Source organism: Diceros bicornis, chromosome 5 (genome assembly GCF_020826845.1).
Source record: "Diceros bicornis minor isolate mBicDic1 chromosome 5, mDicBic1.mat.cur, whole genome shotgun sequence".
NCBI lineage: Eukaryota > Metazoa > Chordata > Mammalia > Perissodactyla > Rhinocerotidae > Diceros > Diceros bicornis.
Window position 1 is genome coordinate 70,811,604 of NC_080744.1, and position 114,374 is coordinate 70,925,977.

At 46.8% G+C, this 114,374-nt stretch overlaps 2 protein-coding genes across 4 annotated transcripts; one reads left to right on the forward strand and one right to left on the reverse strand.

Annotated features, from left to right (window-relative positions):
• Window positions 1-20,891: 20,891 nt before the first annotated feature.
• ACSBG1 (acyl-CoA synthetase bubblegum family member 1) lies at window positions 20,892-78,120 on the forward strand. 3 transcript variants are annotated; one of them, XM_058542183.1, is made up of 16 exons: window positions 36,795-37,358; window positions 38,105-38,281; window positions 41,249-41,347; window positions 42,360-42,460; window positions 55,683-55,903; window positions 56,382-56,470; window positions 56,775-56,895; window positions 64,684-64,764; window positions 64,855-65,004; window positions 65,341-65,517; window positions 66,312-66,493; window positions 67,436-67,666; window positions 68,394-68,611; window positions 74,751-74,890; window positions 75,446-75,692; window positions 77,432-78,120. In XM_058542183.1, exons 2-16 carry the CDS (start codon window positions 38,232-38,234, stop codon window positions 77,515-77,517), a joined length of 2,193 nt encoding a protein of 730 aa, XP_058398166.1. In that variant the 5' UTR covers window positions 36,795-37,358; window positions 38,105-38,231; the 3' UTR covers window positions 77,518-78,120. The 3 variants fall into 3 exon arrangements, with proteins under 3 accessions (XP_058398165.1, XP_058398167.1, XP_058398166.1); XM_058542182.1 differs by lacking the exons at window positions 36,795-37,358; window positions 38,105-38,281 and adding an exon at window positions 20,892-21,129; XM_058542184.1 differs by lacking the exons at window positions 36,795-37,358; window positions 38,105-38,281; window positions 41,249-41,347 and adding an exon at window positions 20,892-21,129.
• A 281-nt stretch (window positions 78,121-78,401) lies between these two features.
• On the reverse strand, window positions 78,402-97,065 carry IDH3A (isocitrate dehydrogenase (NAD(+)) 3 catalytic subunit alpha). The gene is made up of 11 exons (XM_058542185.1): window positions 97,021-97,065; window positions 91,910-91,972; window positions 89,711-89,794; window positions 87,744-87,858; window positions 86,279-86,466; window positions 85,643-85,776; window positions 84,431-84,533; window positions 84,264-84,328; window positions 83,195-83,279; window positions 82,302-82,454; window positions 78,402-79,934 (listed from the first exon to the last, which is right to left on the reverse strand). Exons 1-11 carry the CDS (start codon window positions 97,045-97,047, stop codon window positions 79,851-79,853), a joined length of 1,101 nt encoding a protein of 366 aa, XP_058398168.1. The 5' UTR covers window positions 97,048-97,065; the 3' UTR covers window positions 78,402-79,850.
• Window positions 97,066-114,374: the final 17,309 nt, after the last annotated feature.

Genomic DNA, 114,374 nt, shown 5'->3' on the forward strand with positions numbered 1-114,374 from the left:
TTTTGGGCATTAGGACATGGGCATCACATCTTCAGGGTCCATGATTCTGCCTACCACAAGCTCCAAACCCATGGCCGGGCAGCCAGGGCCTTGAACCTATGAACCTATGAACCTTCCAGTCAGTCCACACCCACACCCACCTCTCCCGGCCCACATGCTCCTCCTCAGTCACTCTACACGCCTGGCACTCTTCTACCTCCCACATCTTTGTTCCTAGAATTCTCCTCCCTCAAAATTCAGTGCCTCCGATCCAATCTTTCCTTCGAGGCCCCACTAAAGTCACCTTCACCAGGAAGCCACCCCTGACCCCCAGATGAGAGTGGCCTCCTCTCCTGAGTTGCACACACAGATGACAGCTCTGACAGGCGGCGTTGCTCGGGCTCACAGCCTGGCTCTGTCATCTGCTGCTTGTGTGACCTCCTGCAAGTTAACGTCTATGTATCTTAGTCTAAAAAATCTCATCTACAAAACAATAATAATGATAATCAAAATGAAAAATAAGAAGAATGGTGGTTTTATAAGGTTGTGTGAGGATTAAATGAGAACATGTGCATAAAACGCTCTAGCACAGAGCCTGGTATACAATAAAAGCTTGATTTAAAACACGGTCCTGTTTCCACTGTTACTGGTGTCCAAGACTCCCCTCTTAGCTGGGCTGTAACTCCTTATACGTAGACCAGTGTTACCCTCATGCCCCCAAAGGGTGCACCCGGCACAGTCACAGGTTCTCGCTGATCTGCGAGGGATGGAGGAATGAACACACAGCTACATTTATTTGCAATCATCTATCTAGCTGAATGTATGATCAGATCCTTGGAACCAGCAGGAAAAGCAGGCTCCCATGGCCCCTGGCTGAGCAGAAGTGGCAGTTTAGCTGTCAGTGGCAAGGAGGAATTCTCCCTAAAATATAGCAAGGAAACTTGGAAAATGTAGGGGTATCTGGGAAGGCTTCCCAGAGGAGGTATATGAGAAGCATGGAGTGAGGAGAGGCAGGGGGATGTCCGGCCTCTCTACCTGGGCTCCCCACCCCTCTGCCCCTTTACATCACCTTCTTCAGCCTCAGGCCCTGCAGTGTGAATGTGATTCGGAACGGTGGTAAAGCCCTAAGAGAAGTCAGTTATAGATGCTGAAAAGGTCCCTGGGGATGAGATGGCTCTTCTGTGATGCAGGGGTCCTCAAAAAACGCTGATCAAGGCAGACCCCAGCCGTTCCCAATCAGCCAGGGTCGGGGGCTCTTTCCTCCAGGCCTTCTTGGAGGGGAGGTTTCAAGTTCTGTCTGGGTTCTGTCCCAGGGAGACCTCCATAAAGAATGGAGCTCCTCAAGTCCTGCCAGGCAAGGATGGTCTATTGGGGTGACCAGATTCTGGTTTGGGAAAAGAAAAATAGTTTTGTCTCTTGGGAAACATTACAGAAACGAGCGCCAATTCATTCAGCTGTGACTGTGCCCTGCACTGTGAGTTCTGCTGAGCTCCTGAGAACGAGCAGGGAAGACTCCATTCCCCAGGTCAGTGCAGCCTCCACACCCCCTCATCCTACGGCTGCAGAGGCCTCCTCTGAGCTCCCACCCAGTTTGGAGGCCCTCGGCCCTGGAGACGGAGGCCTGGGTCGGGGGTCAGACAAGCTGGGTTCTGGTCCCACGTCTGTAATGGCTGGCTGTGGGACCTCAGCGTGTCCCAGCCCTCTCAGAGAGTCCCTATCTGTACGATGGAGGTTATAACGCCTCCTGGCAGGGCTGTCCTGAGGCACACGTGAACCTGGGATGTGGATGCCTGGCACGGCTCTGGGCACATGTGGCACCAATGTAACCTCCTCTCCTCCCGTGTTTTGGAAGGCCAGGCTCCTAACACCGTTAGGCCAGGAAGCAGCCACTCACACCTGAGTGTGAGCTTATCTGGGCACTTCATTTCTTCCCAGCTAGTGCCCTCTGGACATCAAGGAGCCGGGGCTGGCAGAGGAAAGGGTCAGCTAGAACCTGAGAGGGCCCCAGCCCGGCTCTGCTAAAGATGCTCCCTCTTTGCCCCTCACAGCCTGGCCTTAGAGGGTTGTCATTAAGTAGGACATGGGGTTTGAGCAGGCAGCAGATTCTCCATGCTTGAATGTTCAGCCCCCAGGATGAGCAGCGTTGACCTGCCCCAGCCTGCCTTGGCCCTGGCTTCTGGTTGTCTGGGCCACTCGTCAGGACTCTGAGGCCCTTGCTGGTTGTCCTCACTCCCCATTACCAGCCATCCCCTGGGGATGTCACAGACGCAAGGGCCCAGGCAGAAGTTGGAGAGGTCCCCAGACTCAGAGCAGACCCCCACCCTGGGATCCTTGATGCTGGGGGTCTGTGCCAGAGGAAGGTATTCCCCGGCCAGCTCCTAGGCTCGGAGAGAGAGACTTGTGTACCCCTCCCCCCAGTTCACCTCTCTGTCCATGCCCAAAGCCACAAGCCCTTTCCCTCACATCGGCCAGGCTATTTCCTCTCTCGGGGCCTGTTTCCTCCTCTGTGCAACAGAGGCAGAGGGCTGGAGGAAGTGGTCTCCAGGCCCATTAGATCTGACATTCACTGACTTTACCCGAGGTAAGTGCTCGCAGGGCTTTTGAATGATTAAACTTTTGCAGCGCCCTTGGCCCTTGCCCAGGTGAGGCCCCTGAGAGACAGGTGTGCATGTCAATGTAGTCACTTTACAGGTGAGGAAACTGAGGCTCTGAGAAGCGAAGGCCGCACACGGGGTCATGCAGGCTGAAACCAAGTTGTGCTGACTCTCAGTCCAGTGCTCCTTCCCCAGCCTCAGCCCACTCCCCAACTTCAGGGACAGCCAGCCCGAGGAGGGTGCAGCCTGGGCAGCAACAAGCATCCTCAGCCCCGAGGCTCTGTCGCTGAGGAGAGCCCTGGGGAAAGTCATCCAAACCTCCATTCTTCCCATGATGATCTGCCACTGTCCCAATTTAGAGAGCTTTCTCAGGCCCCAGGGCAACAAAAATTATAAACACTAACTCATTGAAAGCTTCCACACTGCTCTAAGTGCTTTCTGTGTATTTAACTCACTATAACCCTGTGAGCTAGGAATTATTATGACTCCGTTTAACAGATGAGAACATTGAAGCACAGAGAGGTTAAGTAGGGTATTCAAGGTCACACTGCTTGTAAGCAGCTATCTTATCCTAGGTTTCCCTAAGAAACAGAGCCCATGGCAGTGCTTATGCCCTAAGGCTTTGATCGGAGTGCATCCTGGGACACAAAAGTGAGGGGGAAAAGGAGATAAGGCAGAAAATGGAGGAGCGCAAATACCAGGTTGAGAGCGTTTCTGAGCAGTCCACCATTCCACAAGAGCAGAGCTCTTTGCTCCTGGCAGAGGACATCTCGACAGCCCCTGTGCCCTGCACTTTGGACCATCCCGCTGAGGGAGAAGGGAGGGAACTTCCTGCTGTCTTGTTCCCATCTCCTGTGTCTCCACAGGAGGGAGCCAGTGCAGAGTGAGGAAGGCAAGACAGGGAAGGAGCATGGACGAGGACGTGGGAGGTGTGAGTCCTGCAGGTGGCAGACCAGATCCAGTCTCTGTCTGCACCCCTCGCCCTCCCGTATTGACCTGTTAACCTGTCTTGGATTGTGTGAGTCATTTTCTTTTCCTTTTTGCCTAAGCCGATTTCAGTTAGGGTTTCTGCCCCTGGCAACCAGTAGGCCCCATTCTACAGATGAGGAAACAGACTCAGAGAGGTGAGGTGACTTGGTCTGGGGCACGTAGCTAATCCAAAAACCAGTGTGCTCAGCCTCTGTCCTGTACCATCCAGATCCTGAGAAGGCTGGTCACGCAGCCCTCGATCCAGGTCTCTCCAGGTGAGGGAGGAAGGTGGCTCCTCTGCAGAGGCTGGGCGGGCCTCGGGGTTTGCGCCCTTCCTTCTCTTCTGCCGTAATTGCCTGCCCTAAAGGGCTTGGTCCTAAGCGGTCCCGTCACCAACTCCCAGCTCAGTCCCCACTCCTTAGAATCCTTTACACGCCCACATTCTTTGGCCCCGGTTCACAGGAAAGCTCCGCTCTGGTGGCCTAAGTCTCTGAGAACGAGCCCCTGAGAGGAGTGTGAGCCTCAGAAATCCCTGGAGGCACCTCAGCTCTTATCCTGGGACCCAAAGCCTTCCCATTCAGTATAGAAAGGGACCCAAGAGGACACGGATGCAGCCCCGGGCCTCAGAGGGGTCTCGTACCTGGGCCCTGGGACCCCATGTCCAGGGCACGCTGTGGTGGCTGACAGAGGTGTCCAGGGGGCAGATGAAGGAAGGCAGTTTCTGGGGGTGGAGGTGGTGATGGCAAGATCTGTGCTTCTTGGAAAACTTGGCAGGTGGGAGGCGTTGCGGCCAGCAGGGGCCAGCAGAGGCTGGTAGTTCTCCTGCCCCTCCCAAGCCCTGCACCTGGACCAAGAGGGCTCAAACTGGAGCCCCAGGGTGCAGCATTTCAAAAATTTAAAAAAAAAGTATCCTCTAATACATATATGTGGTAACAAAAGAGTAGCCCCAAAGAGCTGATACTGAACATACACAGCAACGCTCCCCCTGCCCAAGCCCCAGAGGTAACTTTTTTAACCATTTCTGTTCTTAACACCTCTTTGAGAGGGTTGCCTGGGTTTAAAGCACGTGCTTATCTCTCTAGGTCTTGACTTATGAACTACAGATGAACACGTATGTGCTAGGATTGACCTCGTTACACCCAGCTCCCCTCCCTGTCTCCTGCCAACACGTGACCTTCGTCCTTGAACTTTCGGTTTTCTTATTTGCTTCTGTACCTTTAAACAGCATGTGTACATGCCTCTACTTCTTGTTCCATCCACTTTTCACAGGATCTGAGAGCCCTCAGTGCAAGACGAGGATCTGAGCGACCCCTACTCCCACTTACCTCCTGTCTCCTGTCAGCCATTCTTTTTAATTTTGGCATTGTTGAGATGAATACCACATTCTTGAATGAAAACAAAATTAAAATTGCCCAGCTTTTCCTATAGGAGATTCCAAAAACGTCCTGTGATCAAATATTATAGGTGGTACGTGGATAAACATTTAAAAGATAGTTTCATATTAATTTTAATATGCATTAGGAAATATATGTGTGTGTATATGTATATAATGAATCCTTCGATTTGTGATTTCACAAATCTAACTGCTTGGAATGAAGCTAGAGTCAAATTTTAAATTTCAAAAGTGAGTCAAGGTGAAGAAAGACAGGAAATTGTCACCGACTAGTGCCCTGGGGAACTCAAGGGTGGGTTTGGAAGCATTTAACTGCTGTTATGTTAAGGAGACAACCAGTAGCCACCCTGAAGCTAACCAGCCTCCCTACAAGAGCTATGCCCATGACTTTGCCTTATTTTTAATGCAAAGATCTCTTCAAGAGGAGATTAAGCATCATAACCATAATCTGCAGTGTACCCGCCTCTCCCTTTTGAATATTCATTCCCTAACCAAAGTTCCTCCTTCCCTTTGTTCAGGGACACCATGACTTTGGAAATGATTCCTCATGGCCCCCTATTTGCTGCAAATACACTTTACTTTGTGAGACAACTTCCACTGGTGTAGAGTCTTATTTAACTCACGAGGAGGCGAGCCCACTTGGTTTGGTAACAAAATGATATACAATTCCAGAGGTATGCAGATATAGCAAAATCATGAAGGTAGTTAGGAGATTGATTGGAAAACTGGTCTTGATTTTCAAAGCTGAAAACCAGTGAGAACAGCAACCGCTTTGCTATGACAGCACGTATCATCCACGGCCAAGGCAAGCGGCCCTCTGAGGTGATGTTGCTGATGGGGTTCAGGGCAAGTGGCCCCAAGGTGTGCCACTCTGGTGTGCGGATTATTTTGAGCTGAAGGCAATAAAGGCTCAGAAGAATCATGAAGGACATTTGACTTACCCCCAAGCTACCTCAAAGAATTTAAGATAAGAGGCCTGTCCTCAGGATAAACCATCACCATAGATAAATCTGGGTATTGATAGACTGGGAGGGTGCTTGCTAAGCCCATTCTTATCAGTATTGTTTACCAAACATTTACATTTGTAAGGGAAATCTCCATTTGTAAAGGTATCTCCCTTTCTGTACTGGAAGGGGGGTGGATGACCTCATCTCTAGAAATTTGTCAATGAGGAAAGCGAGGCCTTAAATCTTCATATAATACCCTTACTCTTATTTACTGTGCTTTTCTGGTAATCTCCCATAGCTGACTCCCCCTGCCCACAACATCCTCTTTTGTCTTTACCTGAATCTATTTAAGAGGACAATCTCCCCCATTTTGTTGAGAAACCCAGTTTTTCCAGGTCTCTCCCATGTATACATGTTATAAAGCTCTGTTTGATTTTCTCCTGTTATTCTATCTCATGTCACTTTAATTTGTAGCCCAGCCAGAAGGACCCAGAGTGGGTAGAGGGTAGTCTTCCTCCCTTTCACTGCCTTCTCCATAGGCCAGTGCCACAGACCCTGGGCTATGCAAGAAACAACGTGCCTAGCATCAAGGACATGGAGACACCATTTTCTTCCAATTGATTGTTTACAATTGAAGGGGAGGAAGACTATCCTCTAGCCACTCTGGGTCCTTTCTGGCTGGGCTACAAATTAAATTGACATGAGACTGAATAGTAGGAGAAAATCAAACAAAGCTTTATAACATGTATACATGGGAGAGACCCACTGGGTAACTTGACAAGATAGCAGAGGTTCTCTCCTTAAATAGATTTAGGTAAAGACAAAGGAGGATGTTGGAGGTGGGGGAGGTCAGTTATGGGAGATTACCAGAAAAGCACAGTAAGGTTATGATGCAGCCTCACCTTCCCCATTGATAAGTTTCTAGAGATGAGGTCATCACCCCTTCTTCCCAGTACAGACAGGGAGATACCTTTACAAATGGAGATTTCCCTTACAAATGTAAATGTTCAGTAAACAAAACTGATAAGAATGGGCTTAGCAAGGACCCTCCCAATCTATGATACCCAGAGTTATCTATGGTGATGGCCTGTCCTGGGGACAGGCCTTCTATCTTAAATTCTTTTAGGCAGTTAGTAGGGGGGAGGTCAAAGTTTCTTCCTGAGTCATCTGAGCCTTTGTCTTCAGCTCAAAATAATCCACATACCAGAGTGGCACATCTGGGAGCAGCCTGCCCTGAATCCCATCAGTTCCCTCCTCTGAAACTTCCCTGGAAGTTTCACAGTCCTTTTGAAACTTAAAGAAGTTTCATAGTCCAGAAGCTGAGTGGTAGATTGTCCCATCTCGCACATTTCTTAGTCCTGATAATAGATCAGTCTAGTTAACTTCATTTTATTTTTTTATTTTATTTTATTTTTTGGGGTTTTTTTGTGTGTGTGTGAGGAAGATCAGCCCTGAGCTAACATCTATTGCCAATCCTCCTCCTTTTTTTCCCCTTTTTCTCCCCAAAGCCACAGTAGATAGTTGTATGTCATAGTTGCATGTCCTTCTAGTTGCTGTATGTGGGACACCGCCTCAGCATGGCCTGACAAGCAGTGCCTTGGTGCGTGCCCGGGATCTGAACCCCGGCCACCAGTAGCAGAGCATGCGCACTTAACTGCTAAGCCACGGGCTGGCCCCCAGTTAAGTTCATTTTAGAAGGCAGCGACGCAAGTGGGCTCCCAAAGTTAGGCCTATATTGTGGAAGCAAGCAATCAGGTATTTAATAAGAAGCATTTCTAAGGAAACAAAAGAAAAACAAGATTAGTAGTTAGAGCAAATTATAAACCAGTTTTTGAGCTCAGAGGACAGCCAGTTAAGATTTCTAGATGTCAGTGTCAAAGCATCTTTTGTAGCTTACTTTTGAGTGGATTACATAGCAACAGACATGAATCTCTCTTAAGTTTATATAAAGTCCTCTAGCTTCAGTTTGCAAGGCTTCAGTAAAAAGCATAGGTTCAGTTCTCAATGATTCCAAATAAAAATGAGGGGAAAATTGAAAACATTAGTTCAGAGATTGGTAGCCAGATATCTCGCGAAACCAGAAGAATTCAGGATCCTGTCCACTTTATAGGTAGAAAACAAAAAACCTCAAAGACAATTAACAGAACTAGGATCTAATATCCACAAATGTGTACTAGAGTTTCCACAGAAATAATTTTTCTCTCTAAAATCACCCTCATTTTTACCAAAGGTAGCTAAATTAAGACCAACTAGTTTGTAAAATAAGCCTAGTTTCAATAAATTTGGCCCAATTATTTATATAAGTACAGCAAGAATAGCAATTGATCACATATAGGCTTTTTTAAATCTGCTTTGCTGGAACTTTTTATAAGGAATCTCAGATTGAACTTCAAAGGCCTCTTGAGGCCAGGAAAGCCAATCCAAGGATTTTGTCATCAGACTTTGCCTGCAATACCTACAGATTTGGGTGTATCCCTCTCTTCTTGAGGTCCCCCAAAATATTGAGGTTCCTTGCACCTGCCAGATAAGTGACATTCCTTACATACCCAGTAAGCGTTGCTTGGAACACTGTACATAAGGCACCAGGCCAATATTTTCACGTGGCTTTATTCCATAAAGTCCAATCTTTGTCTCTCAAAAGCTGTCTTGTCATATTTGAGTCTGTATGTTTTTCTCAAAATATGATATTCCAGTCAAAGCCTTGGTAATATAACCAGTGTTTCCAATTGTGTCCTGTTATAGAGAGAACAGATTCTTATTGAACTTATGCAAATAACTATATTGCCATGAAATAAGAATATTCACTTACTAAGAGTTTCCACATTCTAGACGGATCAGGTAGAGAGAAAAAGATAAATATTTCAATCCTGCTTACAAAGGTATAGTTTACCAAATTGCTGTAAGTCATAGTTAGCTTAAGAGAAAAGAGTTCTCTTTAAATCTGAAAAAACAAATCGTTTTTAAAAATCAGCAATATTTCAAACAAAAGTCATAAAAATCATAATCATCCTCATCAGTTCATTCAGTCCTGTATAATTGATTCTTTTCTTTTTTTTTTTAAAGATTTTATTTATTTATTTTCCCCCCAAAGCCCCAGTAGACAGCTGTATGTCATAGCTGCACATCCTTCCAGTTGCTGTACGTGGGACACGGCCTCAGCATGGCCGGAGAAGCGGTGCGTCAGTGCGCGCCCGGGATCCGAACCCGGGTCGCCAGCAGCTCAGTGCACGCTCTTAACAGCTAAGCCACGGGGCTGGCCCCCTGTATAATTGATTCTTGATCTTAATCTTCTGTTAGCAGTTTTATGAGGCCATTAGTTTCTCCATTAGAGTTTTGTAATTTCTTACCCAGTTCAGTTTTATAACCTGAAAGTTTTTCAGAAACTTGTATTCTAGAGGAAGCACTAGAGTAAGAGTCCTCTCTGAATCTCTCTGAAGATGAAAACATTTGCAAAAGCAGAATAAAACAATAACTGTCTGTAAACAACAAGACCCTAAAGTGGCAATTGAAAAGAAATTTGGTTAATTTCTGTGACATACAACACTATAAGATAATAACTAGAATTATTACTGATAACCAGGAAAGATCAGAATTCTAGGAATGTTGTATAATTTTTAAGACACTTTGATCAATAACATTTACCTACATAATACCACCTAAGAAGGTTTATCATCACTTATTTGACAATGCTTCTCACGTAATTTAACATACCAAACAAGCCTAATAAGTTTAGTATCTTTCTCCTTGTAGGAAGAGAGCAAATTTCTTTGAGAAGTTCCAAGGCCCCTCTGAAAATTCTCAAGGGAAAAAAAATTTTTTCTTCTTCTTCCAGGTCAAAAGAAAGACTTCATTCAGGATTTGAATAATTTTTTTGTGTGAGGGGGGAAGCTTGTGAAAAATATCAAAAGGGGTCGGCCCCGTGGCTTAGCGGTTAAGTGCACGCGCTCCGCTGCTGGCGGCACGGGTTCGGATCCCAGGCGCACCGACGCACCACTTCTCCCGCCATGCTGAGGCCGAGTCCCACATACAGCAACTAGAAGGATGTGCAACTATGACATACAACTATCTACTGGGGATTTGGGGGAAAAAAATAAATAAATAAAAATTATAAAAAAATATATCAAAAGGTTTTAAAACACTTGATCAAACAGGAAACAACACTCACTGTGAAACAATGCTCAGTTATCCATTCAATCAAAGTGACAATAGAAACAGTCAAGGGCAAGTAGAGAGTTAAAATAGTCAAAAAAACCTTAATAGAGAGACCTCCGTCCTTTTGAACATAGGAAATTATTTTAACAAAACATAGATTTTCTGTCTTTTAGGCAGACTTACTCAAAGGTAAAGAAAAACCTTTTATAGCCCCTCAGACTAAAAGTTCAAGAAAAATTATCCTTTTAAGAGAAAGAAGACCAAAGTTTAATTTTGAACCAGCTTACTTTTGACGTTAAAATTCATTTACTTAATTGGATTTAGTTTAATCTTAGCCAACTTGACCAAGCCTAAAACTCCTCAGGGTTTTACTTTCACAAACTTTCTGTCACTTACTTTTTACATTTAGAATTTGCTCCATGCCTTCCTTTCTTCCCTTCTAGTACTGTAGGACAAATTTACCTTTCTTAAACAAAAATATTTCCATTTTTCATACCTTCTTTACTAAAAACATATATTCTTACTTTCCTTGAATACAAACATGTATTCCTTATTAATTTCTAGTAGACTTAATCATATATTAGAATTTTTAACCCTTAGAAATCTTAATTTTTAAGTAAAAACTAAGAAGTAAGCAATTATAAACTTTCTTTTACATTAGCATTCTGTAGCTTGGCAAATTTATAAACACTTTTCATAATTCTTGAAACATGTTATAGTACAATCTTTTAATAAAACACAAACCATGTTTACCAACAGACCCAAAATACCTTTTAGTTTTTCTGTAATAAGAAGCCAAAAGTCGATAAACTTATATTTAGTAATTAATATCTAACATCCTATCTTATTTGAAAATGATCTAAATACTCAATGATTTTTTTATCATTTAATTTAATTTAGCAAAACTCCAAAGTTTTAGGTTACCAAAAAAACTTTGGAAGCTGTTCTTTCAAGTATACAGATCATAAAACATAATTATTGTACCCAAAAACTCCTACTCATTTTCATCTACCTAAATCATTTCTTCCCAACAATTATATTCAATTACCCACAAAAACTTCACGAGACATTAGATAAAGTCAGCTATCATTTAAAGCTATTATTTTGCTGACGAATTTGTAGCAGGGATAACATGAGCTTATTTGACTAGCAAACCCAGGCTGCACATTGGCATCATATCCAAATACTGGCAACTCTGAGGACGTGCCTATTTCAATCAAACCAACAAAATTAAACCAGCTTTCATTTACCAAAGATTATTTCATATCACGTTAACTTGAACGACATATAAGCACTTTCTTTAAGCCAATTAAACAGAGCTCATAGTGTAAGTGAGCATAAGTGAGGTCATCTTGTTACACTAAATGGCCCCAGCCCCTCCTCCATGTGACTACTCACTGTGCTGCACGTACTCCAAAAAGTTCACATGCTCTCCTGATTTATGGCCTCCACTTACCTACGCACTCCCCAGTAGCTTGATAAATTAAAAACTTTGTTCTATGAGTTTCTCTCCAAGAACAGGCTGACCACAGGCGGGAAACACACCTACAACGTATTCATCACAGCTGACAGAAGAATGGAACACCTGGAGCCTGTCACACCTGGAGACCAGCATCCCTGGACCCACTTTCTTCCTGCCCATCTTCCCTATGTAACTGCCTCAAGATTCTGTGATCTTTGAAGATGGGTCTTTGAGACATTAGTCACCTGTCTTCCGATTTGCTGGTTAATCTAATTAAACTTCGTTTCTTGATCTCTAACTCATTGTGATTAATTGGCTAAGATTGCAGTGAGCAGAGTGAGCCCACTGCTCGGTATCAATGGTTTTGGCTATACCATCCAGAGGTAAAATATCACACACACGTAACATACATAGAAACACACACACAAAAAACAGACAGATGCAACAAAGGTTTTGTAGCCTCTGTTAAAAATTTTAGCAGTTTGCATCTGCAACAGCTTCTTTTCCCATTTTTTCTTTCTTTCTTTCAGTCTTAGGAATCTGGGATGGGCTAGATATTCCTTTTGTTAAGCACTTGCGCAAGTCTCCGGAGTTCAGAATTCGGAGTTCAGAGGGGAGGATATGGGATTGGCAAATGAACTTTGAACTGCTTTCTTGAGTCATACCTCAGGCCTTGCAGAGATTTGCAAGACAAAGACGGGTGTTCCAGGTCCCCAAAGAACTGGATTACAGTTTGAATGACAAAGATGTTGATCCACCCTTCCAGCTACATTTTTTTTCCAGTTGGTTTTTTATATATATATATATATCAGGGAAAATTTTAACTTATGTGGTGAGTCAAAAGATTTGTATGTGCTAAAACTTTCAGGACAATGTATCACACCTTTAAAAGTCTGCACCTTTCTAAGTGTACAATTTAATCCTAGGCCAATTTACCTTGGTGAGGGAGATTTTATTGTCCTGATATTAGCCTCTAGTTTTTATCTCATACAGTGTGGGCTCAGGCAACCGTATTGACTCCCCCTTTTGTAAATTTAATTACCACTGTCTGAAGGGCAGATTTATATGCTGTTTTACAATCAGGCAGGGGAAACATTCTCCAGTGAGTCACAATGTTTATCCCCACAATACAATTTATAATATAATCAGGCAAAAAAAAAGATACGTCACATAAACCGCATAAATATATCAATTTTTCTGCAAAATTTCATCTGAATTCCATCAACTCTTATACCTCTAATCATAGTTTTCATTAGGACTTTATCAATAGATCTTGGTCTTATAATTTTGGACAGGGGAAGCATTCCCAGTCAGACATTTTAAAACATACTCAGGCAAAGTTGATATAACCTCTTTGTATAAAATTAATTCAAACGTTCCAACCTTTATAATCTTAACAACACTTACACTTTTACATTTTCTCAATTTAGTTGTAACCTGAGTCAGAGTCTTAAGCCTAGTCATTGTTTTTTCTTTTTCTAATGTGGCCTTTTCATAGGTATCAATAAAACAATTATGATGAGAGCTCTCACAAAATTTTTTTCCCCCGATTTAGAAGTTTTCCCAATTTAAACAATCCATCATCTGGCCACATTGATGAGTAGGATCTTAACAGCATCTCATACCAAAGCTTTAACGATGGATGCAAGTGGTGTTCCCAAAAGAGATCCAGAGAATTCACTCCCCCAAAGAAGAAAGCACAACAAGCAATGAAGGTTGAGACGACAAAGGCCCCTTATGAAAGCAAATGGGACCCCTTATGACAAACCCCTGAGAGCAAACACAGCCGGACAAAGGCAACATCTGGCCGCGAAGATGCCTGCCGGTATGTACATCCTCTGGATGGCACAGACCAGAAAGGTCACAAAGCCAAGCCCTCAAGACATAGAACAGACAAAAGGAAAAAACCTCATCTGATATGCACATTAACAGCTTTAGCTAAGCCTTGGGTCTCTTGGACCCAGAAAAATACCTAGCAGGGAGATGCCATGGGGTTGAGGATGGTGTGTGCTTTACAGAGTACCTCATTGTTGCACGGACATTTTCTTGAACTTGGCAGGGGACCTGTGTCATCTACCCCGTTCCGTGACCAACTTTTCTTTTCACAGGAGACTTCTTGTGCTGGCAAGTGCCCTAATGGCTCTTAACTGCTCGACTCACACCCACCAAATTTGCGGCCTTTTGGGCTTCCAAGACGCCCTTAGCTTTTCACTTCGTTTGCATATTCTCAGACAACAGCCTTATAGAGATGCCTGTGTCTTATGACAAATGCCAAAAAAGACAGAAACAAGGAGCAATAGTGACTATTTCTGGGAGGAGAAGGATCTACAACCAATGAGTACTCAACCAAATTTCCTAGAGTCACTGAGTCTGAGAAGCTAGCTTCACCAATGTTTTCTCTTGCTAACCTAAATTTAGAAAAGGAAAAAAACTCACCACTTGCATTTCCACTGGACCCTGCAGGCAGAGATCTGGGAGACTGACATGGTAAGAACTTTTTACCTCATATCAGCTCTTGTCAGGGGCCCAGGAACTCTCAGCAGCAGTAGTCTAGGAGCGAAGAGCCTCCAGCCAGTGAAATTTCTATCCGGTCCAAGTCGCCAAACTGACGAGGAGGAAGACTATCCTCTAGCCCACTCTCGGTCCTTTCTGGCTGGGCTACAAATTAAATTGACATGAGACCCACTAGCAGGAGAAAATCAAACAGAGCTTTCTAACATGTATACATGGGAGAGACCCACTGGGTAACTTGACAAGATGGCAGAGGTTCTCTTAAATAGATTTAGGCAAAGACAAAGGAGGATGTTGGGGGTAGGGGGAGTCAGTTATGGGAGATTACCAGAAAAGCACAGTAAGATTATGATGCAGCTTCCCCTCCCCCATTGATAAGTTTCTAGAGATGAGGTCATCCCCACTTCTTCCCAGTACAGAGAGGGAGATACCTTTACAAATGGAGATTTCCCTTACAAATGTAAATGTTTGGTAAATAAAACTTTGATAAGAATGGGCTTAGCAAGGACCCTCCCAATCTATGATACTCAGTTATCTATGGTGATAACTAAGGACAGACAGTTCTTAAATCCTTTTAGGCAGTTAGTGGGGGGGAAGGTCAAAATTTCTGTCTGAGTCTTCTGAGCCTTTATTGTCTTCAGCTCAAAATAATCCACATACCCGAGTGGCACATCTTGGAGTAGCCTGCCCTGAACCCCATGACAATCATGCCATATTCATACTTGTACCATGGTTTATTTTTGCAAGTTCTTTTCCTTGGTATTCCTAATCATCTTTTTTTCCTTATTAACCAGAGGGCATATCTTTAGGTTGAATCATCGTCTCAGTCAGATCACCTGTTACATGGAATCCCTCTCTTTGCCTGGAGACACCCAGGAACTGTTTCCAAAAGGACCAGTTTATTATACCCCAGTGGCTGAGGTCCATGGCTGTACCATGAGCACACCAATGGGTCACAGGTCATTCATTTGATGAGTGTTTCTTGAGCACCTGTTCTGTGCCCGGCACTGTTCTGGATACTGTAGGTAGAGAAGGAACTGAAGAGACAGAAATCCCTGCCTTCTAGAAGCAGGCATTCTGGTGGACAGATGGTAAAACACACAGTACACGAGAGTCAGATGATGGTAAGGGCAGAGGAACACAAACAGAAAGTGGGTGGGGAGTGCTGTTGGGGTGTGGGTCTAGATGGGAGGGTCAGGGAATGCCTCGCTGAGAAGAGATATGAGTAAACACTGAGGAAGGTGAGGGAGACAGTCAGCCATACATAGGACAGTGTGTTCCAGGAGGAAGGAACAGCCCATACAAAGGCCCTGAGGCAGGAAGAACAGCAAGGAGGCCACTGTGATGGGTAGGGGACAGGGAGATGTAGAAGGTGAGGTCAGAGAGATGGTGGAGACTGGATCATAAGGGGCCTTGTGGCCCAACGTAAGGACTTGACAAGAGATTCTCCCATATTGAGGTATATGGGGTAACTATTCGGGTTCAAAACTGATTGGCTTGAACTAAAAAGCCTGACTTATGGCCCATCAAACATACATTGTACATCTGCTTAACCATTAAAGTAAAGAATGCACTCTCTTAAGATAAGAATCCATACTTCCCCTCCTACACCCTATTGGAACACCCTATTGGTAACACCCAGATTAGTCCCTTTCCCAACATCAGGGTCATGCTGACCTGCTAATTTGCAACTGAATACCTCTTTGAAATTTTGATGAAAATGTATCCTGGGTGTGTTTAATGTATGTTCTTTATTCTAAAAAGATATAAGATTTACTGAAAACCGTGCTTCTCTAGAACACTTTCCAAGGCCTCCCTGGGTTAAGATCCTCATTCTGGCTCAAGCGAACTCACCTTATTTCTCTTATCTATAGAATGGTTCTTGGTTATTTTGCCTCCACAAGCTTCAGCCTTTGTTCTGAGAAGGGAAGCTTTTGGACTATTCCGGCAGAGGAGCAATGTGCTCTCGGACTTCAGTTATAACAAGGCCTTCATGGCCTCAGCCCTATGCAAGGGGTCCAAGACCCCACTCTGCTCAAGGCAGCTCACTCAGGTCCAAGACTGGGAAGGCCGTTCGCCCACAGCTGATGGAGGGCAGAGGCTCCACCCTCAGCATACGCTGTTCTCTGTGTCCCTTCCGGTCCCCTCCCATGTCCAGGACTCCTCTTTCTACCTTTTCTCTCCTCTGCCCAGCCAGCTCAGCTTTATCTAATCCCTGGCAGGGGAAGAACTGGCTCTGCGTGCGCATTTGCGTTATCTGGTTCTAGGTCAGCAGCTTCTTGGAATCTTTGTCTCTGCTTTAGAGTGGACCAGCAGAGGAAACTTGGCCCCCACAGGGCACCAACGGAGGGAAGGAGGCAGAGAAGTATGCAGAAGACCAGGTTATTACCAGGAGACACAGCGGCGCCGCAAGGAAGCTCTTACTGGCGACCAGCTCTGTACTGGGCGTCTGCCTCGTCTCCCAGTTCATTCCTGTCGAGGCAGATAACCAGGAACCATTCCATAGATAAGGCGGGTAAGGTGACTTTTACTTGAGTCAGAGTGAGGACCATAATTCAGGAAGCACTTTTCCACAAAGGAAGAAAGCGTTCTGGAGAAGCATGGTTTTCAGTACAGTCTTATACGTTTTTAGAACAAAGAACATACATGAAACATGCCCAGGATACATATTCATCAGTTTCAAAGAGGTATTCAGTTGCAAATTAGCAGGTCAACATGCCCCTGATGTGGGAGAGGGAACTTATCTCCAGGACTACTGATACAGGCCTGGGGAGGGGGGCGGTACTGATACTGGCAGGCGTGGGAGGGGAAGTATGCACTCTTATCTTAAAAGAGTGCGTTCTTTTACTTTGAAATAATGGTTAAAGCAGACGTAGAATGTATGTTTGATAGGCCGTAAGTGAGTTTTGAACCAGAATAGCTACCCCGTATACCTCAGTAAGTGAAAATCTCCTGTCACCCCTACCCACAGCTCCAAGAAGCAATGATCACTAACCCACCCCTGCTACAATGACGCTCACGCTCAGAAGGGTGGAGTCGTTTGCCCAGGGTCACCCAGTTGATAAGCAGAAGAGGCAGGAGTTGAACCCAGGGCTGTGTAACTCCAAGGCTTGGGGTTTTCCACTTCCTGTGGTTCCTCACTGTCAGGTAGGGACCTCCCCGAGGATCTTCACAGAGCTAGGAGCCCTCTCCCTAGGAAAATGCAAACACACACACATACACACAAGTTGCCTTTGACTTCAGGGGGGTCCGACTCCAGGTAAGAACACCTGTCCCATCCATGGCCTGTCTCTCTGGAGAACGTTACCGTGGGCTGGGCTCTGCCTTCCCACATGGCACTGGCCCCAGAGAGTCCTGGAGACACCCTGTTCCCAGCCGGCAACCCCTCCCGCTCCACCCTGCCCCACACACAGCAGGTACCGACTTCCACAGTCCACAAACTCAGGTGGGCAAAACTGCAGCTTCATTTTTGTGTAACTCGATGAAATGTTTTTTCTTCACTTCTCTCCCCTCTTCCTCCTAATAGCAGAACAATTTCATCAGTCAATTTCCCACAAAACTCTATCATTTTCAAGTTTAAACTTAGTCAAGTTCCAGAAGTCCCAGTTCTAGGAATTTATCCTCAAACAAGACTAGCTCAAGTACAGGGATGTGGTTGTTGGTTGCAGCATTGTCTGTAACAGCGAAAGAATGAACACAACCTAAATGTGCATCGTACGGGACTGGTTGAATGCAGCCGACCAGCCCTTCTGTGGAATGCTGTACATCCCCAGAAAGGAACTGAGAAGCTCTCAATACAACAGTATGAAAAGTTCTCCAGGGAATATTGTCAAGTGTAAGAAGCAAGGTACCAACTTGTGTATACCGTGTGTTACCGTTTGTATATGTCCAGAGCATCTCTAGAATGATGCAAAAGAAACTTCACAGTGCTGCCCCTGGGAGAGCAATGGGTGAGGGAAGGAGGAAGAATGGGAGGAAATTTTACTCTTCACTGTGAAGCCCTCTGGGCCTTAAAAAAAAGTTTTTGAGGTGAAATTCACATAATATAAAATTAACCATATTAAAGTGCACAGTTCAGTGGCATTTAGTACAGTCACAATGTGCAACCACCAGCTCTATTTACTTGCAATACATTTCATCACTCTGGAAGGAAACCCTGTCCCCATTGAACAATCAGCCCCTTTCGTACATTTTACATGTCCTGCTGTATCAGTCGGAGTCCCAGCAGGAAAGAGATGGGACGATGGAAGAGTTTAATAAAGGGACAGGCAGAGATGTGAGGACAGGGTTAAGGGAGCCACAAGGGATGGCAAAGCGATGGCACGGAGCTAGACCACTCCTGTGGCTCAAAGGAGCTGGGAGGGACAGTCCTTCCCCAAGCCACCTGGGAGGGGCTGCTGGATGGAGCTGCAGCTGTAAGGACAAGGCTACAGCTGCTGACAAAGGTGGAGCCAGCAGGGAGGCAGCGAGAGGAATGCAACTCCCAACCTTTCCTCTATCTCCCTCTGTTCTGCTCCAGCGAGCATTGGTCTAACTCAACCAGAGGGCCGGAGCCCGCATGGTGCTCGCGCAGGTCGGCTCCGCGGGACAGAGCCAGCGGAGAGGGAATGTGGGGGACAAAGGCAGAACCAGCACGTGGTTATAGTTACTTTTCCAAATGAAATTAGGTAACCATTTTTAAAGCTCAACTAAATCAGACTCAGCCACTTCCTGTCCCTCCTTCAGCACCTTGTCCCAGCATCAACCTTCTATATGAGATGTACCTTTGGTCCTCGTCCTCAGGTGGGGTCAACCCTCCAGGCAGGGACTGCCAAGTGTCTGTATTCCCATCAGCCTCTGTTGCCAGCCCACTGACTCTGCCCTGTCTTCATGTGGACCCTTGGTTCACTGCCTGCTCTGAGGAGGGGGGCTGCCCAGGCCCTCTTGCCCCTGGTGCCCTGGAACCATCTCCTTCTCTGTGGCCTGCACGGGGCACTCTAGGGCCTTGTCAGTTTCTTGGATGTTCTAGGGCCCCCACTACCCTCTTCCCTCCACACTGCTCAGGAAATGTGCCCAAGGGAGCTCCTCTCCAAGCCCCTCCCCAGGATCTTGCTTCCATAAGAATCTGAGGGATGGGGGCGGGGGGGACGACCACAACACACAACTTGCTGTGCCTCGTCACACATCTTTCCAAACCTTTCCAGGCTTTCATCTTAACCAAGACTTTTGAACATAGAAGCCAAGAATTCGACATCTCTTTTTTCTGATTCAGTTTCCCCTTGGGTGGGGGGGTCACTGACCTATCACCTACAATGACATCCTGCATGGCACATCCAATGGGCCCCTGGGCACAGCTCTCCCCATCACCTTCTCATGCCCAGTTGGTGCTGGCAGCCACTTTGGCCAGCCTCCAAGTCATCACCCCCATGACCTAAACAGTTAAACCGAGGCCCAGAGATGGGCAGGAATCTGCCCAAGGTCACGGGGGCAGGGAGGTCAGTGTAAGATTCAGGCCTCAAGCCAGACCTCAGCCTCCTGTCCAGTGTACCTTCAACAGTACTGGGGAGGCAGCATCCTGGGGCCTGAGGTCCAGGCCCTGAATTGCTTGGAGACAGCCAGCTCTTTTTCAGCCACCTGCCTTCAACAGTTAAGACAGCATTGCCTGTGACCCAGCTGGACCCACTGAGCCCTTTTGGGAACATCTTATGGGAATCTCCACCAATGCCTCTTGTATACAATTTATACTGGGTTGAATCACGTTTCCCCCAAACTCCTATCCACCCAAATCGACCTTATTTGGAAACTGGTTCTTTACAGACGTAATTAGTTAAGATGATATCATAATGGATCAAGGTGGGCTCTAGTCCAATGAATGGCATCTTTATAAGAAGAGAAAACAGGGACATAGACCCAAAAAGGGAAGAGAGCCATGTGAAGACGAGGCAGAAATTGAAGTGACGCATCTACAAGCCAAGGAACAGGAAGGATTGCTGGCAACCACTAGAAGCTAGAAGAGACAAAGAAAGACTCTTCCCTCGTGCCTTCAGAGGGAGCATGGCCCTGATGACGCCTTGGGTTCAGACTTCTGGCCTCCAGAACTGTGAGAGAATAAATTTCTATTGTTTTAAGCCACCCAATTTGTGGTACTTTGTTCCGGCAGCTCTAGGGAACGAATACAGTTAGTCTTAGAGGGGAGATTTCTGGTATTCAGGGAAAGCCCTCTGTTCTCCCTGCCCTACAAGCATTTCCCACAGCTGTTTATAGATGCCTGAAAACCCACTGTAACACTCTTCCTTCCTTCAGCTGAGGGATAGATCCATGCTTATATTTAGGTGCCCCTGGAGGGTCAGCTTTCCTAGGTCCCCCCTACCATGTCTGCTTCAGTGCAAAGGCTTCTATCAACTATAGAACAGTCCTCAGTGTGGGAAATGTCTCTTTCCTTCCCCCAGACTAGGACTCCTTAAGGGCAGGAGCCACGGGTCCTCCTCGCGTCTCCAGCCTCCAGTGCTGGGCCTGGGGGAGGTGGGCTGCGTGGGTGAAATCCCTTCCCAAGGCTCGGCCAGCTGACGGCGAGGCGGGGTTGCAGAGTGTGGGCCGTCGGGGTTAGCAGCCACCGCAGGATCTGGGTCCAGATTGGTGCTGAGAAGCCCTTGTGCTCCCGTGTGGCCTTTTAAAGCCAGTGAAGAGGTTTTCTGGGGGCCCAGAAGCCCTGAGCCCATTGGCCAAACTTCCTGGGAGAACCGGAGCAGATTTGCATCAAAAAGAACACTGGCTTCATTGAAATTCTCCTCGTCTTGAGTGAAACAAAACTACGAAGAAAAGGCAAGTTTCAATCCTGAACAACTTCACCGCTGAGGAGTGTTTTGAGCTTCTAAAAATAGAGAGGAAATGGGCCTCTGTGGTCCACTCCAGTCGCCGCCTCCCCCCGCCCATGCCCGCCCCCACTGCCCACTCAAGGCCAACCTCTTGCACAGTGCGAGACTGAGCTCTCTGCGGCAGATGCCTGTGGCAGATGCTACGCCGTCCTGGAGCTGGACGCAGCTGCCCACGCGAGGACCCCAGCATGCCGGGCAGCAGAGAGGCCCCACGGGAGAGTCGGTGGGACGCGAACTCGGGGACCACCCAAGAAAACTTGGGAACCAGGTAAGTTGGCGGTTGGGTCTCTGTCTGCTGAGCCTGTGGGCCAAGGTCTGGACTTGACTCTGCTGTGTGAAGCTGGGCAAGCTGCTTCCCTCTCTGAGCCTGGGAAGTGAAGGGAAGGGTCTGGATGATCTCTAAATGGAATAGGCACTGAACTGGGACGTGTGTCGTTTGGAGATGTTACTTAGCCTCTACCTCCCCGTGTGGCCAAGAGGGCTCACCGCGGAATGAGTCACATCCCAGGGACAGGAGTAGGGGGCTGCAGTTAGATGGAGGAAGAGTTTTTCAGTCAATAAGAATGTTTCTCTGGGGGCCGGCCCGGTGGTGTAGTGGTTAAGGTCAGCATGCTCTGCTTTGGCGGCCCGAGTTTGCGGGTTCACAGGTTCGGATCCCAGGCGCAGACCTGCACCACTCATAGGCAGCCACGGTGCGGCAGCAACCCACATACAAAATAGAGGAAGATTGGCACAGATGTTAGCTCCAGGCCAATCTTCCTCACCAAGAGAAAAAAAAAAAGAATGTTTCTCCGTCTCCTCAAGGGGGCCTTTGGCGTGTGGAGTCAGTGACAGACAAGGACGGGGGACAGCCAGAGCGTCTAGCTCCAGCTTCTGTGTGACCTTGGCAGGCCCCTGCCCCTCTCTGGGCTGCAGCTTCCTTGTCCATACATGAGTGCACTGGTTGAAGTTTCCCAAAACCCTGCCGCTGCGTATATCCCACTAACCTGTGATTCAGAAGAAGTGGATTCGATTCGTCAGACATTCACCAGTGCCTGCACTGGCCCCGGCCCCGGCCCTCTGAGAAGTGGGGCCAGATGTAGAGGGGGGATAGGCCCCTTGAGGTAGGCTAGCCTGGACTCCCAGGGGTAGATGCTGGATCTGCTCTGGGCACCGGCTGGCCTGCCACATCCCCTCCTCCCTGGGGTCCAAGAGCTCAGGGAGCAGGGCATCGAGGCACTCCGCCCCACGAGGCCCTTGTAGGCATGCTTCAGAAACTCAGCCCTTGAAAACAAGAAACAAGGTGAGCCAGTTCTCAAGATTCCCTGCCCCCAGAATGAAGGGCCAAGGTGGGGGTCAGGAGCCCAGTGCCGCAGGCCCATGCGATAAGGGGGGGCAGAAGGTCCTGTGTGCCCAGCCAGGGCCTGGCCACTCTGGAGGAGGCTGAGCACCTGGGCTCACAGACACCTGGGCCTGCTCTGCAGATACCATGAAAGGGAGGGGCCAAACCGGGGCTGAGCCCCAGCCTAGCGCAGGGGAGGGTAAGGTGAGGTGCCCGTGGGGGAAGAGACGGCTGAAAACCCAGAGCTGGAGGGCCAGCCCCTCTGCTTTCTTGCTTGGTGACTTTGGGTAAGTCATTTAGCTTCTCTGAGCCTCAATATCACCCTCTATGCAAATGAAGACAAAACGCTTGACTCCTATCGACCTTGCAGAAACGTTGGGCAGATTCTCTCAGCTGGTGTGGATGAAACCTTCCAAAAGCACAAGGGCTGCCACTCCCACAGGCACAGTAACCCTCCCAGCAACACCCAGCGGCTCTCTTAGCAGCAGGCCGGGGAGCTCAGGCCTTGGGTTCCCATCCAGCCTACTCCGGACCTACTCTGACCCTGGGCAAGACACCCTCTCTAAGCCTCAGTTTCCCCATCTGTCAAATGGAGAGGATAATGCCTGCTCTCTCAGCCTTGCAGAGTAGCTGTGAGGACAGGACTTTGAACCCTTGTTCAGTGTTGTTCTAAAGTCAGAGACGGTTACTGCTGCAGCAGCCCCTGGCCATTTCTCTGCCCCTCCAGCAGCAAAGGGCTCCATCTCGGGCTTGCCCATTTGGCCTGGCCTGGTAGGCACAGGCAGGCCACTGCTCCTGGGGGAGGGTGGGCCTGCAATTCTCCAAGAGCCTGAGACGCCCTCCCCCTCCCCCCTCCCCTTCCCACTGTTGCAGAGAGGGAGGCTGGAGGTGGGGGAGGTGGAGACCAAGAGCTAGAGTAGCGTTGCACACCAGCCTGACCCACGTGAAGTCCCTTTGTGCCACACCGGTTAAGGGCTGGAGCAGAGTGGTACGGGCAGTGTCTGGGGGGAAGGAGCCAGGCCGGGGCCAGGAGAGGCAGAAACTGCTGGGCTGGAGCTGGGACCCGTCTGGCACTGATCTGGCAGCTTGTGCTCTGTGCCCTTTGAGGCTGCAGCCTTAGACCACGCCATCCATTAGAGGCAGCCATCCCCGTCGAGTACTGCCAGAGCCCCTGTTAAACTATCTGTCCGGTAGAGACACCAGGCTCCCTAAGCCTGAAGAAGTCCAGGCTGGAGAAAGGGCTTTGAAGGGACCAGAGAAGGGGGCAGTTCATCTGGGGTTTGAAAGGTTGTGGATGCCCGGGTGACAGGCAGGGGCACCGTGGGGATGAAGCTGTGGTGGTGGAGGGGTTACAGGTGGCAGACCAGTCAGGTTGGAGGCAGGCTAACTCCTGGGTCTGAATAGTATGGCCAGACTAGGAGTGGCCAGGACAGAGGAGGAGGCAGAGAGGAGCCCCAGGAGGCACGGAAGCAGCAGCAGCAGCAGCAGGAGAGCCTAGTGTTGGGGAGGGAAATCCGGCAGCGGTGAATACAGGCTGGAAGGGGGGGTGGGCTGGAGGCGGGGGCCGGGAGACAGGAGCCTGCAGGCTCAAGTCTGGCCCAGGGAAGGATGGTGAGCTCTGAAATGACCACACTCACCTGGGCTCCCAGCTGCCTCTCCCAGCACTGCCTGCCCAAAGGCTGGTGCAGAGAGGAGCCCCCTCAGAGCCAGGGGTGTGGGGCAGGTGCAGGAGGCTGCTGCAAGCCCAGGGGAGAAGGCTGTTCTCACTGATAATGCTTTCCAAGGATGACGGGGAGTGAGCTCCCCATCTCTGGAGTGTGCAAGCCTAGGAGGAACAAACAATTATAATGCAAATGCTACTGAAAGGATACAGGCATTCTTAAGAATATGGAATATCTAGAGCCTTCTAGGTCTTCCCAACTTCCTCCCCCCACCCCCCACTTCCTCATTATATGAAACTTGGTTGTTGCAAGTTGTTGTTTTTTTCATTTTTTGGTGTCTTTATTGTTTTTCTCTGTTTTCATAAGTATACATTCATCTATTCAAAATTATTTACTGTTGAATATGTCAGGCACTGTGCTAAGCACTGAGGGATATCATAGAAAACAGGACAAGTCCTTGACTTAAGGAGTTTATGTACTTGCGGCAAAGACAGACAAACAAATAATTCTACAATTACCTGGTAAACTATAATTGTGATAGGTACCATGAAGGAATTAAGAAAAAAAAGGAGGGAGTTTGATCAATGCCACAGAATTGTATACTTAAAAATGGTTAATACGGCAAATTTTATGTTATATATATTTTATCACAATAAAAAATGCCTTTAAAATGTTGGTAATTTTTTTAAAAATTATGGACAAAATGTAACAGAGGTCTGACTTAGTCTTGGAGTCAGGGAAGGCTTCCTTGGGAAAGTAACATTTAAGCTGAGACCTGAAAGATGAGTAGGAGGTGGTTAGGAGAAGAGATTGCTAGGAAAAGGATGTAGTGTGTGCAAAGGCCCTGAGGTGGGAAGGAGCTTGTAGTGTTTGAGAAACTAAAAGGCTAGTGAGCATAGGGCAAAGGACTTGGGAGTAAGTGCCACAGGAAGGCAAGATACTGGTGTCAAGAGTTCCAGGACAAAGGGCAGGGCACATCTGGGAAGTCAGAGTCCCTGGGGCAAATAACCCTAGCCCTGGTCCCAGACATCTGAATGCAGATCTGGATGCCTTCAGGATGCAGGTCAGCCCAGGCCAGCCCTGGGTCCTTGTACGGGTTGCAGAGTCGTTAGCTGGGGAGAGCAGAACCCAAGCTGGCCTGGAGTTAGGATGCTGGGCCCAAAGCTGCCTTACTCTGTCCCCAGGCAAGCCCCTGAATGGCAGACTCTCAGGCCAGTGGAGTTTTTTTAGGTCACTGAGTCTAACCCACTTTGTTACAACATTCATGTATGATCAACCTACACTCACCTGAATACCTCCAGGGCTGAGGACCTCACTTCTTATCTCTTTGTCTCTGCAAAAGACACAGTTTCATCTAGAGACAGAGGAGGCAGGAGAGAGTCCTATTTCACAGTGGGTCCTATGAGTGACCTCTGCGTCCTGGCTTTAGTCCCTCCTCCCCAGGCAGCCCCAGCTCCTTGCAGGGGAGCCTGTGAGGAACACGTGAGGTCAGGGCTGGGAAGGTGTTTTGGAAACTGTAAAGGTCATGACCACGTGAAGGACATTTAGGCCGTAGTTCAGACTCTAGTCCCAAGAAGCTGTAAAATAAGAATTTATATTTGCAGGATTTAACAGGTTGTGTGTTTTTTATTAATGGAAGCGAAACTTTCATGTGGTGAAATGTACAGATATGAGTATAATCTGATGACTTTTGACAAAAAGTATACACCCATGTAATCAACAACCCAGTAGAAATATAGAACCGTTTTCATCACCCAGAATGTTCTCTGTGCTGCCTTCCAGTCAAGTCTCACCCCTACTCTTCCCTAATCAACCAGTTTTGAATAGCCACTGTTCTGGCTATCTTTGAACATCATAAAATGGAATCATACAGTATCTGTTTTTTTGTGTCTAGCTCCTTCCACTCATGTTATGTTTGTGAGATTCATCCACATTGTTAAGTGTTTCAGGGATTCATTCTTTTGTGCTGTTGAGTAGAATTCCCTTGTGTGTCTCTACCACAATTTGTTTATTCATTCTCCTGTTGAGGCCACTTGTGTTGTTTCCAGTTTGGGGATTTTATGAATAAAGCTGTTACACATTGTGGCAGGACTTTTGTATAAGTTTTTTGTGGACATATGTACTCATTTTCTTTGGATAAATCTCTAGGAATACAGTTGCTGGATCAAAAGATAGGCAGGTGTTTAAAGAAGCAGCCAGTAGTTCCCCCCGTGGTTGTACTGTCCCCACGAGCAGTTTCTGTTGCTCCACGTCTTTCTCAACACTGGGTATTTTCTAATTTTTCTAAATCTTTCTAATTTTAGCCATTCTGGTGGGCAAATGGTGGTATCTCATAAGGGCTTTAATTCTAATTTCCCTGATAATGATGTTGAGCATATTTTCATGTGCTTATTGGCCATTTCTATATCTTTTCTTTTATGAAGTGTCTATTCAAATCTTTAGCCCCTTTTGTAATTGGGTGCTTAATCCTTTTATTATTGATTTGTAGGTTTGTTTTTTTTTTTTTTGCTGAGGAAGATTCACCCTGAGCTAACATCTGTCACCAATATTCCTCCTTTTTTGCTTGAGGAAGATTAGCACTGAGCTAACATGTGTGCCAATCTTCCTCTATTTTGTATGTGGATCACCACCACAGCATGGCTGACGAGTGGTGTAGGTCTATGCCCAGGAACCAAACTTGAGAACATGGGCTGCCGAAGCATAGCACACCTAACTTAACCACTACACCCCGGGGCTGGCCCTGTAGAGATTCTTCATATATTCTGGATATCAGTTCCTCATTAAATATATGTATTGCAAATGATTTCTCCCAGTTTGTGGCTTATCTTCATTTTCCTAATGGTGTCTTTTGATGAGCAAACATTTTTTATTTGATAAAATCCAATTTATCTAAATTTTTTTTTATGGTTAGTGCTATTGTGTTCTCTTTAAGAAATCTTTGCCTATACCAAGGTCATAAAGATAATTTTCTATGTGTTCTACTAGAAGCTTTATAGTTTTAGCTTTTACGTTTAGGTCTATGATTCATCTCAAATTAATATCTTCTTTCTTCCACATATTTATCCAGTTATTTAAGTGCCATTTGTTGAGAATAATTTTTTTCAGTATTAAATTGCCCTGGCTTCTCTGTAAAAATGTCAGTTGACCATATATATATGGGCCTGTTTCTGGATTTTCTTCCACTGAACTATTTTCCTATCTTTATGTCAATACTGTACTATCTTCATTCCTACAGCTTTATATTAAGTCTTGAAATCAGGTAGTGCTGGTCTCTAACTTGGTTCTTTTTTTATTTTCAAGATTGTTTTGGCTATCCTAGGTGTGGCAGGCAGCCTCTAAGATGCTCCTCCGTGATTCCTGCCCTCTGGATTCTTGTGTAATCCCATACCCTAGAATGCAGGCTGACTTAATAACTCACTTCTAACAAGTAGAACATGGCAAAGTGACGGGACTTCACTTCAGAGATTTGGTTGCAAAAGACCATGCTTTCATTCTGACTGCTGTCCTTCATTTTCCTCCTTGCTTGCTCTGAGGGAGGGGGCTATGTGGCAAGGACTTGAGGAAGACCTCTGGCCAACAGCCAGCGGGGAATCAAGGCCTTCAGCCCAACAGCCTGCAAGGAACTGAATCCCGCCAACAACCACATGAACGAGCTTAGGAGCAGATCCTCCCCCGCTTGAACCTTCAGATGAGACTGCATCCCTGGTTCACAGTTTGATTGTATCCTCATGAGAGGCTTTGAATCAGAGGCACTCAGCTAAGCCACACCTAGATTCTTAATCCAGAGAAAATGGGAGATGATAAATGCTTGTTTTTTTAAGTCTCTACATCTTGGGATGCTTGTTATGTAACAATAGATTACCAATACACTAGCTCCTTTGTATTTCCATGCAAAATTTGGAATCATCTTGTCAGTTTCTACGGAAAAGACTGTTAAAATTCTGATTGTGAATGAACTGACTCTATATTTCAAAGTGGGGAGAATCTTCTGATCCACGTACATGGTATGTATTTCTATTTACTGAATTCTTTGATTTCTCTCAATTATGTTGTGTAGTTTCCAGTGTAGATGTCATGCACATTTTTTTCTTAAATTTTTTTCTAAGAATTATACGGGTTTTGTTGCTATGTAAATTGTATTTTAAATTTAATTTTCTAATCATTTGTTGTTGGTATATAGAAATACAACTGATTTTTAAAAATATTGACCTTGTATCCTGTGATCTTACTAAATTCGCTTATTAGTTCCAGTACTTTTGTTTTAGATCCTCTAGGATTTTTTAATATAGACAATTTTGTTATCTATTAATAAAGATAGTTTTACTTCTTCCTTTCCAATCATTTTGCCTTTTAATTCCTCTTGCCTTATTGCACTGGCTAAGACCTCCAATATAATGCTGAATAGAGGTAGTAAGAGTGGACATCCTTGCCTTGTTGCTAATATTTTTAGCATTTCTAGTGATCTTTATTCCTTCCTGTAGATTCATGTTTCCATCTGGTACAATTTCCGTCAGCCTGAGAGAATTCCTATAGCATTTCTTATAGTGAAAGCGTTCTAGTTATCTCTTGCTGCTTAACAAATTACTCAGAAATGTGATGTCTCAAATCAACAACATCATTTATTGTCTCTCATGGTTTCTATGGGTCAGTAATTCAGGAGCAACTTAGCTGAGTGGCTCTGGCTCAGGGTCTCATGAGACTGTACTCTAGAAGTCAGCCAGGGTGGCAGTCATCTGGAATTGGAGGCCCTGCTTTCGACCTCACTTATAAGGTTGTTGGCAGCCCTCTGTTCCTCACTGGCTGTGTTAGTTTCCTACTGCCACTGTAACAAATTACCACAAGCTTCGTGGCTTAAGACAGCAGAAATGTATTCTTTCACCGTTCTGGAGGCCGGAAATCTGAAATCAGCTAAAATCAAGATGTCAGCAGAGCTGTCAGCAGAGTCTCCAGAGACTCTAGGGGAGAATCCATTCCTTGGCCCTTCCATCTTCTGATGGCTACCAGCATCCACCCTTGGCTCGTGGTTGCATCATTCCAATCTCTTCCTCTGTGGTCACGTTGTCTTCTCCTCTTCTGCGTGTGTGTCAAATCTCCCTCTGCCTCCCTCTTGTAAGGATACATGTGGTTGCATTTAGGGCCCACTTAGATAATCCAGAGTAGTCTCCCTGTTTCAAGATCCTTAATTTAATCACATCTGCAAAATCCTTTTTGGGCAGGGGGAGGGAGCATATAAGGTAATATTCAAAAATTCCAGAGGTTAGGAGATGGATATTTTGGGGGGACATTTTTCAACTTACCACACTGGCTGTTGGCCAGAGACCTTAGTTTTGCCAGTGGACCTCTCTATAATCTGCTTGAATGTCCTTTTGATGTGGTGGCTGGTGGCTGGGTCTGTGGCCATCTCAAAGTCTTCTTTTTTTTTTTTTTTTATAATTATTTATTTATTTATTTATTTTTCCCTCAAAGCCCCAGTAGATAGTTGTACGTCATAGTTGCACATCCTTCTAGTTGCTGTATGTGGGACTCAGCCTCAGCATGGCCGGAGAAGTGGTGCATCGGTGTGCACCCGGGATCCGAACCCGGGCCGCCAGCAGCGGAGCGCGAGCACTTAACCGCTAAGCCACGGGGCCGGCCCTCAAAGTCTTCTTTACTCATATATCTGGTGCCTAAGGTGGGAAGACTCAATAAACTGGGATTTGGAACAGCTGGGGCTCCTCAGTGTCTCCCTCTATTTCTATGTGGCTTCTTCACATGATCTCCTTCATGATGGCTTCAAGGTAGCCAGACTTCTGACACAGAGGGTCAGGGATCCAAAAAGCATGAGTCCTGAGAGATTGGGGAAAACTGTATCATCTTTTATGATCTAGCCTTGGAAATCACATAATGTCACTTCTACTACACTGTATTTATTAGAAGCCAGTCATTAAGGCCATCTCATATTCAAGGAGAGGAGAATTAGACTCAACTTATTGATGGGAGGAATGTTAAAGAATTTGCGGGCATGGTTTCACACCATCACAGAAGTGTACTGGTGAAAAATCCTCTCATCTTTCATTTAAATGAAAAATGTCATTATTTCACCTTTGTTTTGAAAGATATTTTCACTGGAAAGAGAATGCTAGGGTGATCATTTATTTATTTTAGCACTTTAAAATATATTACATTGTCTTTTGGTCTCCTTTGTTTCTTATGAAAAGTTAGCCACCATTTCTATCGTTGTTTCCTTTTATGTAATATGTTTTCTCCTCCACTTCTGCCTTGGTTGCTTTTAAAACGTTATCCATATCTTTGATATTCAGCAGTTTCACTATGATAAATTTAACTGTGGGTTTCTTTTGTTTCAATGCAGCTTAGGTTCACTGATTTTCATCTATAATTTCTAGGTTTTCATCTGTAATTTTTAGGTTGTTGTTTTTGACCAAATTTGAAAAAAAAATTAGATGTTATTATTATTAATTTTATTTTGTGAGGAAGATCAGCCCTGAGCTAACATCCATGCCAATCCTCCTCTTTTTTTTTTTTTTTTTGCTGAGGAAGACTGGCCCTGGGCTAACATCTGTGCCCATCTTCCTCCACTGTATATGGGACACCACCACAGCATGGCCTGACAAGTGGTGCGTTGGTGCGCACCCAGGATCCAAACCTGCGCCACCAGCTGCAGAGCGCGCACACTTAACTGCTACCCCATGGGGCCGGCCCCTAGACATTATTTTTTTTAATATTTTTTCTGCCACATTCTCTCTTTCCCCTTCTCAGAGACTCCAATTAAGTGTATGTTAGACCACTTGATAGCATCTCACAGGTCACTGAGGTTCTGTTCATTTTTTTTAATATAATGGCTTTATTGAGATATCATTTACAGACTGTACAATTCACCCATTTAAAGTGAAAAATTCAATGGTTTTTAGTATATTCACAGAGTTGTGCAGCCATCGCCACCATCGATTTTAGAGCATTTTAATTGTCGCCAAAAGAAACCCTAAACCCATTAGCAGTCACTTCCCATTTCCCCTCAAGCCCCCAGCACTAGGCAACCACTAATCTACTTTTTCATCTCTGTAGATGTGCTTATTCTGGACATTTTACTTAAATAGACTAATATATCATCTATTGTGAATAACTTCTTTCACTTAACATAATGTTTTCAAGATTCACCCGTGTTGTATCATGTATCAGTATTTCATTCCTTTCATGGCCAAATAATATTCCAGTGAATGGATATGCCACATTTTGTTTCCCCATTCATCAGTTGATGGACATTTGGGTTGTTTTCACTTTTTGGTTATTATGAATAATGCTGCTATGAACATTTATGTTCAAGTTTTTGTGTGGACCTGTCTTAATTTCTCTTGGGTAGATACGTAGGAGTGGAATTACTGGGTCATATGATAACTCTATGCATAACTGTTTGAGGAACCACCAGACTGTTTTCCAAAGCAGCTGCATTACCACCGGGAGTGTATGAGAGTTCCAATTGCTCCACATCCTCAACAACACTGTTAGTATCTGTCTTTTATGTACAGCCATCCTAGTGGGTGTGAACTGTTGTCTCTTTGTGATTTTTTTTGTTAATAATTTTATTTATTTTTTCCCCCAAAGCCCCAGTAGATAGTTGTATGTCATAGCTGCACATCCTTCTAGTTGCTGTATGTGGGACGCGGCCTCAGCATGGCTGGAGAAGCAGTGCGTCAGTGCGCGCCCGGGATCCGAACCCAGGCCGCCAGCAGCGCAGTGCGCGCACTTAACCGCTAAGCCACGGGGCTGGCCCTCTCTTTGTGATTTTGACTTGCATTTCCTGATAGCTAATGATGTTGAGCATCTTTTAATGTGCTTGTTGTCCATTTATATATCTTCTTTGGAGGAATGTCTCTTTGAATCCTTTGCTCAGTTTTAATCAGGTTATTTCTCTTTTTATTATTGAATTGTAAGGGTTCTTTATATATTCTGCTACAATTCTCTTATCAGGTATATGATTTGCAAATATTTTCTCTCATTCTGTGGGTTATCTTTTTACTTTCTTGATGGTGTTCTTTGAAGCACAAAAAGGTTTAATTTTGATGTAGTCAAATTTGTTTATCTGTTTTTCTTGTGTTGATTGTGCTTTTGGTGTCATAACTAAGAAGGCTTTGCCTAACTCAAGGCCACAGAGATTTACTCTTATATTTTCTTTTAATATTTTTACAGTTTTAGCTCTTATATTTAGGTCTTTGATACATTTTGAGTTAATTTTTTGTGTACGGTGTGAGGAAGTGGTCCAACTTTCTTCTTTTGCATGTGGATATTCAGTTGTCCCAACACCATTTGTTGAAAAGACTATCTTTCCCCATTGAATTTCTTGGAAACTTTGTTGAAAATCAATTGACTATAAATGTGAAGGTTGATTTCTGGATTCTATATTCTATTCCATTCTTCCATATGTCTATCCTTATGCCAGTACCACATTGTCTTGATTACCCTAGGTTTGTATTACGTTTTGAAATCAAGAAATGTGAATCCTCCAACTTCGTTCTTTTTCCAGATTGTTTTGGCTATTCTGCGTCTTTTGAATTTTCGTATGAATTTTAGACCAGCTTGTTAATTTATGCAAAAAATCCAGCTGAGATTTTGACAGAGATTGTGTTGACCTGTAGATCAATTTGAGGAGTATTGCCATCTTAACAATATTAAGTGTCTTGAACTTGAGATGCCTTTCCGTTTGTTTAGATCTTCATTAGTTTCTTTCAACAATGTTTTGTTCTGTTCAATTAAAAAATATCTTTTCTCTCTACTCTTTGGATTGAATAATTTCTATTATTCTGTCTTCAAGTTCATGAACTTTTTTTGATAGTTTCCAATATGCTGTTGAGCTCATCTGGTGAATTTTTCATTTCTGAGATTCTGCTTTTCTTGTACTTTCTATTTTTATGTTGAGATTCTCCATCTGTTCATCAATTATGTTTATTTTTTCTTTAAATTATCAAGCATGTGTTAGTAGCTGTTTTAAAGTCCTTGTGTGCTTATTCCAACATCTATGTCATATCTGAGTTTGCTTCTATTGGCAGCCTTTTTTCCTGATTTTCGCTCACATTTCTCTCTTTTTCAGATGTGCAGTCATTTTTTGTTCTATGTTGGATATTGTGATGATATGTCAGGAGTATGTTGAGTATAAGAATTTAAAAAGACGTGCTTTCAACTAGTATCTCAGCCACAGGGCTCTACCTTTATGAGCCAAATGTTCCACGTTGCTGAGGTGTGTGGAGAGGCGTCAGGATCCTCATCTGACTTTAGGCAGTGCATATAGTGGTTAAGAACATAAAATCTGGAGTCAGATTGCCTGGATTTGAATCCCAGCTATTTTAATTTCTAGCTGTATAATCTTCAGTAAGTTACTTTCTGTGCTTCCATTTCCCCACAAAATGGGGATTATTATTCAGTGCCTACTTTGTAGGATTGTTGAGATAATTATATGAGTTAATACATGTAAAACAATTGGAACAGTGCCTGGCACATACCAAGGGCTCAGTAAACACTAGTTCTCACTTTTAAGAAAGTGAAATGATGTTCCCCTGAAAGACCAATCTCCTGCTCCTCTGGGCTCCCACTGCATGACCCCCTTGCCTGCCATGTTCACAGATGCCTCTCATGTGCACAGACCATGTAGGTGCCTCTCTCCTTCACTTTCCTCTTTAGACTATGGGCTCCTCCAGGGCAGGGACCAAGTCTGGGAGCCAGCATCCTCACATTGCAGGGGCGTGATGCCCCTATTTGTGGAAGTCTGACCGACAGCTTTGCCTCCTCCCATACACCATGAATTCCTCTAGCTGAGAACTGGTCCTGAGCCTGAAGAATAGGCAGTATTCTTCCTTTTTCTCATCTCCCTAGAAGAAACACGGAAAACCACCTATCATGAGAGCTGGGACTTAGAGACCATCCCATCCACGCCTTCATTTTACAGATGGGGTAGCAGAAACCCTGACAGGAGAAGGAGTGTGCCCAAAGCCACACTTGTGGTACTTCAAATAAAACAGCAAGTGATGGGAGATGGCAATTTTCTAGGAGTCATTTCAGCTCTGCCCTCCCAATGATGATAAAAAGTGCCATTTGGCAGTTACCTGTGTCTGTCATCAATACAACATAAGAAAATGGTTTAATTATGATTTAATACATACACCTTGCTTATAGGCGATATTTTCAAAACATTAGTTGGAGGAGGGGTATACTAAAAGGGTCTGATGATGAAAGACTGGAAGCAGGGGTTTAGAGGACCGTGGGATGCCCACTTTTCTACATCTCCCCTCTTTTTTCCCCTGCCCCGCCCACCTCAGTCACCCAGTAGGCCTGAGACCATTGGGTGCAGCCTGTTGGTTAAGAGCATAAACTCCGAAACTCACCTGCCTGAATTTATATCCTGACTCTGCTAACCAAAAGACCCTGGACAAGTTATATAATCTCTCTGTACCTCAATTTTCTCATCTGTAAAGTGGGGCTAGTGATAGGAACTACCTCACTGGGCTGTTGTGAGGATTGAGTGTGTTGATATATGTGTAAGGTGCAGGGAACATTCCCTGGCACACAGTAAGTGCTGCATACACGTTAGCTACTAGCTATTACTATGATTATTCCTGTTTTCCCCCTGCCCCCTGAGGCCTGGGAGCCTGGCAACACCCAGCCTTGTAGCCTTCTCCTTGCCTGGTGAAGCAGAATTCCAGCCCAGGCACTCAAATCACCAGTCACAGACAGAAAATTGGAAGGCCCTTTGTCTGGGATGTATCCAAGGAAACTGAGTCCCAGAGAAGACCAGAGACCTGCCCAAGATCACCCAACTGTGGCAGAGCCTGGGCTAGAATCCAGTTGTCCTGGAGCCCAGAGAACTCTGTCTTGGGCATGACCAGCCCGCCTGCCGACTCTTTCCGGACTTTGTAGTGCAACTTGACGATTGAAGCATTTATTTCTATGCAGGCTGTGTGATTTGGCTTGACAGGGTTGGACACTCTGGGCGCTGCCAATTGGGTGAGAAGTGAGCTGGCTGGCTGGACTGCCCCCACCCACCACAGCAGGAGCCAAAGTGAAGCTGGGACGAGCCTTCGGAGCTGAGGCCTCTCAACAAGCCCACTCCTGTTGGGGCCTTGGACCGGGGGCTCGGTCACAGTCAAGAGTCCCAGGGTGCCTGCTCCAAGTACATTCCTTCTGGTGGATATCGGGGGAAATGTCTTAGACAGCCCTGCCCTGTCCTTACCGTTCCCAGAGACTGTGGGTCCCCAGAAGATCTCTGCTGTGGCCAGGGACCCCTGTGAGCTGGGAGACCAAGGCTGGAGGAGGTCCACAGCCCAGGTCTGTCACAGGGGCCTTTGATCCCTTCCTTTCTGCGCCAGCCTTCCACACCATGCCATTGCCTAGGACGCTTGCCCTCTGCCTCACATGAAATAATCAAACCTTTACCCCTTGCCAACTTTCTCCCTTTAATTTTGTTGTACCCCCTACCCCAACCTGGGTCTGGTGACCCCACAGTGACCTTGAATGCGTTTTTGTTTATTGACGGTCAAGCCCATCATCTCTAAGCCTTCGAGGCAGGGACCAGGCTCACTTTGCTCACCCTGTCCCCTTGCCCCCTGCAATGTCTGCACAGAGGTGATGCTAAGTCAATAATCGTGGTAGGAAGGAGGATCCTCATGGAGCTGTCAGTCAAGGGCCAGAGAGAGATCATTTCTGACTCTGGGAATATGGACTCAATTAAGATTTTTATTTCATGGTAGATAATTATGTTTAAAAAAGCAACACCCAGCCTTTAAATCCTAAGTACTCTGGGAGGGGCTCAGTCAGGGCTGCCCCAGGAAGAAGCAAGAGAGCTGCGGGCCCCTCCCAGAAGACTTCCTGGAGGAGGACGGGTCTGAAAAACAGTAAGAGGCTTCTGCCAGGGCAGGCCAGCTTATGGCTTTGGAAGGAGATGGGAAGGAAGATTACACATTTTGCAAGCTTCCTGATCCTGGAATAAGCCCATTTGCCTGGCCTCCTCATCAATTTGGAAACTCTACATCCAAAGTGATCATCAAGCCTCCCACTAGGCGCTGAGAGATCTGGGAGTGGAGTTCCTGCTAGGCCTCGAAGTGAGGATATTTCCACCACCACCCTCACCCACATCAACCCCCAGTGCCAACTCCTATCATTAACATCACTGCTCTGTCCTCACCAGGAGAGTGGGAAGAGGAGCAGGGAGCAATCCACGTCCTCTTCAGGACAGAGGCGGGATCTGCTTTCCTTTCTGAGCTTCACTGTGGCTGCTTGTTAATACGGTGTGGGCTTCCAAAGCCCCCTAGGAGCCCCGAAACAGCAAGAGAGCGTCTGGGTGCATTGATGGGGGGTGAGGGGAGGGCTTCCAGCAAGTTCTCAAAGGTGCTCATAACCCTTGGGAGGCTCAGGACCAGCAGTCCAGACCTGAATTGTCAAGGCATCCCAAGGTGGCAGTGGGCAAGGATTACTGGGAAAAGAGGCCTTTAAGGAGCTAGAATTTGATGAAGGGCAGAATTTTCTTGAAGCTGGTGCACTGGCATCGACCTACCAGCTTAGTGTAGCGATCTAGAAATTGTCTGCCATCTGACTGGGTTGAAGGCCTTGGAACAAGCTCTGACCCCATCCCTGCTGCTTTGCCCTGCGCCTTGGCCTTCAAATTAGGGCTTAGAATTTCCCCCTAACACCCAGTGAGGCTGCCTCCATTTTTTCATCTTATCCAACGCCACAAACCTGTGAGTCTCTAAAGTGAGGGAGGAAGCGGAGGGGGCATTAGAGGGCGAAGGGCAAGTTGCAGAGACATTTGTTACCATGGGATAGAGGCTATCCAGAGGCAAGGGTGAGAGGGAGTGGTTGGCTGAGTTTTATGATGCAAACAATGGGCAAATCTAGTGTACGTGGTGTCCTAGCTTCAGAGCTCGTCGTGGAGCCCTGGTTCTCAGGTGCCGACTCTGCCTCTTGCTGGGCATGTGACACGGAACGAGTCTACAGCTCTCTGGGCCTCTGTTGTCTCATCTGGAAAAGGGGACTATTAATAAGTTACAGGGCTGTTGAGAGGATGCCAAGAGCCAAGACACGTAAAGCACTTGGCACGTTACGTGTATTTAGTAAAGAAAAGTAAAAGAAAGCAAAAAAAAAAGGTCAAGCTTCCCACCCAGCCCCAGGGCTGGCTCCAGGTGGAGGGCCCAGTGGCAGAGCAGTGTCTTTCTGTGCCTCTACCAGGGACAACAGCCAACAAACTTCCTCTCCTTCCTTTACTGGCAGGTGCCTCTCCCGCCTCCCGCCTTTCTTACGTAAGACTCACAGGTGGGCAGCTGGGGCCTGTGCCAGATGGGTCAGAGGTACCTGGAGCCACACCTCACGTGCAGCCGCAGGGCAGGCTGGGGTGGGTCCCCACTCACACCCAGCCTCACTGCCTCATCACCTGGAAGCCAGGGCACTGGCAGGGCTGGCTCCCATACTCACGATGCCTTGGCTGAGGGAGCACAGGGGATGCTGAGCCCGCGCCTGCCAGCCGCAGGAAGGAGGAAGGTGAGCACCCTGCAGCAGCCACTGTCCTGGGCTCTCCCTCTGCTGTGAGTCCTCTGGGGGGGTCTTTGGGCCGGGAATTGGGAGTCGAGAGTGGTGAGGAGCTGCCAGCGGACTTGATCTTTGAGGTGAGACAGGCCACGCAGACTAAAGAGAAGGAAGGGGTCTGGGGCCCGCCGCGCAGGACAATGGAGAGGCCAGTGTGGACGCAGCAGGGAAGATGAGGCTGTGCAGTTGAGGACTCCAGTGTGTGCAGAGGGACTGGCCTGGGTGGCCAGGACTGTGGGACTTGGAGGAGGCACTGCTCTTCTCCCTGCTTGGGGTTTTTAGGACTTGGGGAAGCACCTGGGCAACGTCCTCCATTGAAGACACTCTCCAGCCTTCTGGGAGACAGTTTCCCACTTCCACTGCCCCTGAGTAGAGAGAGGAGAGAACTAGAAAGAATAACAGGGAGGGCAACCAGTGATAGTCAAGATCCTTTGCAAAGGAAGTGTCCTGGGAGGCTGATTTATTTGCCCATCCTGCTAAGGATTGGCCCTGGGAAATAGACCCGAGTCCGAAGGCAGCCACCTGATGCAAGGCTGCATTGTTCTCAATGCGATCGATCAGAGAGTGTGGGCTTAGAAGGCAGTAAATGACAGTCAGGTGCCTAGCCCTGGGAGCCGGTGAGTCATGCCCAGGAAGGAGGGCAACTGCCCTCTGGCCCAGCCAGGCCTCGGGCTGTGACTCACACTGTGTCTCTGTTGCAGGGCGATTTGGTGGAGCTGGGCCTCCCTGGGGCTGATGCGGCTCTCCCGGGGGATGCTGGGACATGTTCTCTGAGGTTCTTGCTCTCTCCCGGGTGAGCTCGCGGGGTGCGGCCGCACCACGGGGACCATGCCAGAGGTGCTCCTGCTCAGGTCTGCCAGCTCCATCCTGAGGACCGTGTAAGAACAAGGATCCCACCCTCCTCCCACCTCCAGGCCCCCACGCTGCCTCCCAGGGAGAGTACCCGGGCTTGGCGCGGCACCTGGACCCCTAGACTCAGTCACCCTCCTAACCTCACCAAAGAATTTTCCTCTACCTACTGCCCACAGGACCCGTGAAAGTCCACCAGTAATGATGACAAGAGCTGACTATGTTCTAAGCACTTGTAACATCTGATCCTCGCAATAGCCACAGGATTTAGGCAGAAAACTAAGGCTCAGAGAGGTACAGTGACTTGCCCATGGTCAAACAGCTAGTCAAGTAGGTTGAACCCAAGCAGGCCAACTCTGGAGAACCTCAATTCTATGTTGTTTCAAGAAAGTATTTATTGAGCACCTACTGCATACAGAGCAGTGGCCTGGCTGCTGAGGGCTGAATGGGAAGAAAGGGCAACAGAAATAAATAAGAGATGGATCCCCACCCAGGAGGGATTCACATGGAAAATGAGGGCTCCCCTCAACTTATTTGTCACACACATAGTGACAACTTGAGAAGGATAAGATCCAACCAACATTTGCTGAGCTCCAACTGTGTGCCTCAGCGCGTACTCAGGGCCAGAGTTGAATCAGATGTGACCTCTGCTCTAAAAGAACTTCCCAAGCCACGTGTGACCTTCAAAGCCCAAACTTGAGTGTCCAAGGGCCACGAGGGTGAGACAGTGTTGGGGATAAGCCAGGAGGGCTTCCTGAAGAAGGAGCTGTAGGAGGCTTGGCAGGCTCTGTCTTCAAATGGTTCCCTGTCAGCTCCTCCAGCAAGGTAGGAGGAGAAAAGAGAGAGCAATCAACCAGAGCTGGTTAAGAAAAAGGGAGAGTGCGGGCTTTCCCAGACTCCTCTGCCTCCCCCACAAGTCTCACAATATATTTGCTCATACATGCCCTTCGAGTGTTTGCCTGCTCCTCGTGCTACTGGGCAGGTGCTCAAGACGTTTGTGTTTCTGTGAAAGGAGAGTAAAGGCAAAGTGCTTATGGTGTGTGCATGAGCTGAGGGGAGAACAGACTCCTGTCCTCATCAAGGTGGTCCTTTTGAGAGCTTGCTCTCCCTCCTAGGAATGAGAAAAGTAGATAGAGGCAAGTCAGCCTCCTCGGGCCGTTCTCCCTTTTAGAACTTCTGTCCCTGGGACTGTAGCCAACTTCTGGAGTACTACACTCCAGGAAGAGTCTAATTTTCCAGAATGACAGGAGTACTGTGTTCGCCACCTTTGACAGGCTCATTGTGCTCACGACGACAGTGGTCGCACCTCACCTATTGGGGTCATTTGCTGGCCACCTGTGCCTTCCGGAGTAACAGCAAGAATCAGGAGGGCCCACAATGCTTTTCAGGAGTCCAAACAGTAGGGATTGCTCCCCAAATCTCTGGGGCTTTTCTTTGAGGAAAGCATAAATTCCACTTTGGAAGCCGTCTTCTCTGATAAGTGACAATTCTAACAAGCTTGGCTGTCTAGTTTAGTTGTCTGATTTCCTAGCCTGCTACAAAGAGAACCTGCTAAGTCGGAGGGAGATGAATTGCTGGAGGCCAGCACACTGCCTGTGGCAAGAAGTGCCCGCCAGTAACACAGGCAAGGATTAAAAACCAAAAACCACAACCACCACCACCAACGACGTGCGAGGCAGCGGCCACATTGGGAAAGGGCAGACGGCCCTAGACGTGATGCCGTGTGGCTCACTTCTGTGTTAGGAGCCAGGCCAGTAAAGTCTGTTACTAGTTACGATCCTGAGTGAGCAGGAAAAAGTGACAGGGAGGTTTGGCAAATTCTGTTGCAGGTGATAAGCAAGGGTGACATCCCCTTAAAGGGACTAAATCTTGAAGGTTCTAGCAAGAGAAAAGGCACATTTGACTCCTTTGGACAATCAGGTTTTGACATTCTCTTAATCAGGCATCCAATATTCTTCAGGCACAGGGCATGGAGGGTTGAATAAGACCCTCCGTGGGCCGTCCTCAAGGGTAAGTGAGGTGTTCCTGTCACACCAAGTACAAGCAGAGGCCAGGTCCACCCTGTCATTGAGGGAGGAAAAGGACAGAACAGGGGAGGGGACAACAACAGTGTCTGAGCCACAAGAGACTTGCTACTGCAATGGGCTGCCAGACGGTTGGGAAAAGGCCGCCACCAGAAGAAGGGGGGGTCCCGTGAACAGAAGCTTCTACTTATGATGAGTATGCCTTGCCCTCGGCTTCCTTACGTGGCTGTCTTTTCATTTAGTTTTTGTTTAGCTATTCTAAAACCAGAACCAGTTTACACAAATTTTATTAGCTGCCTGTGCCTTTTGATGGTGAGGATTTAAGAACAGACTTGTTTGTGAGGAAGGAGTTAAGATGGTGGGAGATTACAGCCAGTGATGGCCTTGGCAGTTTGGGGGTGGCTGCCCAGCTGGTGGTTCAAGCACCGGGTTTGACCTGTGGCCGGCCCTGTCTTTTGAGGACACGAGCCAAGAGAGAGCATGGACATTACACCAAGCTCACAGTCTTCCCCTGGACGCTCACAGTATAGGGCCCTCAGCCTAGTTTTGTGTCCCCCTCATTCACCCTGTAACCATCTGAGCCCAGAGCTCAGGGACCGTTTGGTAACATTACAGTCTTCTTTGTCCCAAAGTGGAGGTAGTTTCTACTGGACAACCCAAGATAGTAGTGACAGTCACCGATGACCCAAAGTCAGCTGGACAAGTTCCACAGCATTCGGAACGCTCTGTTTCCCTCTGCCTGGCACAGGAGGCCTCACCTCAGAAGCATGCTCTGTCATCTTTTCAGTCCTTCCAGCAGCCTCCCTGGAGAAGGTCACCATAGCAAGAGAAGGGCCACTCCAGCCCCGTGGCCCAGGCCTTGCTCACAAAGTTTCCAAGAAGGGGACCAGCTTGGCCCCCCACTCATCCCTCTTCCCCCCATCCCCTCCCTTCCTAACCTCCTGATGTCTTTTGCTTTAAAACTTATCTCAGGTTCTTAAGCAGACTGCTGCCAGGTGGGCCTGGGTGTGTTCGCAAACTTAGTTTGAACCTGCAGTACCAGCAAGACGTAAGGCGGAATGTGAGAAGCAGGTAACTGTCCCAGCTGCCTGGGAACTGGACAGGGAGAGGACTAGCCCCACCCTGACAGATAGACAGGACTTCCTGGAGCCAGGGTCCTGCCCTCAGGGCTGCCATGACCAGCTGCATAGGTTCCACACTACACAACTCCAGGAGGATCTGTTTACATAGCTGATGACTGTGAAATGTGTCCCTGGAGTTGTATAATGTTGCAGGCTTGCTCAATCCTGAGGTGTGTACTGCACTCATCCAGCCAGGAGGTTGAGGTCAGGCCAGTTGAACCCTGAGGAGGAATGGTGCTGAGGAGCAGTGAGGCTGAGTTGAAAACAGAGGCCCAGTAACCCCTTGGGCTGTGTTGGCTGGAAGAAGAGACCCATTGTCCACGGCCACCAAGCCTGGGAGGCAAGGGGGATCTGGGGCAGGGGTGAAGGCAGATGGCATGAGCCCCAGGTCTCCCTGGTCCCATGCTGTTCCTCTGTGGGCGAACAGACATAGGGCATACCCATAGGCACCACTGAGGAGGAGAGGTCCTCATTTGGGGGCTTGCTCAGGACCCATGAAAGCCCAGGCAGGTCCTCAGCTCCCCTCTGACTGTTCTCAATGCCTGAGGACTGGTGGGTGTGCAGAGTGGGGGGTGACACTCCTCCCAACCTGGAAAGCCTGCATTCCATGGAGCAGTGCTCAGAATCCTCCAGCACTGGACCCCAAGCCTTTCCTTGCCCAGATGGGGCCACTCAGCCCAGAGAGAGACATGCACTTGCCCGGAGTCACACAGCAAATTAGAGCAGAGCGGGACCTGATTTTTCTTTCTACTGAGTCCTGAGAACCTGCATGGAGAGGTTGGGGTGGCGGTGGGGGTGAGGTTGGCCCCTGCAACTACTGAGGTTTTGTCCCCTGACCCCCACTGGGAGGCAGAGATGCCAGTGTCACCCCCGGAGGTGCCAAGATGTGTGCTGAGCCAGTGTCCGGGAACCCAGGCCAGCCCTCCACATTCTAACAATTGTTTTCTCCCCTCCGCCGCCAGCTCCCTGACTAATGTGCAGACGCTCTCCGAAGAGTCCCTCAACCGTGCTCCCCAGCTCTCATCCCCAGTGAAGGTGAAGGATGCCCAGGTGGAGTCTCCAGGTGAGCCACTGGGGGGCTGCTGGGCAGGGCGGAGTGGGGCAAGATGGGAGTGGAGAACTGAGCTGTCCTGGGTGTGCTGGAGGGGGCTGAGGGGAGACTGAGTCCAGGCAGAGGCGAGCTGGGGGGGCCACAGGATGGAATTTTAGGAGACAGAGCAGACAGAAATCCTGCTGATCTCCATGCCCCCAGGGACCCCACCATGCCCCTTCCCTCATGGCCACCATCGCCACCATCAGGGCCAAGCATGGCAGGAAGTAGTGGGGGCAACATTTCTTTTTCAAGGAGGTTGGGAAGGAGAGAGGCCAGAGATGGGGAGACAGCTGGGGCCTCATCACAGGCCAGGCTGTGGGTACCTGGGAGTTCAGCTCAGGATTGTTGGAGGATGGGAGGAGGCCCAGGTAACCAGGGCCTTGGAGTCTCCAGCCTGGTTAACTGGGGCAAGGAGCAGGCCGCTGGGTGGAGGCTGGCAGGGTCTGTTTCGGAGGCTTGGAAGCCCACATGCTCTTTTAATGACTGTCACCCTCAGATAATTGCACCTTAAGGGAGGCTGACTTATCATTTCCCCTGAAGAGTCATCAAAACTATAATAATAACAGAGCTTTTATTCATTTTTATTGGCTGTACAACAATATTGTAGCAACAACAGAAGTTAAAACAAACGTGAACAATAGGTGCCTGGCACAGAGGGTCACCGCCTCCTGAGTTCTGCACTGTCCTTGGGACGGTACATTGTTGCCATCTCGTGCTGGCCTCTGTCACCTCTTGGGGATGCAAGCTTCCCCCGAGGTGCTGCCCTGCTCGGTTGTGGATTTTCCCAGCTGCAGGCTCCTCAGAGCAGCCAGGCTGCTGGGCTCTCGTGGGACCTCAAGACACTTGCTTGGGTGCTTGTGTGGGAGCTGTGTCGCGGGGGATGGCAAGCTGACTGTCAGGTGGTGGTGTCTGAGCTGGTCGCGATTTTGCATGATATCCCTCAGTTTGGGTATGCCTGGTGCCTTCCTCATGTTAGACAGGGGTTATGGATTTGGGGGAGCGAGTGGTAGTGTTTGAAGTGAGACTAGCTTGGCGGGAAGGGGCTAGAGGAAGCCAGTTCCAAGGTTCCCTGAAGGCGGCAGTGATGAGGCCAAGACCAGGGACGGGGGCAGAGGAGGAGGCCCAGGGCCTTTGTTCTGGGGCCTCTTCTCTCAGAGTTTCTTCTGACCTGGCTTTCCTTGTCAGAGGGCAGGCCTGGTGTGAGGAGAGGGACAGAGCCAGGACTTCTCTACCCTGTCAAAAGCCTTGTCGTGGGCTAGAGGGTGGAAGGCAGGGCAGAGGTCACCACGCCCATAGTCAGTGAGGAAACTGAGGCATAAAGAGGAGTAATGAGGGGAGACTCCTGGCCTGGGCCCTGGGTGCCCCGTCCCCCAGGCCGCCTGGCTCCTTGGAGACCAAATGCCAATCCCCTCACCCCAGCAGGGCTTGCCACTGCCATCAGACCAGCTGCCCCTCTTCCAGGCTGAGTGTCTCAGGGTGGCCTTTGCAGGGATCTGGCCTGAGGGGTGGGGGTGCACTTTCCAGGAGTGAATGCTGCCTCTCAGGCCCCTCCTCAGAGAGAAAGGGCCCAGGCCAAGGAGAGGACCGACTGGTTTCAGAGGAGAAGGTTTGAAAGGCACCAGAGAGACCAGGAAGGCAGCCGGCTTGGCCCAGGCAGTCTCCCACGTTCTCCTCCCAGGAGCCAGGGCGCCTCACTGGCCTGTTATGCTGCTGCGTCACCTCGGGCGGGTCCCGTCAGCTTGCTCAGGCTCCGTTTCCTGACACTGGGTAATTCCTTCTCTGCAGTGCTCCGAGAGCTGCTATCAGCATCAGGGGCTTGTGCACAGCTAAGCTCTGGAGCTCAGGAGGTCCTGACGTGGCCAATGGCACTGATGTGCTTGCAATTCGAGGGGCAGGAAGGGAGCCAGTGGGGGGAAAGCTCAGAGGAATGAGTAGTCCCCAGCCCTGAGGGCTTCAGTTGCTCAATCTGGCTGCTCCACAGCGGTGGGGCACACAGAATAGACACGTTTTCAACAAATGAGTAGGGAATCCCAGAGAGGGTCCCATCAGAGGGGGCTGGAGCGGGGCCATCTGAGCAGGCAGGCCCGGCGGGGGGCAACGGGAGCATTGGATTTAAAGGGGAGGGGGGACGGATAGGCAAGCACAGGGGAGGCAGCAAGGCCATTCTGGTTTATCAGGACTTTGGGTAGCTGGTGGGGACAGCCAGGCTGGGCGTGTGCCAGGACCCTCCATCTCATGTGAGAGCCAGGTTGCTGGGGATACTGAGATGGACAAGCCACATTTCCTGCCCTCAAAGACCTCCTAGTCTGAGGGCAGACAGGCCCTGTGTGAAGGCACAGATAGGCTGAGGAAGGAAGGCCTGCTACCTGGGAACTGGGTGATCAAGGTGGGCTTCCTGGATGAGGAGGACCTCTAGCTGGCCTCAGATCTCAAGCCTGCCCTGGGCCTGGGCCTGGGCCTGAGCTGAGAGGTCTGCCCTTGGGAGCTCAGCATCTGGGGCTGGTTATAAGAAGGAAGGGACAGTCTGGGAGGGCTAAAGGCGCTCCTGGCACCATTGCTCTCAGCAGGCACCCAGAACAGATGCCCTAAGGGACCCAGGGACTGCCCAGAGCAGAGCCAAACAGGCCTCATTGGCTTCCACAGGCCTGGAGTGGGGGTCATGCTCTGCCCAGCCCCCTCTCATGTGCCCCTCAGGGTCCCTGGGGGTGGAGTGGCAGGCTATGGGATGCAGCCGCAGTGAGATCTAGATTCAGCAGGCATCGAGTGCCCACCGCATGCCAGCCTCCACGGCTCCCCGGCAGGTCCTGCAGCGCGGGCTCCAGACTCCACGTCGGGGAGGAGGCTGGAGCGACCGCAGCTGGGAGGGAGTCTTGAAGCTGCCCTTTCACAAAGCACTTTCCATAAGATTGAGAAAAGGCAACTATCTCTATTGAAGACTGTTGGGAAGGGAGAAACTTGGGGATTATGAGAGGTGTTAAATCCTTCTTCCCCACACAGCTGCCCCCTTAATAACAAGAGCAAACTGTTATTGAAGATTCACCATGTGCTAGGCTCTGTGCTAAGGGATTGACTTGTATTCTTTCATTTCTCTTCATAGCGGCAGTGGGGTAGGTACTTTTATCACGCCCATGTGATAGAGGAAACCAAGCTCAGAGAGGTTCAGCGATTTTTCTCAGAGTCACATGGCTAGTAAGCACTTAAATGGCCACACTGCCTGTCTGGAGCCAAGATAGCAGTGCGGTCCACTCCAGGCCTGGCCAGCCCCTGCCTCCCCTCCAGGTGACTGTCAAGCTGGCAGCCCCTCTGGGAAGCTCTTGCAGTCTTACCTTCAGGGAACACAGTTCACCTGGGTCTCCTTGAGATCCCAAGAAGCTTGAGGGTCCTCGAGCTCTGGTCCCCAGGCTGGGTTCCAAGCTGCCCAGATGGCTGTACCCCCAGGGAGGAGCCCCACTGAGCTGGGCCACAGAGCTGCCGGATCTGACCTCCACACAAAGGCAGCCTTGTGCCCGGCCCTGGAGACACTTTCCTTTCTAGCCCTTTCTAGGTTAAGCATGAACCCCAGCTAGAGCAGGGCAACATCAAGACCGCAGGGAAGGGGAGGGGATCCAGCAGGAGCAGCTGCTGGGGATGGGGCTGGTGGAGGGGCTGGCCTGGGCTAGGAAACCTGCACACCCACTGGGGAGCTTTGAGGATGCTGGGAGGCTGAGCACTCAGGCCAGCTTGGTCTCCAGCCCCGTGAGGCCCTTGACGCATCAAGCGATGCACTGGGCCTCCTTCTGTCCCTCACTCCCACCCTTCCCAAATGTTTCAAGGGCATGGGTGGTGTTTCAGCTGGAGCCGTGACCTGGGGAGCCAGAAAGGAGACAGATATGACTCTTGTCCTCAGGGAGCTCGCAGCCTGAGGCTGGGGAGTAGGGAGAGGCCCTAGAACAGTGGGAGGCAGAGGACCCGCTGTCACTTCAGCCTTCGATGGGAGCAGGGGGAGGGGAAGGCAAGAAAGTCTTGCCAGAGGTCAGAGGAAATTAGAGTAGGTGGCTCCTCATCTGAGAAATGGGAACAGGTGGTGACCCTGGCCCCACTGGCCAAAAAAAGTGGAGCTTCTGGGGACCCTTGTAGAAAGATTTTCCTTATCAAAATGTCCAGTTCTGTCATGTCACAAGTGTGTATTAGGTGCTACGTCCAGGCCCAGAGTTGCCCAGGTCTGTCCCCAGGGTGCTGACCAGGTATATGTGCAAGGGAGGGGTCAGAGGCTGGGCAAATGCCCAAAATAACATGGAAACAGCCTCAGGCAGCTGGGAAGGAAGTGCAAGCAGTGGGATGCAGAGGTCAGACGGCACCCCCATCAAGGCCGGTAGTGACTACAGGCATTGCTGGGTCTCAGGCAGGGGCCACAGGGGCCAAGGCACCCACGCAGCCCCTGCCTGGAACATTCTTCCTGCTTGGGTGTCTGCTGCCCAGCTGTCGCCTCCAGGGCTCATTCATAATTCAGATGGGGAAACCAAGGCCTGGGGAGGGCAGGTGTCTGCCCAGGGTTACTCTGTTTAGTGGCCAGAACGCAGACCTCCTGACCCTTGGACGAGAAGGCTGGTGAGTGGCCGATAGCAGCAGGGGCTCCTCCCTGGCCTGCCAGGAGGCCTCGGGCACAGTGGAGCTGCAATCACCAGCCTTCTAGCAGTTACATTCTGTACTGCTTTGCCAAGGTCTTGACAAACTGTTCCCGAGCAGGTCTTGTCCTTATCTTTCATCGTGTCCTGAGGCATCATCCTCTTACATACTTCCCACGAGTGCCTGGCATGGGCTGAGCAAGTACCCGAGGCCCTCAGCAAAGTGTCCCTCTATGAAGAGAGGGACCCTCGTGGGGCTAGTCTCAGGCTGGTCTTTGCGGCAGGGGCTGCGGGGTCCAGTGGCCTGAAGGAGCGTTCTTGGCAAGGGACCTGTCCCAGGCCTGAGAACCACCTTTGCCCCAGGACCAGTGTGTCCTCCATCTGCATAATCAGCTTCGTTACTAGGCCGTTCCCACAAACTGCAGAAAACACTCCGGGGCCTCGGCTCTCGTGTCTTTCTCCTTCCCTAATTGAGAGTGACTTCCTCTGCTGTTTAGATGCCTTTATTCCAGAGACCCAGAGAACACAGCTCCCTGCCTACCCAGCCACCCCCAGCATAATGGGCAATTGATAAGACACAGGCCAGGGTCAGGCCAAGACGAGCAGCAACGTGAGAGAGAGGAGGAGGCGTCAGAAAGTGCAAGCAGGGCCTTGGGAAAGCCCACCCCCGGAGCTCAGCTGACGTTCTCTTGGCCGTGTGTGTGTGCACGCGCGCGCGCGCGCGCGCGCACACACGTTGGCTGCAGGCCGCTTGCTGGCTGGGTTCTCCATAGATCTAATCGTAGATCTAATCATGGGTTGCCTTTTGGAGTCATGTCTGGCTGGGATCTTGGGTGCCTTACTGGGTGACAGGGACCTTGACTGGGTCCTGGCTGTGTTCTTGGCTGTTCCTGCAGCAGCAGGCTTGGTCAGGCGTGGGATGGATCTGTGTCTCTGTTGAGCTTTGAGGTGGGGATTGGGGACAACTTGAAGAGGCTTGCAACTCATCCTGATTTCTCACGTCTCTGCTCTCCCTCAGGGAACCACCCCCAGGGCAGCAGGCTGAGAGGTGCCCACAGCAGACCTGGGCCCGTTCATGATCCCTCCCTCCTGCTTGGTTCTAAGCAGCCCGCCGTGTGGTAGAAGGTCAGGGCCCTCAGGCACCACTCTCCTCCAAACTTAACACCATCCCCAGGGGAACAGACTGTGGACCCCCGAGCCTGCACCTCATTCACTGACCAGGCCCGGAGCCACTGGGTGCAATGCAGCTGCCAGGACTAACAGGTCTTGTCCCAACTCTGCCCCTAACTTGCTGTGATCTTGGCCATCCCTGCCCCCCTGGGACTCAGCTTCCTCATGTGTAAAGGGGCCCTCTCCCTCTGACGCACTATGCGTGGGAATTCCCTGCTCCCAGTTCTCAAGGATGCCCCTCTGGCTGGGGCCTCAGTCTGTACCCGTGATGGGCAGCACGTGCTTAGTTTTGTTTATTCTTTTGGCAAACATTTCTTGCAAGTCCAATGCTTGCACCAGAAGCTCAGAGTCTAGTCAGAAAGGATGAAGAGAGATTTCCTGAGCACCCACAATGTGCTAAGCCTTTTAACAATACTCTGTTCACGAACATCTTTTCAGTTCTGTCTATGCATTTAATGTGCACTTTCACTTGCTCCTTTTTTCACTTGATGTTATACTGTGAGCATTTCCTAGTGTCATTAAACCTTCTTTAAATACTTTAATGACTGCCTAGGAATCCCTGATCTGGCTATACCCTAATGAATGTGACCTATTGGACATTGAGTTGTTTCCAGTGACTTTGCCAATAGAAGCAGAGCTGTAAAGTCATCTGTCTCCGTGTTCTCGCTCTGTGTGTCTGATTGCTTTCCTCAAAGTGTGATTGCTGGGTCAAAGGTTGCTCCTTTTTTAAGCCCTTTGATATCTATTGCTAAATTGCCCCAGGGAAGGTTGTACCAGTCCACACTCCCGCATTACACAGCACTTTTGCCAAGAGGATGTTGTCTGTTTATCTGGTTACATCTTTGCTGCTCCACTTGTTCTCATTTTAGGAGAAACCCAGGTAGGTAGGAAGGTAGGCTGGTAGGTGAGTCCAGAAGGCTTCTGTCAATGGGGGTTACCGTGAGGACAGGCAGGGAAGAAGAGAAGCTTAGAAAGTGGCCAGTGGGAATGGAAATAGACCTACCTCCATGGTTCCCTACCCTGGTGACAACTGCCATCGCTCAAACTCAGCCCCTGCCGCTGCCACCTGCTTCTCTCCACTCCCCGCACTATGCTGCGCCTTCTACCACCGTGTTATCTCAGTGTGTCTGTCCTGATCGCTGCAAGTCGCCTTCAAACTCTGCAAGAGAGAGGCTCAAAGTGTATCAGTCACCACCCACAAGGAGCGCTCCTACCGGACAGTGTCCTGCGCCGTGACCTCATGGCCCCTGTCCGACAGTGTCCTGCACCGTGATCTCATGGCCCCTGTCCGGGGCTTGGAGATCTGGTCTCTTGTGGCCCGGGGAGCAAAGCCAAAGTCCAAGGCCAAGTCTTCGTGAGCACGGGAGCCCTTCTGACTGCTCTGCCCACCTTGCTGATAGCTAAAACTGGAGCCAGGTCTTCTAACTCGTAGTCCAGAGTCTCCCACTCTGACAGAGATGAAATTGGGACAGGGAACAGTGTGAGCAAAGGACCAGAGGTGGGAATACCTGGACAGGAGACGAGAGAGAGGATGAGGCGCCCATACTGGATGTGTCTCTCCTCCCTTCTCTCAGCCCCCAAGCACAAGGGTGGGCTTGGCAGCTGGCACCAGAGCCTGAGGCCACCGAGCTGTAGTGGACTCAGGCCAGAAGGACACTGAGCAGGGCAGGGCCTCGCCATTCCCTCCCTGGGGCTCTCAGGCATGCAGTGGGGGGTTAGCCTGGCATGGCTTGCTTGGGCAGGCACCTGCTCTGTGGGCCAGTCTCTCTCCATACTTGGACCACAACATGTCCTGTATCATCATCAAGCCATCTTGGGGACCAAAGAGGAGGGGAGAGAGGCAAAGTCCTGGGGCCCCTAAACACACAGTCATTCAGTCCAGCCCTCCTGGGATTGGAATGGGACAGAGGCTAACTCATTCTTCCCCAAAGGCCCCCTGACCTCTGCTCCAGGCCAGGCTTTTGCACTCAGGACCCAGGGAGGAGGCAGGCCTGCCTTCAAGAGCCTCCAGCCTCATGGGAGAGGCAGACCCAACCATGGCTCGACCCGCGGTGAGGCTTGGGCACCAAAGTCTTCTGTGAGGGGGTGGCACTTGGGCTTGAAGTGCGGGGGAGTGGGATGTTTGATGGAGGGAAGGGCATTCTAGGCAGAGTCACAGCTTGGGTGAAGACACAGAGGTAGGGAAAGAAGGGAACCAGGAACAGGTCAGGTTGGCTGGAAGGAAGGGTGTGGATTGAGGTTGGGGGAGGTTGGGGAGGGCCTTCCTCAGAGGCCACAATGTGAACATCACCCTGTGGTCAGTGGGAGTCATGGGAGGCTTTTGAACAGGGCAGATCTGAGTTCAGAAGGGTTGCTCTGAGAGCCACTGGAATGTGGGAAGAGGCAGTGGCCGGAGGTCACAGCTGCCCAAGCTCACTCAGTCTGAGCCCCAGCATAGGACTCGGGCTGGAGGCATGATGGTCCTCTCCCAGAGGAGCTGTGGGTGCTGGAGTCCGCCTAGAGCCCCACTGTGAGAGGCAGCATGGCCGACTGGAACAGTGCGGATTTGGGAGTCAGGCTATGGGTTGGAATCGCAGCTCTGCCCGCCGTTACTTAGCCTTTTTCACTCTTATAGGGTTAGCTATGATGTAATGCAGAAGGTTGTGGGCATAACATGAGATGGCATATAGCCCACTTGGCACAAGGCGGGTCATCAGTAAACAGGAGCTGTGACCATTTCAATTCCTTCATGGGGAGGAGAATGATTGGGCCTCTGGCAGGGCAGCGGGCAGGCCGCTTTCCCAGCAGAGTCTTCTCTTCTGGCTGGTCTAGGGGCTCATACAGGTCCAGCTGGCCCAGCTGAGCCTGTGGAGGGAATGTAAAGGGCCCGACCAGGGCCGTGCTGCTGGCCAGTGGGCCTCGTCACCCTTCCCAAAGGGTGTGGGGTCCTCCAGGGGCCAGGCTCTCATCCCTGTCACAAAACGGCTGGGCTGAGAGGAGAATAAACTCACAGACCAACTGCCTGTCCTTCTCTTTTCCATTCCCTCTTTCCTCCTTCGAAGAAGGATATGAGATGACTTAACATAAAAGCATAGGCACCATGAGATAAAAGATGAACACCGGAAAAAGTCAGAACCATGTAGCTAATTGGGAGAGAAGAAATTAGATGAAGGAACTGTGTCCAAAATGTCCATCAAATTTTTAAATGCTTTTTTCTTCTGATCCAGTAAACCCACTTCTGGAAATCTACCCTTTGGAAAGACTAGGACAAAAGCAGAAAGCTGGAAATCATCTGAACATCTTTCAACGGGCAACTGGTTGAGTAAATTATGATACGGTCAAACAGCAGAGTTTTATGCAGCCACACACACAATAAGAGAGACATATTAATGTCACAAAAGTTAAAGATGGATAGTTTGGCTAATGGCTATGTTTGATTTGGTCCACATAATTTTTTTAAGCGTGAGCCAACATTTAAAAGCCAAGTGATTATAAATTTGCTTACAAACATTTAAAAATCAGGTAATTATACATAAACACCCAGTTTTCAGGTGACTCTTGGTCTCCATTCCTACTGCACACCAAAGCCTAGAGCTAAGGAGCGGCCACCCCCTTTATAGGAGGCATGTGCTCTCCAGCCCTCACCGTCCCCCTACTCCCTGTTGCCTCCCTGACGCTGAGGCTGGGTCAGCACAGTTATCACTGTTCTTGTAGTGTAGTTTTCCTTAGGGAAATATTGCACTGTTCCTTGTCTTTATCAAAAGCAGAGGAACAAAAGGTGGACTAGAAGAGCCATGTGCCCCAAGGAAAATGAGAGGGAGTCTATTTCTTTGTAGAAATGAAGACTGTGCCTCCATGTTTCACAGGCAAACCCTGAGGCACTTTACTCATTTATTATTTATTATTATGCATTATTTATTATGATGCTGATACGTTACCCACCTGGCTCCTATGGGCATTTTGCGTTTGCTACCCTTGATTAATATAATAGTAACAGGATCCTTTGTTTTTTCCCTTGGATAAAAAGCAACAGCAGCAACACCAACAAAATAAAACTTAACTCCTTGTATGTATATCTGTATAAGCATGACACAGACACACTAGATTTACCTAAAAAGGTAGAATGAAAGAGGGCCTGTGACTTTTTATATCATATCCTTCTAACTTGTCTTGTATTTCTCAGAACAAGTGTGTATTGTTTTGTGATTTTAAAAGAAGATTGTAAATGTTAAAGTGAAAACTTTTGGCTGAGGGAAGCTTTAGCAACAGATCGTAAGACTTATCTCTGATTCTCTTGGCGACCCAGGTGAACAGGTAAATGCAGGGGAGCATGAGCCTCTAGAAGCACCCACAGGAAAAGCCCACCTTTTCTGGTCTGAGCACCAGAAGCCTGTGCCAGGGAAGGGAAGAGAGCTACCAGCTGCCGAGCTGTGTCTCTTGGCTGGGCTGTCTCACGGAATCCTCACACCTGTTTGGGAGGTCAGCGTCCGTCCTCCCATTTTTTTTTTTTTTTAGCAGTTTTATTGAGGTATAATTTATATGCCATCAAATTTACCCATTTTAAGTGTATGATTCAATGATTTTTAGCAAATTTATAGTTGCACATACGTCACCACAATGCAATTTTAGAACATTTCCGTCACCCCATAAAGATCCTTAGTGCCCATCTGTGGGCACTCTCCATTCCCACCCCAGGCCCAGGCAACCACTAATCTGCTTTCTATCGTTCTTGCCTTTTCTGGGCATTGCTTATAAATGGAATCAGACAATAGGTGGTCCTTTGCTTCTGGCTTCTTTCACGGACCGTGTTTTTGAGTTTCATCCATGTTGTAGCGTGTATCAGCACTTGGTTCCTTTTTAGAGCTGCAGAGTATTCCAGCATATGGATATACCACATTTTGTTTTTCATTCCCCATTTGATGGATATTTGGTTGTGTCTACTTTTTGGCTATGATAAATAATGCCACCATGAGCATTCGTGAGCAACTCTGTGTTGGGATGTGCATTTTCATTTCTCTTGGGTAGATACCTCAGAGTGGAATTGCTGGGCCGTACAGTAGATTTATGTTTAACTTTTTGGGAAACTGCTAAACTGTTTTCCAAAGTGGCTGTGCCATTTTGCATTCCCACCAACACCGTATGCAGGCTGCAGTCTCTCCACATCCTTGCCAACCCGTCGCACTTTAAGATGGTTAAAACGGAGCTGGGAGGAGGGTGACTTGCCAGGTCACACAGCGGAGTGTGGCAGAACAGGATTTGAACCCAGGTTGACCTGACTGCACAGGCTGTCATCTTTGCCCTGTCTACTCGTGCACATGGACTTTCACAAAGTGCAGAGGTTGGAGACTCTGAAGAGGCTGATGACTAGGGTCTGCCAGGCTGGGGTCCCAGGATACAGGGACAGGGCTTGGAGAAGTCTGAGGAATGATTGGAGGGGGGCCCTCAGCGGCCCTTGGCTCATGCTTCTACCTGAGGGCACTGGGCTCTAGCAGTGGCTGTTGGCGGGGCCTCAGTCTGGGGAGGTGGCAGGGGATGTGGTGGATGCAGCCAGCATGGTCTTGACCTCTGCCAATACACAGGGCCTGTGCTGAGTGACCTTCTCTCTGCCCCAGCCTGCATTCCCAAAGGCTGCCACGCCCCTGCCTCACATATTCCCTTCTCCTGTTAGGGCCTGAGTATGATCCCTCGTTCCTCATTCCCGGCCCCCACGGGAGGAAGGCCATCTCTCTTGTCTCAGCCCCAGGATCTTTACCTCTTTCTGCCAACCTTGGGGTCCACACTTACCCTAAGAGTGTTGACAGGGAAGGACAAGGTCATCCAGTCCATCTGCCTGCCTCAGGGAAGGGCCAGACACAGGGCACCCTGTTGCTGTCACCTCAAGATGGACATCCGACGAGATGGGGCCTCTCCATCTCAGTGTGGGTCCGGCCAGCAGGCGGCAGAGCAGCCCCAGTCATCCTAGTCAGCCCTCACTCCCGCTTCCACTCATCTTCTTAGAATGACCACCCTGGCCCCAGGGAAAGGAGGCCCCGAGGACAAAAGATCTGGACAGCCCATCCAAGCCTCCTTTGCAAAGAATTTGGAGAACTTGGATTCTCCAGTTCCTCCAGGAGGAAGAACAAAAGTATGCATTTATTGAGCACCAACTATATGCCAAGACTCTTGCACATACACCATTTTTTTGACCATCATATCATCTCTGAGAACTGAATCCTCACCTTTCCCCTGAGAAAACAGACTCAGAGGTTAAATGGCTTGCCAAAAATCTCACACACTAAGATGGTAAATCTCTGTTCCTGCCTACCACACACACAAAGTAAGCTTAAAGGGTGAGCGATGCCCCGGGACAGTGTCTCAAGAGTGAGCAGTGGCATCAGGCAAACCTTTCCTGCTATGTGACCTCGGGGGAATGATTGCATCTTTCTGAGCTGCAGCTGCGCCATCTGTAAAATGGGGCTACCAGACCCAAGTTGCGAAGATAGATGAGACCCCTGTGTGAGGGATTCAGCATGGGGCCTGACACTCGGCAGGAATGAGCAAAGACTGCTTTACTGTCTCCTGGGACAGGGAAACTTTTCAGGCTGGTGATCAGAGCTTGCTGGTTTTCCGTCTCCTCTAGCCCCTTGGGAGGGTTGCTATCCTTGATGCTTTGACTTTCTGTCCAGTTGGGTCTGTCCCCAACCCATTCTTAGGAGGCAGAGGAACAGTGGCAAACCCGAGGGCACCTTGAGATCTGACAACCCTGCTCTTCTTTTTTTTTTTTTTGTGAGGAAGATCAGCCCTGAGCTAACATCCATGCCAATCCTCCTCTTTTTGCTGAGGAAGACTGGCCCTGAGCTAACATCTATTGCCAATCCTCCTCCTTTTTTTTCCCCTTTTCCTCCCCAAAGCCCCAGTAGATAGTTGTATGTCATAGCTGCACATCCTTCTAGTTGCTGTATGTGGGACGCGGCCTCAGCACGGCCAGAGAAGCGGTGCGTCGGTGCGCACCCGGGATCCGAACCCTGGCCGCCAGCAGCGGAACACGCGCACTTAACCGCTAAGCCGCTGGGCCAGCCCCAATCCTGCTCTTCTGAGGCAGCCCAAACTCCACTACCCACTGCCCAGCCTCAGGGGGCAAATTCCAGCTGTTATGAAGGCAGCAAAAGGTCCAGGCTCCTCATTGTCCCCAAGGCCTCCATCTCTCCTCCAACTATTCGCACTCCTCTTCCTTGTTGCATCCCTAAAGCCTTGCCCATCCTTCAAGGCCATCAGACCTCCTCCTCCATGCGGCCTCCTGCCTACCCCAGGCCCCGGCTTGTCCACCAGCCCCCGTGGCCCAGTGCCTAAGGCATCTTTGGGACCGGGGGGCTGGGAGCTCTGCCAAGGGGAGGACCAGGGGTTCCCTAGGGACAACTCAGGCCGGCATGATCCAAGCTGTGGTCTCCCCTACCCTGCAGAGGAGACACTGTGGACGACTCGGGCTGACGGGCGGGTGCGCCTGCGCATGGACCCCAGCTTCGCACAGCCTCCCTACACCGTGCATCAGATGTTCTACAATGCCCTGGACAAGTACAGGGACCTCAGCGCTCTGGGCTTCAAGCGCCAGGGCACGTGGGAGTACATCTCCTATTTCCAGTACTACCTGCTTGCCCGCAAAGCTGCCAAGGGCTTCCTGAAGGTGAGGGACCCCTCACGGCGCGGCCTTTCTCCCCCCCAGGCCTGCCTTCCAGCTCTGGGCCCTCACAGGCCTCCTCCCTGACCCCCACACCCACCCCAGGCCAGCCCTTAGAAATGACAACTGTAAAAACCACTACCATTTATCGTGCTAACGGTGTGTGCTGGGCCCTGGTTTTACATTGACTGAGCCCTTACCACGTGCAGGCACTTGATACGAGCTTTTCACCTGTGATCACATTTTAGGTGGCCCGGGAAGGCTGGTGTGCTGGGCAGAGAGACTCCCTGGGAAGGCCCTGGGAGGGGCAGCAAGGGCTGTTGAGTGACTGATCCCCTGGGGCATTCTCTGACTGGGCGGACCCCTGGAGGGTGGTCCCTGAGATGGGCCTGCAGGGTCCCCTGCGGTCTGGAAGGGGGCTTGATGGGAATGAGAGGCCCCCTTCCCTGCCCGGCTGACCTGCCTGTCTGCCTTTGGCCTGGAGCTCGGCCTGGAGCGGGCCCACAGCGTGGCCATCCTCGGCTTCAACTCCCCGGAGTGGTTCTTCTCGGCGGTGGGCACAGTATTTGCAGGGTGAGTGGCTGGGGTAGGGGCAGAGTCTCCAGTGGGTTGGAGGTGGGCAGAGAGTGGAGAGAGGGTCATTATCGCTTTTTAGAGCCCCGCCCCCAACATCCCACCTCTTCGCTGGGGCCCTCTTCAGACCCAACTTTGGCCCATTCTCTGCCTGCGAAGGCTGTGCTAAGCTGGTGTGGGAGCCCTGCCTGTCCAGGTCTGGGAGCTTTCTGGGGCTGGCTGTGGGTGGATCAGGCAGGGGACTGGGCTGAGGGGGAGGCCCTCTGCACCTGCCCAGACGAGAATCCTCCCGGGTCTTCTGCAGTGGCATTGTCACCGGTATCTACACAACCAGCTCCCCTGAGGCCTGCCAGTACATCGCTCATGACTGCTGTGCCAACGTCATCATGGTCGACGAGCAGAAGCAGCTGGAAAAGATCCTGAAGGTTTGGGGGAAAGGGGCAGCAGGCATGAGGGTCAGAGGCTGGGTGTCCTCGTGGACCTCTAGCTTACAAAGGACTTTTCCACTCTCCCTTCCAGTGTCCTCCCTCATCCTCAACAGCAGCCCCCACACACATGCACATATAGAGAAAGGCAGGGCAATGGCTATCTACCCATTTGCCAGGTCAGAAGACTGAGGCCCAGAAAGCCCCAGGGACATGCCCTAAGTCACCCAAGAAGTAGATGATAGGGCCTTGAGCTAGGACTCCCAGCCAGCCTACTTCCTCCCAGGGCCTTCCCTTCAGGGCAGGATCTCCAGTGAGGGTGCTGGGTCCACGGCCGGGGGAAGGGTTGTGTGCACCAAGTGTGGCTCAGGGCTCTGACACCTTGAGCACTCAACTCTGACTCTCAGTGGGGAGTGCGGGTGGGGGCAGCCACAGGGTGGGGGTTGGGCCAAGCCAGAGCAAGTGCTGCAGAGTTTTCTAAAGACAAGAGGGGCATAGCAGGAGCTCTTGAGCCAGCTGGGTCTTTTCTAGGACATTGATGATGCCTCCTGATTCATTTTAGACCTGTCATTGACTGGCTCTGTCCCCACATGCACCTCATTGGCATGTGGTGGCCTGGGGACACCTCTGTGCCCCGGCTGCACTCGGCAGCCTGTGAGACGCTCCCTGTGTCCCAGAGGAGGCCTCTGGGATTGACTTGTTGGCTTGGCTCTGGGTCTGGGGATGTCACCTGAGCCTCAGCTCCCCCGGTACCTGAAGGTGGGAGAAGTGGTCTCCAACCTTCCAGAACTGTGGGAAGTGGATCCCCAGAAGGGCCAGAGCACGCGCCTTCCCTCATCTCGACTGGGGCAGGCCCAGGCCACAGCTCAGACCCCCGAGGCAGGACCACTTAGAGGGCATCCCCAAATCAGAGTATGTTTTAAGATAGTTCCCTGAGTGAGGCCGGGAGCAGCCCAGGCCAAGAACGGCTGGTTCACAGCGAAATAAAGAGAAGCGCTGGGAAAACCTCAGAGCTGCCCAGGCGAGAGCACAAATACCTCTTGACAGGGTCTAAGCCGAGAGGTGGCCTAGGGCAGTGGTCAGACACACAGATTCTGGGGCTGGACTGCCCGAGCTCAAATCCTGCATGGCCTTGTGGAGGATGCTGATGGTGACAGCAGCCACCCCAGGAGCTGTTAGAGGTAATTCTTAGGCACGTACCTGGCTCTTGGTGGGCTCCTGTATTAGTTTGCTAAGGCTGCCCTGACAAAGTACCACAAACTGGTGGCTTCTGGTGGGTTACTGACAGTCCTTGGCATTCTTTGGCTTATAGCTGCAACACCTCCACCTCTACCTTCCTCTTCACATGGCTTTCTCCCTGTGTGTCTTCATGTCATCTTCCCTCTGTGCATTTTTCTGTGGCCAAACATCCCGTTTATAAGGACACCAGTCATATTGGATTAGGGCCCACCCTGAGGACCTCTCTGAAACTTGATTTCCTCTGTAAAGACCCTATTTCCGAATAAGGTCACAATCTAAGGTACTGAGGGTTAGGACTTCAACATATCTTTTTGGGGGACAGAATTCAACCCGTTGCAGTACCGTATAAGTGCTTTTAAATTATTATGTTGTTAAAGTCTTGACTCACAGGAGAAGAAAGAAAGGGGCTCTTTTTAAAACTTAGGGAGCTTTTGGAGCTCAGAGGGACTGGGAAAGGAGTCTCATCCAATGCCCACCCTCTCTGCATTTCACACACGAAGAAACAGACCCAAAGGAGAAAAGGAAGGTGTCAGACAGGCGGCCCCGCAGCTGGGTAGTAATAACAGTAACGGGGTGCTGTTCATGGAGTGCTGGCTCCACCTAGTGCCTGCAGACATCACTGCAGGCCTGAGAGACGGGTCCCCACCTTACAGGCGAGGAAACAGGGCCAGAGAGGTGAAGTAGGGCGTACCCCCATCCCTCACAAGTGGCAGTAGAGGGACGGAAGCTCAGTCTCTTTTTATTCTGGGTTCTTATGAGGGAACCATAAGAACCATTTGTGAGAGAAATTGAGGGAGCAGCATCTCCATGGGGCATCATTTATATAGCACTTACGAAGTGCCGGGGCCTGCTCTGAACACCCTAATACAGCCACTGAGGCATAGCGTACCCTCCGCCTTGAGGGGGTGGGGTGCTCAGGAGGGGGACTGAGTCTGGGTAGGGAGACGGCTGAGTGACCCCAGGGTCAATACCCCGCAGGCAGGCCCGGCTTCATGGGTGACCTGTGCATCACGCAGGGCCCTGTGCTTGGTTTAATGCTCTGCTGTTGCCAGTCTTAATAAGTTTTGAACAAGGGCCACAGATTTGCATTCTACACTCGGCCCCACAAAGCACGTAGTCGGTCCTGCCCACAGGTTCCAGACCTCACTGACGGTTGGCTCCAATCCATGTGAGTGCTCCCTCTTTTATGCCATTTGAGGATTATTTTGAAAACCCCAAGCGCTTTGGACCTGCTTTCGTTTTACTATTAAGGGTTTATCAAACAAACTCACTTTATCAACGCAGGGATTGTCTTCCTCCTTGTGGGGTCTTTTTCTGTCTCCTTTTGAACCCTGTGATTTCAGAATCTCTTATTCTGAATGTCTCCATTCTGTCTGACTTGGATAAATGCTTGAAACTGAGAAAGGAGATATGGGTGTGGATTATGCAGCCCAAAATGAATTGCTCTGAGAGACCAAGGTGAGCCCCAGCTGTCCTCAGCGCTTCCTTTGTCACCCGCCCCACCCCAAGCACTCAGGCCCCTCACTAAACAGAAAGGGACTGTGTATTTAGAGAACAGTGGCCAGCCAGCAGGGATGTCCTGTCACTGGCCTGCCCAGGCGCCCTAGGACTCAGTGGGGCCCTGCTTTCCTCAAGTGTGGAGGCTTTGTAGACCCAGAGGCTCCAGCCCCAGCCCAGAGCTGACCCAGGTTCCCCTAGGCCAGCTTTGCCTGAGCCCTCGCTGCTTTAAGATTTCCTTGAGAGCTAAGCTGGCAGGGGCCTCAGCTGCCAAGTCCACAACGGTTAGCTCTTCTCAGCCTCACCCACGAAAGTCACCCACTCCTCAACATGGCTCTCATATCAGAATACCAGGGTGGGGAGGGCAGTAGAGCTTTTAAAAGGCCTCCAATAGATTTTGCCACGTACCTCAGGGAGCTGACCACCTCTGCATAGATCGTTGATCTATTCCAAATGCCCTCCTCCAGCCCCATTTTACAACTGAAGAAACTGACCCCCAGAGTTAGGAAATGTCTACCCTAGGAAATTACTTAAAATAAAATTTGTATTATGAAAGTTTCCAAAAAAACAAAAATAAAAGAGTTTAGTGGACCTTCATGTATTGATCATCCAGATTTAATCATCATCAATGTTTTTTTATCACATTCATTTTGTTGATTCACCCTTTTTGCTGAAGTATTTGAAGTCAAATCTCTGACGTCATATCATTTCATCCCCTGAATATTTCAATTTGAATCTCTAAAGTATAAGAAATTTTTCTTAAATAATCACACTTTATCACATCTAACACAAGTAAAACAATTCTTTCATATCATCTAATACTCACAATATCTTTTTACAGTTGCTTTATTTGAATCAGGATTTAAACCTGGCCCACATGCTGCCTGTGGCGGTGCCTCTTAAGCGTCGTGTGTGTGTGTGTGTGTGTGTGTGTGTGTGTGTGTGAGAGAGAGAGGAAGATTAGCCCTAAGCTAACATGCGTTGCCATTCCTCCTCTTTTTGCTGAGGAAGATTGGCACTGGGCCAAACATCCGTGGCCCTATTGCTCTACTTTATATGGGACACCATCACAGCATGGCTTGACAAGTGGTGCGTCGACGCGCACCTGGGATACAAACCTGCGAATGCCGGGCCGCCAAAGCGGAGCGTGTGCGCTTAACCACTGCGCCACCAGGCTGGCCCCTTAAGTGTCTTTTAATTCAGAACAAAGCCGCACCTTTCGTTTCCCATGGCATAAACCACTATGGTCCTGGACCAGCAGCATCAGCGTCTCCTGGGAACTTGTTAGAAATGCACATTCTCAGGCCCCACCCCAGACCTACTGAATCAGAAACCCAGGGTGTGGGGCCAGCACACTGTTTAACACGCCTCCGAGTGATTCTGACACGGGTTCAAATGTGAGAACCTCTGCCGTCAATATGCTGCGGAAACTAGGTCAGCCATTCTGAACCATGTCCCACATTCTGGATTTGTCTGACTTCTTCCTCACGCTGTTGTTCAACTTGTTCCTCTAACCTCTGTACTTCCTGTTAGATCCAAAGGCTTGATACAGTTCCAATTAAACATTTGTAGGCAAGAACACCCCGTAGGTGGCACTGTGTACTTTGTGCTGCACAGCCTCCAGAGGCACAGGGTGTCAGCTGGTACCCTGTGTAGTGATGCTGAGTTTCGTCAGTGGATTCAGGTGGTGGCCACCTGCTCCTCCCCTGTGAAGTTCCCCATCAACCTTTCTCTATTGACGATCTTTGCCTGAATGAATTATTTCAGGAGCCATGGAAAAACATTGGTTTTCTAATTCGTCAGCTAGGATTCTTTTCCAAAGGAAGAATTTTCTCTTATCACCTGGCGCTGTTTGCTACCCGAAGCACCCTGTTTGTGCAGAACAGCTGTGGTAGACACAATAATGGTATATTTGGTGAATGTTCCATGTATATTTGAAAGAATGTGCATTCTGCACTTGTTGGGTAGAATGCTCTATAAATGTTAATAATGTCACCTTGGTTGGTCATGTTATAATGCTGTTTAAGTTATTTGTACCCCTATTGATTTTCTGTCTACTTGTTCTATCGAATACTGAGAAAGGGCGTGTTGAATCTCTAGTTATTATTGTGGATTTATCTATTTCTCCTTTCAGTTCTATCCATTTTTGCTTCATGTATTTTGAAGCTCTATTATGTACATACTTATTTAGATTCTTATGTCCTCTTGATACATTAATCCCTTTATCATTGAGAAATGTCCCTCTTTATCTCTGGTAGCAGTTCTTGTTCCAAAGCTCCTTTGTCTCAAATTAATATAGCCGCTCCAGATTTCTTATGATTAATGTTTGCATGGTATGTATTTTGGCATTGTTTTACTTTTAACCTATCTGTGTCCTTGTATTTAAAGCAAGTTTCTTGTTAGACAGCATATAGTTGGGTCTTGCCTTTATATACAATCTGACAAAACTGTCCATAAATCTACCAGTCGGCTGTTTCCTATTTGTCCCATCTGTTCTTTGTTCCTTTTCCCCTCTTTCCTGACTTCTTTTGGATTGAGTTTTTTGTTTTTATTCTGTTTAGTTTTTTGGTATTCCATTTTTATTTCCACTGGCTTATTTGCCACCCTTCTTTGTTATTATGTTAATGCTTGCTCTAGGATTTGCAATACACATCTTTAACTTATCACAGTCTACTCTCGAATAATATTGTAACATCATAATATAGTATTATACTACTTTACAAATAATGTAGGAATCTTACAACAGTATACTTCCACCTCTCCTCCCATCCTTTGTGCTGTTGTCATCCATTTTACTTCTATACAGGTTATAAACCCTACAATACATTGTTTTAAACAATTATTCAAAGAAATTTTTAAAGAAGAGAAAAATGTCTTTTATATTTACCCACATATTTACCATTTCTGGCACTCTTCATTTCTTTACGCAGACCCAAGTTTTCATCTGATATCATTTTCCTTCTGCCTGAAGAATTTTCTTTAACATTTTTTACATTACAAGACTGATGGGAACACATTCTCTCATCTTCTCTTTGTCTGAAAACATGTTTATTTTTGCCTTAATTTTTGTTTTGTTTTGTTTTGTTTTTGTGAGGAAGATTAGCCCTGAGCTAACATCTGTTGCCAATCCTCCTCTTTTTGCTAAGGAAGATTGGCCCTGGGCTAACATCCGTGCCCATCTTCCTCTACTTCATACGGGACGCCGCCACAGGATGGCTTGACAAGCGGTGCATTGGTCTGCATCTGGGATCCAAACCTGCGAACCCCAGGCCACTGAAGCGGAGCTGTGAACTTAACCACTACGCTACTGGGCCGGCCCCTGCCTTAATTTTTTTGAAAGCTATTTTTATTTGGTTTAAAATTATGGGTTGACAGAGTTTCTTTTTTTCTTTCAGCCTTTTAAAGATCACATTCCAATATTTTCTACTTTGCATAGTTTCTGACAAGAAGTCTGTGATTTCTTATCTTTGTTCCTCTCCGCAGAGCATATCTTGGTTCTCTGGCTGCTTTTAAGACTTTTTTTCTTTATCACTAGTTTTCAGCAATTTGATTATGTTGTGTCTTGGTGTGGTTTTTCTTTGTGTGTATCCTGCTGGGGGTTCATTGAGAGTCTTGAATTGGTGGATTTATAGTTTTAATCAAATTTGGAAATTTCTCACACTTGTTTTCAATTTTTAAAAAATATTTCCTGGGCCTCCAATTACATATATGTTAGACATCTTGGTATTCTCCCATAGGTCTTTTTTTTTCTCCAGTGTCAATGCAAATAATCAATAATCAATCTATAGTAAAGAACAGAAGAGAGTTTTAATTGAGCCAAGCTGAGGACTATAGCCCAGGAGAGCAGCCTTCACAAAGAAAGCAAGCACTGCAGAGAAGGGGTGGTTTTTTGCACGGTTATATACCATCTCGGAACAAAGAGACATACTTCAAGCATGACAAGGGTACATTCTTTCAAGATTTCAAGGAGACATTTTGATACAGATTGGCATGTACACAGCATAGCAACATGACACTGGTGTTATAGGAAGGGAAACTTGTACTGGTTTTGGCATCACAGGGAGGGAGGCGTCATCTTTATCTTCAAAGAGTACGTGTTTTACTTTAGGGTAGTGAGTTAAAGCAGATGTGCAATGTACGTTTGACAGGCTGCAAGTCAGGCTACGCTGGTTAAAAGCAAATTTAGGCCAAATCAGGTTTAAACCAGAATAGCTTCCTCATGCATCTTAGTATTTTAAATTTTTCTTACATGACCAGTTTTTTTTCCTTTTCTCTGAACTTCATTTTGAGACTTGCGTTTAAGCCTTTTCAGGGCAGATTTAGGTAGCCTTTACTCTAAGGCTAATTTCACCCCACTACTAAGCTCTGACCCTTTTGGAGTCTCTACTTAATGCCTCATGAGGTCCTTCCATTCTGGCTGATGGAAACGTGAATTCTGGCCCCATCTGCGCTCTTGTTTGTCTTCTAGCCCCAGTCACTCTTCTTCCTCCAGCTTCACGGAGTTTCACCCTGTGCACGTGCAGATTGGTATTCAGCCAAAGACTTAAGAGGATGCCTAAAGAGGTTTCTAGAACTCTCTCTACATAGTTCTCTCCTCTCTGGTATTCTGTCCCACAAATTCCAGCCGCGTCAGCTTTCCTGAACTCTAGCCTCTGTCACCTCAACTCAGTAAGATGACTGAGTTCTCTCTCTCTCCCTCTCTCTCCCTCCCTCCCTCCTTCCCTCTCCACCTCTGTCTTCTACAGTTACATAGTTCTCTGTCATGGAGCTAGGTCATAGTTTGTTCAGCCAGGCCCAGGTGGCTTGGTTTTCCTTTCCTAGAGAGTCATTCCTGCCCCCTGCTTATCCCACCTTTACTGCTCAAAGTTCTCATGATGGGAAAACTGCATGAAGAGTGGCAAGTGTCCTGCTGGGTCAAAGGTCAGGGCTGGGGAACCCAGGGACCTTTGCCACAAAGTGACTGTCAGGTAGACTAACACCTGGAGATGGGGCTCTTCTCAAGAGGTGACTCTTTTTTTGATGAAACCCCATTTATTTTTCCTGTCAACACAGATCTGGAAAAATCTGCCACATCTGAAGGCAGTAGTGATATATCGAGAACCTCCTCCAAGGAAGATGGCCAACGTGTACACGGTATGGGTAGAAGGGCCCTGGGTATCAGATGGGGCCTCTCTAGGCCCGCCTAGCCGACCTGGACTGACCACTCTCTCCCACCTGCCACAGATGGAGGAATTCATGGAGCTGGGGAATGAGGTGCCCGAGGAGGCCCTGGACACCATCATCAATGCCCAGCAGCCCAACGAGTGCTGCGTGCTGGTCTATACATCGGGCACCACTGGGAACCCCAAGGGCGTGATGCTGAGTCACGACAATGTAGGACAAATGCCCAGATGGGTGGGGGTGGGCTGTGAGTGTTTTCTAACAGCTCCTGGGGAGGTTCTTCTGGCCGCTCAGCTCAGGGAGCTGGGATAAGTAGGACAGCCCATTAATCTGTGGTTCAGACTGAGCCCAGCAAAGGAGAGGGAGATGGAGAGGTGGGGGCGGGGGGAGGAAGGCCTGTCCCTGGGGGTTTCCAGCAGAGATGTCCAGGAGAGCAAACACCCTGGGGATCCCTCAAGAAGTAGCCCAAGCCCCCGGAGTGGCCACAGATGTGAGCACTTCCAGGGCTGGCTGGTAGACACTGCCAGCGCCCATCTGCCTGGCCTCCAGATCACGTGGACAGCACGGTACGGCAGCCAGGCCGGTGACATCCAGCCAGCGGAAGTCCAACAGGAGGTGGTGGTCAGCTACCTGCCCCTCAGCCACATTGCTGCCCAAATCTATGACTTGTGGACGGGCATCCAGTGGGGGGCCCAGGTCTGCTTTGCCGAGCCTGATGCTCTGAAGGTCAGTCTGCCTCTCTGCCTGTGTAGGTGCCCGCGTATGTGTGTAAGGGCATACCCAAGTGAATACTTGTGTCTGTGGGCCCTGTGTGTGCATTCATGAGTGCGTAGGTTCCCTGTGCACTTACCAGTCAGAATTCTTTCAGCTACAATTAGCACAGCCTGACTCAAATGACCAAACAAGAAGGGAAACGGATGATATTATGTAAAGGAAAGTGGAGTCAGAGTAGATCGGAGGGTCCACCATGCCATCAAGGATAGGCCATCCTCAAAGTAAGGTCACAAGATGGTCACAGATGGCCACAGCACTGCCCTGCATCCAATCTCATAAACTACACTTATTCTTTGGATCCTTATTTTAACCATGAGGAGAAGTGTCCCAGAAGCCCCCAGCAGACTTCCCTGCACCCTGCATCTCGTTGGCCCGAATGGTGTCACATGTTCAATCCTAGACCAGCCGCTGCTTAGGGGAATGGGATTATCATGTCTGAGTGAGACTAATAAAGACTCACTGCCCCCAGACTGGGAGGGGACTGAGGTACTTCCAAAGCATCTGGCCACCCTGATACCTGAACAACATCAGAGTTCTGTTAGCAAAGAAGGGCAGTGAGGGGGTGGCTGTTGAGTCACAGCCAACAGTATGTGACACAAGTTGTGTGAAGATGTGTGTATGCACATGTATGAGCATCTGTTTGCAGGATGCCTGTGAGGTATGTGCACGCTGACTTTGGTGCTAGGGTCCTCCTGGCCCCCGCTGGCCCTGAACCAGCAGACCTGTCTCTCTCTGGCGGTGAACAGGGGAGCCTGGTGAACACGCTGCGGGAGGTGGAGCCCACATCCCACATGGGGGTGCCTCGGGTGTGGGAGAAGATCATGGAGCGGATCCAGGAGGTGGCAGCTCAGTCTGGCTTCATCTGGCGCAAGATGCTGCTGTGGGCCATGTCGGTGACCTTGGAGCAGAACCTCACCTGCCCTTGGAGGTAGAGAGGGCTGGGGGACTGGACGCCTGGGGAGGCAGCGGGGCTGGGTCATAATGCCAGTATACAACTAAGGATCTGATAGGCCAGGCTTGTCCTGGCCCCACTGGCCTGTCAGCTCTGGGGATCCCTGTGCAGAGGCCCCGTCAATGGCTTGGCTTGAGCCCCTGTCCTCTTCCCAGATCCCATAGGAGGCAGTCACCCCATCTTTGGGTTCTGAGTGGGAGGACTGACGTGCTCCTTCCAAGGTGGCATTCACCTCTGGGCACGGCTCCTGACACAGTCTCCTGACCTCAGTAGCGGTGGCTAGAGAAGGGGCCACAGTGATGGGACCTGCTAACCACTCGAGTCTCTCCCCCACAGCCTTTTGATTGCTTTCTAAATTCCCACACAGTGCTGTGGGAGGGTCAATGGCATAAATCTGGCCTGTTCCAATTTAGAAATATTTTTCATTACTACTGTGTCTGTGAAAGTGTATCACGTCTCATGAGACATGTACACGTGTCCGTGCACCTACAGCTTCATTGACACAGACATGAAAAGTGAATATGCATGAATGACCCATTCATGGGCTTCAAATGGGATCATACACGTTTGTACATGCGTGTCCATGCATATATACTTTAAGTCTCTGCACATGTGTATTCCTGTGTGTGCAAACTTTCGTGCATCTGGGTTGTTGCCTGTGCACCTATACACAACTGAATCTGCTTGTCTGATTTCCTGGCTCAACATATTTGCACACGACTACATGCACAATGTGTGCATGCATGTTCATAGGCAAGGCCAAGATTAAAAATATTTAGCAATGGTTTGGCCTTGGCGCTAACCAATCAGAACGGATAACTGGAATGGCCAGGCCAGTGTGTACCCACTGCTTACCCACCCTTTTAACGCAAGTGTGTGTGTGTTTTCTTCTGTGGACCATTCTTGCTCTCCTACCAGCGATCTGAAGCCCTTCACAACCAGACTGGCAGATTACCTGGTGCTAGCCAAGGTCCGCCAGGCACTGGGCTTTGCCAGGTGTCAGAAGAACTTCTATGGAGCAGCCCCCATGACCGCGGAGACCCAGCGCTTCTTCCTGGGCCTCAACATCCGCTTGTATGCAGGCTATGGCCTCAGTGAGACCTCAGGCCCCCACTTCATGTCCAGCCCCTACAACTACCGGCTCTACAGGTGTGGCCCGGGTCGCAGCACATACACATGTCCACACGCCCTTGCTGACACCCCTCAGTGACGCCCTGCTGATGGGGACCCAGAGCCTGGGCCTCTGGACTGTGGGGTCCCCAAGTGCCAACAGTTCCATCTTGGGCCAAGTCCCTTGGCCAGGCCTCAGTCTCGAGGAGGTGGTCTCTGCCACAGTGTCACACGGGTCTGTAGTTCAAAACAGTCTTATAGCCCAGGGCCCCCCTGAACAGGGTTCTGATGGAGGAATTTCCCTTTGTTCCCTCCCTCCAGTACGGTGGGGTATGTTAGAGTGTCCCAGCATCGCTGATGGCCCAGGCTCCATTTGAGGTGGCAGCCGGGGGGACGGGGCCAGCCCTCCACTGGGCAAAGAAGGCAGTCAGTTCTGGGCAGTGAGTTGAAGGATCATCTGTTGTGCTTCAATACCTCCCCTCACGGCCTGCTTGAAGGCCGTGCTTGAAGTTGTCACATGGCTTGAAGTTGTCCCATTAGGATTTTACTCATTCATTCATTCATTCATTCACCTACAAACTTGTAATCTGGCCTACCTCTCAGCTCTAAATCCCCTATTAAAACACAAATATCCTGGGAGGGGACATCTTCTAGCCATCAGTGAAGACTGAGAGATTGGGGACCCCAGGGCCCCTGGGTGGGAGCTGATCCAGGGCTTGGAGGAACCGGCTCCCTCTGACTACCCTCCTGGCCCCTCCACCCCCAGCTCCGGCAAGGTGGTGCCAGGCTGCCGAGTGAAGCTGCTGAACCAGGATGCAGAGGGCATCGGCGAGATCTGCCTGTGGGGCCGCACCATCTTCATGGGCTACCTGAACATGGAGGACAAGACGTGTGAGGCCATAGATGCCGATGGCTGGCTACACACGGGCGACGCCGGACACCTGGATGCCGACGGCTTCCTCTACATCACCGGGCGTCTCAAAGGTGAGCGCCGACCGGTTCCAGGCTGCAGTGGGGGGCGGGAGGAATGAGACTGCCACCACTATTTATACTCACTACTACTACTGAGCCCTTACTAAGTGCCCCGCACTTTGACTGACCTGATTTTACTTACTATTGTCTCCTGTGGGGCAGATACTATTATTATCCCCAGTTATTAATGAGGACACCCAGAGAGGTTAAGTAACTTGCCCAAGGTCACCCAGCTAGTAAATAGTGGAGCTGGGATTCAAACTCCCTAGAGAAACAAGGCAAGTATTTCCAGAAGATTCGAGGGCATAAATATTGTGTATTTTTATATGCAAACACGGATATGATGTAGAGTAGAACACAAATTGGACATAATATTTAAAATAAAACATGAGACTTCAAAGAAATTTCCCATGAAGAATTTTGGCTCTCCCAGGAAAGTAAGTTGAGGCCTCCTCCATGGAAAGGGTGCTTTGCTTACTTTGAATGAGCAAGCGGATGTAATGCCGAAGCATCCATGTGGGAATCCCCCACTCCCATCCCCATCCCACACCCCCGCCCCAGTTTCCCACGGGAAACTGAAGGTCAGTGAGTGGGTAAACAACTTTCTGGATATCACGCAGGCCGGCGTGCGATCGAGCCCGGGTTCTGCTGGCCACAGAGGGTCGGCTTTCAGGGCAGAGTCTGGATGCGCTCGGCCTGAGCCTTGGGAGGGACAGGACGTCCTGGTGTTTGGGTCTCGGGGTGTACAGGCCAGTGAGTCCTGGCCGGTACTCTCGCATAAGGCAGAGAGGTCCTGGGTGATCCCTGCCCAAACTGTAGTGCTGCATGGGGGTGCCAAGAGATTAATTTTGACAAAAATTAATATCCATTCATGGGAAAAAGCACTCAATAAAAATAAAAATGGGGGCTGGCCTGGTGGCATAGCGGTAAAGTTTGCTAGCTTCAATTCGGCGGCCCGGGGTTCACAGGTTTGGATCCCAGGTGCGGACCTACGCACCACTTATCAAGCAATGCTGTGGCGGCATCCCACATAAAGTAGAGGAAGATGGGCACGGATGTTAGCCCAGGGCCAATCTTCCTCAGCAAAAAGAGGAGGATTGGCAACAGATGTTAGCTCAGGGCTAATCTTCCTCACCAAAAAAAAAAAAAAAAAAGAAATGGATGAATACTTCCTTAACGTAATAAAATGTATCACTCCTAAACCAAAAGTCAGCATCAGTCATAAGAAACATAGACTCAGTCCCTCTAAAGTAAGGAACAAGACAATGATGCCCACTATCACCACTATTATTTAACAGTACTTGAAGTACCAGCCAATATAATTATAAAGAAAGAAATTAGAGTTGTAAAAATTAGAAAGGAGGAGTTAAAGCTATCATTATTTATGTGTAGTAAAATCACGTATATAGAAAAACCAAGAGAATTTTGTAGAGAATCAGTAGCTTCCATTTGTACAAATAACGGGTTTAGAAGATATAATAGAAGAAATTAGTCCATTTACATTAGCAATAGAAAGGATAAAATATTTACATATAAAGAATTGAAACCATATAACTGCTAGAAGAAAACATTAGAGAAATCCTTTATAACACTGGAATGAGGAAGTTCTTTCTAACTATGACTCAAAATACAAGAGCCACAAAAAGTGACTAGTGAAATTTTACTACATTAAAAACAAAACAAACAAACAAACTTCTATGTAGTCAAATCACTAGGAGCAAAGACAAATGACACTAGGTAAAAATATTTGCAACTCATATTGTATTAATCAGGGTCCCAGGAAGAAACAGATGGTTTAAAAAAAAAGAAAAACATGCTATGTCTCTCCATTTGCTTAGGTCTTTCTCTCAACAATTTTTGTAGTTTTCAATGTAGAGATTTTTGTACATCTTTCCTTAGATTTACTCCTAAGTATTTTTTTGATGCTTTTGTAAATAGCATCATTTAAAATTTTTTGTTTTCTATTTGTTTGTTGCTGGTATATAGAAATGGGATTGCTTTTTGCATGTTGGCCGTGTGTCAAAAGACCTTGATGAGTTCAGATATGAATTCTAGTAGTTTGTACCTTCTTTCAAATTTTCAATGGACAGAATCAGATCGTCTTCAAATAATGAGTTTTATTTCTTCCCTTCCATTGCATATGAACTTTTTTTTCTTGCCTTATTGCAATGGTTACGACCTCCAGAACAATGGTGAATAGAAGTGGTGATAGTGCTCATTCTTATTTTGTTCCTGATCTCAGGGGAAAGCTCTCGATATTTTATCATTAAGTATGTTTCGTGTGGATTTTTTGTAGATATTCTTTATCAGATTAAGGAAGTTCCTTTCTATACTTATTTTTCTAAGGGTTTTTATGATTTAGTAATAGTAATTGATGCTGGTAAGTATTGGGGGGTGATAAAAGAACAAGAACGAGGGAACAATGATGAGTGTATGTGTGAGAGGCTGGATTCTGCCTTGCCGCACATTGCCAGGGTCTATCTTTTCCTCTCTGCCCCACTCCTGCTGCCCTAAACAAACCCTGATCATCTGGACTTTTGTCATGGTTTCCTCTCTGGCCATCTCGCCCCCTTAATAACCACTCTTCACCACAGTCACCAGAGTGTCCTAAAACTTTGATTCCCAGCCATTCAGTGATTCCCACCTCAATGCCAGCTCCTCAGCGGCATTGGAGGCCTCTGTGATTGACTCTGCTCCCTCTCCAGCCTTTGCCTCCTTGTATTACCTGCAGCTTCCTAAAGGCGTGTGTGCTTCTGCATATGTGCACCTTCTGCCTGTCAAGCCCCAATTCATGCTTAATATCCACTGCCCCACCGCACTGTGAGCTCCTTGCAGCCAGGGGCTGTCTCGTTCTATTCGGTGCCTGATGTCACCACAGGACTTATGCACAGAAATGTGACCAACTTATCTTTGTTGAATTAGATAGAACTCAGGGAACAGGAGTACAATCTAGTAGCTAAAATGAGTCAAGGTGTATTTAAATGCCCATTTATTACCATCTAGCCTGGAAGTAAGCCATCATTCAGAGAACAGAAGACCAGTGCATTGAATTCCTGGTCCCTGGCCTTGCACACAGAGACAAAAAATATTTGAATAAAAGAATGAACCAGTGGATGAGTGGACAGACACTATGAGAAAAGCTCAGAGAAAGGAGTTAGTGTGGACTGGAAGAGTTGGAGAGGGCTTCCTGAAGCAGGCCACTGAGCTGGTCCTTGAAGAATAGGCAGTCTGTTGGGCAGATGGAGAGAAGGGGAGGGGGCATTCAGTTGGAAAGGTGTAAGCAGGGTGAGAGGGACCAGAGCAGGGTGGGTAAGAGCAGGGGCTCTGGAAATGCACTGCACTTAAATCTTAGCTCTGCCACATGACCTTGGACAAGTTAGTTAACCTCTCTGTGCCTCAGTTTCCTCAACTGTAAAATGAGAATGCCTGCTTCTTTTTTTTTATTGATGTCTTAATAGTTTATAACATTGTGAAATTTTAGTTGTACATTATTGTTTTTCAGTCACCATATAAATGCCTCCCTTCACCCCTTGTACCCAACCCCCCAACCCGCTTGCTCCTGGTAACCACCAAACACTTCTCTCTGTCTGTCCATTAGTTTGTCTTCCACATATGAGTGAAATCATGCAGTGTTTGTCTTTCTCTCTCTGGCTTATTTCGCTTAACACAATATCCTCCAGGTCCATCCATGTTGTTGCAAATGGGACGATTTTGTCTTTTTTTATGGCTGAGTAGTATTCCATTATACACATATACCACAACTTCTTTATCCAATCATCAGTCGAGGGACATTTGGGTTGCTTCCACTTCTTGACTATAGTGAATAATGCTGCAATGAACATAGGGGTGCATAAGCTTCTTTGGATTGTTGATTTCAGGTTCATTGGATAGATACCCAGTAGTGGGATAGCTGGATCATAACATATTTCTATTTTTAATTTTTTGAGGATTCTCCATACTATTTTCCACAGTGGCTGGACCAGTTTGCATTCCTACCAGCAGTGAATTAGGGTTCCGTTTCTCCACAACCTCTCCAACATTTGTTGTTTTTTATCTTGATGATTATAACCATTCTAATGGGTATAAGGTGATATCTTAGTGTGGTTTTGATTTGCATTTCCCTGATGATTAGTGATGTTGAACACCTTTTCATGTGCCTATTGGCCATCTGTATATCTTCCTTGGGAAAGTATCTGTTCATATCCTCTGCCCCTTTTTTGATCAGGTTTTTTTTTTTTTATTGTTCAGTTGTGTGAGTTCTCTGTATATTATGGAGATTAACCCCTTGTAGAATATATGATTTGCAACTATTTTCTCCCAGCTGGTGGGTCGTCTATTCATTTTCATCCTGGTTTCACTTGCCTTGTAGAAACTCTTTAATCTGACGAAGTCCCACTTGTTTATTTTTTCCTCTGTTTCCCTTGTCTGAGTAGACGGAATTCAAAAAGATCCCTTTATGACTGATATCAAATAGTGTACTGCCTATATTTTCTTCCATGAGTTTTATAGTTTCAGGTCTCACCTTCAGGTCTTTGATCTATTTTGAGTTAATTTTTGTGTGTGGCGAAAGAAGATGGTCTACTTTCATTGTTTTGCATGTGGCTGTCCAGTTTTCCCAACACCATTCATTGAAGAGACTTTCCTTTCTCCACTGTATGTTCTTAGCTCCTTTGTCAAAGATTAGCTGTCCGTAGATGTGTGGTTTTATTTCTGGGATTTCAATTCTGTTCCATTGATCTATGTGTCTGTTTTTGTGCCAGTACCATGCTGTTTTGATTACTATAGCTTTGTAGTATATTTTGAAGTCAGGGATTGTGATGCCTCCCACTTTGTTCTTTTTTCTTAGGATTGTCTTATCTATTCAGGGTCTTTTGTTGCCCCATGTGAATATTAGTATTCTTTGTTCTATTTCTGTGAAGAATGTCATTGGGGTTCTGATTGGGATTGCATTGAATCTGTAGATTGCTTTAGGTAATATGGGCAATATAAACATTTTTATGTTTATTCTTCCAATCCGTGTGCATGGGATATTTTTCCATTTCTTTATGTCATCATCGATTTCTTTCAATAATGTCATAGTTTTCATTGTATAGGTCTTTCACCTCCTTGGTTAAATTTATTCCTAGATATTTCATTCTTTTTGTTGTGATGGTAAATGGGATTATCTTTTTGAGTTTTTTTTTTTTTTTTTTTTTTTTGGTGAGGATGATCAGCCCTGAGCTAACATCCATGCCAATCCTCTTCTTTTTGCTGAGGAAGACTGGCCCTGGGCTAATGTCTGTGCCCATCTTCCTCCACTTTATATGGGATGCCACCACAGCATGGCCTGACAAGTGGTGCATCGGTGCGCGCCCGGGATCTGAACCCGGGCCGCCAGCATGAGTTCTCTTTCCGTTAGTTCATTATTAGAGTATAGAAATGCAACTGATTTTTGTAAGTTGATTTTGTACCCTGCAACTTTGCCATGGTTGTTGATTATTTCGAGTAGTTTTCCGATGGATTCTTTAGGGTTTTCTATATATAAAATCATGTCGTCTGCAAATAATGAGAGTTTCACTTCTTTGTTGCCTATTTGGATCCCTTTTATTCCTTTCTCTTGCCTAATTGCTCTGGCCAAAATCTCCAGTACTATGTTGAATAAGAGTGGTGAGAGTGGGGAGAATGCCTGCTTCTTTATAGGCCTAATGTGAGGATTAAATGAGTTACTATACAGTGAGTATTTTGCACAGTGCCTGGCACATGGAGAGTGCCTCATAAGTGATGGGTGGTGGTTATTAAGGAAAGGCAGGGAGGGGAATGACATGGTTATTCGGGGGTGAGGTGAGAGGTCCACTGAGGAACTGGGTCTGGCAGAAGGGGGAGGTGGATGAGAAGAGTGAGCAGGCAGAGTCTTGGGTAATGAGCAGGGGAGTGGGAGCCCTGGGTGAGCGTTTGTCCTCTGGAAACTGCCACCATCCCCCAGCAGGTGTGAGGTGCTTGTGAGGGCTTTGCTTCTTGACTGCCAGAGATGGGGCATCTCTGAGCCTCCCCTAGTCTCCAACAAAGCTCCCTGCTGCTCTGGCCTCCCCAGCTATGGCCGAGGCTTGGGTCTTGGATCAGCCAGGGCACTTGTATTAAAGCCTGTGCCGGGGGCCTGGCCTTGCTTCCCCAGAATTAATCATCACAGCCGGTGGGGAGAATGTTCCTCCTCTGCCCATCGAGGAAGCCGTGAAGACAGAGCTGCCCATCATCAGCAACGCCATGCTGATCGGAGACCAGAGGAAGTTCCTGTCCATGCTGCTCACCTTGAAGGTGTGTCTGGGGGTTCTGGCTCTGGAGGAGCAGCTAATGGGTGGTCTGTGGGTCTGGCCCAGGCAAAAGCCATGTTTAGCCAGGACACATCTGGATCTCACGACTTTATTCTGGAGTAACTAGTCAGTGCTGCCTGCACTAAGGGGAAGCTGTAGCACGTGGAAATTCCTTCTGTCCCCAATGGTACAATTAATAATATGCTGCTGTGATGATCCTTAACATGTTCCAGTACAGTCCACTTTACAAAGTGCTGCAGCCCTCATTCTCCTCAGCAGATACTCAGTCTCCCAGGATGGTAGATGGGGCAGGAGTTATGGTCCCTGCTTTAGGTTATGACTTCATTGGCTGACATCTTCTCTCAGACCACTGCTCCTTCCACCACCCCACGGGGCTCAACACAGTCAGGGTAGCATCCTACTCATTCTAGAACCAACTCTTTGAAACAGAGCTCACAGTGACCCATATCCTTGACATCAGCAGTAAGACCTCCTCCAAGACCAGGACTTACGTCTTGTGGAGTAAGGCTCGGTCCTGATCTGGTCTCTGGCTTTTCAGTGTACTCTGGACCCAGACACCTCTGACCCAACTGATAATCTGACCGAACAAGCTGTGGAGTTCTGCCGGAGAGTGGGCAGCAAAGCTACCACTGTATCTGAGATCGTGGGGAGAAAGGATGAGGCCGTGTATCAGGCCATTGAAGAGGGGATACAGAGGGTCAACAAGAATGCAGCTGCCCGACCCTACTACATCCAGAAGTGGGCCATTCTCGAGAGGGACTTCTCCATTTCAGGCGGAGAGTTGGGTAGGTTTTTTTGTTTTCGCTATTCCAGGCGCTGTGTGGGAGGGCAGAGGCCATGACAGAGCCTGGGAAGTGCCTGTTAGGAAGCAGCCATGGCAAGCAGAAGGTCACTGTCAGCACTTTAGAGGATACCCACCTCCTTCCCCTGGGAGGACACTGATTGCTCAGTGCATGGGCTTGTGGTTGTGTAGAGCCTGTTAAATGTATAAGATATGTGCTGGAACTTATTAATTTGAACATACAGCATTTAACTTTGCTTTGACTATGGGACCATTTTCCCCTGAAATCACAAAGTAACCACTAGGCAGACACCAAGGCCCTATTAGTGTCTGGGCTGGAGTCACCTGGCTCTAGGGGGTGAGACCACCTTCTGAAAAGTCAGTTCAGGTAAAAGGATGAAGCCCTCTTGGATCACGGTCCACAGAACCAGAAAACGCCTCGGGTATGGCCTCAGTTGGATGGACGAAGTTGCTCTTGGCTGTAGCATCTTGGGGTGTTCATGGCACAGGGGGAAGTAGAAATGGCTTCTTCAGTGAGATTCCCTCCAACCCATCAAGGCTGAACCAAGATGCAGCTGTCCACAGTAATGCTGAGCTGCAATCAGAGGCCTTTCAGCTTATCTGGCTGTCTGGTGCTAAGAAGTTGAATGCAAGGTCAACCAGACAGAAGATGTCTTCTCTAAGCAGTTTATATAAATGAATTTGATTTTGAAGTCTCCAGTCACACAGCCAAGTGTGAGTTAGCACAAAAAGGACTTTAAACTACCCAGGACCTCAAATGAGAGCCCTTTCAACCTTCAGAGGGGGGACCCCAGCCAAGAAAAGTGAATTGGGGAAGACCTCTCATGCAGACCGTGGCAGCAGGCCTCCCCAGCTAGGGCTTTCCCCTAGCCCATCACAAGCAATCGAAGCATAATATCCAACATTGGTTGAACTTTCACTGAAATGCAGAGATGAGTTGTGTATTAGTTATCTATTGCTATGTAACAAATTACTCCAAAATTTAACATCTTAAAAACATAAACACTTATTATCTTAATGTTTCTGTGGATCAGGAATCCAGGACAGCTTAGCTGGGTGGTTCTGGCTCAGGGTCTCTCAAGAGGTGACAGTCGAAATGTTGGCTGGGCGGCAGTCCTCCGGAGCTCCGAGGGTCAACTGCCTTGCTCAATCATGTGGTTGCGGCCAGGCCTCAATTCCTCACTGGCTATTGGCCAGAGACCTCAGTTCTTTACCAGTGGACCTCTCCATAGGCTGCCTGCATTTGTGCCCTCACAACTTAGCAGCCAGCTTGCCCCAGAAAGAATGATTCGAGAGACAGATCAAGACAGAAATTGTAGTCTTTTTTTTTTTTTTTTGATTGCTTGAATCATTTTTCATTCAAGGGACAGAATAGAAAATGCAGTGAGGATCAGAAATGGGTGCAGGTCAAGGATAAGGTGGACGTGGCTTTTACACCACTTTCTATCTGAAAGTACAGTCTTTCATAACCACTCTCATAAGCGACATACCATCACTTCCTCTGTGTTCTACCGACCACTGAGACCAGCCCTGGTATAAGGTACAAGGGGACTACACCAGGGGGTGACTGCCAGGAGCAGGGATCACCGAGGGCCATCTTAGAGGCTGGCTACTCATTTGTCTCCAGAGTTATGTGCGTCATTGGGTCTAGATCTTTACCATGCACCTTCTCAGATTTCTCAGAGCCTAGGCCTCACTCATTTCTTCCAATTTCTCTTGTAGGCCCCACAATGAAACTGAAACGGCTCATAGTTCTGGAGAAGTACAAAGATATCATCGCTTCCTTTTACCAAGAGCAAAAAAAGTAACCAGGGGCTGTCCTTCCAGTTTCTACTGAAGGTGGCAGGTCTTCCGAAGTGTTTTCCTGAGTTCCAGGTCCTCTTCAGTCTGGGCGCACGGACTTCTGGCAAGTCTGTTAGGTCTCCGGGTCAGGATACAGCAGTGATGTCTACATTTGCCAGGTCTTATGCCAACAATAGCTGACAATTCCGAGAAGCTTCACGTGTGCATAGTTTAATTCTGTTTAAGTATTGCTCTTTGTTCAGGTGACAAGTGAGATCGGCTCTCCTTTCAGAACTAAGGGCTGACAGTTTTTGGCCTTAGTTCCAGGTAGATTTAACAGGCTGCTAGCTCATGTAACAGGCTAGCCGGCGGCAGGCTGTGTGTTGGGGGAGGGAGGAAGGGGAAGATGGCTCCTATTACTAGTGTGTGCTGCGGGGAAAGCCAACAATTATAACGTACCTAACAGCCTTACTCTGGCATCTCGGTGGACGCTGCCGACCCTATCGTTCCATTACCAGACACTGCCACACCACACACACGCCAACTGACCTGATGCCTAATACAACTGCTGCTGCCCATTTGATTGTATTTAATGTGTAATTCGAACATTAAACTTTTTAACAGAACTGCCAACAAGTATCCGATTTTTCTGTCAATTGAGCAGGGGAGAGCAGTCCAGAGTAGTGGGTATCTAACATATGAGTGACCACAAGTGCCCTGGAAGAAGCAAACGTGCAGGGGGGGGGGGTCAAGTGGAGCATTCTAGTAAAAGTGCCGACTCGTGCTAGTCTGTCCCTCTGACTAGCCGTCACTCGTTCCACTCTGAATACCTTAAGCAGCCATTCTTAGCGGCAAACTGAGCCAAAATGACAAAGGCATCTAAACGGGAAACAGGTAGAGAAAGCATACATCTCAAGCAGTTTGGGAATTCTTTATTTGTGGGAACCCAAGAATCACTGACAATTAGCACAATCCAATAAAACAGAGGAAGCAGGAGCTTAAACAAAATAAAATACATATTAGATTGTAAGTCTGGTTACAAGCCTAGAAAAGGACCCAGGCAGAGATATCTGCTGTTAAGAAATCGCCTTGTGACCTGGGTACATTACGCAAAGCCACAGGTTTGCAATGTAACACAAGGGGCAAGGGAGGGCAAGAGCTGCATTTTGTATGGGGCCAAGGCTAACCGTTGATGAAAATAGTGACTTACTGTCCAAAGATTAAGAAAAATCATGCTGGGGGCAGGGAGTGGAGGGGGTAAGGGAGACACCTGAAGGTCAAAAACTGAGCCCAAGCCCCAGTGTGGCACAATTTTATGAATCAACTCAGGCTCAGTCTGCTCCAGTCTCTGCAATCTCATCTCTTACTGGTGGTCTTGAGGCGGAGGGCAGTGATTTGGTGCTTTGAGGAAGGGGAAAGGCAGCCACTGAAATATAAAATTATAGTGTGGTCAGGCCTTTCAGCAGTATCAGCTGGAGTGTGGTCCATTTCCAGACAGTGACATGCATGTTGCAGAAGAGTATTCGCACACAGTGGTAGCTCCCACGTCCCACTCGAGAGTGTCAGTCCAGGGGCTCAAAGGCTGTGATGCTTAGTGTGTCCAATGAAAAGGAAGTACCACCCCTTCACTTCATTAAAAGCTCTCACAAAGAATAGTAAATCTCAAGATAACAAAATAGTTGAATACACAATGCCTTTGTGTCTTTGTACCAAATATATTACCTATATCTTATTAACAAAAGTTATATCTCTCATTGTATATTTCTTAGATCTGAAGTCTTTATTCATACTCAGTAATTCATATAAACGAGAAATCTGTCTTAATTTTCCCTATCACTAAGAAATATACCATATTCACTATTTCTGATGTGAACTTTCCCAGGAAATTTCTCTTGTGCCTGTTTACTTTTATAAGAAAGTCATCTTGTGCTATTATGTCAATATTCTCTTTTATTTCTATTATATTTTTCATAAACCAAGGGAAACAGGGTTTTTCTTTAAAAAGTTAGATGTTTTCTCTTATTAATTCTGTATCATGATATTTACAGCTGAGGAAAAACTGTTTTAACTGAAGTGTAAAATGGTTAACAATGGCAAATGATACAGTCCACTTAGAGTTTACAAAAATTGGAAAGATAGACATTTAATAAATAAAACAAGCACTTGAAAAAGTCCTTTAAAGCAGGCGTAGGTACATTACCCGCATCCTTTGAACATATTTTGTTAAGAAAAGGCCAGATCTAAAAATGTACTGTCAAGAAACAAGCAAAACAAATGCATACATAATGGGAGGTATTCTAATATAGGTTTATGTTGTGTCCATTAGGAGTGACTGATGCAAACACCATTTGTAGGAGCCTTAATCTAAATCTTTTACTCGGCGACAGATTTCTTCTGTGAAGTCTGAGCATTTTGCACTGCCTCCCAAATCTTTTGTTAAGCTCTGAGAAAAGGAAAAAGGAAAAAGCAAAAAAAAAACATATTTAAAGCCTTCTGTGAGATACCAGCTGAGCAAGTCACCTGGCTGCTCTGTCTTTCAATTAGTTCCTCATTTCCAAGTGAGGCCCCACCCCACCACCATCCACCAACCCCAGGAGGACTCAGAACATCCAATTAGACAGTGTACACAAAACCCTCTGAAGAGAACAAGATGTTCTCACTACAAAGGGAAGCAGGGAGGCTTCCAAAATTGTCCCTTTGTCCATATAATAGACCTAAGAAACATCTGATTATGGACTTTTAAATGAACACAAATCTAAACAAGAGGTTTTATAAATCCCTTAAGGAATTTTTAAAGTTTAAAAAACTTAAGACATATTTTCACCTATTTTTGGAGGCTGGGAAACAAATACTAAAGCAATATTTAAATCACTAACTCTTTTTTTTTTTTTTTTTTTGGTGAGGAAGATCAGCGCTGAGCTAATATCCATGCCAATCCTCCTCTTTTTGCTGAGGAAGACCGGCCCTGAGCTAACATCTATTGCCAATCCTCCTCCTTTTTTTCTCTTTTTCTCCCCAAAGCCCCAGTAGACAGTTGTATGTCATAGCTGCACATCATTCTTAGTTGCTGTATGTGGGACGCGGCCTCAGCATGGCCAGACAAGCGGTGCATCGGTGCGCGCCTGGATCCGAACCCGGGCCACCAGTAGCGGAGTGTGCCCACTTAACCGCTAAGCCACGCAGCCGGCCCCCTAAATCACTAACTCTTAAACTCCTCTCTTCAGGAAAGAAATTCTCCCATACAGCCACTCTGTTTTCTCCAGCTTATCCTCTCTTTACTCCCCAACAGATCTCAATATATTTAATTCTCCTGTCTCACTGCATCCTACACAATTAAAAGGGTCTACTATGTAATTTAGGCATCTTTCTGCTATGCTCTGTAGTGCAGATTCTCAAATGTACCATCAGAATAAAACACAAAGTCATATGCCCTTCAATATGACTATCAGGCTGTTAAAAACAAGCTTGGATTTCTTGTATTTTGGCCATAAGAAGTAATTTCAAATTATAGAATTTTTTAAAAAGAAATAGCCAACCTTGAAAATATTATGCTGAATGAAATGAGCCAGTCACAAAAGGACAAATATTATATGATTCCACTTATATGAGGTACTTAGAGTAGTCAAATTCATGGAGACAGAAAGTAGAATGGTGGGTGCCAGGTGCTGGGGGGAGGGCAAGAAATAGGGAGCTACTGTTTAATGGAAACAGAGCTTCAGTTTAGGAAAATGAAAAAATCTGAAGACGGATGGTGGTGATGGTTGCACAACAATGTGAAAGTACTTAACACCACTGGACTGTGCACTCCAAAATTATTAAAATGGTCAATGTTATGTATATTTTACCACAATTAAAAAAAGAGAGAGAGACCTCAGATTTGGAATCAACCTTTAAGGTTCAGCCTTGTGAAGCCATGACCCCCTCCATTCTCCTCCTATTTTCAGAATAATCCATCACACTCCTTCTGTGGGCCACAACTGCTCAGGGAAACGGTGAAGCTTGTTGAGTAAGAACCAGACTGAGTGTGAACCCAACTTTGCCATTTAGAAGCTGTCAGACTTTGGACAAATTACTTAATCTCTCTGTGCCTCACTTCCCTCATCTATAAAATGGGATTAATTACAATACCCACTTCACAGAGTAGTAGAGAAAATTTTCTGAGATGATATACATAAAAAACATAAAATCATGTAAGTATTCAATTAATATTAGCCACTATTATTACTTTTTTAAACTTCTGTATTACTTCTGTATTATAGAAGTTTATACTTCTATAGTATATAGAAGTATATAGAAGTATATACAGAGTATAACATATAACACCACTGTATTATAGACACATCTGCACCTCTATCTACTGCTAGGTTCTGATCTCCCTGAGGCCTGAGACCTTAGCTTATTCCTCATTTTATTACATTCTTCATACCTTATAGTGTACACAATAGATGTTTGTTGGGAGGAGGAAAAAGCTGCCTAGAGTTCACGGATGTGGCCAGGATCATACAGCTAACAACAGGCTAACTAGGCTGGAACTGGCTCTGACTCCCAAACCACAGCTCTTCCCACTGCACACTGATGTCTCTATCTCAGTGCTCCTCAACCCTCTTCTGATGAAACACATGGATCCTCCCTTCAGAAAATGCACACACGTATGCACACAAACTCTGAGTTCACTCAGGGAGCCCACAGTAAGAATGCCTGTTCAACATCAAATTCTTCGGCCCTCTTGAGAACCTGTTCCCTTCACAAAGCTAAAATACATGGAAGAAATGCACCTTATTCAGCACAAGTATGGCAAGATGACTGATACCTTTCCATCTTTAATTGTAGCAAAACATGCAGCCTCAATTCTTGCAGCGTGGTCAAAAAGTCCCATATGGCGCAGCATCATCACAGCACTGAGCAGGAGGGCGGTAGGATTGGCCAAGTCCTTGCCTGCAATGTCCGGGGCAGTCCCGTGAACCTACCCATGGAGAAAAGTAGCACAATCAGGGCGGAGACAAGAACAAACAGCCCTCTTTTGGGGAAGCTGGCATCTTAATCATCTTTCCTCACCAATGGAAAACAGTTACTGAATAGCTACTGTGCCCAACTCATCAGACAAAGGTTTTAGAAACAAAGCCTCAGAAAAATAGAGAGCTAAAGTAATTTTTTTTAAAAAGTGCAAAAAACTAGACCAACAATCTTTTCCAATCAACTTTTGGTAAAATATTTTAACTGATGAAGGATACATAATAAAGAATAAGGATACAAAATAAATCATAGAGAAATGAACGAATAAGCCAAGCTTATATAAAAAACCTAAACAAAGTATCATTTTCTTTCAACAACCGGAAAAACTCAAGAGTTAAAATATATTTATGCAAGGGCCAGCCCAGTGGCGTAGTGGTTAAGTTCGTACACTTTGCTTCGGTGGCCCAGGGTTTGCAGGCTCAGGTCCCAGGCGTGGACCTATACACCGCTTATCAAACCATGCTGTGGCGGCATCCCATATACAAAATAGAGGAAGACGGGCACAGATGTTAGCTTATCGCTAATCTTCTTCAGCAAAAAAGGAAGATTGGCAACGGATGTTAGCTCAGGGCCAATCTTACCCACCAAAAAAATATATATACATATATATATATTTATGCAGATAACCCCTCCTGGGTTCTCATGCCATTCTGACTTGCATTCTGCTTCAGGTGTCACCAGGGTCCTTACCGACTCGAAGATGGCGACCCCATTAGCTCCAATATTGCCACTTGGTGTCACACCAAGGCCTCCAATCAATCCTGCACACAGGTCACTGGGGGCAGAAAAGCATTTCAAAGGACATTTTGAAAAATAAAGCATCTTACCTAGCATTTAGACTTTAGTTTTTCAATAGCATTCTCCACTAAAAGGAAGCAGGGCACCTTGGAGAAATGGCTGATTCCAGGACTATAGTTAGGAAAATACAGGATTAGGCTAAAGTGTCTTATTGTGCCAGAAAGCTAATGATGGGTTAAATCAAGAGGACACAGGAGACAGTTCAAAGGGACTCCCACTGGCCAAGTCGGGACAACCTAAGTATCGATATAAATGATGATAGTGATGAATATAAGCATTGAATAAAATAGAGACCATGAGCCAAAGTGATATACGTAAAGAGGTAGACAAACAAATAAGAGAAAAGAAAAAACTTATCCTTACAGTAGAATGCCAACTAATAAATGTAGAAGGAATAATGCACTTAGAAAATCACCATTTGGCCAGCATTGTGTGTTTGTGGGGAGAGAGAGGAAGAAGAAAAAGAAGGAGGAGGAGGAGGAAGGAGGGAATGGGAGGGAAGGAGAGAAAGAGAGAGGGAGTAATAAAGTAAGCGTGGTAACATGTTAACATTTGGGGAATGTGGGTCCTGAGTACATAGTAATTCTCTGTACCATTCTTGCAACTTTTCTGTAAGTCTGAAATTATGTCAAAAGCTACAAAAAAATTTGTAAAAATGACCACCCACCTACTTAGCTATACAAAACAAAACATTGAAATCAACCAACCAATAAAACATCTGGAAAATGGGAAGAGGGAACTAATGAGTAAGGAGCAAACAGCTGAGCTGATTTCGCAAATAAATGAAAGAATAACCCAGCCAACTTGTAATCATTGATATCACCGTCTGAATTGTTAGAATTCAACTCATATCTTACAACAAATGCTATATTTTATAATACTTGATTGAAATTTTTAAGCCACAATTTGTCCTAGGATGTTTATAAATAAATACAGGCTAAAAGGGTAGAGCTAGACTCACCTAAGGATGTCTCCATACAAATTTGGCATAACAAGAACATCAAATTGGGACGGATCTTGGACCATCTACAAGGAATGCATTTGTGTGTTTAGCAATCAAAAACTGCACACCACACATACACACTATACACCACAAAAAGTCGCAGGTAAGTATGAATATATACTTACATTCAAACATACTGTATCAAGGTACATCTCATTAAATTTAATATCTTTACAGTTTTCTGCAACTTCTCTGCATTTTTGCAGAAAAAGCCCATCTGACATTCGCCTGTATTTAATCAAATAAAAATTGTTGAAAGCAAAGACTTGCAGAAAGAAAAGAATCAAATCAGAGAAGTTAAGTAAGTTCAAGACATTTAAGTTCCAGAAGCCAAGATGTCTGATTTCAATTACAGTCAAATTATTTTGTAGGCAGTTAATAAAATGCAAATTGAAAATGTTTTGGGATACTTCTGAAAGCACAAAAATGTAAAAATGTAAAATAGTTTGATCATAATAAAGAAGACTATATTTTTATAGTGTTGTCCAGCAAGAATTAAGAAAAATCTGTTAATAAGAAAGTGTTATGGGCCAGCCCCGTGGATTGGCGGTTAAGTGCGCACGCTCCGCTGCTGGCGGCCCAGATTCGGATACTGGGTGCGCACCGACGCAACGCTTCTCTGGCCATGCTGAGGCTGTGTCCCACACACAGCAGCTAGAGGGATGTGCAGCTATGACATACAACTATCTACTGGGGTTTTGGGGGAAAAAAGAAATAAATAAAATTAAAAAAAAAAAGAAAAGTGTTAAAATTACTTTAAAAGGTTAACTTATTCAGTTATTTAAATGGTTTTACTATTTTACATGCTCAACACTTTTCTTAGGTTAGGAAACTTATTTCTTTATACAATCAGAGTTGGCCTTTAATAGACTGGGGATGGGAGAATTTAAACTGCTAGAATAACACATCAGATAGTGTTAGCACTATTAGCACTGACTATTTTAAGCCCCTGAGCATGTGGCCATTTCAGAAATACTCCCACTATTCCACTTCTAAAACATAAATGATCCTGCCCTTTCACCTATGTGGCCTTAGCTAACTGGACACAACATCTGGGGATCTAGAATCTCCAGCTTCTTTCTCTAAAAAATCTCAGTCCCTCCTTAACCTTCCAGGACCTGAATTCCTGCCCCCTCCAGATTTGCTCCATTCACCCAGTGAGGCATATTCAATAGGCGATTACAACACAAGAGAAATGCCTGACCCCCTGATTGGTTACAAGGTTACTTTTCAGAGATATTAGGAATCAGTGAGCAAGCTGGAGAGAAGAAAGGAAAGCCCTGTCACTGCTCTCCCCCGACAAAGCAAGATGGAGCACTGGCCCCTCAGGGACTCACATGATGTTGGCTTTGTGCACGGCTGTGACGTTGCTCCGGTGATTGTTCCGGGCGTACTCAAAGGCAAACTCAGCAATGCGCTTGCTCGCCTCCTCGGTGATGAGCTTGATGCTCTGCACAACTCCATCCACGATCTGAAAGAGAGGATGTCCTGCCTCACTGGGAAGAGTGTGGCAACAACTCGATGCTAGACAGCTGGTGGTGTGTAGACAACAGCATTTGCGACATGCTCGCACCATGCCAGCTACCACGGCTAGCATTATGCACATGGTATGTCAGCGGGTTAATAGTATTAACTCCAGCCCTAGGAGGGAGGTATTATAAGCCCCACGGCACAGATGAGGAAAACTGAGGTGTAGAGATGGTCACCTGCCCGAGAGCATAGCTGGGAAGTTGAGGATTCACAATTCAAACAGAGGGCATATTACCAACCACCATGCCCTGCTCCTCCTGGCATCCATCTGAGCACTGTCAGCCAACAACCCAAGACCAAGACAAACGCCAACACCTCACAGAGGTGTTGTGAAACTGTGAACTGTCTCTGGGAGATATTTTCAACTGGGCATTTCAACAACTGTCCCAAGTGCACAGAAAGCAACCTAACTAAAAATAAAAAAGTATCTGAAATGAACATACCACATGCTCAATCCCACTGTATTCTCCTTCTGTGTTCTCTCGAATGGTGACGATATTTACATCGGTGTAAGGGGTTTTATAGCCTTCGATTGAGACACATGGCCGCACATTTGCATAAAGGTCAAATGTTTTACGCAGCAATAAATTCATAGATGGGTGACCGGCTGCTATGGGGGTCTTTAACGGGCCTGTAACAACGAAGAATACCCAGATGACAATAGGATACATTCTAATCTTTTTTCTTCTTCTTCTTTATAAACTCAAGTACATAATGTTTATTTGAAATTTCAATTTTTTTTCACTTTTCCACCAGAGCTCTGTTTAATATCCTTTCTTTGGACGTGAAGTAGCTGTGTCACGTCTAACACGTGTGCTTACGAACCAAGCAAGAGTCCTCTGAAAGCACAGACAGACGCTGTGTTTCCAGGCGTGATGTTCTCTTCATCGGGAATGAGTCCACCCATGGCTGGTCACCCTCAGGCAATCACTCAGTGCCCACTCCCAGTGTCACCTACTAGCCCACCTGGGCCACCCTGTAAAATGTGTTCTGCCTCTAACTTTACCCTCTCCCTCAGATTCAAATGGAGGAAGAAAATTTCCTCATGGAAGCTTTCTGGAACATTAACTCCATTCCCTGATAATACTGAGCACCAACGACCAAGGACCAAGCACTGTATCAGGTGCTTGACATTATCTAATCCTCACCACCACCGCATGAGGTATCAACTCTATTACTGTCATTTGAAAGTAGTAAAGGGAAAAAAAACAACAACAGGGGCTGGCCTGGTGGTGTAGCGGTTAAGTTTGCACGTTCCACTTCGGCAGCCTGGGGTTCGCAGGTTCAGAACCCCAGGCACAGACCTACACACCGCTTACTAAGCCATGCTGTGGCAGTGTCCCATACAACGTCGAGGAAGATGGGCACAGACGTTAGTCCAGGGCCAATGCTCCTCAGCAAAAAAAAAAAAAGAGGAGAATTGGTAACAGATGTTAGCTCAAGGCTAATCTTCCTCAAAAAACAACAACAACAACAAAACCAAGAGTAAGAAATTAGCCCAAGCCTCCCAGCCAGTAAGTGGCAGAGATGAGATTCAAACTTGGATCTGTTCGGATTTAAAGCCTGTGCTGAATTCAAATCGGTCACATGCTAGTATATTTTGAATCATGACCTTAAGCATGAACTAATTAAAATAATAAAAATGTAAAAATTATGCAAAAGATAAATCTAAGTGAAGATAAATATATAATTTCATTTGACATTGGCCAATAATACTTTAATGTTTTTACTGGGGAAAAATATGTCGCCAAATTAAAAACAAAGCATCTTACTATGAGTAAGTTCCTTCATAAAAGGATAGCTTTACTTTAATAGTTAGGCCTTATTTAGCTTAAATGCATGAACTTTCAAAAATATAGCACCTGTAGCAGAAATCAGTAATAGCCATCATATCCATTTCAATGCTACCTTTCAAGCCCATCTTGTTCTTATCCATGGACTCCTTGGCTTCTGGAGGGATCATCCACTTTCCTCCTGGTCCTTGAATGGCAGTGACATTCCGCTCCTCCCACTGAATAGGCGCCTAGATGCCACACCACAGAGCACCGTGAACTGGAAGGACTTAAACATCCTGACATTCACACCACAATTACAAACAAACTTCTTCCACTTTGGATGCAACTGGTGAAAATACATAAGATAAAGGTCCAGAAAGTGCCAGGCATGCAAGAAGAGATGTCATTCTCTAGCATGCCCAGAGGGCTTCTCCACATTACCCTTGCCCCAGTCATCACTCCCAGCTGCCAACTCCACTTCTTTCTTTCACAACAACTCTTAATGTGGCTATAATTAGAATATCATAAGGAGTGGAGAAGTACGGTTCACAGAAACATTACATAGTACTGATACATGGATGACCCTTGAAAACATTATGCTAAGTGAAAGAAGCCAATCATACAAGACCATATATTAGAAGATTCTATTTATATGAAATGTCCAGAATAGGCAAATCTATAGGCAGAAAGTAGATCAGTGGTTACCTAGGACTGGTGATGGGAGGCGGTAGGGTGAAAGAGAGAGAAAGAATGAGGAGTGACTGCTAATGAGTATGGGGTTTCTTTTTGGGTGGTGAAAATGTTCTAAAATTAGATTGTGGTGATGGTTGCACAACTCTATGACTATACTAAAAAACATTGAATTGAATTATATAATTTAAATGGGTGAATTGTATGATATGTGAATTATAACTCAATAAAGCTGTTAAAAAAAACACAAAAAACAAGATCTATTACACAACCTGTGAAGGCACCAGTTTTAAGGTACAAACCAGTGTCATCCTTTCTTTCCACCCACATCCTTCAATGTGTACACACACATCTGGCAGCCAGCACACTGACTGAGCATGCACTAGGAACAGGAACAGAGTAAGACATGGTGCTGTTCACAAGGAGCTTACAACTGAGTGAGCGATCATATTTCAGCTCAATTGGGGAATTCGCTACTGTATAAGCATCATTTCCTCTGTAGGAGTTGTAATTAGAAGCTCATGTAGAAAAACAATGTTTGTATAGTTTAAATTAATTACATTCCTTGACTTAATAGCTGTCGATATCATAACCACCACTGTTTTTGTTTGTTTGTTTGTTTTAAAGATTTTATTTATTTATTTATTTTCCCCCCAAAGCCCCAGTAGATAGTTGTATGTCATAGCTGTACATCCTTCTAGTTGCTGTATGTGGGACACGGCCTCAGCATGGCCGGAGAAGTGGTGCGTCGGTGCGGGCCCAGGATCCGAACCCAGGCCGCCAGCAGCAGAGCGCACGCACTTAACCGCTAAGACACGGGGCCGGCCCTAACCACCACCGTTTTAATTTTACACATTATTTCACCCAGCGGCTATAAACAGCAATCATAAAGCATCATGTCAAACAATGTCCAAGTTTCCTAAATTCCCAAAACAAAAGTATTTTAAAATATCTACCTGCATTGAAGGCTTGGCTGTTAGAATAATAATACCTCATACTTGGTGATAATACCACATCAGAAATTTTTTTTAAAAAAGTTTTTCAAAATCTCTTACATCATTTTTTGAAATATCAATTCATTTCTTCTTTTTGGCTGGAAGGCAGAATGAGGTAGACCAGTGACTTGGTAGGGCTTAAAGACCTTAAACCCAGGCAGGGTTCAAAGATCCCCAAATATGGCAGTACTACTTTGATTACTTTATACATAACCGACGCCAATGCAGTAGCTTAAACTATCAACAACGACAGCCACAAACAACACTGCTAAAGTTAAAATCTGTGAAGACAAACAACAGACCTTACCAACTTCATACAAACGGGAATAATTCATCCTAAGAGTTTACAGACTCCAACTGGCTAAGAAAACTTTTCTACAAATTATTATTAAAGCTATTTTTTAAGCCCACTTACTTTGGCAGCATCAAAAATCTTCATAACTGCAGCTGAAATTTCTGGGCCAATACCATCTCCTGGAATTAAAGTTACTGTCTGAACCTGAATATAAGAGATCATCAAAGAAGATAGTAAGAATTGATTTTTGAAGGTTTTAAAAAGAAAACATTGACAAAGAAATCCAGTTTATGGGGGGGGGGGGCGTCTCAAGAAGACCCAAATGCCTTTAGGAAAACAGACCTACCTCCCAAGGGCTCGTCAAAGTGGAGGCAAGAATCAAGAAACCCCACAATTCTACTCTTTACCTGAGTTCAGAGGTTTCAAAAAGAACTTAGGTGATGCCCTTTAGATAAAACAAAAATAAACTACCACATAGACATCCCAATTGATGTTTCTTTTCAGACAAGCTAGAAAGAGACCAATGAATTCAAGTCTGTAAAACCAAAGAGAACAAAAAATTTCAACAATACTTTCTCACTAAAATTTAGAGGGTTTCTCATGAAGGCAAGTGGTTTCTTCTCCATTGGAACCCTGGAAAGTTTAGTTTCTCACATAACTTGTTGAGTCTTACAAAACACTTTCAGACACATTTCCAGAATACCACTGAAGTCTGTTTTGGCACTCAGAGAAAATCAGATTTCACATCAAGAGAAGGTCTCTATTTTTCTGAGTTCCTCTATAAAACTGCCTCCTTAATGACAAACGTAATCTAAATAAGCTCAGCAAAGTTTATTTGTAACCAATAAGAACAGCCTAAGTGATCATACCCACAAAGTCTGAGTTACACTTAGAATGACAAGTGTATTTATAATGTAACATCAATGATTTATTTCAAAGGCTTCAAACAAAATGAAGCCAGCATTTCAAACATGGAAATAAAAATGTGTAAAGGGAAATGATGAGAGGATTTAAATGAGTTAGGATAATATTCAGACCTTCTCTCTTCATTCGGAACCTACACATATCATTATTTGGGGACTTTCCCCTACCTAGATGCTTGGCCCAGACAATGGTCCCCAGCCTTTTGCAGTCCCAGTTGCCTGCACTACATTTTTTTAAAATCACTGATTCAGGTTTCCCTGGTCTTTTGCCTCCCAGGGATAATCCCTGAGCAGCTGAATTAATTACTTCTGAATTTTTCTGTACAACTGAAGAAATCCTTTTCAAAATTAGTTTCTCTTCTTATTTCTTTCAAGTATAACCCCCTCCCCACCAGGCCACATTTTTTAAAAATGGATAGCCTGAAAGCTAAATAATAGCAGAAAGCAATGATAATCTCATTAGCTTTCAGAATGCATTTGAAATGCTAGCTTAGCTATCCTTGAGCTTGAAGCGCAAGACACATTCAGCATCTTTCGCATAAGCAGAGCCAAAAGAACCCTTTGGCTTCTTCTTCCTGTTCTCCCAACATGTAATAATAAATGCCATCAGGCCACCAGAAAAATCTACTTTCCTTCCATGGCACAGAAAGTAAATGGGAAAAAAATGTTCTGTGGTCTTATAAATCCCTCATAGAATAAGCTGTTATATGGGAGTATAGGAATTATGAAATCCAAATCAGATTCCGTAAGAAGGGGGTAAAATAAAAACGTATAGGAAGTCACTGACCCACAGTCTTAGAATGCTCTAAAAATGTGATATCAGCTTTTAAAGCACAGAACTCTAATGCTGGGAATTCTAAAAGCAGCAGATTTAATGAGAAATAGACGATCCACTAACATGATAGTCTATAAAGACTTCATGAGGAAAGTGTAAGCCTACTGGGCTTATCTTACAGATGTTTGAGGCATTCCTAATTGGCAACCAATCTACTGTTTTTAGGGAAGCTCACAAAATAAAAATGCAAAGCAGATTTTGAAGCTTCTCAACAATTTTCTCTCAACTTGTACTAGTTTTTAAAAAAAACTGTCTCACCAAAATGAGATTGCGAAATAAAGTAACAGGCCCAAGGGTAATTTCTATCTATTTTTAACAAGGCTCTTTCAAGATATTAATGTGACAGGCTTACATAGCCAGCTGTAACATAATTCTTTTAAATGTGCAAGTGACTTAATAGATTTATGCATGTTAGCCAATAATTTAAATACACAATGGAAGTATGGCCAATTTTCCCTACTTTTAAATAAATGGAGATAAAATGCTATATAATAAATGTGTTAGAGCATCTTTCTTGAGAAACTTCTAAAAGGAAAAAATAAAAGACGTAATTATACTCACACCACCAGCAAAACCTCTGGTCACCTGTTTTTGGTTGTGGAAGGCCCGCAGCAGCCGAGAGACCTACATTAATATCAACAAAGAAATGTCATGCACAGAATTAACCCACATATAGTAAAAGGTAGAGATGGAGCCATTTCTGATGGCTGACAATGCTGCAACTTTGCACAGACATATTCAGGAACTTTCGAGGAATATTCTTCCCATATATTAGCTCAATGTGGCAAGCTATCTCAGATTTGAAAACCTAAATATTCAGTTTACCTTTGCTTTGAGAATTTAAGTACTATATACTTTTTAGTCGATTTTACGCACATATGTTGTCAAAAAATGTTGAAGGTAGAATGAAACTATCCCTTTGTAGCTCAAACACTGGATTTTTCTCAGATGATCTGGAAGGTTTTATGTCAACGTTCTTGACCATTGGGTCAATTTGGGGGTACACATACTCTAAGAAAACTATCACTAATTTTAGAGCCAAAAGGGTCCTCATAAATCTCAGACCCCTACTCACTCATTATACAGGTGGTAACACTAGGTCCAAAAAGTAAGGATTTACCTAAGTTCAAGAGTGACCACAGAGACCAGAATCCAGGTCTCCTGACTCCTGGTCCAGTGCTCCTTCAATTACACATTACACCTATTCTTCTGCCACGAATATCAAGAAATTACACTTCAAAATGAAATCTAGATAAGTTTATTTAATGCCATTTTAACATCTGTATCATACAGAATGAAGATTTTAAACAAATTATTTCTTCTGATAATATAGGTACGGTGGTCATTATTGTTAACCGCTGGGACAGGGGAAAGATACAAAAAGAGAAAATAAAAATCACCTAGTAACCCCACTACCCTAAGATGTTACCACTGTACATTTTTTTCCACTTAATATTATTACACATCAGAAATACATTTTTTTTTTCTGAAGAAGATTGGCCCTGAACTAACATCTGTTGCCAATCCTCCTCTTTTTGCTTGAGGAGGATTCAGCCTGAGCTAACGTCTGTGCCAGTCTTCCTCTATTTTGTATGTGGGTTGCCGCCACAGCATGGCTGCTGACAAGTGGTGTAGGTCCACACCTGGGAACCAAACCTAGGCCACCGAAGCAGAGTGCGCCAAACTTAACCACTGGGCCACAGGGCCAGCCCCCCAGAAATACAAATTTTAAAAGGTTATTTTAAACTTTAATAACTGGTACAAATAACTTTGAAAACTGGTACAAAGTCATATTACATTAAAAGAAACATAATAGAATCAAAGAAATTGGGCACATAGATCTAAAGTATTAAAATTTATTAAAAATTTTAAAGGTAACTTTTTTTAATGTTAGATACATGAGCAAAGATACATTTGTTATATCCTGTATTAGTCTTCCTTTTTGGGGACTGTTCTTATAAGACCTGAACCTTTGTTGTAATAATGGCATCTACTAACAAGACACCAACCATCAGTCAAGAAGGTACGAATTAACTATATTCTCTAACCTGGCGTCTACAGTCATCTCTCCAGAGTGAAAATAAAAGATAGGGCAAGACCCAAAAGAACATTCTATGCCAAAACCACAGGCAAAAATCTTAATCCTAGAACATGATTCATCCACCAGCAGTTGGTTGGAAGAGAGGCCATTTAAAGGCTACTCTGAACTACAATGAGATACCACCTCACGTCCATCAGAATGGCTACTATTAAAAAGACAAGAAATAACAAGTATTGGAGAGGATGTGGAGAAGAGAGGACCTTCATATACTGCTGGTAGGAATGCAAATTGGTGTAGCTACTATGGAAAACAGTACAGAGGTTTCTCAAGAAATTAAAAAAGAACTACCATATGATCCAGCTATTCCATTTCTGGGTATTTATCCAAAGAACCTGAAATCAACAATTCAAAAAGATACATGCACCCCTATGTTCATCGCAGCATTATTCACAATAGCCAAGATGTGTTAGCAACCTAAGTGCCCATCAATGGATGAATGGATAAAGAAGATGTGGTATATATACACAACGGAATACTACTCAGCCATAAAAGACAGAATCATGCCATTTGTGACAACATGGATGGACTTTGAGGGTATTATGCTAAGCAAAATAAGTCAGACAGAGAAAGACAAATACTTTATGATTTCACTCATATGTGGAAGATAAACAAACAAACACATAGAGAAGGAGAACAGATTTGTGGTTACCAGAGGGGAAAGGAGTGTGGGGACGGTGAAAGGGGTAAAGGGTCACATGTGTATGGTGAAAGATAGAAACTAGACTTTTGGTGGTGAACACAATGCAGTCTATACAGAAGCTGAAATATAATAACGTACACCTGAAATTTACACAATGTTATAAACCAATGTGACCTTAATAAAATAATTTTTAAAAATTAAAAAAAAAAATGCTACTCTGTGACAAGCAACGTTATAAAATTTGCATGTGTCCTTCTCCCCATCCCCCAAAAAGAGGGTAAAGACATTAACACAAAACAGGCCCATGTCTTTGTCACAAAAGACCCAGCCAACAACTGATTTAAAATGTAAATCCACAAGTGCAAAGATTTTTATGTTTTGCTCACTGTTGTATCTCCATGCCTAGAATAGCGTCTGGCTCATAGCAGGTGCTCAATCAGTATTTTTTTGGAAAAACTCAGGCCTCAATCATCTCTCTATCTGACAAGTTCCCACCCCAGCAAACAGCTTTAACACTTGCAATGATTTTCTCTAACACCAGTCATTTCCACGTTTGTCATCTCTCCTACGTGATCTTAGAATAGGCAGTACTACATCTAAGTCATTAAAATGACCAGAACTTTAAGTAAAATAAGATTTTTTAAAGCATACACTGTCATCTACTTTACAATATACTTGTACATATATATTACATTATTTTATTTCTATAAAACCTGAAGAGCTAGGTATTAGTGGTCCTTTTCAGATAAGACTAAAGCCAGGGTCACAGGGCCCAGACTGAACTTCTCAGTTCAGGTTCTGAGCCATCTTAATCCATAGCTCCTCATTTCCCTTTTTACCTTCATACTCCAACTGAAAAACACGTAAAACAGCGTTGGGTGTGCGGCGGTACTCACTCAATAAATGCTTGCTGATGGGGAATTGGTTCGTTACAATTACAGCATTTTAGAGCCAGAAAGGTCTTTAGAAACCCACTATTTTCTCTAAATAAAGCTTTTTAGGAAAAAAAAATTTTTAAGCTGCAGATCCCTTTTTCCCAATAAAAACTTTTTTCAAAAAAAAAAAATAGAGGAACTGTTGTGATTGAAACCCACATCCAGCTCAGTATCCCCACCATCCTGGGGCATCAAGTCTCTGAGGCACCTTCTGCTCCAGTCCCTAAAGGGAGAAACTGCCCCTACCGAGGTCAAATGACTGCCAAAGGTCTCACAGGGAGTCCACGCCAAAGGAGAACCTCGTCTTCTGGTTCCACAACCCAACACTTTCTGAACACTGACTATGTGGATTTTTTCTTGTAGACCACACTAAAGGCAAAGCAAATTTACCAGCAGATTCATTAGCAACAGTGCTGCTTTGGTCCCTCATTGTGAAGGCTTAATGTACCTTCCAAAGATGAATTAGGTGTTCAGTAAGCTCAGTGATTAAAGGATTGATTTCTGTTTAGACAGCGACACAGAAGTTGCTTTACCTTCAGGAGCAAATGTGACATAACAGTTACCATCACACACAAAACCAGGTCTGAAGGGAGCAACAAAGCAGAACCCAGTTACTGAATAAAACTCAGTTATTGATGCCCAAGAACCAGTGTCTGCTTGGTGACTGCAAGATAAATATATTGATAGCAAGGAAAGCTTCAGATTTTTGTGTTCCTTCTGCAGGTACTAGGTGCTTTCACATTATTTTATTCAATCCTTGAACAACTCCGTGAGGCAAGTATAGATATTTTACAGATGGGCATATAAGGCTCAGAGATGTTAAGTAATTTGCTCAGGGTCACACAGCCAATCTGTGGCACTGCCAGGATTTAAACTTGAGACTCCTAAATTCCAGTGTAGAGCTCTTTTCACTAAATAACAGTGTATCTGGACCTCTCTTTAAACTCAACACAAAGAAGAAAAATAGTATCAAATTTTATAGGAAAAAAATTTAATTGCTTAGGATAGATTTCTAAGGGGCCATTCTTTAAGAGCAACAGGAGACCTGAGGGCCTATTTTTCCCTGTGCCTATAATGTATGGTGTCATCTTGGCCCCAGAGCAGGCTGAATGGGACTGGGAACCAAGACATCTGGGTTCCTCTCCCAGTTCTGACACTGACTTCCTGTGTGACCTTGAGCAACTACGTCTTCAGACACAGGTTAGCTCCACTGAGGAACTAAGGAGCTGCAGAGATGATCTGAAACCCCTTCCAGCTCCGGCATCCGAGCTGTCAAAGAGAGCTAAAGCTCTTCAGATCGCAAGATTCTCACCAATCAAGGTGAAAGGAAGGCGCTGCTGGTCTCCCTCTCCGAGGGTGCAGATGGAAATTCCAAGGCGTAAGGTGCCTCGCGTCCTCTGAAGGGGAAACAGCTACAAGAGCAGCCTGGGAAGAGCTCCAAGATGGGAAACTGATTCCACAACCCGGGAGCACGTGCCAGGAGCACTGCCTCGGGATTCCCTCATCCGGTAGAACCTCGCAAGCCCAACGCCCGCGCCGCGGCCCGTGAGGTTAGCCGGCCAGGGCCCGAGCAGGCACCGGGGGAGGCCCGGGCCGAGCCGGGGGGACCCTCCGCGCGAACAGCACGGCAGCAGAGCCGCAGCCTCGGAAGCGGCAGGGATGGCGGAGCCGGGGCGGTGGCTCCCGTGACCTTCTGGGCTCAGCGCGAGGCCTGGGCTCCGGCCCGGACGGATGCGGGCGGTGGCACCCGGTCTCGCCGGGAGCAGGCCCGGTGCCCCCCGCCTTGACCTTGACGCCGTCCCCCCCTCAGGCGCGACTGTCCGGAGCAGGCTGCCCACACACCGCACGCGGGCCACCGGGCAAGGCGCACCGGCGACCAGGACAGGCGGCCAAACTGTCCCCGGCCGGCGGCGCGCCGCCGCCTCCCCACCAGGGCCCGCCCCGGCCCAGCACGCGGCCCGCCCGCCTGCCACACGCCGGCCTGCCCGGCGCTCACCTTGGAGATCCACGCGGGCCCAGCCATCGCTTCCCCTCCTCTCACCGCGGCGACAGCGGCGGCTCTAGTGCGCAGCCGCGCAGCCGGCGCCCGGAGCCCGCCCCCCGCCTGGCCCCGCCCCCTGGAAGCCCCGCCCCCGCGGGCACGCCTCGGGGATTCTCCGCGCTCGCTCCCTGCCCCAGCCCTGGATGCCCGGCCGCCTCCGCGGGCCTATCGCCGGGCTCGTCTCGCGGTGGCGTACGGAGCCGAGCGTGGAGCGGCGACCCGGAAGCTGCCTGGCCCGGATCTCCGGGAAGACTCCTCCCTCTCTGCCTTCATTCATTGATTGACTGCTTAGATAGGAAGTTTGTTCTGCGCCTGCCAGAGCCAGTCACTCTTCTAGATTTGGGGGATGTAGCTTCTCTCACGGAGTTCACAATCTCATGGAGGGAGATAGATGTTTTACTCATTCCACGAATTTTTATTTTTTAACAGCTTAATTGAGGTATAATTTATATACCATAAAATTCACTCGTAAGTTCGATGATTTTTAGTATATGTAAACAGTTGCACAAATCACCACAATCCAGTTTTTGAACATATGGAAATGTTCCTTGTCTCTATTTGCATTCAATCCCGGGTCCCATTCCAGGTCCCAGGCAGCCACTGATCTGCTTTTTGTCTTTAGAGCTCTACAAATATTTTTGAGCGCCAACTAGATACCAGGCACTGTTCTAAGTGCTGGAGTTTACAGTCCAGTAGGAAAGACAGGAATCATTATTCGCACAAATATGTAATTTAAAACTGCGACAGGGGCCAGCCCGGTGGCACAGCGGTTAAGTGAGCGCCCTCTGCTTCGCTGGCCGGAATTCCCAGGTTCGGATCCTGGGTGCTCACATTGCCGCACCGCTTGTCAAGCCATGCTGTGGCGGCATCCCATATAAAGTGGAGGAAGATGGGCACGGATATTAGTCCAGGGCCGGTCTTCCTCAGCACACACACACAAAAAAAACTGTGATAAGTGTCAAGAAGCAAAAGTGCAAGGAGCTACAAGAAGGCAAAATCAAGGACCTGATGCAAATCTAACAGAGAGGCCAGAGCAGGCTTCCCTGAGGAAATAACGCCCATACTCACCTTCCTCTTTGTCCTCTCCTCATCAACCACAGTCCTGAAGCCCTACTGATCTCGGGCCCCTAGCTGGGTGCCAGGAGAATTAGGGTGGTTTAGATCAAGTCTTCCCCCACCCAACCTGGAAAGGGTTCTATCCAGAGAGGAGCTACTAATCCACCCGGAAAGGTGATGAATTAGGTGGAAAAACGATGCCAAAGGCTTTCGTGAGATAAAATAATAAACTGCAACTAAGTCTGTGGCTTTGTCAGGATAGAGGAATCTCATCAACCCCTTCACTTTGGCCTTCTCCACTTCTCCCTGGAGTCTCATCTTAAAGTGTTCTCCACAGTCCCGTTCCCCTTCTTCCCCACCACCACCCCTGCCCTCCGCCAGGCCTGACCATCTCGTGCCCAGCCTATTGCAACAGCCTCCTCACCTGCCGACCTGCCCCTTCCAGTCCTTCCTCCCCACAGTCCTCTCCTTCAGGCACAGCTCTAACCAGGTCCACCCTGGCTCTGAAATCTCCTGGCTCTCCCTTGCATTCACCTCTCACCACTCTCTTTTTTCAGCCATATTTCCTGTCACTCCTTCCATCCCCAAAGTCCTGGAGTGCCAGCCAAGTAGGACGCTGGCCAGCCCCCAAATGCTTCCCATATTTTCCCCGCCCTATGCTTGTGCCATTCCCTCTGCCTGAATGCCCTTTTGCCCCATTTCCACCTGTTGAAATTCCAGCCACTTGTCAAGACTCAGCTCAGATGCTGGTTCCTTTGGGAATGCCCCAAGACCTACTCACATCTCCCTTGTCCCTACTCAGAGCTCCCTAGCACTTGGTTCCCACCTCTCCTGGGAACCTTATCATGTTCTTTCCTGCTGTGTACTTTGAGAAGATCTTCCTCAAGCCCAGAGACCATCTCTTATGTCTTTGTTTCTGGAATAGAGACTAGCACATCAAGAGTACTTGCTGCTCGGTGATTATAAAACAAAAGTAGAATGGCTTTCTCGAATCTCCATTTAATCTTCACAATAACTCTATGAGGAAACTGAGGTACAGCTAGTAAGCAACAATGCTGGCATTGTACTAGGAAGCCTCCTAATTACTAAGGCAGTTCTTCTAATGGCTAAGTTTCCTCTGAGGGGCCATCCAGTTCAACAAAGTCTTCCCAAGCACAGTCCCTACAAGATGCACTGTGAGAACAAAGAAATGAATAAGCTCCAGCCCTGCCCTTTAAGTCCAGTGAGGGAGAAACGCGGAAGAGATTCAGATAGTGACAGGTGCTCTAACAGTTTGGAGGGAGGAGGTTGACTAGAGAAGATCCCCCTATGGAGATGGCATTCGGATCCGTCCTTTGAAGAGGTGAATGTCAGCAGCCTGAGTTGAGGCCATGAGACGGTGAGACAGGAACAAAGCAGAACCAAAACTGTCTCTTGAGCAGCAGCAGGATGCAGCTGTCACGCAGCATCTGGGATTAACCATCGGCCTGCGACCCACAAGTTCCAGGAACTCCACAGGCTGCCAGCATCCCCCTCCGTTTCCCTAAGCATCCCCCGCCCCTTGCCTAAACATCCCCACTTCAAACTGACTGGTCCCCAGAGGCCCACCTGACTCCTACTTCAAACTGGCCAGTCCCCAGTGGCCAGCCCGACTCCCCATTTCAAATTGACCAATTCCCAGCTGCCCACTTCAACCACTAGAAATCAGTACCCCAGACCCCGACTCGCGGCTGGTCAGTCAGTTTCCACCTGGTCAGCCCGGCCTGCTTTCCTTCCTCAGCTTTTCTCTAATCAGCCTGGCTTTTGCCTTTTAATAAACTTGCATAATCTCTCTTGACCCACTCTTGAACTCCTTCATGCTCGAGGTCAAGAACCCACACTAAGGGCCAGGTCTCACCCAGGACCCCGGTCCCACCCAGTCCAGTATCATCTCGAACAGTGCCAGCAAAGACTTCCAGGCAGGAAAGTGTTTAACCCTCAGAAGCTCGGGTTCTGGAGACTGAAAGGGACCTCAGAAGTTTCCCAGTCCAACTCTCACAATAAGGTGCTCCCTGCCTCCCAAGCAACTGGAGGGATGTCAGAGAGACGGAAAGCCACCTTGCTCTCAGCTGGGACTTGTTCCCTGGGTCAGTCCTCAGGCTCCAGAACGCGCCGTCACTACTCCTCATACATGTTCCAGAGTTCCTCCAACATGCACATCACTCTCCTCTGGGCAAGCCCCTTTGTCCTGTCCCTTGCACTTTGTATTGTCCACAGATACTGTCAGCAAGGTATGTTTGGACCAGATGATGGGAATACTTTGCCACTCAGGAGAAGGCTCTAGAAGGTGTGCCCTTATTTGTGACTACAGCAGGACCCAATCCAGGCGTGCTTCACTCTAAGAAAATTTTTTAATCAAGATGGCAATTTTTAAATTAATAACTCAGCAAAATAGGATATAATTATTCACATACCAAATGCTTCTTTTTATTGTTTACAAAAGGAACACAAATTTATTTCAACAGAGTTTCCCTGGTATTTTCCTAAACATTAGGACTTTAGTAAATAAATGGGCAAAGGACCTGAACAACTAGTTCACAGCCAAAGAAAGACTTAAATAAAGAAACTTTAAAGAAATAAAGAAACTTTAAAAATGTCCAACCTTAACCATAATCAAGTGCATGCAAAAATTTTTTAAATTAGAAACTTTTTTACCCCTTTTATTAGCAAGTATTAATAAAATGCTAATGGCCTATACTATCTAATTTATGGTAAAATTGCCACACTCTAAGTTTTGGCTGGCCTTATAAGTTGCCACAATCTTTTTGGAACACAGTTTAGCAACATGTCTCAAGAGCTACTGTGTTCTTGCTCTAGTAAATCCATTCCTGGGAATTAATCCCTTGAAAAAATCCACAAAGACAAAGCCATCAGCACAAAGATATTCTTTCTAGGATTATCTATAATTTTTTTTTTATAATTTTATTTAGTTATTTATTTTTCCCCCAAAGCCCCAGTAGATAGTTGTATGTCATAGTTGCATATCCTTCCAGTTGCCGTATGTGGGACGCAGCCTCAGCATGGCGGGAGAAGTGGTGCATCCGTGCATGCCTGGGATCCGAACCCGGCTGCCAGCAGCGGAGAATGCGCACTTAACTGCTAAGCCAAGGGGCTGGCCCTCTATAATTTTTTAAATTAAAACAAAAGCAGTTTAGGGCCGGCTCCGTGCCCTAAGGCACCACTTCTCCGTCCAACCCGAGGCCGAGTCCCACGTACAGCAACTAGAAGGATGTGAACCTATGACATACGGCTATCTACTGGGGCTTTGGGGGGAAAAAAATGAATAAATAAAAAAAAAACAAAAAAACAAAAAAAACAAAAGCAGTTTAGATGATTAACCAAGGAAATGCTTATGTAATTTAGGGAAAATGAATTGAATGGAAAACCACACAGCCCTTAAAAGTGATCATTGTGAAGACTCTAGTATCTTTGTAAATGTACGAAAGAAATACAAAAATTTAAAATATCTTCGGCCAGGCCCCGTGGCATAGCGGTTAAGTGCGTGCGCTCCACTGCTGGCGGCCCGGGTTCGGATCCCGGGGGCGCACTGATGCCCCGCTTGTCAGGCCATGCTATGGTGGTGTCTCACATAAAGTGGAGGAAGATGGGCACAGATGTTAGCTCAGGGCCAGTCTTCCTCAGCAAAAAGAGGAGGATTGGCATGGATGTTAGCTCAGGGCTGATTTGCCTCACAAAATAAAAAAATATATCTTGTATGCTCTGCTGTCACTTCTTTCTACATGTGAGCAAAGACTAGGAGGAAACCTGCGCTCTCACACAGTCTCCTTTCACTCAGTAAAATCCAACTCCAATCTCCCAGTTGCTCAGGCCAAAAGACTTGAAGGTCAGCTCTATTTTTCAAAACAGATCCAGAATTGCACACTTCTCCTCACTTCCACTGCTCCCACCCTGGTGCACACCAGAGTTGTATCTTGCCTGAACCAATGCAGTAGCCTCCAAACTGGTCTCCCTGCTTCCACTCTTGCCCCCTTCCACCTATCTCCTACCTTAGGGATCCTGTTAAAGCATGAGACAAATACACCCTCCTCTGCCCAAAACAGCCAGTGACATCCCAGCTCTCTCCAAGTAAAAGCCAACGCTCTGACAGTGGCCCTTAAGGCCCTGAATAGTCTGGTCTTGCTACGCCCCCTCTTTCCTCATCGCCTACCATGGTCCCCCTCATCACTCTCTTCCAGGTACACCAGCCTGTTTGCTGTTCTTTGATCAGGCCACACTTCCTCCCACCACAGGGCCTTTACCCTTGCTGTTCCCAAAGCCTAGAACGCTCTTCCAAATGGCTTGCTCCCTCAGCCACTCCTTGTCCCCACTCCCCACCCCAGTCCCCGGCCCCCACCAATCTACTTTATGTCTCTATATATTTGCCTACACAGGGCATTTCATACAAATGGAATCATACAATTTGTGCTCTTTTGTGACTGGCTTCTTTCACTTAAAAATTAAATAATGTTTTCAAGACTTATCTATATGTGTTGGAAAAACCTCAGTTCTTTTCATCCTGTGTCTCTCCTTTATTCTCACACTACTGCCACGCTCACAACACATCTGGTCACCAAATGCGTGGAGGTTTCTCCCCACCGAGCAAGTCTCTGTGACACCAGCTGGGTGTCCTACAATTTAACTCAATTCTGACACTGTCTACCTGGAGATAGCGTCAGATCCCACAGGTTAAAAGTTCAGTCTCACTAAACTGTTCCCTCCCACAGTTAAGACAACAGTCACCAAGTCCAAGTCACCTGGGCTTCTGACCAATCGGCTATAAATCTGAGGTTCCCACGACCTCCTCCTCAGGTTCGATTAATGTGCTAGAGCGCTCACAGAACTCAGGGAAACACCTACTTACATTTACCAGTTTATTAAAGTATATAATAAAGGATATGGATGAACAGCAAGGAGAAGAGATACATAGGGCGAGGTCTGGGAGGGTCCCAAGCACAGGAGCTTCTGTCCCTGGGGAGTTGGGGTGTCTCACCCTCCTGGTACGTGGATGTGTTCACCAATGTGGAAGCTCTCTGAACTCCACACTTTTGGGATTTTTATGGCGGCTTCATTCCCTAGGCATGATTGATCATTAACTCCATTCCAGCCCTTCTCCCTTCCCAAAAGAATGGCGGGCAGGGCTAAGAACCCCAAGATGTAATCATGGCTTATTCTTTCCAGTGACCATCCCCCATCCAGGAGCCCACCCAAAATCACCTCATTAGAACAAAAGAGACTCCTACCACCCAGGAAATTACAAGGGTTTCAGGAGTTCTATATCAGGAACTGGGATCAAAGACCAAATATTAGAACAAAAGATGCTCCTAGTGTTTTTATCACTTTGGAATTTATAAGGGTTTCAGGAGCCTTGTGTCAGGAACCAAGGGCAGAGACCAATATATATTTTCTATTATCTCATACCATGTCATAGCTTGTATCAGTACTTCATTCCTCATTATTGCCAAGTTATATTCCATTGTGTGGATATACCGCATTACACTTATTCATTCATCGGCTGATGGACCTTTCAGTTTTTTCCACCTTTTGGCTATTATGGATAATGTTGCTAAGAGCACCCGCTTTCCTTTGACTTCCTTTATTGCTCCTGAAACGTTACTTGTGCAATAAAAATTCTGTGTTCCAAAACATCCTCATACATTGACCTTCTAGTAGTATGTTGCCTAAAGCACACAAACAACACACACCATGTGGCATGAAAGCCTGGAATTGTTCCCTTTCCTAGAGGAGTGAAAAGATGCCTGTCTGCAGTAGGTCTGGATAAGTCTTTGATCCAGCGATTTCTCCCTTTGTCATACCTCCCTCTTAGTAAACAGGAGACCACCTGGGGCTTGCCGCAAGAGGCACAGCAGAGCCTAGGGGGAAGGAGCTGGGCTTCAGGCAAACTTACTCCTACTTCCTCCACAGCAATGACTTCAGGTCATAGGAGTTTGCCCTGAATCCTCTTGTTTCCACAGTCGGGTTCTGCTGTGTGGGTCCCTCCGGCACTCATTGCTGATTGCAGGGCAGGGTGGAAGCTGTGGGGTCTAGAGATGGAGTCCCATCCCCAACCTCGGAGGAGCCCCCACCCTCTGAGGATCTGGGCAAGTACACAGATCGCCGCAGAAGGAGACACACACCAGAATTGTGAGCCTCTCCCAGGCAGCCCTTGCTGGTCTGGTCATCCCACACGGAGACACTCGGCAATGTTTACTGGTCAAACAGATGAATTGATACTCTGACTGCACTTCTGACACTTCAGTGGCATTTGGAGAGCAATCCAGGCTGCAGAGCCACTGCCCCTTGGCACCTCCACCTGGAAGTCCCAGGGCTCTCCAAACTTTCAGTTTCTCGCCCCTAAACTGCCTTCTCTCCCATGTTCCCCATCTCAGCAAAGGACCCATCACTTACCTAGTTGGTTGCCCAAACCTAAACTAGGGGATCAGCCTCAACTCCTTCATCACTCATTCAAAAAAGATTCTCTGCACATCTACTATATTCCATGCCCATTGCTAGGCACAGGGGAGGAAGCAGTGACACAAGGGAGGTGAAGTGCCTGCCCTCTGGGACCTTGGTGTGGCTCTCAACACTGCCAGATATGATACCCCATTTTTAAATCAAATGTTTTGAATATCTTCTTTACCATTCTGAAATGAAACTCATGGATAACATAACCTACTTATACATGTAATGAAAAAACAAAATCAATAAAATATAGCTAATATAAAAGGTAAATAAAAGGAGCATTCTAATAAAATAATACGTGTTTCAATCTGTAAACGCTCTAGCCTAATACACTAGAAGACATAACGAAGCGGTCACATGCTGGCACCTACTTATAACAAAGAAGTTTGGATTCAAGACAGGTAAGATACTATTCAAGCAACACTTTATTTTTGGTATTTGAAAATAAGAGCTAAAAAAGTAGATTTTTATATACCATGGATCACGGTGATGACAACATCAACAAATGCAGATGAATACCCATGTGCCGTATGGGGACTCACCATGGTCAAGCAAAATTCTCAAACAATTAGCACACCAGCAGGTGTCGGGGGTTATTTCTTCTTTCTCAATCATAAGTCCGGTTGCCATCACTGATGTGATCTTCCAAAATGGTCATCAATCCTTGTTAAAGTTCTGAACAAAGCAAAGTTTAGTCTTCCTTTGATTTACATAGTAGTTGCATTCCTGGAAAATTCAGCATATGTCAAAACCATGCCAAAAAAAAATACTGAGTTTATGTGTAAAATAGAGTTAGTTTCCAAGCTCAGATCATCACAAACAGGTATGTTACCTACAGGAGTATCTGGTGGGACTTCTCCAAGTCACATGGGACATGGGACATTCTCTGCAGGGCAAAATTGTCCCAGCATTGCAGGACATCGAGCATGCCCAACTCCATCCACTAAATGGAAGCAGCACCCTCCTGTCATTGCATCCACCGAACACCCCATACAGTTTGAAGCCTTCCTTGGGGAGCAGGAATTCCACTAAGAACACTGGTCTAGAGGGCCAATATTCAAAAAGTTGATCCTAACCCAGTGTAATGTGTGCTGTAACATGGATTCTAGGGTCTGTGGGTGCTCCAAGCCTGGGGTACCTCAGGAATTAGGGGAGAAGAGACAGAGATCACGGGGTTTGAAGCAGACAGAGATTGCCACAAGCAGACAAGACTTAAGGGAGGCCAATTTTCCAGACAGAAAGAAAGGAAGGAGAAGGAGCTCCAGGCAGAAGGGACAGCATCAGCAAAGGCCTGGAGATGGATGATAATCCACGTGGTATGTGGAGAAATACAAGGGCTAGAGCTCAAAGGGCCAGGAAGGAAGAGGCTGGAGGAAGAGGCAGGGTCCAGACGCTCACACGCCTGTCATGGGAAGCAGCTTGAACTCTGTCCTGGGGAGGTAATGGGGGGCCATCTGACATACTATGTGTTTTACTCATAAGTGCATTATCTTGCTTAATAAACTCTGGGCAAAAGATTTGTTCCCCTGAGGCCCATTTTGGGAATAGTATTCCTGGAGCCAGCCCAGAAGTAAGGCCTGGAAATGCAACCCAGGAGTGTTGATCAAATCAAATTGACCTGCCTTATCTCCCATTTGCTTACACAGTGGGACCTGGTTTTGCTTTGTCTACCCAAGTCCACAGATCAAGTTCAGAGAAGCTATATAAACAGTGATAAAGCTTCCGTGAAAGCAGATATTGACTCCCAGCTCAGCCCAGCACTCCTCCTAGAGAAGCCCAGCCTGTGGGCTTCAAGGTTAACGAACTGAACTCTTGAAAGCCCATTCCCACAGTCCCTGGGGTGGACAGAGGAACTCATGGCCACTTTCAAAAGGACAATGTCCTCTCTCAGTGAAGGTACCAGGGCAATAGAGAAAGATCCTTAGGCAAACCTGAGTCCCCATTCTCACCCCACAGAAGGAAGATTCTCTGATTAATGTGACACCTTATAACACCCTAAAAAATGCTTTAGCAAGTAAAAGCTAATATATTGGCAAAAGACCTGTTGAATCCCCCATTCTCCTGTGTTAATCAGAAAGATGCAGGGAAATGAACTAAACCAGAATCCTCCCTACACAGACTTCCAAACAATCCTCCAAACACAGAAACGAATATTTGATCATTTGAGGCCAGACTTTGAGGAAGGCCCAGTCAGTCAGCTACACAGATAGTTCTGAGAGACAGTTCATGTCTCCCAGGATGGGACGATGGGACTTGGGAGGGGTGAGGGGTTCTTAGACAGATTCCTTTGTTCTTTTAGTGTAAATCATGACCCCAGAGCCTCTCTACAGCCACAGAAACCCCCAGCTCACTGAGACTGTCCAAGAGGTCTTCCAGAACAATCTTTCTGTGTAATTAAGAGTTCCTCTCAGTGATAGTGAAAGCAGCCTGCTCTTAAAAATTATGGAGATCTAGGGCATTTGGGGTGCCATTTTTACCCCGTTCTACCCCCATCTCCCTCTCTGATTCTGACGGCTTGGGACGGGCCATAAAGGTTATTTCACAGCTGAAGAAACTGATGCTGAGAGAGGAACATTGTCACAGTGGGCAAGTCAGGATTGGAAATCCAAGCCCAGGCTTACCACTCACAGGCAAGACCACACGTAAATATGTTTATGAAAGTCCCAAGGGCAGTGACCAATCAAACTGTCTCTAAGAAGGAGTCATTCATACAGTCACCAAATGAATGTTCTAGGCTTATGTTGTTCAGTGCCGAAGCCACTAGCCATGTGTGGCTAGTGAGCACTTAAAAGGTGGCTAGTTCAAATGGAGATGTGCGACATGTAAAATGTACACTGGATTCCGAAGACTTAGTCTGAACAAAAGAAGATAAACTATCACCTTTCGTAATTTTTTATATTGATTACTTGATGAAATGACAATGTTTTGAATATATCTGGTTAAATAAAAATATTATTAAAATTAACTTCACCTGGTTTTTTCTTCTCCTTCTTCTTTTTTTTTTTTTTTTTACTTTTTTAAATGTGGCTGCTAGAAACTTTAGCATTACATACATGTCTCACATTGTATTTCCATTGGATAGAGCTTCTATAGGCACTGAGAATACAACAGAGCACAGAACAGACAAAAATATGTGCCCTTCTGGAATTTACCCCCTGGGAAAGGAGACAGACAATAGACAAACAAACAAGTGAAATATACATGGTATGTCAGGGGGTGATAAGTGCTATAGAAAAATGAAGCAGGGAAGAGGGGTTGCCATTTAAAATAGAGTGGTCAAGAAAGGCTTTACTCACACCAGCCTTCAGGAAAATGCAAATCAAAACCACTATGAGATACCCTTCACCCACTCTAGGACGGCTGTAATCAAAAAGATAGATAATAGCAAGTGTTGGAGAGGACATGGAGAAATTGGAACCCTCATACACTGCTGGTGGGAATGTAAAATGGTGCAGCCACTTTGGAAAAAAGTTAGGCATTTCTTCAAAAGGTTAAATATAGAGTTACTATATGACCCAGCAATTCCTTCCTAGATATATACCCAAGAGAAATGAAAGCACATGTCCACACAAAAACTTATACATGAATGTACATAGCAGCATTATTGCTAATAGCCAAGAAGTGAAACACTCCAAATGTCCATTAATCGATGAATGGATAAATAAATTGCAGTATATCCATACAATGGAATATTATTCAACCATAAAAAGGAACGAAGTTCTGGAACATGCTACAACATGGATGAATCTTGAAAACATTATGCTAAGTGAAAGCAGCCACAAAAGAGCACATTGTCTGATTCCATTTACATGAAATGTCCAGAATAAGCGAGTACATAGAGACAGAAAGTAGATCGGTGGGGAGGGTTGAGGAGGTTAGGCAGAAATGAGGAGTGACTGCTAGCGGGTATGGGGTTTCTTTTTCGGGTGATGAAAAATTTTCTATAATTGATCATGGAGAGGGTTGCTCAACTCTGTAAATATACTAAAAACCACTGACTTGTATACTTCAAATGGGTGAATTGTACAGTATATGAATCATATCTCAATAAAACTTATTTAAAAGAAAGGGAAAGGGTTCACTGAGAAGAAATATTTGAGGAAACATTTGAGTGAGCTAAGTGGATATTTGGGGGAAGGACATTCCAGACAGAGGGAACAGCAAGTGCAAAGGCCCTGAGGAAGGAATAGGCTTGGCTTTTTCAAGGAACAGGCTAGAGCAGAATGAAGAGAAGAGTAGGAGTTGCATCAGAGCGACGGGCAGCAGATTACATAAATTGTCACAGGCCATGGTAGGGACTTCGGCTTCTACGTTGAACGAGATAAGTCGCTGGAGGCTTTAGAGCAGAGAGTGACAAGACGTGGCCATCAGTCTGGCTGCTGTGTTGAAAATAGCCTGTAGACGCCACGTGCAGAAACAATTAGAAAACTGTTACATTGTCTTTAAACATTTAAGTTTAAATAATCTGATGTACATATGTGTGTTACTGGTTCGAACCCCCCAGAACAGGGTTGGAAATTACAGCGGGCCACCACCTGTTTTTGGACAGCCCACAAACTAACAGTTGTTTTTACATTTTTAAACGGTTGATAAAAATCAAAATAATAATACTTTGTGACACCTTAAAATTATATGACATTCAAATTGCAGTGTCAATAAGTTAAGTTTTATTGGAACACAGCTGTGCCCATTTGTTTCATATGGCTGCTCTCACAGCAGAGGTGAGTAGATGTAGCAGAGACAGTGACTGTATGGCCTACAAAGCCTGAAATATTTCCCATCTGGCCCTTAACAGAAAAAGTTTGTTGACCCATAGAATGATTCGTAAATATTTTGGTCTCAGGACTATTTTTCACTTGTAAAAATTGAGGGCTCAAATTTTGTTAATAAATTATATCTTTTTGGTGAGGAAGATTGGCCCTGGGCTAACATCTGTGCCCGTCTTCCTCTATTTTGTATACGGGACACCGCCACAGCATGGCTTGATGAGCGGTGCGTAGGTCTGTGCCCCGGATCCAAACCTTTAAACCCTGGTCTGCTGAAGCAGAGTCCATGAACTTAACCACTATGCCACCGGGCCGGCCCTGAGATTATATCTTTAATATTTACCACATTAGAAATTAAAATTGCACATGACCCCATAGGTATTTTTAAAATAGTATTAAATAATTTAAAAATAACAATAAACTCACTATATATGTTAGCTTAGTTAACATATTTTTATGAAAATTGTTTTTGAAGACAAAAAATATTTAGTGAGAAGAGTGGCGTCGTTTTATATGTTTGCAAATGTCTTTAAAGCCTGGCTTAATAGAAGATAGCTGGATTCTCAAATCTGCCTCTTCATTCAACCTATTGCAATTCTACACATGTAACTTATGGAAAATTCCACTCTACACTTGTGAGAAAATGAGAGTGAAAAAAGCAAATAATGTCTCAGTATTATTATGAAAATAATAATAGTGCTGAACTCACAGACCCTCAGAAAAGGTCCCAGGGACCACTTTGAGAACTGCTGTCCTAGAGGTGACAGGGACTTTACCAGAAGCACACACTCCAGAGCCACCTCCCTCAGTGCTTCAATGGTATTAATGCCATTCCAACAGCAGAGGATTTGTTCATTAGCAAAATGAATGGCCAAAATAATTGTCCATTGGTCAAACAAGCAGTGTTCTAGATGTGTGAAGTACTCTCCATGTGCCTCTACCCTTGCACGGACAGAGCATAAGAATCTAGCGAGCTCCAGTGGGCTCTAGGTCTTAGGAGTCCTTCTGGTCTCAGGTTCAAGCCACTGAGTGAGGACACAGTCACCTGATCCCAAATTGAAGGCTGTTCAAATCTCATTCCTCAAATATTGTTGCTTCTGCCTCGGACTAAATCTTCAGAGAGGGAAGCTTGTTGGAACACTCAAAAGGACAGGAATTTGGGCCTTCACTGAGCTCACAGAGCAGGTTATATAACTATTGAGGACCTACTGGCTAATAAATGATGGTCCACAGAGTAGAATTCCATCTGAGACCTGCCTGCATTGTCTCAACATCCCTCGTAGCAAGGTTTGCTCACCTACCACTCATTACTGGAGATTCCTGAGATCTCCAGCAAAATTGAACCCAGTTGTGAACCCGTGGGCTTGGTCAATTCACGATAGATACTACAGCAATGATCCAGGAGAGATATGAGGGGGGCCTTGGACCACGGTGATAGTGACAGAATGCTACAAAGTGGTTGGATTCTAGATATAAGGGGCTGTGCTGATGGGCCGAGTGTGGGGAGTGAGGAAAAGAGGGGAATCAAGGATGCCTTTGAGGATTTTAAGGCACCTGAAAGGATAGACGGGGCCGGCTGCAGGAGAAGCAGGTTTGTGGGGTAGACTGACTCCTCCTCCCTCAACGACGGGACAGTCGCCATCAGGTTGGGGTCCCATTCTAGGCGATCGGGAACTCCTCACACCCAGAGTAGCTTCTGGGAGAGAGTCTAGAACTGGCCAAAAGGGGTCATTCAGGAAGAGACAAAGTGGGTTCACTGTGCTCTGTACTAAAGGGCTTGGTCACTCAATTCTCCTGTAGGGAAATCTTTTCCAAGTCAGAATATTTGTGGAGCTACTTGATTCAGTGTGTGAACGTCCAGCAAAACACATTCTTTCAAAGAATGTTGGTTCAATATTTATTAAGATCTTGTCTTAGACCCTGAAGATAGAGCCAAATAAGATGTGGTGCCAGCCCTCCTAAATGCTACTATTTGAGAGGAAATAAAACTTCCCTTCAAAGAAGATAGCCCCAGGCTGTGTATTCATTCATCCATCAAATATTCATCAAGAATCTATGTGTAAAATGCTGGAGATACAGGAAAACTACGAGACAAGCTGTTCCATGGTAGGATAGAGGTCAGATGAGACAAGGGGTTGTGAGGCGTGTGTGTGTGTGTGTGTGTGTGTGAGAGAGAGAGAGAGAGTGAAAGAGATTGAGGTGGACCCAGTATATACATATACATGGCAGCTATGTCAAGGGAGAGGCCAAGATGACAACTGCTCTATGAGCAAAGATAAGATTTCAGGGAGGAATGGGGTTCAAATTGCCCCTAAGATAGAGAAGACTCAGATGAGCCTAGAGAGTGGCAGGACCAGGAGGGGCCCTGAAGCTGATAAAAATTAGAGATAGGATAGCAAAGGATATGAGAGCAGGACTGGCGAGTGACTCACTGGGCCCAGTGGTCTGCTAGAAGGCAGGGTTACTCTAGATGTTCCTGCCCAGGCCTTGAGCCCAGGGCACTCCATCCCTGCCATCAACATCAACTTAGATTCTAAGTCTTAGAACAATTTGCAGATCTATGATATTTCATCACGACGAACAGCAGCTAGTCAAGGAGAAAGGAGAAATGACTGCGGAAAGAAGGAAAGAGATGAGTGTTTTATTGTATTTACTCAGACTCTTCACCTCCTGTCAAGTTCACTCCTTAGGCATTTTGTAGCATTTACTCCTCCTATTTTCTTTCCAGTTTTTAAAATAAACTTTATTGTGTGAGTCAGAAATGAAAAAAACTAACATTTAATGAGAACTTGCAAAATGCCTGGCATCACCATGACATCTCTAACTAGCCCTTGTCACTACCTTTTTGTATTCTACCTGCAACTGACTAGGAGTTGGCCCCCTTTAAACAGTGGTAACCACGGATTGCCTTGCCTTAGACAGCGTGATCAAGAAAGTTAGGGCGCAGATTAAAATCCACCCATCACCAGTTGTGTGACCGTGGGCAAGTCACCTTCTCTGAGGCTGTTTCTTCATCTGTGAAATGGGATAACGATGCCAAACTCTACAGACTTAAGAGGCGTTCATGGAATAATCATATTTAGTAAACGTAAAGCATCCAGCACAATCCTGGGCACAGAGTACGTAATCAATGTTTCTTCTTCCTCTGTCCACCCTCCCTTCAAACACACACACACACATTATCTTTCTCAGGAACCACACCCAACATCTGGGAGCAGGGGAAGCACATGATTTAGAATCAGAGAATGAGGTTAGAGCCTTGCTTTGCTCCTTCCTAGCGGGGTGGCATTGGGCAAGTCACTTTGCCTCTCTGAGCCTGGAGTTTCTCCTCTGTAACATGAGAATTGTATCCCTTGACCCTCCTCACAGCACTGTTGGAATAGTTCAAGAGAGAGGGCCTCGTTTAGGGAAATGGCAAAAGCAATCAACAAGGATTTGTTAAGGGAATTTTCTAGTCAGGTTGGTTGCTTCTATTTATCGCCTGAGAGAGGAGGGACTCCCAGAACTGAAAACACAGTCTTCTTTGTAGAGGTTCTGGCTTTTTTACCTGGAACACCTGGTATGCAAATGAACGGCATGTTAGCAGTTGTAAAAGAAGGTACCAGAGCAGGATCTGATCACAGAATTCTGGCCTGTTCATGGGCAAGGTGGAATCTAAGATGGGAGGAAGGAAACTTTTGTAGTAATGATTGTGTGGTTTGGAGAGGGACTCAGGTTCCCAGCTCTAACACGGGAGAAAGGGGAAGTACAGATGGAGAGAATCTTACTAAGGCCTGTCTCTGCTCTAAAACTCCACATTCTCTGAATTTCTGGTCATATGTCCTGCCTTCTTTCCCACGGCTGAGGCTGGTCAACAATCCCCCGCGGCTCTGAATTGCTTCTGCCTGTCGGATAGCAATTGATTATGCCTCTAATGACTCTTGCGATATCAACAGGGGGGCTTGTCTGTTTAGCTGATGGCTGCTATTCTCACTGAAGGGTGGCAGAGTAATCTTGGTAAACCCCAACCAGGAACCTCCAATATAAAAGGAAAATGTAAAAACACGAAGGATCATCTGCCAAACTTGGACCCCTGCTCCTATGGGAACCCCCAACCTTCAGCCTAAACAATGATTCTCAAAGTGTGGTCCCCGGGCCAGCAGGGGGTAACATCACCTGGGAACTTGTTAGACACCCACATTCTTGGTCCCTAGACCTACTAAATCAGAAACTCTGGGGGGTGGAGCCTTCCAAGGGATTCTCCCGCATGCCCACAAGTGGTTAAAGAAACAAACCACCTAGTATTTGAAAGTGTGAAGTCTTGTCCTCCTCATCAAAGTCCAAGCGTGGAACAGTGGCCTGAGCCAGTGCCTGAGTCCAGCCCAGGCTCTGCTACTTCCCAGCTGTGGGACTCTGGGCAAGTTACTGAACCGCTCTCAGCCTGTTTCCTGTAAAATGGAGATAATACCTGCAGAATCAGTTATCCTGGGTTTAGAAATAACACATGTATGGGCTGAACCCTAAAATGGAGCGGTAGCTCCATTTGCTGCTGGTGGATGGCATTTGCTTAAAAGCCCCAGAAAACGTCCTGGCCTTTGTCACAGTAAGTCTCTGGACACAGTAAGTTCTTTCAATCCTCTCAAGTCTCACATTTGTATCCACGGACTCAAAGAAGGGCAACCAAATGCTGTCCTCCTCCCTAAGGGACCCAGAGGGCCTGAGATGCCCTGCCCAGGCCGCAGTCAAAAGCCAGGACGGGTGCCCTGGGCCTGGCCCGGGAGGGGCCTTAGAGGTCAGCTCGCCTGACCCCCGCCTCTTCCGCGGAGAGACGGGGCCGCGGAGAAGGGCTTGGCCAAGGTCGCGCCGCGAGGCGGTGGCAGAGCTGGGCCCCAGCTGGATCCCCGCACTCACAGTCCAGGGCTCTCCCCCTGCTCCTCGCTGACGCCCCCGCCCCAGGCCAAGGGGCGCCAAGATCGCTGCACTCGCCCCCACTGCGCCCCTCGAATGGATGTGCCCAGGCCCCGCACCCTC

Excerpts from the sequence above, each read along its gene's own strand:
- ACSBG1 (XM_058542182.1), top strand. The coding sequence starts at position 20,999 with ATGCTACGCCGTCCTGGAGCTGGACGCAGCTGCCCACGCGAGGACCCC. Across the intron at positions 41,348-42,359 it reads AGGCGGAATGTGAGAAGCAG|CTCCCTGACTAATGTGCAGA; the intron begins GTAACTGTCCCA and ends CTCCGCCGCCAG. Across the intron at positions 74,891-75,445 it reads CCATGCTGCTCACCTTGAAG|TGTACTCTGGACCCAGACAC; the intron begins GTGTGTCTGGGG and ends CTGGCTTTTCAG.
- IDH3A (XM_058542185.1), bottom strand. The coding sequence starts at position 97,047 with ATGGCTGGGCCCGCGTGGATCTCCAAG. Across the intron at positions 83,280-84,263 it reads TTGTATGGAGACATCCTTAG|TGACCTGTGTGCAGGATTGA; the intron begins GTGAGTCTAGCT and ends TTCTGCCCCCAG. Across the intron at positions 79,935-82,301 it reads CTACAATTAAAGATGGAAAG|AGCTTAACAAAAGATTTGGG; the intron begins GTATCAGTCATC and ends TCCTTTTCTCAG.